Raw genomic sequence first — 144,179 nt, 5'->3', positions numbered from 1 at the left:
GGAGATGCAAAGGATTATTTGACAGGTGGGGAGAAAACCTCATTTATTGCAGCAGGGCACTCTGTCACTTCAGACAAAGTCTTGGCTGCAACACCTTTGTCTTTCCACTCAAAATTATTAATTGATACCCTAAACTCTGCTGTGCAAACACAGTTACCTACTTTGCGGACCCCCTCAAACTCACACCATCAGGATGGGGGGTGCCATAACTGCATTCATCACTTCATCTGAGAACGAGCAACATCACCAGCCTCGCCAGGCATGCCATCCACTTCCGCCACGTGGAGCTCCACAACACAGTGCTGCGCCACAGGCACCTGCACAACAGCACGGAGGGCAACAACAGAGAGAGCGATGACGCAGGAGGCACCACTCTCGCAGCAGGGTCTACAGACCGAGGCTCGGCTTCCTGGACCTCTCTGAGGAGCAGTGCATACGGAGGCTCAGACTCAGTCGACAGGTAGTCGCGGACATCTGCAGCCTCCTTCATGCTGAGCTGCTCCCAGCTGGGCCGAGCAGCATCTTCTAACCTGTTGCTGTCATAGTCACCACTGCCCTCAACTTCTTCGCCTCCGGATCCTTCCATGGTGCCACCGGGGACATCGCCGGGGTCTCTCAGTTGTCTGCACACAAATGCGTAAGGCAGGTCACCGACGGCATGTTTTGCAGAGCTTCGCACTATATCAACTTCCCCATGGACGACCTCAGCCAGACGGAGAGGGCAGTGGGATTCCGCGCTGTTGCTGGCTTCCCACGGGTGCAGGGTGTAATCGATTGCACCCATATAGCAATACGAGCACCTCCACACGAGCCGGGACTGTTCATCAACAGGAAGGGCTATCACTCCATCAACACTCAGCTAATCTGTGACCACCGCAAGAGATTCCTTCACGTGTGCGCCACGTGGATACCCTGGCAGTTGTCACGATACCTTCATCCTCCGGAAGTCCAACATCCCGCCCCTCTTCCATGCACCCAACACCCGCAAGGACTGGCTCCTCGGGGACAAGTGATACCCCCTGCATACGTGGCTCATGACACCTCTGAGGAACCCCACCACCGAGCAACAGCGTCGATATAACGACAGCCACATCGCTACCAGGTCTGCAATTGAGTCTGCTATAGGGCTGTTCCAGATGCGCTTCAGGGGGAGCGCTTCGATATGCGCCAGACAGAGTGGGACGCATTATAGTCGTGTATTGTGCCCTGCACAACATGGCACAACAGAGAGGGGTGCTGCTGGAGGAGGCCACATCCACATCTGCCACCCATATTGAAGAGGAGGAGCAGGATGCAGAGGACGAGGAGCAGCCCACGGGCAGAACAGTGGCTCACCTGGCTGCTCGTGAGGCCAGGGAGTCACTGATATTTGAACGGTTCTCTTAACATCAGACAGTGTGAAGAGCCCAGTCCTCACCACCTGGACAGAGCAGCGGCTACACCAGCCCCCTCCCCTGCCCCCTGCACAAAACGGTCGTGCAACTGCACCTATACCCACTGTAGATTGACCCAATGGGTGCATCAAGTGTGGATGTTTATGGTGAACCTCATGAAAGGGAGTTATTGCACAAGCCAGTCAAGAATGAGCAAGACATGGCAGTAGTGGTGACAATAATAAGATTTATTGTGAGTGGAAAACAAAGCAAATATAAATAAAAAACATGACAAAGCGTCAAACACCCTTATGCATCCCCTTTGTGCTCACAAAACCTTTGGCATACGCTTCCTACTACTCCTACATGGTGCTTCCCCTGTGGCTGCAGCAGAGGTAGAGGCAGGTTGCTCTTGTTCATGCCCTGACCGATTAGATGCTTTGGGCCGATGCCCTCTGGGTTTCGGTGCCCATGAGGGCCCATCCAAAGAGTGCTCCACCTGCACCTGTGCAGGGGCAGATCAACCACCTGGAGAGGAGGCAGCATTGCGGGTACTGGTTGAGAGGGGGGCAACGGGTGAGACGTGGAAGCGCTTTGAGTGGCGTCCCCACTTCCATGTCCCCTTTCGCCATCATCCCTCTCCTGGACCAGGCCAACATCACTCCTACCACTCTGCTGGACGACAGTTTGGAGGACATGTGTGAAGCCTTGTAAGGCCAGTGCTAGTGTATCTGCCTGCCTGTTTAAGGTGGCAGAAAGTTGCTCACCTTGAGTCCAAAGGGCCGTTGTCAAGGCCTCAATGGACTCATTGGTGAGCCGTGCTTGAAGCTCAATGGAGGCTAGACTTCCCTCCATCGCAGACATTCCCGCACTTACCCGTGACATTATCTCAGAGTTAGCTTCATGTCCCTGTGACAGTATTCCACTCATGCAGGAGTTGGACTCCTCCATCCTCTGCGTGATTGCGGAGAGCGCGCGTGACACCTGTTCCAGCACCTCGCAAATGTGCTGCTGCTCCTCGATCATTCTCCTTTTCATGGATGGCTCCCAGGGTTCAGCATCTGTGTCCAGCTGAGCAGAGCCTGGAGAAGAATGCTTCCACCCACGCGGATTCTCCACAGCTACCCATGCTACCAGTGTCTGCTCGTGCTCACGTGTATGGTGACTCAACCCCAACTAAGTGAGGACGGGGACCCACCGAGGTGTGTTTATCTGCGCTGGTGGATGGCTCGCTCAGATGCAACAGTGCCCCCTCAGAGGCCAGCAGGTCTTCTGAGGAATTGCCCTCCGCTGTCACGGCAGTCGCTGAAGGCCCGGTAAGAGAACAGAAGGCAATATTGAGCATGGTGACAGATGTTGAGGTGCTGAAGATGGCAAGGCATGTTAACATCATTTGCTATTGTGAGTACTGAATGTTAAAATTCTGTCACCAGCCGTTTGTCAGGTGGCAGTCTCGGCATCCCCCACTGACAGGCACTCGAGGGTGCGGCTCAATTCGAGAGCCTCCTGCTCCGCTTCCGTGAGGACGACCTGATGTTGCGGCCCCTCTCCGGTGAGGGTGACCGTGAAAGAGATGCATCAGAGGGTGAGTATGAGACAGAGCCATGTGATTGTATGAGGATTGGGTTGAGTGGTAGTGGTGGGATGACTACTGGGGAGGTGAGTAAGTGCACATACGTTGAGGATGAAGTTTGAGTGGGTGTGAGGAGTGATGTGATAGAGTCATGTTGGCAGTGCCGAAGGAGTTGTGGAGTGTGGGCGGTGATGTGGAAGACAGAGTGTAGGAGAATGAGTAAGTGTACTCACTTTGGCTTCCTGCACTGGATCCAGGTGTGAATCCAGGTGTGGGAGATGTTGCTGCTGCTGCTGACCTCCTCTGCCACCTCGAGCCAGGCCTTCTTGGTGGCAGAGGGAGGCCACTTCCTCCCGTCGGCCGGGTAGAATATGTCCCTCCTCCTCCTCATCCCATCCAGTAACACCTGGAGTGAGGCATCACTAAACCTAGGAGCAGCCTTTCCCCTGGTCTGCTCCATGATAATATCGGGGCCAAAGTGTCTGCAAAATGATATTGACAGGCTAAGCGAATGGGCAAGAATTTGGCAGATGGAATATAATGTGGGAAAATGTGAAGTCATCCACTTTGGGAAGAAAAATAAAAAGGCAAAATATTATTTGAATGGAGAAATACTACAAAATGCTGCGGTACAGAGGGATCTGAGTGTCCTCGTACATGAAACACAAAAAGTCAACATACAGGTGCAGCAGATAACCCGGAAGGCAAACGGAATACTGGCCTTTATTTCTAGGGGAATGGAGTATAAAAGCAGGGAAGTCATGCTACAACTGTACAGGGTGCTGGTGAGACCACACCTGGAGTACTGCATACAGTTCTGGTGCCCTTATTTAAGGAAGGACAAACTTGCATTGGAGGCAGTTCAGGGAAGGTTCACTAGGTTGATTCTGGGTTTGGAGGGGTTGTCTTATGAGGAAAGATTGAACAGGTTGGGCCTATACACATTGGAGTTTAGAAGAATGAGAGGAGATCTTATTGAAACATACAAGATTCTGAGGGGACTCGATAGGGTAGATGCTGAGAGGATGTTACCCCTCATGGGGGAATCTAAAACTAGGGGGCATAGTCTCAGATGGAAATTAGGAGGAATTTCTTCTCCCAGAGGATCGTGAATCTTTGGAATTCTTTACCCCAAAAGCTGTGGAGGCTGAGTCATTGAATACAATCAAGGCTGAGTTGGATGAATTTTTGATCAGCATGGGAGTCAAAGGATATGGGGAAAGGGCGGGAAAGTGGAGTTGAGGTAAAAATCAGATCAGCCACGATCTCATTAAATGGCGGAGCAGGCTCGAGGGGCCGAATGGCCTACTCCTGCTCCTATCTCTTATGGTCTTATAGTAAGATGAATCGGATAAAAGGGGTGTATGACAGATGTCAGGTTGATAACACAAGTGAGAACCAGGCAGAATATAGAAAGTTCAGAGGGGAAGTGAAAAAGGAAATAAGAGGGGCAAAGACAGAGTAGGAGAATAGACTGGCGGCCAACATAAAAGGGAATCCAATAAGTCTCCTACAAGCATGTAAACAGTAAACGTGTAGTAAGAAGAGGGGTGGGGCAGATTAGAGACCATAAAGGAGATCTACTCATGGAGGCAGAGGGCATGGCCAAGTTACTAAATGCATACTTTGCATCTGTCTTTACCAAGGAAGAAGATGCTGCCAGAGTCTCAGTAAAGGAAGATATAATTGAGATACTGAATGGGCTAAAAATTGATAATGAAGAGGTACGAGAAAGGCTAGCTGTATTTAAAGTAAATAAGTCACCTGGTCCGGATGGGATGCATCCTAGGTTGCTGAGGGAAGTAAGGGTGGAAATTGTGGAGGTACTGGCCAAAATCTTCCAATCATCTTTAGATGCGGGGGTGATGCCAGAGGACTGGAGAATTGCAAATGTTACACCCTTGTTCAAAAAAGGCTAAGGATAAACCCAGCGACTACAGGCCAGTCAGTTTAACCTCAGTGGTGGGGAAACTTTTAGAAACGATAATCTGGGACAGAATTAACAGTCACTTGCACGAGTGTGGATTGATTAGGGAAAGCCAGCACGGATTTGTTAAAGGCAAATCGTGTTTAACTAACTTGATATAGATTGTTGATGAGGTAACAGAGAGGGTAGATGAGGGCAATGCAGTTGATGTGGTGTATATGAACTTTCAAAAGGCGTTTGATAAAGTGCTGCATGGTAGGCTTGTCATCAAGATTGCAGCCCATGGAATAAAGGGGGCAGTAGCAACATGGATACAGAATTGGCTAAGTGACAGGAAACAGAGAGTAGTGGTGAACGGTTGTTTTTCGGACTGGAGGGAGGTGTACAGTGGTGATCCCCAGGGGTCAGTGCTGGGGCCACTGCTTTTCTTGATATATATTAATGACTTGGACTTGGGTGTACAGGGCACAATTTCAAAATTTGCAGATGACACAAAACTTGGAAGGGTAGTGAACAGTGAAGAGGATAGTGATAGACTTCAAGACGATATAGACAGGCTGGTGGCATAGGCGGACACGTGGCAGATGAAATTTAACACAGAAAAATGCAAAGTGATACATTTCGGTAGGAAGAATGAGGAGAGGCAATATAAACTAGAGGGCACAATTCTAAAAGGGGTACAGGAACAGAGATCTGAGGGTATATGTACACAAATCGTTGAAGATGGCAGGGCAGGTTGAGAAAGCAGTTAAAAAAGCATAAGGGATCCTGGGCTTTATAAATAGAGACATAGAGTACAAAAGTAAGGAAGTTATGTTGAACCTTTATAAAACGCTGGTTCAGCCACAACTAGAGTATTGTGTCCAGTTCTGGGCACCACTCTTTAGGAAAGATGTGAAGGCCTTAGAGAGGTTTCAGAAGAGATTTATTAGAGTGATTCCAGGGATGAGGGTTTAGTTACATGATCAGACTGGAGAAGCTGGGTTTGTTCTCCTTGGACCAGAGAAGGTTGCGAGGAGATTTGATAGAGGTATTCAAAATCATGATGGGTCTAGACAGAGTAGATAGAGAGAAACTGTTCCCATTGGCGGAAGGGTCAAGTACCAGAGGGCATAGATTTAAGGTGATTGGCAAAAGAACCAAAGGTGACATGAGGAAAAACTTTTTTACACAGCGAGTGGTTAGGATCTGGAATGCACTGCCCAAGGGGGTGGTGGAGACAGATTCAATTATGGCCTTCAAAAGGAAACTGGATAAGTACTTGATAGAAAAAAAATTTGCAGGGCTACGGGGATAGGGTGGGGGAGTGAGACTAATTGGATTGCTCTTGCATAGAGCCAGCACGGACTCGATGGGCCAAATGGCCTCCTTCCATGCTGTAACCTTTCTATGATTCAGGATTTGCCAAGGCATCTAACTGAAAGCCGCAGAGTCCAGTGACCTTTGGCAATTCACTACTAAAAGTGCCTATTTTATGCTTTGCCTGGTGTAAGACGACAGAAGACATTTGCTTTGTATCTTATTCAGCACCAGCGGAAAGAGACTTTTTGGACAAGATGGTTATAAATCAAACCCAATTTATTTCCCTGTGAGCGCACAATCCACATCTATTCAGTGTGTTTTGCTGTCCTTGGTGATAAGGTTTTCCTGTATTCTTCAAGGTAGATATATCTCTTCTGGTGCTTGCAAGATGGGGAGGAGTGCATGCCAATATTCTTCTGGCTGGCCTCCCACCTTTCACCCTCCATAAACTTGAGCTTATCCAAAACTTTGCTACCTGAATCCTAACTTGCACCAAGTCCCGTTCACCCATCATGCCTGTGCTCACTGACCCACATTGGCTCCCAATCCACCGATGCCTCAATTTTAGAATTTTATCCTTGTGTTCAAATTCTTCCATGGCCTTGCCCCTCCATATCTCTGTAACCTCCTCCGGCCCAATAACCCCCCGAGAAATCTGCATTCCTCCAACTCTGGCCTATGTGCATCCCCCACTATTGGTGGCCTTGCCTTCAGCCGTCTAGGACCTAAGCTCTAGAATTCCCTCCCCAAACCTCTTTGCCTCTCTATCTGTAAGAAAAGCATTATACAAGCTTTCTGTATAATTTGTAAACCTTGTTAGGGAAAAGCATTATGTCAGTTTTCCATGTGAACAAAGGCTTTCTGTCTATCTAAAACAAGCTTTTTATGACCTTGTGCAAGAGAGGGCCTCTTTGAGTAATGAGGATCTGGTGCCATCCTCCTCTCCTATTTATAAGTTAGAAAGGGGGAGTTGTCTCTAGCTTTATTATGTTTTGCGTAAAGATACGAGTGTTTGACATCTCGGACGCAACTAATCATGAGGGAGGTGGTACAGTCAGATCTTGTACATAAGGGAGTAGGACTGATAGCAGCCCCTTGAGACAGAGAGGATGATTGATGGGAGGCCCATAATTATCTATAAAACGTATATAAAGTTGCATACCTCTTCGTATTGATTAGAACATTCTTGGAGCGGCTGGGCAGCTTGATAGTACAGGGACCTTACAGGTTTGATCAGCCCAGAAGCCCTGGACAGTGATAACCTTTGTCAGGTTGTATTCATCTTACTAGTATGTTTAATTTGTACCTTTGTATTTTAATATCTTTGTTACTTATTATAACTTCTTAATAAAGCTATTATACTTTGGAACAAAACACCTTGCAGCCTTTTTGCTTAAAGACTGAACCCGTAAAATATATTACTTACACCATCTCTCTCTCATCCTTTAAGATGCTGCTTGAAACCTACCTCTTTGACCAAGCATTTGGTAACCTGACCTAACGTTTCCTTCTTTGGCCTGGTCTCAATTTTTGTCTAATTACGCTCCTGCGAAGCACCTTGGGACTTTTTACTACGTTAAAGGCGCTCTCTAAATGTTGTTGTTGTTGTTGAGTAAGTGACACAGCTGTTGTGAGGCACCGGCTTCTTTTGCAGTACTGCGATGGGCACCATTTCTTGTATGCTGTCGCTAGAAAGAGAGGAAGAACATATGTTACAATGCTGGCTGAGCGCTACCCCTTCAAATACAGCTTATATACAGTGTCACATGATACTGTGCTTGAGTGTGTGCCTGGGAGACTGTGAGTGAGTTGTGTCAGAAGAATATGAGAAGGACAATACTAGCCCTAAGCTTGGGGAAGGACTCTGACTTAATCCTCCCCTCTGTGCCAATGATTTCCAGTGCGGCCTCTTCAAAGGAACTCAAAAGATTTATATTATGGGGCCATTCTCCATTCCATGTCTGCTCCTTCTGTTATGCATTGTCTTGTCCTGCAAGAATAGTTGTGAGGTTGGCGGTGTCATAGAGTGATGTGGAGATGCCGGTGATGGACTGGGGTTGACAATTGTAAACAATTTTACAACACCAAGTTATAGTCCAGCAATTTTATTTTAAATTCACAAGCTTTCGGAGGCTACCTCCTTCCTCAGGTGAACGATTTCCACATCGTTCACCTGAGGAAGGAGGTAGCCTCCGAAAGCTTGTGAATTTAAAATAAAATTGCTGGACTATAACTTGGTGTTGTAAAATTGTTTACAAGTGTCATAGAGTGACAGCGCAGTGCCCATCTTGCAGCTCGTTGTGGGTGTAAGTACATGTATATTCATCTTACAGCTAGATTTAGTTTTAAGTATTTTTTGGGTGAAGCCCTTTAGGGATGTCAGTGTAGCAAGAAAGGTGTAAATTGGTGCTGCACCCTATTGGAGAATAAGCATGGTAAAAATTCAAAAGGTTGTAAGGTAGCCTGACTTGGAGGAAAGACTTTGTGGTTATGTATACTTTGCTATCTATAATCTAATCTGTATAGTTATGGTGGGTATGCTTACCTTGGCTGATTTGCTAAGGACACTAAAATTCTGCATTTACAGCCAAGTCCTCTGTATGGGGAAACAGTATTGATACGGACCACCACTTCCTCCCATGCACTCTGTATGGCTCCCCCTTCAGTGCCAAACAGGACAAACTTCATCTGCCACACTTCTTCCAGCAGCAGCTCTTATCAATAATTTTGCAAATAAAGGGGCTGAAGGACAACTCTGTTCCACTGTGGCAATGACTTACAAGGTGATCAAAAATTTATCCACCAATGCCTTTCTCTTTAAACTGCTGCTGCAGGCCTTTAATCCCCAGCAGCAGTGGTCAATATCCAGTCTCTAGAGATCCAGCTCCTATTAACTGGTGTATTACAAGCCGAGAGCTTGCTGCGTAGACACAGTTAGGCCTGATTGCTAAAAACTTGGGTGTTCCTAACAAAACTCAATATTTGTAGACAACTTCCACATTAAAATTATTGCTTCCTGCAATAAACAGAAACAATGGCAAAAATAGTATCAAAGAAAAGGTGACATTTTCACTGAAAAAAGTAAAATGCAACATAACAATTAAAAAAAAAACAGACTTGTTTCTCCTGTGTGTGCTCGAAATTCAAAACATGAAAGAGTATCACTAGGTTGTTCTATAATGGCAAACTATCAGCACCTGCTGAAAGAATGGAGCAAAGCAGAAACATCTACCACATAAAGCTTTCAATTGAATTTGAACAATAGTGCCATGTTACTGAGGAAAACATAATTTTTTTTGATCTGGTGGAAGTGGCATCTGCTAATGGAAGATTTTATACATCAGAAATAAATAATGCTATGAAAGGGGAAAATTATAAACCATGATTATTAGATTTTATTAAACTTCAAATATAATTTCAGCCTTGTACATATGATACTTTTTTTGCTAGGTTATTTCTATACATCTGGAAATTAATTTCATATTTCAATCCAGTTATGAAAAAAAGCTGAAATTAAACATATGTTTTGATTAATTTATTTATAAATGATAAAGATTATTTTAAGTACAAATAAAATTTGTAACTAACATTCTGTTGACACTTCTTTAATTATTGATAAATATGTCTGTATTTTGCAAGTGATCTCTATCAACTAATACTTTGTAAACTATTATTAGAATATTTTAACAAAATATTGCTGAAATTATTGTAAATTTTCTTTAACACTGTTGAAAAAATGAGTTGTTCAATATGGAACTGTCAATTAAAATGTGATCCCAAACAAAACCTGTAAATCACACAAGTAAGAAAAGTAGAAATAGTGAAGTGTTGAAATCTGGAGTGGCAAGAATAGGGAAATTATATTTGAAGTTTAATAAAATCTAATAATCATGGTTTATAATTTTCCCCTTCAAGTACAAATTTCTTTCCATATTTGAAATTCTGCACAGCTAGATTACTAAGTAAAATAATAGGATATCAGCCAACCAACGCTGCTAAGATCTTATTCAAATAATACAGATTTGCAGCATGGCAGTTTGAGTTAAATATGTTGGCCATCTGTCAGGACAAAAAGCATCGGAGTCAAAATAGAATAATTGTCTTACTTCTATGGATTTAATTCAAAGTGGGGAAAAGCCATTTAAAATCTTGTTAAAAATAGAACAAAGACTAATTGCTTTATAAAAAGAAAGTTCTTGCTGTTTTATAGGTCTATTGCCTAGGCCTATAAATGCATTATGTGAAACAGTCTATTTAAAAATAAGTTAAAATGATAGTAACACTTTCAATAGGAAAAGACTATCTTTTTGTTAAAATGAAGCATGCCTTGTGCTGTTTTCCAACATGACATAAAATGATTAACAACTATGCCTAATTAGGCTGGTAGCAGGATCACGGCAAATTGTTCTGCCGGCCTCATTTACTTATTACTGGCGGGCTGTGGGTGTCAGTTGCGGCCCCAGAGGCAGCTTGCCGGTCACGGGGGGCAGTAAGATCTGCCAGATAAGTCATAACTATTTAGAACAAGTGAGTGATGCATTGTTTGCCAGGGAAACAGTTTTATCATTTTTTCAGTGGAAAGGAGACACCAACATGAACAGGAAAGGATATCAATCTGTAAATGTTCAGGTGGTTTCTGACCACTGAAGTGTAATCCCGTTAGATGTTAATGCCCATTATCTAGTCAGCACCCATGATGCTTTTATTATGCTACAATCCATGGTATCTGCATTAATGGAAGTCCTGAGAGAATGAACGAATCGCTGTTGGGAGACCAGAGCTATCTGTTCATCTATGAGTGATGAGCCCAATTGACTGCCACACAGTAGCAGATGATCAATACACTGAGACCCATGCCACCAGCTGAGTTATCATTTTACAAATCATAGGCATGCTAAAGTGATTCCACTATTAGGTCTATTCAGGCGGAGTGCTACTCTAAAGTCCAGCCAACGTCTCCAAAGTCAAGGAAGGGAAAAGAAGTAAGATTTACAATGCTTCCCTCAGGCAGTGCTTCAAAGGCAGGTACAATCATAAGACATTTAGTGCATCACACGGCTGGTTTGTAAATGTAGCCCTTAGTAGTGAGGATTTAGAAATTCAGTCAGTGTGTGAAGGATCATAACAAGTGGAGGATACTTGCTGGATGATGGCACCAATGCCTTTGACAGACTCTTAGCCAAAAAGTGAAAGGTGATGTATCTCTGGAGAGGGCCTGTCTCCTGACAGCCTTAAGCTAGGAAATGGGGGTGGAACACAGCTGCAGAACTGGCCGCTACCCAAAAGACGCCTTGGCCCAAGATCCATTTGGAAGAGATAGCATTTACCTTTCAGGCCTTCCTATCATTGTTAGCTAGATCCCTCAGATCAGAGGTGGTACCAGGTGGAAGGCCCACCCACTTCTAGCTTCTTAGGGCTCTCTTTGGTTGCACAAAGAGGAAAGTAAGGCAGAAGGATCAGGAATACCCACCTCGTGGGCATGCAGGCGCAGGCCCAGGATTGCATGTCTAGAGAAGGCCTGGAAATCCGGATGCAACATAAAAGAAATGGAGACCCAATGTAACAGGCGTTCGGATCATTAAATGCTACTGAAAAATTGGATTCACTACACAAGCTTATGCTGCACAATTTGCCTTCAATTAACAGATTCACAGCTCTGGGTAAAAATGTCAAGTCCAAGTCCAGGCTTTTGGGAGAGGTTATGGCTTTCAAGTAAAAACTTTTATGAAGGCAATACAAGACACAAAAGATAATTCAATGTTATTACAAAATATGTAATTTTTTGAATTTTTATTTTGTTTAAAAACAGATTTTGGACATTAGAAATTTCAGTTCCTGGGGAGAAAAGGCAGATGAGTTTATTTTAGAAAACCTTTAGATTGATTTGTAGAGAAAAGCATACAGCACCACTTACTGAGGTGATAGGTAATTATTATAGTCTTTTAACATTGGAATTTCTATTAGATTGCCACCTTGGGTATGACAGGTAATTGTTACAGGTAGGTATTGACATTTTAACATTGAAATTCCAATCAGAAATGTTTACATAGCATTTTACGATGTAAGGCATGACAAGTAAGGGTTTGTGGACGGGAACTATGCCATACGTAAGACTTTTAATAATAAACAGATAGGTAGGTGTACGCTATGGGCTTAATACAAAAAAAAACATGCTATTGATTATCAAAAGTAGTGCTGGACATTCACATATGTATTTTATGTAGGTTTTGATTGTACAATATTTGCAAGAGGAATTCATTAATAATTTTTGCCATGACTACACTTTCACTGGGAGCAATGCGAATTAAGTTGTTGAGGTAACATTTCTGGTCTTGGTTCCTAGGAATTAGTTAGACCTGGGATGGGGTAGGGGTGGAAAGCCCTGCCTATTAATGGTCATGTCAGTTGGGGTCATTGCCCTTCATGTTCACTGGGTGGGTTACTGTGTTGGGTGGGGGAGGCTGTTGTAGTTTATGATGAGTGAGCCGCCAAGAATGGGGATGCAGACTGCTTAGTGTTCTTCAGTTCTTGGCAAAGGCTTACTATCACTTGCTCTGATTGCCTCAGACACATGTTTGTTCTGAAGAGGGCTGCATATCAGCATAGAGATGGGATGCATCTTATTGGAGCTATAGCAAGAGTTATGCTAACCTACAAGTTGTGGAGGCCTTTGCCCTCCAGTGGGTAAGCCCAGCAAGCACTAAGCAGAGTTTTCTGGGATATAGTTGAGGGAAGTTTTTTTTAATTTGTTCATGGGATGTGGGCGTCGCTGGCAAGGCCAGCATTTATTGCCCATCCCTAATTGCCCTTGAGAAGGTGGTGGTGAGCCGCCTTCTTGAACCGCTGCAGTCCGTGTGGTGAAGGTTCTTCCACAGTGCTGTTAGGTAGGGAGTTCCAGGATTTTGACCCAGTGACGATGAAGGAACAACGATATATTACCAAGTCGGGATGGTATGTGACTTGGAGGGGAACGTGCAGGTGGTGTTGCTCCCATGTGCCTGCTGCCCTTGTCCTTGTCCTTGTAGGTGGTAGAGGTCGAGGGTTTGGGAGGTGCTGCTGAAGAAGCCTTGGCGAGTTGCTACCGTGCATCCTGTGGATGGTTCATACTGCAGCCACAATGCGCCGGTGGTGAAGGGAGTGAATGTTTAGGGTGGTGAATGGGGTGCCAATCAAGTGGGCTGCTTTGTCCTGGACGGTGTCGAGCTTCTTGAGTGTTCTTGGAGCTGCACTCATCCAAGCAAGTGGCGAGTATTCCATCACACTCCTCACTTGTGCCTTGGAGATGGTGGAAAGGCTTTGGGGAGTCAGGAGGTGAGTCACTCGCCGCAGAATACCCAGCCTCTGACCTGCTCTTGTAGCCACAGTATTTATAAGGCTGGTCCAGTTAAGTTTCTGGTCAGTGGTGACCCCAGAATGTTGATGGTGGGGGATTCGGTGATGGTAATGCCGTTGAATGTCAAGGGGAGGTGGTTAGACTCTCTCTTTTTGGAGATGGTCATTGCCTGGCACTTGTCTGGCACGAATGTTACTTGCCACTTATCACCAAGCCTGGATGTTGTCCAGGTCTTGCTGCATGTGGGCACGGACTGCTTCATGATCTGAGGGGTTGCGAATGGAACTGAACACTGTGCAATCATCAGCGAACATCCCCATTTCTGACCTTTTGATGGAGGGAAGGTCATTGATGAAGCAGCTGAAGATGTTTGGGCTAGGACACTGCCCTGAGGAACTCCTGCAACAATGTCCTGGGGCTGTGATGATTGGCCTCCAACAACCACTACCATCTTCCTTTGTGCTACGTATGAGTCCAGCCACTAGAGAGTTTTCCACCTGATTTCCAATGACTTCAATTTTACTAGGGCTCCTTGGTGTCACACTCGGTCAAATGTTGCCTTGATGTCAAGGGCAGTCACTCTCATCTCACCTCTGGAATTCAGCTCTTTTATCCATGTTTGGATCAAGGCTGTAATGAGGTCTGGAGCTGAGTGGTCCTGGCGGAACCCAAACTGAGCATCGGTGAGCAGGTTATTGGTGCTGTACTTTAAATGTCACATTCAATTGAGGCCTTGTTTACCCTCTCAGATAGGTCACAAGGCACTATTTCAACATTTATCCTTCAAGCATCATCCCTAAAAAACAGATTATCTGGTCTTTTATCTCATTCAGAATATATATCAATGAGTTAGATGAAGGGACCGAGTGTAATGTATCCAAGTTTGCTGACGATACAAAACTAGGTGGGAAAGTAAGCTGTGAGGAGGATGCAAAAAGGCTGCAAAAGGATATAGACAAGTTAAGTGAGGAGGTAAGAAAGTGGCAGATGGATTATAATGTGGGGAAATGTGAAATTATCCACTTTGGTAGGGAGAATAGAAAAGCAGAATATTTTTTAAAAGGTGAGAGACTAAGAAATGTTGGTATTCAGAGGGATTTGGGTGTCCTCGTACACGAATCACAGAAATTTAACATGCAGGTGCAGCAAGCAATTAGGAAGGCAAATGGTATGTTAGCCTTCATTGCAAGGGTTTGGAATATCAGAGTAAGGAGGTCTTGCTGCAATTATACAGGACTCTGGTGAGATCACACCTGGAGTACTGAGTAGAGTTTTTGTCTCCTTATCTAAGGAAGGATATACTTGCCTTAGAGGGGGTGCAATGAAGGTTCACTAGATTGAATCCTGAGATGAGAAGGTTGTCCTATGAGGAGGGATTGAGTAAAATGGGCCTATATTCTCCTGAGTTTAGAAGAATGAGCGGTGATCTCATTGAAATGTATAAAATTCTTAAAGGGCTCGACAGGGTAGATGCTGAGAGGTTGTTTCCTCTGGCTGGAGAGTCTAGAACCAGGGGTCATAGTCTCAAGATAAGAGGTCAGCCATTTAGGACTGAGAGGAGGAAAAATTTCATCACTCAGAGAGTTGTGAACCTTTGGAATTCTCTATCCCTGAGGGCTATAGATGCTGAGTTGTTGAGTATATTCAAGATTGAGATTGATAGATTTTTGGTCACTAAGGGGATCAAGGGATATGGGGATAGGGTGGGAAAGTGGAGTTGAGGTAGAAGATCAGCCATGATCTTGAATGGCGAAGCAGGCTCAAGGGACCGTATGGCCTGCTCCTGCTCCTATTTCTTATGTTCTTATGTTTTTATTTCCTATGTGCACGAGGTGTAATGAATTTGTAAACACATTTATAAAAAATGAGTTATATTTTTCTATCTCTAGTGCATGGCGCAGATCTTTGCCTGGCTTGCTTATTTCAATATGGTGATATTTGTTGTTGATTCTTCATTGTTTAGAAAGCCTGAAATAATTCATTCACAGTTGTTTGACTCCAGCTTGCCTCCAATATCTCTCTAGGAAAAATCTCACTGTCAGTTGTTCTACAGACCACACCAGCTAACAACACAAAACCAGTTAAAAACTAAATGAACAAATTATTATAGTGGGGAATGTGATTATTGCAGGAAAATACCTGCTTTTCCAGTGGTTTGTGGACATAGGCAATAGTTCATTCAAAGAAAATCACACTTTAATTGGTAGTTTTATTGATCAAAGTGATTATTTAATGATTTGAAAAGTGCACACAAGCATCAGGCAAATCACACAATACATATGATCTTACTCTACCCATTATATGCTTAGAGGTTTGCAATGTTCTTATTTAATGATTTAACAATTCATATAAACATGCATGAAGCAAAGCAAGCAAGCAAAACATACAGGGGGAAAAATTGGTTAAGGCTCCCTTCTGGTCCCAAGGGAGCACTTACCTGCAATCGGAGTTCCTTTCCAGGCCTTGCACGTGGAATGAATGAAATTTGCACTTTCCACCACCAGAGGGAGCTCCACCTCTTAAAGGGAATTGTAAACAATTTTACAACACCAAGTTATAGTCCAGCAATTTTATTTTAAATTCACAAGCTTTCGGAGCTACACGTTACCCCACCAGCGAACAAATGTTATCTGTTTCCAATAACATTTGTTCGCTGGTGGGGTAACGTGTAGCTCCGAAAGCTTGTGAATTTAAAATAAAATTGCTGGACTATAACTTGGTGTTGTAAAATTGTTTACAATTGTCAACCCCAGTCCATCACCGGCATCTCCACATCTTAAAGGGAAGATGTTCCTTAGCAATCTCTTAAAGGTAGCTTGTACCTGTTATTTGCTGAAAATAACAGTCTACTGTCTGCATGGAGTCTGAACAGAGATCAGACATTGCACACGTAAAACACAGATGCAGATCCCATCCCTATGTTTACACACTGATGAGTTATGTTAAAACATTGAATAAAGGTTGCGCACTACTAAATCCCACATCTTCCAATCTGCACACCAGACCTCACCAATCTGCTGATCTGAGTTGGTACCAGGCCTGCGAGAGCGCATGCACCAAGGTTCTCTGCTGATGCACTAGAGACCTTGGGTGCAAGAGGTGGACAGAAGGAGGGACATCCTATATCCGCGGTTGTGGAGGGTGGGGGTGGGGGGGGGGAAAACAAGAGATATACTCAAAAGACAGTTGGAGGCAGCGGGGGATGAAGTCAATGCCAGACACACAGCATCATGAACATGGATGCAGTACAGGAAGAAGTTCAATGCTTTGACGTGAGTGGTCAAGGTGAGTGAGTTCAACTGTCAAGTGGTGTCTCCTACCAACTGCACCACGCACTACACCCCCCCATCCCCCACATACGAACAAACTCTTTCCATCAGTACTCAACTCTTCCCATCAGATGCTTTCTCCCGCCCTTACCCATTACCACTGTTTCAAGCCGCCCACCCACAACTCACAGGCCACACACACTGGCAGCTATTCAACCATGACAGGCACATCATCCAGGCACACGCCTCGCTTTCTTGCAGGAGAAGGTGGCACATTTCAAGAGGCAGCAAGTGGCAATGGCATTTAGCCCCTCGAGCCTGTTACACCATTCAGTAAGATCATGGTGTACCTGTGACCTAACTCCATATACCCGCCTTAGCCCCATATGCCTTAATACCCTTGGTTCACAGAAATCTATCAATCTCAGATTTAACATTCACAAGTAAGCTAGCATCAACTGCCGTCTGTAGAAGAGGTTCGAAACGTCTGTCACCCTTTGTGTGTAGAAGCATTTCCTAACTTCACTCCTGCACGTCGTGGCTCTAAATGTTAGGCTATGTCCCCGCGTCCTAGTATTCAAGTCTAGGAGACCTCCCAAAATGGTTACAAATGTCTCGGCAGCCAGAGGCAATAATCCAGCCTGTAAATCCTGCATGGTCCCTGTAAATAGCGCTGGTGTGGGGGTCCTCCAGGCACTCTAAGACATGTTCAGATGGTTGGGGTTAAGACTATGTGTTGAGTTGAGTGTTAAGTCCCAAAATGGTGTTTATCACTTTAAATCAGCGTTGCACACTGATTGAAGCCATTTTCTCCCTACTTTACATGATTCCAGCATTTCTAATCTGCGCCTGCGCAAACTCCTATACCAAGATGGCGTCTGGTGCATGTCACACAGGAAACATGCGTGCGCATCCAAGATGCCATCTTGGATGTCGGAGAGGCTATGTAGCGCTGAAACAATGGGTGCTACACGGCCCAATTTAGCGTCCACAACCTTTTATAAACCAGTTCAGAAGTGATCAGCTTCTTATGTCTTGAGGTTCTTTGTCTTCTTGTTGTTCGTCCTTCCTCTGGGTGAGCTTCATTGGGCACCACCTGGCTGCAGCTCCTCTGACTGTTGACTTTCCAACTGTTGACCATTGAAGCTTCTTCCAGTTCTTCTGACTGCACCTGTAAAGAAGCTGCTACGATATCCTATCTTTATATGATTTTTGATTGTTAGGATTTGAACAAAGTTTTGAGAAGTCCAATTTTTGGCCACTGTTGCATAATGATGGATGGTTGGCTGGACCTCTCAAAACCGTGTGAACCCAGGTGCAGTCTCTTCAACAGCTGTGTCTTCTTATCCGTGTGAATCCAGGTGCAGTTATCTTTCTCAAGGATTTCTTGTTATCTCAGCACTGTTTTTCTAAAATAATTGTTTTGAGAACCAAAGTTGTTATGAAAACCAAAATTGTTTTGTTCAAACCTTCTCAAAGCTTCTATACAGCTGTCATTCTTATCAATTGTTGTTGAAAAACTGAAGCTTCTTGAAGTTTCTGCACATTTGTAGTTTTAAATTTACACTGTTCACAGGAACAGTGTTAACCCTTTCCTTCCAAAGGTCCAAGGCCCCGATATTAGCAGGGAGGCCGGATGGCAGCAGTGGGGGCGACTGGGCGCGTGGGTAACCTGCCCAATGAAATCGGTCCGTTCCCCACGCGATCGTGGATAAATTGAAGGCACTTACCGTGGCTTCCGGGTTTCCTGTCATCAACCTGCGCAGCTGGCGGACCGTGCACCCGCATCACAGGCTGTCAGGTGGAGGAGCCCTGTTTAAAGGGGCAGTCCTCCAATGCCTCTCCTGCAGCAAACAACCAAAAGTACAGCATGGAGCAGCCCAGGGGAAAGGCTGCTCCCAGATTTAACGATGCCTCACTCCAGGTCCTATTGGATGGGATGAGGAGGAGGAGGGATATTTTCTACACAGCAGACAGGAGGAAGTGGCTGTCTCTGCCACTAAGAAGGCCTGGCTCGAGGTGGCAGAGGAGGTCACCAGCAGCAGCAACGTCTCCCGCACATGGATCCAGTGTAGGAAGCGCTTCAACGACCTAATTAGGTCAGCCAAAGTGAGTACACTTACTCATTCTCCTACACTCCGTCTTCCACATCACCACCCCCACCCCACAATTCCTTCTACACTGCCAAAACTACTGTATCACATCATTCCTCACACCCACTCAAACCTCATCCTCAACGTACGTGCACTTACTCACCTCCCCAGTATTCATCCCACTACTACCACTCAACCCAATCCTCATACATTGTCATGGCTCTGTCTCATATTCACCCTCTGATACATCTCTTTCACGGTCAGCCTCACCCAAACCAATGCATTCAGCGGTTGGCCACGTCACCATCCCTCACTCATGCCTCTCTACTTTCTCCCCTTATAGGAGGAGAGAGCCCAGAATGCACAGGAGAGGGCAAAGACCAGAGGGGGGCTGCATCATCAGGTCGTCCTCACAGACGCGGAGCAGGAGGCTCTTGAAGTGAGCCGCACCCTCGAGTGCCTGTCCGTCGGGGACGCCGAGAATGCCACCCGACAAATGGCTGGTGACAGAACTTTAACATTCAGCACTCACAATAGCAAATGATGTTAACATGCCTTGTCATCTTCAGCACCTCAACATCTGTCATCATGCTTAATATTGCCTTCTGTTCTCTTACAGGGCCTTCAGCGACTGCCGTGATGGCAGAGGACGATTCCTCAGAGGACCTGCCGGCCTCTGAGGGGGCAACGTCACATCTGAGTGAGCCATCCACCAGTGCAGATACACACACCTCGGTGGGTCCCCGTCCTCAGTTAGTTGGGGTTGCACGTGGTGAGTCATGTGAGCACGAGCAGACACTGGTGGTAGGGGCAGCTGTGGTGAGTCCACGTCGGTGGGAGCACTCTTCTACAGGCTCTGCTCAGCTGGACACAGATGCTGAACCCTGGGGCCATCCTTTAAAAGGAGAATGATCAAGGGGCAGCAGCACATTTGCGAATTGCTGGAACAGGTGCCACACGCATTCTCCACAATCACGCAGAGGATGGAGGAGTCCAACTCCTGCATGAGTGGAATGGTGGCACAGGCACAGGAGAGAATCTCTGAGGTACTGTCGCGTGGACGTGAGGGCATCTCTGAGATAGTGTCGCGGGTAAGTGCGGAAATGTCTGCGATGGAGGGAAGGCTAACCTCCATCGAGCTTCAAGCACGGCTCACCAATGAGTCCATTGAGGCCCTGACAACGGCCCTTCAGACTCATGGTGAGCAACTTTCTGCCACCTTAAACAGGCAGGCAGATACATTAGCACTGGCCTTACAAGGCATCACACATGTCCTCCAAACTGTGGTCCAGCAGGATGGTAGGAGTGATGTGGCCCAGGAGAGGGATGATGGCGAAAGGGGACATGGAAGTGGGGACGCCACTCAAAGCGCTCCCATGTCTCACCCGTTGCCCCCCTCTCAACCAGTATCTGCAATGCTGCCTCCTCTCCAGGTGGCCGAGTCTGCCCCTGCACTGGTGCAGGTGGAGCAGTCTTTGGAGGGGCCCTCACGGGCACCGAAACCCAGAGGGTGTCGGCTCAAAGCATCTAATCGGTCAGGGCACGAACAAGAGCAACCTGCCACTACCTCTGCTGCAGCCACAGGGGAAGCACCACCTAGGAGTACTCGTAAGTGAAAGGCAAAGGTTTTGTGAGCACAAAGGGGATGCACAAGGGTGTTTGACGGTTTGTCGTGTTTTTTATTTATATTTGATTTTTGCTAATGTCACATTAAATATTATTATTGTCACTACTACTGCCACGTCTTGGCCATTCTTGACTGGCTCGTGTAATAAGTCCCTCTCATGAGGTTCACCATGAACACCCACACTTGTTGCCACCCATTGGGTTACCCTACAGTGGGTGTATGTGTAGTTGCACGACTATTTTGTGCAGGTGCCTGAGGCGCAGCACTGTATTGTGGAGCTCCACGTGGCAGAGGTGGACGGTGTGCCTGGCGAGGCTGGTGATGTTGCTGATCCTCGGATGAAGTGATGAATGCAGCGATGGTGCCCCCCCTCCTGACGGTGTGAGTTTGAGGGAGTCTGCAAAGTAGGTAAATATGTTTGCACAGCAGAGTTCAGGGTATAAATTAATAATTTTGAGTGGAAAGACAATGGTTTTGCAGCCAAAACTTTGTCTGAAGTGACAGATTGCCCTGCTGCAATAAATGAGGTATTCCCCCCAACTGTCAAATAATCCTTTGCATCTCCCACTGGCTGCTGGCTGAAACACGTCTGTTCCAACAGGGAGTGTTTCCCACAGCACGGGAAACATGCTGAGGATCCTTCAAAATTGCACCCCTGCCAAAACCTCCAGTCAATGAGGTCTGTCAAGTACCTCAACTATCTAAATAACTCTCCAAAGCAGCATCCCGCTGGCTTTAATTGCTGGCCGGAGTCCCGCATGTGTCATTGGGGAACCTGGAAGTCAGCAGGTTGGAGCTGGGCTCTGAACCCGCTCCGGGATTCCACCATTTTAGGAGCCCCCCCCCCCCGCCCCCAATGCATCCGCTCGGCCATCCGAAAATCGGCCCCCAAATATCTTGAAAGATTTTGAATTCACAATGTTCAAGGGGTTTTAACCCCGGCCCTACACTACACATTATTTTTCTGCAATGAATTCACTTTGGATTGTGAATAATTAATAGCTGAACCACTGCAAGAAATTTGCCTAGTGCTGTACTTTGTATTCCCTAAAGTATAAATCACAAATTCTCATAAGAATTTCTACTTTACAAAACTGTGTCACTGACGTTGAACTAATGGGCCATTTTGTTCATTGGCTATTACAGGGTAATGCACGTACTATTGTATTATAACAACGAGTTACTCAACGTGACTGCATTTGTCAGCGGAGGTGTCTTACAAAAGAGTAGGTGCTGTGCTCTCCTTCAGCATTCTGTTCTACTTTTGCCTTTCTCAATGTTGAGACTAAGTCTAAATAAATACATTATAATGTCTACGTTTTGGTGAACTACAAGTATGTGTGAATATATGCAATGTGGTAATTTTTCTGCTAATATTATCACTATTACATGTCAGGTTGAAGGAGGGAGGTACATCCATGTTTTGATAGGTAATCAATACCAGTAACATACATGTTTCTGTAATCTATTTAAAAAGAAGCTTTAAATGGGTACTGTCTTGGCAAACCTTTTTTCACTTGTTAAAACTATATACGTCATAGTTTAAATCATTGTAAACAATTTTACAACACCAAGTTATAGTCCAGCAATTTTATTTTAAATTCACAAGCTTTCGGAGGCTTCCTCCTTCGTCAGGTGAACGATGTGAAAATGAAATCCTCGAAATGAAATCGCATTTATAATTCACAGAACAATGCTTGGTGAGTACAGACAGTTTTTCAACTGCCCGTTGCCAAGGCAATCAGTGTGCAGACAGACAGGTGTTACACTGTCTGCACACTGATTGCCTTGGCAACGGGCAGTTGAAAAAACTGTCTGTACTCACCAAGCATTGTTCTGTGAATTATAAATGCGATTTCATTTCGAGGATTTCATTTTCACATCGTTCACCTGACGAAGGGGGAAGCCTCCGAAAGCTTGTGAATTTAAAATAAAATTGCTGGACTATAACTTGGTGTTGTAAAATTGTTTACAATTGTCAACCCCAGTCCATCACCAGCATCTCCACATCATAGTTTAAATCATGTCAAGTTGCAATTTGTGTATCTTCTATGTGATGTTATTATGATGGCTCAACTGGGTCTTCTTCATCCCTTAATAGAGTATTGGAAATAATTCTTCTCAATGTAATGCCAGACACTCGATCACAGAGGAGGATTCTGATTGGCTGAGAACAATGGTGACATCCTGAATTGGTTTTAATGGCAGAACGTTGCAAATATGAATCAATCAGTAACAACTGTCCTCTGATGGCAATAATGAACTAAATAGTGTATACTTATTGTGACCTTTTATACTAGTGTATCAGTTTTATAATCTGATACTGATTTGTGTTGCAACCAGAATAATGGGAAAATTGCTGTATGTTTATGGGCATCTGCAGGATTCAGCACAGGAGGATGTAGGAAAGAATACCAATAAAATAAACAAGAAGTTCATTGTATATTTTATAAGAAATAATATTATTTCATATATCACTTTATCAAATCACAAGGTCTCAAAGTGCTTCACAAAGTGCTAGCCAAACTTAAGGAGGACAAAACCCCAGCCCAGATGGATTGCACCCATGGATATTCAATAAAAATAGGGAGGAAATAGCAATGACACTTGTATCCATATATAAATATACAATAGAAAGAGGCATAGTGCCAGAGGACTGGCAAAAAGCATATGTAATTCCTGTCTTCAAAAAGGGAGATAGATCTAAACCAGGGAACTATAGACCAGTTAGGAGGAAAATGAGGTCACTTATTCCTTGGAAAGTAAGAAAGTAAATGGGGTAGAGGAGCAAAGAAATCTGGGAATATATGTACTTAAATCACTAAAGTAGTTACACAAGTTGATAAGACCATAAAGAGTGCAAACAAAGTATCGGGGTTCATTTCTAGGGGAATTGAATACAAAAGCAGGAAGGCAATGTTAAATTTATATAGAACTTTGGTTAGACCACACTTGGAGTACTGTGTGCAGTTCTGGTCTCCATACTACAAAAGGGATATTGAAGTACTGAAGAAAGTACAGAAAAGATTTACAAGGATGTCACCAGAACTGAGAGGATACGACTATCAGGAAAGATTCAGCAGGCTGGGGCTCTTTTCTCTGGAAAAAAGACTGAGAGGACACCTGATAAAGGTCTTTAAAATTATGAAGGGTCTCGATATGGTGGATGTGAAGAAATTGTTTCCACTTTTGGGTGAATCCAGACCAAGGGGGTATAAATATAAGATAGTCACTAACAAATTAAATTAAGAATTTGGGGGAATTTCTTTACACAGAGAGTGGTTGAAGTAGATGGCATTGATGCATTTAATGGGAGGCTTGATGCATATAGGAGGAAGAAGGGAATAGAGGGATACTGAGGCAGGGTGGGAAGAGGCAATTAGAGTGGGAGGAGGCCTCGTGTGGACTATAAACACTGCCGTAGAACAGTTGGCGGTGTTGTAGATTCTATGTAGTTCACATGATGAATTGCTTTTGAAATGCAGTGACTGTTGTTATCTCAACAAACATGGCATCCATTCTGTTCCATGATGTGGAGATGCCGGTGATGGACTGAGGTTGACAATTGTAAACAATTTTACAACACCAAGTTATAGTCCAGCAATTTTATTTTAAATTCACAAGCTTTCGGAGGAACGTTGTTTTCCAACAACGTTCACCTGAGGAAGGAGGAAGCCTCCGAAAGCTTGTGAATTTAAAATAAAATTGCTGGACTATAACTTGGTGTTGTAAAATTGTTTACAATTCTGTTCCAGCAATGTTTCACAAACAGTCATGAGGTAAATAATCAGTTAACTGCATTTTGGTGGTATTTACTAAAGGACAAATATTGGCCAGGACTTTGAAAGGACTTTTTTGAGTATTGCCACGGGATCTTTAACTTACTGGGGCTTATTTAAACATGAGGCAAAGTTGCATGTAAACAAAAACTGTTTCAATTTTACAACAGTATCCTGAATTTATATAGCTCCTTTAATTTATAAAAACATCCCAAAGTGCTTCACAGAGGCATAATCAGCATAATGGACACTGAAGGGGATATTTGGAGAGGTGACCAAAAGCTTAGTCAAAGAGGTGGTTTTAAGGAGCGTCTTGAAAGAGGAGAGGGAGGTGCAGAGGCAGATGGCTTTAAGGAAGGATTTCCAGAGTGTAGGACTTGTAGAGCTGAAGGCATGGCAGGCAACGGTGGGGCAAAGGAGAGGAATGTACAAGAGGCCAGAATCAGTGGAATGCAGGGTTTGTAAGTCTGGGGGAGGTTACAGGGATATAGAGTGGCAAGGCCATGAAGGGCTTTAGACACAAGTGTTTTTAATTTTGAGGTGCAGAACTGGGAGTCAGTGTAGGTCAGTGAGAACAGGGATGATCGACAAATGGGATATGGTGTGGGATAGGATACAGACAGCAGAGTTTTGGATGAGCTGAATGCTATAATATTGAAAGCCCTTCATGGCCTTGCCACTCTATATCCCTGTAACCTCCCCCAGACTTACAAACCCTGCATTCCTCTGATTCTGGCCTCTTGTACATTCCTCTCCTTTGCCCCACCGTTGCCTGCCATGCCTTCAGCTCTACAAGTCCTACACTCTGGAAATCCTTCCTTAAAGCCATCTGCCTCTGCACCTCCCTCTCCTCTTTCAAGACGCTCCTTAAACCCACCTCTTTGACTAAGCTTTTGGTCACCTCTCCAAATATCCCCTTCAGTGTCCATTATGCTGATTATGCCTCTGTGAAGCACTTTGGGATGTTTTTATAAATTAAAGGAGCTATATAAATTCAGGATACTGTTGTAAAATTGAAACAGTTTTTGTTTACATGCAACTTTGCCTCATGCTTAAATAAGCCCCAGTAAGTTAAAGATCCTGTGGCAATACTCAAAAAAGTCCTTTCAAAGTCCTGGCCAATATTGAAATTATAGGGTGAATTGTAAGGTTCATCATTTAAATTGATATTTATGTATAATACAAAGGATACTGAGTCTGTACTATCAGGAGGAATGAGGATGCAACAGGACACAGACAAAGGTGGATTTTTACTACATTCTAATGGCAGACAGTATTGTGTTCTAAAATCCTTGAGACAAAATCATCAGTTATCAGCAAAAAGTCTTTCTGCAATTGTATAGGGCTTTGGTGAGACCACACCTAGAGTACTGTGTGCAATTTTGGTCTCCTTAACTAAGGAAGGATATACTTGCCTTAGAGACGGTGCAACAAAGGTTTACTAGATTGATTCCTGGGATGAGAGGGATGTCCTATGAGGAAAGATTGAGTAGAATGGGCCTATACTCTCTGGAGTTTAGAAGAATGAGAGGTGATCTCATTGAAACACATAAGATTCTAAGAGGGCTTGACAGGGTAGATGCTGAGAGGATATTTCCTCTGGTTGGAGAGTCTAGAACTAGGGGACGTGGTCTCAGGTAAGGGGTCGGACATTTAGGACTAAGTTGAGGAGGAATTTCTTCACTAAGAGAGTCGTAAATATTTGGAATTGTCTACCCTAGAGGGCAGTGGATGCTCAGTCCTTGAGTATATTCAAGACTGAGATTGATAGATTTTTAGACTCTAAGGGAATCAAGGGATATGGGGATCGGGCAGGAAAGTGGAGTTGTGTTCGAAGATCAGCCATGATCTTATTGAATGGTGGGGCGGGCTCGAGGGGCCGTATGGCCTAATCCTGCTCCTATTTCTTATATTCTTATTTGGTATACTATTCCACTAATATTCCCACTGGAAGTTCAGTTGTGAACAATTTTATATAGAAAAATCTAACTTGTTGGCTATAATTTCTGCAACCGGCTTGCGGAGCTAAATTTTACTTTTTAAGATGATTTATGCTTATTGATTTATTTTCTATGATTGAACAGTTTGCTTGAAGTGATGTCAAACTGTACAGTTTCAGGTATCTAAGGTGGAACATTGTTCGCATGAATTAGAGGGGCTTGAGATGATTTTGTATACTATATTGCTGTTCCCATGATAATTTCGATTCTGTTAAATCATGCTAGGCATCAGGCACCGATTTGGAACTGTTGCCTAGAAATTAAGAACATAAGAAATAGGAGCAGGAGAAGGCCTTACAGCCCCTCAGGCCTGCTCCACCATTCAATAAGATCATGGCTGATCTTCGACCTCAACTCCACTTTCCCACCCAATCCCCATTTCCCTTGATTCCCCTAGAGTCCAAAGATCTATCCATCTCAGCCTTGAACATATTCAACGACTCAGCATCCACAGCCCACTGGATTTTTTAAAATATTCATTCATGGGATGAGGATGTCGCTGGCGAGGCGAGCATTTATTGCCCATCCCTGATTGCCCTTGAGAAGTTTCACCCACAGTGCTGTTAGGTAGGGAGTTCCAGGATTTTTTTTGACCCAGCAACGATGAAGGAACGGCAATATATTTCCAAGTCAGGATGGTGTGTGACTTAGAGGGGAATATGCAGGTGGTGGTGTTTCCACGTGACTGCTGCCCTTGTCCTTCTGGGTGGCAGAGGTCGCGGGTTTGGGAGCAGCTGTTGAAGAAGCCTTGACGAGTTGCAGCACTACATCTTGTAGATGGTACACACTGCAGCCACGTGAACCGGTAGTGGAGAGAGAAAATGTTTAAGGTGGTGGATGGGGTGCCAATCAAGCGGGTGCTTTGTCCTGGATGGTGTCGAGCTTCTTGAGTGTTGTTGGAGCTGCACTCATCCAGGCAAGTGGAGAGTATTCCATCACACTCCTGACTTGTGCCTTGTAGATGGTGGAAAGGCTTTGGGGAGTCAGGAGGTGAGTCACTGGCTGCAGATTACCCATCCTTTGACCTGCCCTTGTAGCCACAGTATTTATGTGGCTGGTCCAGTTAAGTTTCTGGTCAATGGTGACCCCCAGGATATCATAGAATCATAGAATCATAGAAGTTTACAACATGGAAACAGGCCCTTCGGCCCAACATGTCCATGTCGCCCAGTTTATACCACTAAGCTAGTCCCAATTGCCTGCACTTGGCCCATATCCCTCTATACCCATCTTACCCATGTAACTGTCCAAATGCTTTTTAAAAGACAAAATTGTACCCGCCTCTACTACTGCCTCTGGCAGCTCGTTCCAGACACACACCACCCTTTGAGTGAAAAAATTGCCCCTCTGGACCCTTTTGTATCTCTCCCCTCTCACCTTAAATCTATGCCCCCTCGTTATAGACTCCCCTACCTTTGGGAAAAGATTTTGACTATCTACCTTATCTATGCCCCTCATTATTTTATAGACTTCTATAAGATCACCCCCAAACCTCCTACTCTCCAGGGAAAAAAGTCTCAGTCTATCCAACCTCTCCCTATAAGTCAAACCATCAAGTCCCGGTAGCATCCTAGTAAATCTTTTCTGCACTCTTTCTAGTTTAATAATATCCTTTCTATAATAGGGTGACCAGAACTGTACACAGTATTCCAAGTGTGGCCTTACTAATGTCTTGTACAACTTCAACAAGACATCCCAACTCCTGTATTCAATGTTCTGACCAATGAAACCAAGCATGCTGAATGCCTTCTTCACCGCCCTATCCACCTGTGACTCCACTTTCAAGGAGCTATGAACCTGTACTCCTAGATCTCTTTGTTCTATAACTCTCCCCAACGCCCTACCATTAACGGAGTAGGTCCTGGCCCGATTCGATCTACCAAAATGCATCAACTCACATTTATCTAAATTAAACTCCATCTGCCATTCATCGGCCCACTGGCCCAATTTATCAAGATCCCGTTGCAATCCTAGATAACCTTCTTCACTGTCCACAATGCCACCAATCTTGGTGTCATCTGCAAACTTACTAACCATGCCTCCTAAATTCTCATCCAAATCATTAATATAAATAACAAATAACAGCGGACCCAGCACCGATCCCTGAGGCACACCGCTGGTCACAGGCCTCCAGTTTGAAACACAACCCTCCACAACCACCCTCTGTCTTCTGTCGTCAATCCAATTTTGTATCCAATTGGCTACCTCACCTTGGATCCCATGAGATTTAACCTTATGTAACAACCTACTATGCGGTACCTTGTCAAAGGCTTTGCTAAAGTCCATGTAGACCACGTCTACTGCACAGCCCTCATCTATCTTCTTGGTTACCCCTTCAAAAAACTCAATCAAATTCGTGAGACATGATTTTCCTCTCACAAAACCATGCTGACTGTTCCTAATCAGTCCCTGCCTCTCCAAATGCCTGTAGATCCTGTCTCTTAGAATACCCTCTAACAACTTACCCACTACAGATGTCAGGCTCACCGGTCTTTAGTTCCCAGGCTTTTCCCTGATGCCCTTCTTAAACAAAGGCACAACATTTGCTACCCTCCAATCTTCAGGCACCTCACCTGTAGCTGTCGATGATTCAAATATCTCTGCTAGGGGACCCGCAATTTCCTCCCTAACCTCCCATAACGTCCTGGGATACATTTCATCACGTCCCGGAGATTTATCTACCTTGATGCGCGTTAAGACTTCCAGCACCTCCCTCTCTGTAATATGTACACTCCTCAAGACATCACTATTTATTTCCCCAAGTTCCCTAACATCCTTGCCTTTCTCAACCGTAAATACCGATGTGAAATAGTCATTTAGGATCTCACCCATCTCTTGTGGTTCCGCACATAGATGACCTTGTTGATCCTTAAGAGGCCCTACTCTCTCCCTAGTTACTCTTTTGCCCTTTATGTATTTGTAGAAGCTCTTTGGATTCTCCTTTGCCTTATCTGCCAAAGCAATCTCATGTCCCCTTTTTGCCCTCCTGATTTCTCTCTTAACTCTACTCCGGCAATCTCTATACTCTTCAAGGGATCCACTTGATCCCAGCTGCCTATGCCTATCGATGGGATTCAGTGATGGTAATGCCGTTGAATGTCAAGGAGAGGTGGTTAGACTCCTCTTGTTGGAGATGGTCATTGCATGGCACTTGTCTGGTGTGAATGTTGCTTGCCATTTATCAGCCCAAGCCTGGATGTTGTCCAGGTCTTGCTGCATGCGGGCACGGACTGCCTCCTTATCTGAAGAGTTGCGAATGGAGATGAACACTGTGCAACCATCAGTGAACATCCCCACTTCTGACCTTATGATGGAGGGAAGGTCATTGATGAAGCAGCTGAAGATGATTGGGCCTAGGACAATGCCCTGAGGAACTCCTGCAGTGATGTCCTGGGGCTGAGATGATTGGCCTCCAACAACCACTATCATCTTTCTTTGAGCTAGGTATGACTCCAGCCATTGGAGAGTTTTCCCCCTGATTCCCATTGACTTTAGTTTTACTAGGCCTCCTTGATGCCACATTTGGTCAAATGCTGCCTTGATGTCAAGGACAGTCACTCTCACCTCACCTCTGGAATTCAGCTCTTTTGTCCACGTTTGGACCAAAGTAGAGAATTCCAAAGATTCACAACCCTCTGTGTGAAGAAATTCCTCCTCACCTCACTCTTAAATGGCCAGCCCCTTAGCCTGAGAACATGCCCCCTAGTTATAAACTCTCCGGCCATGGGAAACAACCTCTCAGCTTCTACCCTGTCAAGCCTCCTTAGAATCTTGTCTGTTTTAATGAAATCACCTCTCATTCTTCTAAACTCCAGAGAGTGGAGGCCCATTTCACTCAATCTCTCCTCATAGGACAACTCTCTCATTCCAAGAAGCAATGTAGTGAACCTTTGTTGCATGATCTCTAAGGCAAGTATATCCTTCCTTAGATAATGAGACCAAAGCTGTACACAGTACCATAAGTGAGGTCTCACCAAAGCCCTGTACAATTGTAGTAAGACTGCCTTAATCTTGTACTCCAAACCCCTTGCAATAAAGGCCAACATGCCATTTGCCTTCCTTATTGCTTGCTGTACCTGCATGCTAACTTTTTGTGTTTCTTGTACGAGGACACCCAAATCTTTCTGAACGCCAACATTTAATAGTTTCTCACCATTTAAAAAATATTGTGTTTTTCTATTCTTTCTACCAAAGTGAATAACCTCACATTTTCCCACATTATGCTCCATCTGCCACCTTCTTGCCCACTCACCTAACCTATCCATATCCCTTTGCAAACTCTTTGTGTCCTCCTCGCAGCTTACTGCCCAACCTAGCTTTATATCGTCAGCAAACTTGGATACATTACACTTGGTCCCTTCATCTAATTCATGAATATAGATTGTAAATAGCTGAGGTCCAAGCACCGATCCTTGTGGCACCCCACTAGTTACAACCTGTCAAGCAATGCATTTTTCAGCAGGGTTGACCACAAATGGAAAACAAGAGTGGTAACCCGCCTATCCCAGGGACATGATTGTGGGCCCTCAACTGTTGCCCTGCCTAAGATCAACACAAACTTCAAATCACACTGGGGCCTTCTGGTCTTTATCATTTAGTGCTACACCAAATAGTGCTTTTACACATCAGCAAATCACTATGTTTGTATGGATTTTTTTGTTGACAGTGTTGGATGTGTGTGCATGTGTTATACAAGGAACAATAGTGATATTTAATTACATATGTGTCCATTAGAGGGAGCCAGTTGTAGCTGTAGTTTCATATAATTACTATTGCTCGTACAATGAATCTTAAATGGTGTTTATACCATATCTCCTAAGTTAGGGCAGACGATCGGGAGAACCCCTGTGGAAATTCAACTGCTACAGATTTTTTTTTTACCTATTTCTCCCCTCTTGCTCTCTTTAGTCTTCCCATAGCATGACAGACTAGGGGAAGCTTTGTGCTACCGGGCTTCTGTCAGTCACATTCTCCAAACAGGTTTGTGAACACAGTTCAGAGTTCACCACCTCTAATTTCTTTTCCTCTTCCCTCCCTCCGGAGAAACAATTAGGCCTTTGCTTGGCATTTCCCCCGAGTGGAATGGCTGAAGTTGGTAACTCAGTTTGTGGAGCATCACGGACATTGGCCTGGTTCCTGCCATTGTGCTATCTGCTTTGAATCATTGTTAAGATACAGGGATGCATTTTCCAATAAATGTGGCTGTGTATCATGTCTTTCAAGTACACCTTTCAGAGGTGTGTCAGGCTACATTACCCACCCCGTTATGCTCATGTGGATGATAGGGGAGGGTATTAAATGCAGAGGGTAAATCTTTGTATATTTGCCATTGCTTATCTGTATTACCTATGTATGTGGCAGATTCAAAAATTATATATGGATTGCATTTACAACCAAGTACAAAAAAGCAATTTTTCCAATATAGCAATAAAAAACTTAGATTAGAATTTTTCACTTTCAGACTTCAATATAAAGGAGATATGAGTGCTAGACAAGCGAAAAGGATTTAAAACAAATAAATCTCCAGGTTTAGATGGTATTTTTTTTATTCATTCATGGGATGTGGGCGTCGCTGGCAAGGCCAGCATTTATTGCCCATCCCTAATTGCTCTTGAGAAGGTGGTGGTGAGCCGCCTTCTTGAACCGCTGCAGTCCGTGTGGTGAAAGTTCTCCCACAGTGCTGTTAGGTAGGGAGTTCCAGGATTTTGACCCAGCAACGATGAAGAAACGGCGATATATTTCCAAGTCAGGATGGTATGTGACTTGAAGAGGAACGTGCAGGTAGTGGTGTTCCCATGCGCCTGCTGCCCTTGTCCTTCTAGGTGGTAGAGGTTGCGGGTTTGGGAGGTGCTATTGAAGAAGCCTTGACGAGTTGCTGCAGTGCATCTTGTTGATGGCACATACTGTAGCCATGGTGCGCCCGTGGTGAAGGGAGCGAATGTTTAAGGTGGTGGATGGGGTGCCAATCAAGCGGGCTGCTTTGTCCTGAATGATGTCGAGCTTCTTGAGTGTTGTTGGAGCTGCACTCACCCAGGCAAGTGGAGAGTATTCCATCACACTCCTGACTCGTGCCTTGTAGATGGTAGAAAGGCTTTGGGGAGTCAGGAGGTGAGTCACTCGCCGCAGAATACCCAGCCTCTGACCTGCCCTTGTAGCTACAGTATTTATGTGGCTGGTCCAGTTAAATTTCTGGTCACTGGTGACCCCCAGGATATTGATGGTGGGGGATTCAGTGATGGTAATGCCATTGAATGTCAAGGGCTGATGGTCATTGCCTGGCGTGAATGTTACTTGCTACTTATCAGCGCAAGCCTGGTGTTGCCCAGGTCTTGCTGCATGCGGGCACGGACTGCTTCATTTATTCCATGATGTTGAGAGATTGGGGTCGATATTTGTGAGTCACTAATAATCATTATGAGGGAGTCAATGGACATTGTGTGGTACAAATAGCTTGTAAACAGGCTATTACAAAGGGTGACATAACAGACTCTGGTCACTATAGACCCATTAGATGTAGTTCAATACTATGTAAAATAATGAAATCAATTATCAGGAGTAAACTTGACGATCATCTATACAACAACCTGGTAAGCAGCAGAAAGCACAGCTTTAAACATGGAAGATCCTGCCTGACCATCATGCTTGATTTCTTTGAGGAAGTGACAATCCAAGTTGACTCTGGTAACTTCTATGATGTTGTGTACTTGGACTTCGAAAAGATATTTCATGAAGTTCCACACGAAAGGCTATTAGTTAAGCTCAAAGCCATGGTGATTTGGGGTAAAACTTGGGAATGGATAAGAAATTGGCTGAAGGGTAGAAAGCAACAAGTCTTTATCAGAGGAGTAATGACAGTGTGGGGAAAGTACTGAGTGGGATGCCTTAGGGTTCAGTATTGGTACCACAACTGTTTCTAATTTAATTCAGTGATTTGGATTCAGGGACTCAATGCAAATTGGTCAAATTTCCAGGCAATACCAAACTAGGAGGGGCAATGGAATCGAAGAAGACAGCCCAGAAATTACAGGATAAGTTAAACAAAATTTGAGAGTGGGCTGAACTATGCTAGATGAAATTTAACGCAGACAAATGTAAAGTACTGTACACAGGAAGGAAAAATGGGCAAGACAAGTACTCCATGAAAAGACTACGGATGAAGTTGAAAGAGACCTAGTGGGTCTTAGCAGACTCAATGCTCACTGTATCCAACCAATACAGTAGTGATAATTAACAAAGCCAATAGAATGTTGAACAACATAGTGAAAAGAGTAGAATACAAATCCGAGGAAGTCATGATCAAACTACAGCACTCTAATCAGACCACACCTTGAGTACTGTGTCCAGTCCTGGCCACCGAGAAACAAGGCAGACATTGAAGCACTGGAGGCAGAGCGGAGAAGAGCCATGAGACTGATCAGGTCTGAATTATGAGGAAAGGCTGGAGTGATTTAAGCTTTTCAGCCTGGAAAGGAAGTGTGTGAGAGGTGATCTTTTTAAGCTTTATAAGATAGTAAATGGTACGTAAAAAGTTAATCCGAATACTACTATAAATTAAACTGCGATAGTTAGACAAGGGGACACAGGCTCAATCTAATAACTTTAGGACTGATATCATGGGCATGATTTTTAGTTGGAGCTGGGAAGAGAGAGGGTGGATAGATTTTTGTGTGGGAAACGCGGAAGGAAGTGAGTGCGTTGGAAACTGTGATCGCAACCGAATTGAAGGCAATTAGTTTTGCTTCTGGGTTTCGCGTTTCCAAGCTGCACAACGGGTGTAATGAGCACTTGCATGATGCGATCTGAAGTCCACTATTTAAAGGGCCAATGCAAAAATGGATTTTGGAGGAGAAAGGAGGAAATAAAGGTATGGATTCCAAGAGAGCAAAAGCAGCACCCAGGTTCTCGGATGCTTCACTTGAAGTACTGCTGGATGCATTGAGAACCAGGAGGGAGGTAATTTACCCAAGCGATGGGAGGAAGAAACCAGGTTCTGTCACCAAGAAGGCGTGGCAGGAGGTGGCAGAAGAGGTGAGCAGCAGGAGCATGGTGCCAGCTTTTGGCTGCAGTGCAGGAACCGCTTTAATGACCTAACCAGGTGAGGAAAAGTGAGTACAGTTGCTGATTCACCCACATCCTGTGGTGTACAACTCCACCCCGCCTCACTCTGTCTTGGCAAGCCTATGTCACTCCGTGCGTCATTCCTCACGCTACTCAAGTTTCAGAGCAACCATCCTTCACTGTCTATGCACTTTCCCACCTCCCCATTTATGCACCCACCGCTGCCAGTCACCCCAATCCTGATGCAATGTGATGTATCTGTCTGATAGTCACCCTCTGATGCATCTATATGATCGTCAGCCTCACCCAATGCACTGCATCCATCGGGTGACTATGTGACCTTCAGTCACTCACAGTTCTGCTCACTCGCTCCTTGTAGAAGAGAACGCAAAATGCAAGGGAGAGGGCGAGGACTGGAGTTGGCCCCCCACAAATGGTTCAGCTGACAGATGTCAAGGAGGAGGCCATGGAGATAAGTGGGACATCAACATCCCTATCCATCGGGGATGGAGAGATTGGGAAACCGCGTATGCCTGGTGACAGAACTGAAATATCTTTCACACACGTGATGACTTTATTTTGTCAATGACTGAACTATGAGAAACCTGAGTATGGTGATTGGCAAGATTGTTACTTTGCCATGACTAATTCATATCACTTTCTGTTTTCTTCCAGGGCCTTCACCCATAGAAGAAGAACGTGCGTAGATGGATGACATCGATTCCTCAGAGGACCTCATTACTCCTGAGGGTGCACTGTCACAGGACATACATCCATGGACCAGCACAGATACTGGCACTTCGGTGGGTTCTGTTAGCCAGATAGTTGGGTTGTCACCTCACAATTGAGCACGAGCAGACACTAGTGGAAGGGGCAGCTGTAGAGAGTCAACGTCAGAGGGAGCAATCCTCTCCAAGCTCTGCTCAGCTGGACACAGATGCTGAACCCCGGGGTCATCCTTGAGAATGAGATGATTGAGGTACAGCTGCACCTTTGCAAGGTACTGGAAAATGTGCCACACACACTCTCCATAATAGCGGAGAGGAGGAAGAGTCCAACTCCAACATTAGTGGGTTGTTGTCATAGGTATGTGCGAGAATGTCTGCCATGGAGAGAATGGCCGCCTCCAGGGAACTTCAACCGCAGCTTTCCAATGAGTCTATGCAGGCCATGAACAACACGGCCGTGCAGGAGATGTCAACTGCATTCAACAGGATGACAGATACCTTATCCGTGGCCTTACATGACACATATGTGCTCCTAGCTGCTGTCCAGCAGAGTGGTAGCATTGATGTGGCAGCATTGATGTGGTGCTGGCCTGGGAGAGGGGTGATGGCGAAAGGGGACATGGAAGTGGGAACTCCACACAAAGCGCTCCCACGTCTCACCCGTTGCCACCCCCAACCAGTACCTGAAATGCTTCCTCCTCTCCTGATGGCAGAGTCTGCCCCTGCACAGGTACAGATGGAGCAGTCTTTGGTGGAGGCCTCATCGGCACAAAACCCAGCAGTTGTAGGCCAAGAGTATCTCAGCAATCAGGGCAGGGATCTGAGCAGCCTGCCTCTACCTCTATTGAAGCCACATGTGATGCACCACGTAGAAGTGGTAGGAAGCGTAAGCTCAAGCAATTGTTTTTCACCAAGGGTATGCACAAGAGTGTATGAAGAAATGTTATGTTGTTAAGTTTCCTTTTTTTTTATATTGGCGCATTAAATGTATTGATTATCACCATTTCCACATCTTGGTCATTATTGCGCCCGAGTGTTAAGTTGCCCGTTCATTTGCTTCATGATGAATGCCATTACATGATGGTACCCATTGGGTGGATGTGAAATGAGTGTTTGTGTGGTTGAAGGACTGTTTTGTGCAAGGGACGGGGGTTGGTGGTGGTGTTAGTGCCAGCTGGCCTGAGTATCTCAATGACTCTCTTTTGCCACTGTTAGTAAGAGACCCTGTGAGAGGTGAGGGCATCCCTGGCAGCAATGCGGGTGGATAGTCTGGCGATGGGTGTTCCATCACCATATTCCTCATCCTCCTCCTCTTCCTCATCCACTTCCTCAATGTTGTCACCAACAGAGGATGATTGATGAGCATCTTCGTCCTCCTCCACCTTTAAATCTCTCTGCTGCACTATGTTGTGCAGGACGCAGCGCACCACGATTATTCTGGAGCTCCTCGCTGGTAAGTACTGAAGGGCGCCTTCAGAACCATCCAGACACCTGAAGAATGTCTTCAACATACCTATGGCTTGCTCAATGACACACGTGGTGGTCATGTGGCTCTGGTTGTATCGCTGTTGTGCCTCATTGGTGGGGTTCCTCACAGGTGTCATGAGCCACATTTGCAGGGGGTAGCCCTTGTCTCCAATGAGCCAGCCCTCAAGTCTGTTTCCTGTTTGGAAGAGGTCTGGAATGTTGGACTGGCGCAAAATTAACGCATCATGACGGCTGTCAGGGAATCTGGTGCACACCTGAAGAAATCTCTTCCTGTGGTCGCATGCCAGCTGTGCATTGATGGAATGAGAGCCCTTTCAGTTTATGAAGACACCTGGCTTATGTGGTGGTCCTCGGAAGTTCACGTAATTGGACGCCCTGGCAAACAAGCCATCCATCACCTGCCTTATACATTTATGTGCAGATGATTGACACATGGTGGAGACGTCACCGGTGGCGCCCTGGAAGGATCCAGAGACAAAGAAATTGAGGGCAATGGTTATTTTACTGTGACAGGCAATGCATGGCCACCAGAGAGCAGCTCTTCCTCAAGGAAGTTGCAGATATCTGCAACCACCTGCCGACTCAATCTGAGCCTGCATAGGCGCTGCTCCTCAGAAAGGTCCAGGAAGCTCAGCCCCTGCTTGCAGACCCTCTCATGTGGGTAGTGCCTCCTGCAATCTTGGCCCCTCTGTTGTTCCCCTCTCTGCTATTCTCCAGGTCCTTGTTGTACACCTCTCTCGTGCACCTGCAGATCCCAATGCAAGATAACTTGGCTGCCATGGATGGTCATTTTCCTCCTCCTCAGAAGTCCTCTGGAATACATCCATTGTGCCGCCCCATCTTGATCTTGTCAGTTTGAGAGGCTCCAAAGTTTTGCTAAAGATGTCTCAACACAAAGGGGGGTAATTTTAACCACCAAGAACAGGTGGGTTGGGGGCTGGTGGGAGGTAAAAATTTCAGCTTTTTCCAGCGTGACCACAAACCTGCTGCAATGGTTTAAAGTGGGCGTGTTTGGATGCGTGCGTGCAGCCAAAACTCAGTAGTCGGGTACCCAATTAATGCTGACAGGCAGAACATTAACGGGGCAATTTACCTACTCGAGATACTTGAGCTAAATATTTTTCAATGGATTCTTAAACAGAAACGAATTTAACGTCTACTGCACGGGTTTCCCAGGCCTTCTGAATCTTTGCCATTTAAACGTAGGCGAGATGCAGCCGAAGTTGATTTGGCTCTTTAAACCTGTGATTGACACATCTCAATAAAAGCTCAAGGATTGCAGCTGGTCTCTCAGTTCTCTCAGGTAAACGTTTGGCTAAGAGTTCTTTGTGTTGAGACTGAGAGTTCTTTGTGTTGAGACATATTTATCAAAACTTTGGAGCCTCTCAAACTGACAAGATCAGGCTGGGGTGGGGTGGGAGGTACTGGTGGCACAATGGTTGTATTCCAGAGGACATCTGAGGAGGAGAAAAATGACCATCCATGGCATCCACCTCATGCTGTGTTGGGATCGGCAGGTGCACAAGACAGAGGTGTGCAATAAGGATTTGGAGAACAGCAGAGAGGAGAGCAACAGAGGGACTGAGATATAGGAGGCACTACCCACATGAGATGGTCTACCAGCAGAGGCTGAGCTTCCTGGACCTCTTTGAGGAACAGTGCCTATGCAGGCTCATATTGAGCCGGGTCGGGAGGTGGTCGCAGACATCTGCAGCCTCCTTGAGGAAGAGCTGCTCCCTGCTGGACCTAGTGACCTGCATTGCCCGTCGCAGTTAAAGTCATCACTGCCCTCAATTTCTTCGCCTCCAGGTCCTTCCAGGCTGACATCACCAGGGTGTGTCAATCATCTGCACAGGCAGGTGACGGATGACTTGTTTGCCAGGGCGTCCGATTACATGAACGTCCCCCACGACGACATCAGCCAGAATGAGTAGGCAGTGGGTTTTGCCTCTCTGGCTGGCTTCCCAGGGATGCAGGACTCAATCGATTGCACACATGTGGCAATCCGAGGACCACCACATGAGCTAGGAGTCTTTGTAAACTGAAAGGGCTATCACTCCATCAATGCACAGCTGGTGTGCGACGACCAGAAGAGATTTCTGCAAGCGTGTGCCAGATTGCCTGGCAGCTGTCATAATTAATTCATGTTCAACATTCAAGACCTCTTCCAGACAGGAGATCGACTTAAGGGCTGGTTCATTGGAGACAAGGGATACCCCCAGCAAATGTGACTCATGACACCTGTGAGAAACCCCTCCAACCAGGCACATTAGCGATAAAACCAGAGCCACATGACCACCAGGTGTGTCATTGAGCAAGCCATAGGCATGTTGAAGAAGTGCTTCAGGTGCCTGGATAGGTCTGGAGTAGCCCTTCAGTACTCACCAACGAGGGTCTCCAGTATAATTAGGGTGTGCAGCGTCCTACACAACATAGCACAGCAGAGAGGTTTACAGGTGGAGGAGGATGAAGACTCTCGTTCATCGTTCTCTGTTGGCAACAACATTGAAGAAGGGGAAAAGAATGTGGAGGATGAGGAGGAGGATGAGGAATATGAAAATGGAGGACCCATCGCCAGACAATCCGCTCACATTGCTGCCCGGGATGCCAGGGATTCGCTCATTGTTCGCAGGTTCTCATAACATTGGCAAGATAAAGAAATTGAGATACTCAGGCTGGCTGTCACAATCACCACCACCTGCAACCCCCTCCCCCCTCCCTTTGCACAAAACAGTCCTTCAACCACACATATACCCATTGCACGTCTGCCCAATGTCTATCGTCATGTATTGGCCTTTATCATGAAGCAAATGAAAGGGCGACTTAACACTTGGGACGCAATAATGGCCAAGACTTGGAAGTGGTCATATTCAAAAAATGTTATGTGCCAATATAAAAAAGGGACTTAATAACATAACATTTCTTCATACACCCTTGTGCATACACTTGGTGAACTACTATTGCTTAAACTTATGTTTCCTACCGCTTCTATGTGGTGCATCCCCTATGGCTTCAGCAGAGGTAGAGGCAGGCTGCTCAGATTCCTGCCCTGATTGCGAGATGCTCTTGGCCAACGACCTCTGGGTTTTGGAGCTCATGAGGGCCCCACCTGTGCAGGGGCAGACTCAGCCATCGGGAGAGGAGGCAGCATTTTGGGTACTGGTTGACGGAGGAGCAATGGGTGAGACGTGGGAGCGCTTTGAGTGGAGTCCTCATTTCCATGTCCACTTTCGTCATCGTTCCACTCCCGGGCCAGCGCCACATCACTCCCACCACTCTACTGAACAAAAGCTTGGTACACAACTGTGACGCATTGTAAGACCATGGATAAGGTCTGTCATCCTGTTGAAGGCAGCAGACATTTCCTGCACGGCTGTGTTGTTCATGGCTTGCATAGACTCATTGGAGAGCTGTGGTTGAAATTCCCTGGGGGTGGCCATTCTCTCCATTGCAGACATTCTCGCACTTACCTATGACAACAACCCACTAATGTTGGAGTTGGACTCCTCCTCCTCTCCGCTATTGTGGAGAGTGTATGTGGCAGATTTTCCAATACCTCGCAAAGGCACAACTGTACCTCAATCATTCTCATTCTCAACATAGAACACATAGAAACATAGAAACTAGGAGCAGGAGTAGGCCATTCGGCCCCTCGAGCCTGCTCCGCCATTCAATATGATCATGGCTGATCCTCTATCTCAATACCATATTCCCGTTGTGTCTAGAAATGTTGATGTACAATATAAAAAAGGGACTTAATAACATAACATTTCTTCATACACCCTTGTGCATACACTTGGTGAACTACAATTGCTTAAACTTACGTTTCCTACCGCTTCTATGTGGTGCATCCCCTATGGCTTCAGCAGAGGTAGAGGCAGGCTGCTCAGATTCCTGCCCTGATTGCTGAGATGCTCTTGGCCAACGACCTCTGGGTTTTGGAGCTCATGAGGGCCCCACCTGTGCAGGGGCAGACTCGGCCATCGGGAGAGGAGGCAGCATTTTGGGTACTGGTTGAGGGAGGAGCAATGGGTGAAACGTGGGAGCTCCTTCTTAAATATATTCAGTGACTTGACCTCCACAGTCTTCTGTGGTAGAGAATTCCACAGGTGCACCACCCTCTGAGTGAAGAAATTTCTCCTCATCTCAGTCCTAAATGTCCAACCCCATATCCTGAGACTGTGACCCCTCGTTCTGGACCCCCCAGCCAGAGGAAACATCCTCCCTGCATCCAGTCTGTCGAGCCCTGTCAGAATTTTATATGTTTCAATGAGATCCCCTCTCATTCTTCTAAACTCTAGTCAATACAGGCCTAGTTGACCCAATCTCTCCTCATACAACGGTCCTGCCATCCCACGAATCAGACTGGTGAACCTTCGCTGCACTCCCTCTATGGCAAGTATATCCTTTCTTAGTTGAGGAGACCAAAACTGCACACAATACTCTAGGTGTGGTCTCACTAAGGCCCTGTATAACTGCAGTAAGACATCCTTGCTCCTGTACTCAAATCCTCTTACAATGAAGGCCAATATACCATTTGCCTTCCTGACTGCTTGCTGCACCTGCATGTTTGCTTTCAGTGACTGGTGTACAAGGACACCCAGGTCCCTTTGTACATCAACATTTCCTAATCTATCACCATTTAAATAACACACTGTCTTTCTGTCTTTTCTTCCGAAGTGGATAACTTCACATTTATCCACGTTATACAGCATCTGCCATATATTTGCCCACTCACTCAACTTGTCTAAATTGCCTTGAAGCCTCTTTGCATCCTTTTGTTTTTATTCGTTCATGGGATGTGGGCGTCGCTGGCAAGGCCAGCATTTATTGCCCATCCCTAATCGCCCTTGAGAAGGTGGTGGTGAGCCGCCTTCTTGAACTGCTGCAGTCTGTGTGGTGAAGGTTCTCCCACAGTGCTGTTAGGAAGGGAGTTCCAGGATTTTGACCCAGTGACGATGAAGGAACGGCGATATATTTCCAAGTCGGGATGGTGTGTGACTTGGAGGGGAACGTGCGGGTGGTGTTGTTCCCACGTACCTGCTGCTCTTGTCCTAGGAGGTAGAGGTCGCGGGTTTGGAAGGTGCTGTTGAAGAAGCCTTGGCGAGTTGCTGCAGTGCATCCTGTGGATGGTACACACTGTAGCCACAGTGCGCCGGTGGTGAAGGGAGTGAATGTTTAGGGTGGTGGATGGGGTGTCAATCAAGCGGGCTGCTTTGTCCTGGATGGTGTCGAGTTTCTTGAGTGTTGTTGGAGCTGCACTCATCCAGGCAAGTGGAGAGTATTCCATTACACTCCTGACTTGTGCCTTGTCGATGGTGGAAAGGCTTTGGGGAGTCAGGAGGTGAGTCACTCGCTGCAGAATACCCAGCCTCTGACCTGCTCTTGTAGCCACAGTATTTATATGACTGGTCCAGTTAAGTTTTGGGTCACTGGTGACCCCCAGGATGTTGATGGTGGGGGATTCGGTGATGGTAATGCCGTTGAATGTCAAGGCGAGGTGGTTAGACTCTCTCTTGTTGGAGATGGTCATTGCCTGGCACTTGTCTGGCACGAATGTTACTTGCCACTTATGAGCCCAAGCCTGGATCTTGTCCAGGTCTTGCTGCATGCGGGCTCGGACTGCTTCATTATTTGAGGGGTTGCGAATGGAACTGAACACTGTGCAATCATAAGCGAACATCCCCATTTCTGACCTTATGATGGAGGGAAGGTCATTGATGAAGCAGCTGAAGATGGTTGGGCCTAGGACACTGCCCTGAGGAACTCCTGCTGCAATGCCCTGGGGCTGAGGTGATTGGCCTCCAACAACCACTACCATCTTCCTTTGTGCTATGTATGACTCCAGCCATTGGAGAGTTTTCCCCCTGATTCCCATTGACTTCAATTTTACTAGGGCTCCTTGGTGCCATACTCGGCCAAATGCTGCCTTGATGTCAAGGACAGTCACTCTCACCTCACCTCTGGAATTCAGCTCTTTTGTCCATGTTTGGACCAAGGCTGTAATGAGGTCTGGAGCCGAGTGGTCCTGGCGGAACCCAAACTGAGCTTTGGTGAGCAGGTTATTGGTGAGTAAGTGCCGCTTGATAGCGCAGTCGACGATACCTTCCATCACTTTGCTGATGATTGAGAGTAGACTGATGGGGCGGTAATTGGCCGGATTGGATTTGTCCAGCTTTTTGTGGACAGGACATACCTGGGCAATCTTCCACATTGTCGGGTAGATGCCAGTGTTGTAGCTGTACTGGAACAGCTTGGCTAGAGGCGCAGCTAGTTCAAGAACACAAGTCTTCAGCACCACAGCTGGGATGTTGTCGGGGCCCATAGCCTTTGCTGTATCCAGTGCACTCAGCTGTTTCTTGATATCACGTGGAGTGAATCGAATTGGCTGAAGACTGGCTCCTGTGATGGTGGGGATATCGGGAGGAGGCCGAGATGCATCATCCACTTGGCACTTCTGGCTGAAGATGGTTGTAAACGCTTCAGCCTTGTCTTTTGCACTCATGTGCTGGACTCCGCCATCATTGAGGATGGGAATGTTTGCAGAGCCTCCTTCTCCCCTTAGTTGTTTAATTGTCCACCACCATTCAGGACTGGATGTGGCAGGACTGCAGAGCTTTGATCTGATCCGTTGGTTGTGGAATCGCTTAGCTCTGTCCACAGCATGTTGCTTCCGCTGTTTAGCATGCATGTAGTCCTGAGTTGTAGCTTCACCAGGTTGGCACCTCATTTTTAGGTATGCCTGGTGCTGCTCCTGGCATGCTCTTCAACACTCCTCCTTGAACCAGGGAGGAATATGCTGGGCCATGAGGTTACAGATTGTGCTGGAATACAATTCTGCTGCTGCTGATGGCCCACAGCACCTCATGGATGCCTAGTTTTGAGCTGCTAGATCTGTTCTGAATCTATCCCATTTAGCATGGTGCTAGTGCCACACAACACGTTGGATGGTGTCCTCAGTGTGAAGACAGGACTTCGTCTCCACGAGGACTGTGCGGTGGACAGATGCATTTGCGACAGGTAGATTGGTGAGGATGAGGTCAAATAAGTTTTTCCCCTTGTGTTGGTTCGCTCACCACCTGCCGCAGGCCCAGTCTGGCAGCTATGTCCTTCAGGACTCGGCCAGCTCGGTCAGTAGTGGTGCTACCGAGCCACTCTTGGTGATGGACATTGAAGTCCCCCACCCAGAGTACATTCTGTGCCCTTGCTACCCTCAGTGCTTCCTCCAAGTGGTGTTCAACATGGAGGAGGACTGATTCATCAGCTGAGGGAGGGCGGTTATGGTGGTAATCAGCAGGAGGTTTCCTTGCCCATGTTTGACATGAGATTTCATGGGGTCCGGAGTCAATGTTGAGGACTCCCAGGGCCACTCCCTCCTGACTGTATATCACTGTACCGCCACCTCTGGTCAGTCTGTCCTGCCGGTGGGATAGGACATACCCATGGATGGTCTGGGACGTTGGCTGAAAGGTATGATTCTGTGAGTATGGCTATGTCAGGCTGTTGCTTGACAAGTCTGTGGGACAACTCTCCCAATTTGGGCACAAGTCCCCAGATGTTAGTGAGGAGGACTTTGCAGGGTTGACTGGGCTTGGTTTGCCTTTGTCGTGTCCGGTGCCTAGTGGTCCGATGCCGGATGGTCCGTCCGGTTTTATTCTTATTGTGACTTTTTTTAGCGAGATTTTACAACTGAGTGGCTTGCTGGGCCATTTCCGAGGGCAATTAAGAATCAACCACATTGCTGTGGGTCTGGAGTCACATATAGGCCAGACCGGGTAAGGACGGCAGGTTTCCTTCCCTAAAGGACATTAGTGAACTAGATGGGTTTTTACGATAATCCGGGAGTTTCATGGCCACCATTACTGATACTAGTATTTTAATTCCAGATTTTATATAATTAATTGAATTTAAATTCCCCTACTGCCATGGCGGAGATTTGAACTCATGACCCTGGATTATTAATCCGGGCCTCTGGATTACTAGTCCAGTAACATAACCACCATGCTACCGTACCCCTCTTCACAACTCACGATCCCACCTAGTTTTGTGTCGTCAGCAATCTTGGAAATATTACGTTTGGCTCCCTCATCCAAATCATTGATATATATTGTGAATAGCTGGGGCCCAAGCACTGATCCCTGCGGTCCCCACTTGTCACTGCCTGCCACCCCAAAAAAGACCCATTTATTCCTACTCTCTGTTTCCCGTCTGTTAACCAATTTTCAATCCATGCCAATATATTACTGCCAATCCCATGTGCTTTAATTTTGCACACTAACCTCTTATGTGGGACTTTATCAAAGGCCTTCTGAAAATCCAAATAAACACATCCACTGTTTCTCCCTTATCTATTCTACCAGTTACATCCTCAAAAAAACTCCAGTAGGTTTGTCACACACGATTTCCCTTTCATAAATCCTTGTTGAGTTTGTCTAATCCCGTTGCTATTTTCTAAGTGTCCTGTTGTCACATCCTTTATAATGGACTCTAGCATTTTCCCTACTATTGATAATAGGCTAACCAGTCTGTAGTTCCTTGTTTTCTCTCTCCCTCCTTTTTTAAATGGGCAATATCAATTTTTCAATATCAACGATGGCTCCTGGGGTTCAGCATCTGTGTCCAGCTGAGCAGAACTTGAGAGGAGTGCACCCCACAACGTGAAATCTCCACTGCTGCTCTTGCCACTAGTATCTGCTTGTGCTCACTTGTGAGTGAAGACTCACCAGGTGGGAACCCAACTATCTGCCTAACATGACCCACCAAAGTGCCAGTATCTGTGCTGGTGCATGGCTGTATGTCCCGAGAAGGAATTAGGTCCTCTGAGGAATTGATGTCATCCATCTCTGCACATTCTTCCTGTATGCGTTAAAGGCTCTGGAAGACAACAGAAAGCAACATGAATTAGTCATGGAAAAGTTGCAATCTTGCCAATCACCATACTCAGGTTTTTCGTAGTTCACTCTTTGATGACATAAAGTCATTATGTGTGTGAAAGACGTTTAAGTTCTGTCACCAGGTACCTGCGGGTTCCCAGTTTCTCCATCTCTGATGGATAGGGATGCAGGTGTTGCACTTATCTCCATGGCCCCCTCCTCTGCATCAGCGAGGTGCGCAATTTGTGGAGGCCCATTTCCAGTTCTCGCCCTCTCCCTTGTATTTTGCTCTCTCTTCTCCCACAAGGGCAAAAGAACAGACCTGTGAGTAACTGAAAATGCCATATTCACCCGATGGATACAGCGCATTGGGTGAGGGTGATGATCATATAGATGCATCATAGAGTGACTATAAGACAGATGCATCACATTGCATAAGGATTGGGGTGAGTGGCAGTGGTGGGTGCATAAATGGGGAGGTGAGGAAGAGCATAGAAAGTGAAGCATGTTTGCTGCTGAAACTTAAGTTGGTGTGAGGAGTGATGCGATGGAGTACGCTTGCCAAGACGGAGTGAGGCGGTGCGGGGGGTGTTGTACACCACAGGATGAGGGTGAATCAGCAACTGTACTCACTCTGCCTGACCTGGTTAGGTCATTAAACCACTTCCTGCACTGCAGCTAAGACCTGGGCACCATGCTCCTGCTGCTCACCTCTTCTGCCACCTCCTGCCACTTGGTGGCAGAACCAGGTTTCTTCCTCCCATCGCTTGGGTAAATTAGCTCCTTCCTGGTTCTCAATACACCCAGCAGTACTTTAGGTGAAGCATCAGAGAACCTGGGTGCTGCCTTTGCTCTCTTGGAATCCATACCTTTAGTTCCTCCTTTCTCCTCCAAAATCCATTTTTGCATTGGCCCTTTGAACAGTGGACTTCAGATCACATCATGCAGGTGTGCATCATGCCCGCTGCACAGCCTGGAGACGCGAAACCCAGAAGCAAAATGAATTGCCTTCAATTCAGTTGCGATTGCCGATTCCAATGCACTCACTTCACTTCTGGGTTTCCCATGAGAAAGTCTACCCACCTGCTGAGTTCCCGGCTCCAAGTAAAAATCTTGCCAAAGGACTCTCCATCTCAACACAAGAACTCTCAGCCAAACATTTGCCTGAGAGAACTGAGAGACCAGCTGCCATACCTGAGCTTTTATTGACATGGGTCAATCATAGGTTTAAAAGGTCAAACCAACTTCGGCTGAATCTCGCCTCCGTTTCATTGGCAAGATTCAGAAGCCCCCGGAACCCGTGCAGCAGGCGTTAAAATTGTTTGTGTTGATGAATCAATTAAAAAGTACCTACCTGAACTACCTCAATGATCTTAATTGACGCGTTAAGTATCCACCCGCTGGCAGTAATTGGGAACTCAACTTCTGGGTTTTGGCTGCCTGCGTGCATTCAAACATACCCATGCTAAACCCGGAAGTGGGCGCGTTGGAGCTGGGTTGCAGTCACGCTACAAAAATCACGTAATTTCACTGCCCACCCACCCACAACCCACCCATTCTTGTGGGTTAAAATTGCCCCCCTATGAGTTTCTTCTTCATGCAGAGAATGATCAACACTTGGAATGGGCTTCTGGGAAGAATGGTGGAATCAAAAACTCTGGAATCATTTAAGAGACAAGTTGATGTAGCAACGGGGAGAGCTCAGGGTCATTCCTGATGGGTGAATTAGATGGCTTTCCTGTTCCATAAGTATCTTGTGATCCTGTGTTATGGCATTAGCATTATCTCGACTGAATAACTGGGATATCAGGGCACCTAAGTGCCTGGGGCTCTTGTGTTTTATTTTAACATGGTAATCAAAGATCTCTGGCTACACTCTCTTATGCCATCTAATATGCAGATGAAAAAAAACCTACAAAATGCTAGACATTTTTCACTTTTTACCTTTCAGTGATTCACATTTATTGGCCCTCATTGCAGAAACATCTATCTTATTGCATTTTGTTATTGTATCCATAAAAGTATTTTGTACTTCAATGCTGTTTAGTCTGATTTATAGTAAAAAAAACTGTTTGCCTTCGAGTGGCTGCACATTTACACATATATAAGTCTGCCATGGCAAGAGTCAATGGCCTCGATATTTGGCCATGCAGCACCTGTTTTTTGGGCGCTAAGCCTCCAAAATGATGGGTAGAAAACGCGCGAGCATCTCTGGCTGGAAGTGCACCACCTGCCATATTGGATAAGGCGCAGGAGCGCACGTCAGGAATATTTTAAGTGCAGAATAATTTATTTAAATTAGGGTCCTTCGCATCCTGCAGGACCAGTTTTCAATTTTAGAACACCTCAGCTCTTCACTCGCCATGTTTTGAACTTGCACAGCACAATGTGCTGTTAACTGGCAGGAAGGCCCCTATACTTACCTGAATGTGGAACTGAGAAGAGCAGGAGGGCTCCTCCTGACCTCACATTAAAAGAATGCGGGCCGCTGCCGGCCACCGCTACCCCGCCGCCATTACCCAACCCCCCCTCTGCCGATTGGCGCCACCACCACCCCCCACCCCCCACCCCCTGCTGATCACCACTACTACCTGGCCTGATCTCTACCTGCCCTCCCAGTCCGAGCCCTGGGGCAGAATTTTGACCTCGATCCGAGAAGGGAGCGAGGGGGGGAGATTTTCGGGTGCGCATCCTGGAAGATAAGTTGGTGGCGATCACCACCTGAATGAGGTCAACAAATTTTACTTCCGGGCTCTGCACCCTGCAGCCAGCCTGACTGACTGACTGGCTGGCTGGCTGCCGGGCAGGAAGGCCTGTGGTAGAAGGACGCAGCCGGGGATCGTAGCGAGGGAGGGAGGGAGGGATCATGGGCCTGGGAGAAGATGGGCCGGGGACGGCATTGCATATCCGAGGAGGAGGTCTCAGATCCGGGGAGGACATCGGATGGGCCTGGGAGGACATCAGAGGGCCGGGACTTGGAGATCGGAGGTCGCTGGAGGTCGGGTGAAGATTCAGAGGTAGGTGGGGAGTCATCGTCTGGGTGGTGGTGGGAGGGTCCACTATTGGGGTGGGGGGGTCCACCATCAGTGGGGGGGTGATGGGCGATCGTGGGGTTCCTATTGGTCAGGTGAGCTCGTTGGGCCTGGATGAAGCACTCCTGCTCCTCCGGGCCCACAAGCAGTGCAATAAAGGCACTCATCTCATGGATCCACCCTTCCCGCCTGCTTTCACCTGACGTTAATCAGAAGCGATGGGAAACCCGAACAGGTAAGGTTAAATTCATTTAAGTTTTCTAATACACAAAATATTAGGCCTCAAGTATTTCAATGGGGCACATTGCCTCTTTAAGTTTCGGCCTGCTGGCATTAAGTGGGGGCGAGACTTCCCGGTGTCTGTTGTGCACACGCATACAAACCTGCCTGGGTTAAACCCAGAAGTGGGCAAGTTGGAGCCGGGATGTGGTCCCGCTCCAAAAAGCTGTTATTTTAACCTCCCACCTTCCCCCAAACCATCCCTTGATCGCTACTCCCTGCACCCCCACCCCCGGCCTGCAATCTCTCTCTCCCCCGGATCGATTGCTCACCCTTCCTCATTTACCTGAGGGCCTGATCTTCAATGACGCTTAGCCGACAGTCCTGTGCAGTACACCAGCTTCATGGAAATGCAACCCGAAGCCCAATGTTGGGGGCGCCTCGGACCTCAGCATTCAGGCGCAGGGATTGAACTCTGTGCCCCCTGTGCACCCAATTTCCAGGCCTTTATTCCTTTCTGGGAACTCAGTGTAGTGATATGAATCGATGGCATTGTAATGATAAGTAATATTCAGGCGCAAAAGAAATTTGTAGAGCACGGCACACAATGTTAAAAACTGGATAAAATCACGTTTTTAGTTTTAAAGATGTATTGTCTCCATGAAAAAGTATATTTTTTGGAAGGAAGAGCCATAAGAGCTGGGGATCATATTTACCATGCTGGCGTGAGACACAAGTGACACCTTTTTATTTGATTTATGCCAGTGCATTGTGTGCTATTTATTGAAACAGTGGTGGAAGCAGAATCAAAGAACAGTTTTTGAAAGGGAAGTAGACAAATATTTGTAAAAGAAAAAATTAGTGGGGTATGGGGAAAAGGCAGGGAAATGGAACTAAGTGGATAGTTCTTTCAGAAAGCTGGCATAGGCACACTAGACCGAATGGCCTCCTTTGTTGAATAATTCTTTGATTCTATGATTCTATTAGAAACTTAGTGGGCCAGAAATCGCTCACCTCTGGACGCCATTCCATAATGGCGTTCTCTCTCTCTGCCGGCAAATCCAGGAAGCAAGTTCGTGAGTGCGCACATGCGCACTAAAACCCGGAAATCGTGAACTTGCTCCCAATGGTTCATGCTACGCTATGTGCACTGCAGCAACTCGCCAAGGCTTCTTCAACAGCACCTCCCAAACCTGCGACCTCTACCACCTAGAAGGACAAGGGCAGCAGGCGCATGGGAACAACACCACCTGCACGTTCCCCTCCAAGTCACACACCATCCTGACTTGGAAATATATCGCCATTCCTTCATCGTCGATGGGTCAAGATCCTGGAACTCCCTACCTAACAGCACTGTGGGAGAACCTTCACCACAAGGACTACAGCGGTTCATGAAGGTGGCTCACCACCACCTTCAAGGACAATTGGGGATGGGCAATAAAGGCTGGCCTTGCCAGCAATGCCCACATCCCATGAATGAATAAAAAAGAATCATTCAAAAATCGTAAACTTACCCATCTGTCCAGCTGGAACTAAAATATGCCACCAAAAGGTATGCTGAAAAATAGCAGGTCTTCACGACTTTTTAAAAGCGCGATGACTCCTAATGACTGTGAAAAAAAATAAAATAAAATTTAAAAAATGTGGAATGTCATATTACTCTTATTTTAATATTTTTTGATCATTAAATTTTTTTTTAAAGATTAAAAATTATTTTTTTTTTTACTTTTAATTTCTGTCTGTTTCATTAAATTAAATCATTGGCTTGGATTTTTATAACAAGATATGTTAAATTTTTATTTATACTGACATACAGAAATTTACTTTAAGTGAATGATTTCTACTTACCTGCTTGTGGGCGTGGCTTCCATTCCCACAGACATTTCCCATGCGAATCAACCCAGGCTGTTCAGAGGCTGGGCTGATGTCACGATTTTATCAAAGCTTCAAATACACCACAGATCCGCAGTAAGTAAATTCGTACATTTTATTTGTGGAAGCTGCTGCGAATGTTGCCACGTCTGATGTGCGCAATTTCCGGGCCATTGTAACACAGTGCAGTTGGTGTCTGATATACTGTACCATAATTTGGTAGCATGTGGGATTAGGCTTGTATCTCCATAAACATTGAGCTTCTAATCTTGAAAGCCAGGAAGTATATGGGATATATTTTCTGATCAGTGAAGTTCAGGTATGAATCTTATATTAAAGATGTTAACTGGTGCCTAAAAGACACAAAAGAACATAGGACAAGTGCGCTAATTGTTTGTACGTGAACGTTGCCAGTCAGAAAATATACTCCACAGAGTGAAGATTAGCTGCTTCCCTACAGGAAGGGAAAGTTGAAGGATGCGTTGACCACATGTGATCTTTCGCACCTAGTGTTCCTAGTGGCCTGTTAATGAATGGTAGGGAGCTGGAAGGAGCTGCCTAAATGCATAGCATGAGTCAGGTCTTACACACAGAACAATACTTTAAAATAGAATAGAAGACCACCTAAAACATTTTTCCCCCTTTTTTTAGCTTCTATTTTAATCTTTCATGTTGCTTTTTGTAAATTGTTATTTGTTCTGTTTTATTTTTGCTACTTTTCTCTGCTGCTCTCTTCCTTTTTCTTTTTCTAAATTGTTTTTTTTTCCTACTTACTCCGCTGTGTGATTTTAATATCTCTTTCAGTTTTCTTTTCTGTACAATTCAGTTTTCTTTCATGGCCAGGCCTGACGTGTGCAGCCAAGGTTTCACTTACAACAATCCGGGAGAAGATTTAAAGGGGTTAACAATTTGTTTCATTTCACCTAATTCTAGTTGACCAATGCGGGTTCTTCCAAAGAGGGTTCCTGCAATCTGCAATAGTAATGCAGCAGCCTTGAGGTGCACATATGAATTTGGCAACGCATTAATGAAGGGTGGCAGATCCTATTGAGAACTGTCAGTGTTTGACATAAATACAAAAACGGTGCAGCACTTCAGAGCTCTATTCTCCAGAACCTTCAGACCAGACTGAGAAAGCAGCAGAAACCAGACAGTTTAAAAGGGAGTGGAAGAATTAAAAAAGGAGCAATAAGCAGAGGGAAATTTAGAAGGGGGCAAGAGAGAGAATTAAAATTAAAAATTAAAACCTGAGATAAGAATGAGTTAAAGGGGTCACCCAGAGAACTAAAATTAAAAGGAAAGGACCAAGTGAAGTAAAATTAAAAGAACAACACTTGAGAAAAGCAAAATTAAAAGAGCAGCTGAAAGTAGTACAAATAGAACGGAGGCTTATTTACTGGTGAATGTTTAAACATAAGAAAGTCAGGTATAATAGAAGGGAAATTAAAAAAAACAGGATACTGACTGAATTAAGGTTGGGAAGAGGAACAGGAAAGGTAAGAAGGTCAGCATGTACCTAGCACTGTCCAGTAATGCAGGAGGAGACCAGGTCATAGAAAAAAAGGTAGATTGAAATCTGGAGAAAATAGTTGCGACAAAGCTGAAGGTAAAGGTGGGGGACTCTTGGCTCGGGAACGTAGATAGCCATCTGTGTTGAAAGGACAGTTCCTACAGAATGATGAGTTGTTTACTTGGAGTTAGAGAAGTGCAAATAGGGGAAAGGTTCGAAGAGCTACTGAAGAAGAAAGGAAGAGCTGCAGTGGAGATAGTCCATACAGAGATAAAAGACATGGAGAGAAATAATACGTTTTCTTAAAAATTATATGTACATGGATAGTCTAAAAACTTATAGATGGGAACGCAAAGTATCATTTTCTGGTACACTTCCAGTGTTTGGTAAAGGAGCAACATTCACCAAGAAAAGACAGTATATAATTAAGTAGATTGCAATGTGGTGTGAAAATAATGATGCTTCTTTCATAAGTAACTGGGAATATTTTCATGACAAAAAGGACTGGTACAAGAGAGATGGGCTGCACCTAAACAAAATAGGAACAATGAGATTTGCAAGAAACATTGAGGCAGCTATCAAAAACCATTTAAATTAGGTAAACTGGGAGGAAGGGCAGGAGGAAAGTGGACTCGAAATGAGTAGAAGGTAGTAAACAGGTGGCTATTAACATAGTAACAGGCAGACATTGGGGACCAAGAGAAAAGGCAAATCTATAATAAGAACCTATACTAATACAAGACGACATTAATAAACTTGCAGAATGGGCGTGTAATTAGCAAATGAATTTCAATATAGATAAGTGTGAGGTGTTACATTTTGGTGGGAAGAATAAGGAGGCCACATACTGCTTGGAAAATAAAAGTCTAAATGGGGTAGAGGAGCAAAGGGAATCTAGGGATTCAGATACACAAATCACTAAAAGTAGCGATGCAGATTAATGCCCTAAAAAAGAAAACAAAGCACTGGGGTTCACTTCTAGAGGGAGATAATTGAAAAGCAGAGAAGTCAAGTTAAACTTGTATTAAACCTTCGTTAGACCACACTTAGAGTACAGTGCACAGTTCTGGTCTCCATATTATAAAAAGGATATAGAGGCATTGGAGAAGGTGCAAAAAAGAATCACAAGGATGATACCAGAACTGAGAGGAAATAGTTATCAGGAAAGGTTGAACAGGCAGAAGCGCTTTTTTCTAGAAAAGAGAAAACTGAGGGGTGACCTAATAGATAGAGGTCTTTAAAATTATGAAAGGGTTTGATAGGGTAGGCATAGAGAAGATGTTTCCACTTGTGGGGAGTCCAAAACTAGGGGTCATCAATATAAGATAGTCACTAATAAATCAAATAAGGAATTCAGGAGAAACTTCTTTACTCAAAGAGCGGTAAGCATTGGTACTCGCTACCACAAGGAGTAGTTAAGGTGAATAGCATAGATGCATTTAAGGGGAGCTAGATAAGCACATGAAGGACAAAAGAATACAAGAATATGCTGACAGAATTAGATGAAGAGGATTGGGAGGAGGCTCGTGTGGAACATAAACTCCGGCATAGACCAGATGACCAAATGGCCTGAATCTGTGCCGTAGATCATATGTAATTCTATGTAAAGATGAAAGCTGGAAGTATTAAGAATAAGAGGCTGTATTTTCCTCTGTATTCCTGCCATTTTCTAGCTGCTTTGGGGCACTAAATGGAGTAAAATGGGCGAGTGATACCTACTGCCTCAAAATCACTGATCTAAAATTACACCAAAATTATCCTTCCAAAAAATCACCAGGCCTAACTGGGAGCCTGCCCCACCACATTTAAATGGCACAGAATGGTTTGGGGTAAAGATAGTGCTTGACTGTTTGTAGAGGTTACCCTTTGCATAAATAAATTTCCCTGATACCCAGGTGCTGACACAGAAACAGTGTGATGGGCATGGAGGTGAGAGAAGGCTCTATTAATGTTACAGGGACATTTTGGTTTGAGCTCTTTTAACCTATAAATGGGATTTATCTCAGCCCATTAAACCAAGAGTAAAGCTTATAGAGCATTTTGTCGGAACCCGGTGGCAGATTGAACAATCAGAGTAATGAGTTAACATAGGAAGAACCCATTCTAAATGTTGGCATAGGAATTTATAATAGGAAAAAGTTGACACAAAAACATAATAAATAAACATACATGTGAAAATGTCAGACAAGAAAAGACTAGATGTTCATCGAGCCTGTCCCATACAGTCATGATGCCTTATGATTCATGAATTAGACACTTCCTACCCACCAGGAGCCATGTAATCTCCTTGGAGAAATAAAAAAAAAACCCAGGCCAATTAGGGGGAAAAAATCTGGAAAATTCCTCTCTGACCCCACCCCACCCCCATATCCCCACACACACACACCCACCCACCATGGTGATTGAAATTAGTCCAGGAGACCACATTGACCATGATTTATATCACTTGGCACCTACCATTTGTATGACGTGATCTCTGCCCCAGCCAGGAATTGGTTCAGCTCTCCTTTGACGGTGTACAGACAATCAGCACTCACTGCTAGGGGTGCCAACCCTACCGGACTGTCCAGGATTCTCTTGGAATTAACGGTTGATATCCCAGATGCTGCTGCTGGCAACCCGAGAGAAAAGTACTTTGTATATGCGGTTTGCCTCCATAGTCCCTATTCTCAAACCCTGGTCCTCCCCAACCTATCAAATTGAAATAATTGGTTAATGTGAACACAAACTACAGTAGTTCCTTCATTATTTTATAACCTCAATCAAATCACCCCAGAGTCTTCACTTCTCTAAAGTATATAGACCCAGCTTTCTAACCCTATCTGGGTAGCTAAAAAGTGTTTTAAACTGGGAATCAATCTTGCAACCCTCCTCTGAACCTTTTCCAAAGACTCATTATCATCCACAAAACGGGACAACAGGAATTAGGTTGCGTGGACAGGAAGTGTGCCCAGATGTAAGATTTTTAATAACAGGTCAAGAGGAATACTTGGAGCATCCAGGATGCAAAGAATCAAGAACGATATAATAAGAACATGGCTTGGACAAGAAACAACCCTTATACAGAAGATCCAAGAAAGACGATTGCAATAGTTTGGGCACTTTTCAAGAATGGAAATATACAGAGATACATGGAATAAGAAGCCGAGGAAGACCAAGAAAACACTGGATAGATGATAATAAGTGACTTGTCACAGAACAGGGTACAGATGATTGGAGTGTCCAGGCTAGTCCAGAACCAACAACAGTGGAGTGAAGACCCCTCATTGCTGCTGAGCTCACGGATGGAAATTTAGTAGTACTACTAGATATAAAAATATGTTCTTCTATTAAAACACGTTCCACTCATTGAAGTTAATTTCTGCATAAATATAAAGTAGTAAACTGTAATGAATCAAGAAAAATTAAAACATTTTCATAATGACACAATGCATTCGTTACGCAAATTACTGGTCATACAAAACTAAAAGTTACTATAATTGCTTTTGTTTTGTTCTGGTAATGAGCCAAGAACACAGCCTTAATCTGAACAACTCCAATCTCTAGATTTAACCTTAATGCAAAATAACTTTTTTTGTTCCTTAAAAGAAACCCAATTAAATAATTTTATTCTCCTTATCGACGATACACTCCAGTCCCTGCGGTGCCTACCGGTCACAGAAAGCCTCAAACATGCCGGCAGACCCCGCATGCTCCTTCTCCAGGGACAAAAGTAGTTTCGTTTCCTATTACGATCAGTAACTGACCTTTCATCATAGGCTACGTTTTCAAACCTTGGTAACTGTCCACTGGATTACGACTCTATCAATCGTTTCTCGACAAGCTGTAGGAGATCAGAATTATATCTCCCTGCGGTGTATTTATTTTCTTTTGCTTTATTCATTGGGAGAACAACTCCCTCGAGTTTCATACCACTACGCAAACAAAATCTAACAGCTGCATAACAAGCGTTCACACCGTTGATATCCCGTTGGACATAAAAACTGCAGGAGAAAATTTAACATGTTATTGCAATCCTTTTTTATTTCATCCTTTTGATTGGATTACTAATATATTTATTAAAAATGTGACACAAATGGCAGCGCATATAATAAATAAAGTATTAAAAAATACAAATCATAAGTTCGTGTTTTCTGGTTTAATGGCAATGTACATCGGGTTAAATCTCCTCCTTAATCAGGGACCAAAGATAGATGCAGATGACGTCAGGGAGTTATAAGCAATTTGTGCAGCGCAGTGAGTGCCCGCTAGTTTTTTTCCCGGAGTGTTCCGAGGGGCAAATACAGACAGCGCTGACCTGCTTCCTGTGTGAGTTGTGTTTTTTAATATTTGTTCTTTTGCGGAAGTCTGAGATGTGTCGTGTTCCTGGCCATGGCTGCCATCGGGTCTGTGCGGCTTCTGGCTGTAGCCAAGCCATTTATAATCTAGCAAACAGTTGCATTTTTCAACATATTGCTACAGTCTATAATGGTGTCAATTTCTTCTAATAATTATGTATTAGACGGTTTTACTGAGCTGAGATTTTATTGCATTGCTGTTTGTTTTTCAGAATGTAACGGTTTTTGTGTTAACTGTGAAGCAGCTGCTGGGTTTTTAAAAAGGGGTGAAGGGTTGAGGTAAGAAGGGAGTCAAATAGGACCGTAAAGACATATAACTCGCCCATTGCATGATGAGTACAATCTAAAAAAAAGTTAATATCTATTATTTATGTTATATGAAAAATGTCTTCGAAGCTCTAACACATAGTTACTGCAGTATTTCTGAATGTAAGGTTCCCTGCTCCTGCAGGTTCACGTTTCCTGGAATCTATTTTTGGAGACTCGGAAATTGACTGTCACAGTGACGTTGTCTTACATAGTTAACTCTTGGCTTCTTGGTTGGAGGTCCACCTGGGTATTCCGGTGACTGATAGCTGTGGGCTGGGTAAATGAACAGGTGGCGCTCGATGGTCGTGAGTTGTGTAATCTGAAACTAGCCACACAAGCAGTAGAAATAAAATTGTCCAAACAGTGCACCAGAAGCAGTCAATAACGTGTACAAAAATAAAAAAAATTGTGTTGCAGACACTGGTTTCTTATCTGTATCATAAGTTTTCAAATTGGGGACCGCTGGTATCTTATGATTTCTGTCCACCTGCATCAGATCTTTGAATGCTTCGGTATTTGTTGATTTACTGCCACATTGGGCCAGAATTTGTAGGCAAAATAACAGCGAGTTTAATGCACACGCTGTTATTAATGTGTAAACAACCCAGCAATTTGTTGCGAGTTACAGATTGCTATGATTTGCAGGACTATTTGCGCCGCTCCGCCATCAGCTTCGCGAAAACGAGAGCTCGCCATTGACCTCCCCTCGAGTTTCAAGAAATTGCTGCATTTGCGCTGCTGAAACAAATTAAACTTTCAGCAGAAAGTTACGGCTGGCACTTAACGATGTAAGGACCCTTTTAATGATGAAATGTATGTTCCTGCAATGCCACTCAATCTCTCCAGCCCAGAAAAGGAACAATTGAAATTGTGGAGTCTCATTCCTACGGGATGTTCTTACAGGATTCCTACAACTTGTTCTTAAAAGTTTTTTAAATTTTTAATTAAAATATTCTTTTTCCTTTCTGTCTCTTTCTTCCTCGCTCTTAATCAAATCTTTTTCTCTTTATTTCTCTTTCTGTACCTGATTTGACTCTAATTCACTGTATTTCCTTCTGTCATTCCTCTATTTCTTTCTCTATCCTTAAATTTCATTGGTTAAAGAGAGAGACTGTCCCATCATTCACCTAGGTCCCAGGTGCCTCATTGACTGACTGTTATCAGCCCGCACTTCCAGCAATTTGTGGTGCAAAATATTTTCAAACTAAAGGGTGAGGGAAAAAAAATCTTACGAATGGGGCATGCTGATGCCCCTCTCGTGCAAATTCTGGGCCATTATTTCCGTTGGTGCACCACCACCACAACAACAACAACTTGCATTTATTTAGTGCCTTTAACAGAAAAATGTCCCAAGGCGCTTCATTGATGCTGAGTCAAAGAAAGAGGATAGTAGGAGGGGTGACCAAAACCTGGTCAAAGAGGTGGAATTTAAGGATGGTCTTAAAGGAGGGGAGAGAGAGGGGTTTAGGGAGGGAATTTTAGAGCGTGGGGCCAAAGCGGCTGAATGCACAGCTGCTAATGGTGAGATGGAGGGATGCATGAGGCTAGAGTCAGATGAATGGAGAGTTCTGGAGGAGGTTACAAAGATTGGAAGGAGAAAGGCCATGAAGGGATTTAAACACACATTTTAAATTGGAGGTGTTGGAGGACCAGGGGAACCAATGTAAGTCAGTAAGGAAAGGAGTGATGGGTGAATGGGACTTGCTGCAGCGTAGAATATGGGCAGAGTGTGGAGGATGGCAGGCTGGCTAGGAGAGCAGTGGAATAGTTGAGTCTCGAGTTGACTAAGGCAGCAGATGTGCTAAGTGAGGGGGGCAGGCAATATTGCGGAGGTGGAAACTGGTGGTCTTTGTGATGGAGAGGCTAAGGGTTCAGAAGCTCAGCTTGGGGTCCATTAGCACACCAAGGTTGTGTACAGTTTGACTCTGTCTAATAGTGGCTGGGAGGGACATGGAATTAGTGACAAGGGTAAGGAGTTTGTGGCGGGGGACGAGCAATGGCTTTGGTCTTCTCAATGTTTAACTGGAGGAAATTGCACCTCATCCAAGATTGGCTGTCGGACAAGTAGTGGAGGATTCAAGAGAAGTGGTGCAGATGTACATTGACGACACTCAGCTCTACATGTGGAAGCTGACCCCCATGTCTTTGGATAATAAATAACAATAACAATTTGCCTTTCATATAGTGCCTTTTAATGTAAAGAATGTTCCAAGCCACTACATAGCTAGGTGTAAGGAAAATGGATCCCAAGCCAGGGAGAGATTAGGAGGTGTAACCGAAGGCTTGGTCAAAGAGATGGGTTTTGAGAAGATTTTAAGGGAAAAAGAGGGAGATGAAGAAGTTTAGGGAGTAAAGTCCAGACAATATGACCAAGGCAATTGGAGGATCTGCTCCCACTGGTTTGATGAAGGGAAGAGGAAAGATGCAAAAAGGGCAGTCATAGAAATAGTGTTTGGAGGAGATAGCAGAGTTAAGGTGGGGTGAGGGCATGGAGGGATTTAAAGTGAAGATTGAGTTTGAAGATTTTAAATCTAATACGTTAGGGGAATGGGGTGCCAATGTAAATCAGCAAGGAGAGGGGTGATGGGCAAGTGGGACTTAATAAAGGACAGTATGCATGTGGTAAAGTAATTTTTTTGGGGGGATAAAAGCTATTTGGCAGTGATAGTACTGCTTTCCTTTGGATAGCTGACACTTGTCTTTCAGAAGTTAGGACCAGAGGTTTCCAGGATTGTGTCAATATTTGCAGAGATCCCACACACACAAGAAATTAAAACCCACTCTCTATTCTTGATGCAACATTGTCCTGTACTAAGGAACCCTGGTATGTTTGCTGAGTAATCTTACCTACCTCCTTAAAGTTAGTTTTCCCAGTGTTTATTTTTCTCCCCTTATTTCTGAAGGTGTCCTGGTGTGGCAGGAGTCCTCCAGTGCATTATCTGAGAGATCATTCTTTATATATGAATCTAGACCGTGATTGTCGATGAGTTTTTCAACCAGAAACCCCATCGGATTGAAGCCAGTCTTGTTTTCACCTGAGATCTACACTCCAAATGAACATAAATTGAAACACTTGCTGATTATGATTTCTGACAAATTATAGCATCCTGTTGCCCCCCCACCCCGGCCAACCCAGCCTAAATGATCTGACTCCTTATCAATGGAACTTGGCACCTTCCTGTTCTTTATGGCTCAATGTCACACTGGGTAGGTGTGCAGAGGTTCCAGCTAAGCATGATACACTAGTCATTAAATAGACCATTAACTGTGACAGTAACTTCATTCTAAAAATTGTAATGATTTATAACATAAATCGTGATAATTCTGCTTGTCAACTCATGTTATTTGACTTGACGCTTGCTGTTTCAGTCAACTTTGTCTTCACTCCCAGCTGAAAACTGTAAGAAATCCCTAAATTTATATGCACATAATACATATAAACTGGAATCTGTCACAAGGTGGTAACAGCACTCTGGGTGAGATGACGTTACGAAACTGCTCATGCTTTGCTCTTATGGTTTGTGACATTATCTCTATCTCAATCCCTCAGTTGTGTTATGCCTTGTAATACACTTCTGATGCTATGTTAAATATAATTAGAAAAATCAAGCCAGAATTAATTTAGTAGTTACTAAATTAGGCACATCACATGATTGTTTCTTATTTTAAGAAAAAGGTTTATTTCCTTCTACTATGCCCATCATGTTACAATTTTTGAAAGCGGTGGAAACCATAATTACTGGATGCCTGTAATTAAGTGCTTTTTATAAGTCTGTACTAAACCTGTGATTATATAGTGTTTTCTTGTACATGTGTCACTCCTGATTGGTCAGAACCAGTAGTCTGATCTATAATTCTATATAATCTCTAGTGATAGTACTTGGTCACAGCTAATAAAATACACAAAAATGGATGCCATTAGGCAAGACTTTACCTTTCCTTCTCCCCATTGCTTTTACAAAATTCCTTTTTAAACTGGGAAAATATAACCTGTTTGAACAAACTTGAATCCATATGGGAGGGGTATGGGTAAAACAGTGATGCCGTGCTGTAACTCGAAGAAGAACAAGAATCTTTTACTCCAGATGTATGAAGTAGGATGCAAAGTCCGAAGATGCTCTTTGATTAGATATACAACGGCATTCAAAAAAATTTTCATTGAAAACCTATTAACATGAGCGGTAAGCAGATCCTACTGTGAAAATTACACTCTGCGATTTTGCTTTGTTTCATATTTTGTTATGGTAAATTTGTCAAATCTTTAGGGGAAAAAGTATGAAGCACAATAGTAATGTAAATCAGAATGATAAACCAATTCTTAGTACCTCTTCCCTCACCCACCTCCCGCCCCCAAAGGAAACACTAATAAGTAAACTAGAACTATTGTGTTTTGACAAATTAGATCCAGATTGCCTTCATTAATAACCTCTTAGAGGGATATTTTCCTTACAAGATCTGTCTTTAAAAAGTTCCCAATATCTTGCCTTATTTGACTCCTTACTTTATGAATCAAAATCTTCAGATTCAGAAATGATCTAAACATTTATGTTAACCACTTTCCTCCTTCCAGAAACCAAGCATATATATGAGGGCTACTGAAATACCTAATAATATGTTGGTTTTAATCTGGTGCCGAGGGGAGGCCAGGGTACACAGTGTTGTGCTATAATTATTTGCATCTTCAAAGCTTTCTTTAAAGAGAATATTGCATCTGTTCAGAATTAAAGAATGTTTTGGTATTACTATTTAAGTCCCTTTCACATATTGCATTTCCAACAAATCTAAGTCTTCATCTGCTTCAGTCTACATGGCGAGAGATAAAAATGTGTTTAAACTTTGTATTTAATCACTTGGGGCTGAAAAAAGGTACTTAAAAAAAAAACTGAAGCAATTGGAATGGTGGCCTGGCAATGATGCCAGTGGATATTGAGGCCTTGTATTCATGGAAGCCTGAAAAATATTGAGGGAAGATCCATTGGAAGACAGCAAGCTCCAGGAAAGGAGCAAAATGCAAATGCGCAGGTCCCCGAGGGAGGTTAGGCAAAGTTATTGAACTGATTTCCAATGAGAGGCGATTTAAGGGTAAGTTTAAAGGTATTTTGGGCATTACTTGAGTCTTGACGTTTATTACAAATTCAGGTCTGCCCTAGATACCTTCTAGGGTACAGTGGAATCGGTTGTTCCCGTTAACAGTTTAAGTGCCTTACCTTTTTGGGAATTGCCTTGCCCTACCTATATCTACTTATACATTCATGTCACTCGGGATGTAACAATAGTATCCCCTTGTGACCTGCACTGGATATTTTTGTCTTTAGTATCTGCACCTTTTCAATCTCTCTGAAGGTGAGCCAAGCAAAGACTTGGTGAGATGATGTCAGATATGAATTGTTAAGCTGCTTTATTTCACAGTAAGAAAGACATACAGAACGGTCATTATGACCAGACTCACTTAATGCAATATGTACAACTTTTCTTCACGTAATAATAGAAAATGAGGGAGCACGGTATGCTGGCCCACATCAGTGGATTGTCTTACTTGACTTAAACAAGGTGGCTTTCAACTATCCTTCATAATTTCTAACCTCTTTGCTTCAGTGAAAGGCCTCAACACTTAATAAATCTGACAGCCCTCATAGGTTTCCTGTTTCAAAAGCTTGTCTCTATCTACCAGTTGATGTCTGTTTTTGTCTTTATCTCTTGTTCACATTCAAAAAACTCAACCCAAACCACACTTTTAGCTTAGACTTTTTTTATTTAATCGAAAATGCTGAAAAAAGAATCATTGAATCGTGGAACGATACAGCACAGAAGGAGGCCATTCAGCCCATCATGCCTGTGCTGGCTCTTTCCCCATAGCCCTACCAATTTTTCCCCTTCAAGTATTTATCCAATTCCCTTTTGAAAGTTACTGTTGCATCTGCTTCCACCACCCTTTCAGGCGGTGCATTCCAGATCATAACAACTTGGTGCATAACATTTTTTTTCCTCGTGTTGCCTCTGGTTCTTTTGCCAATTACCTTAAATCTGTGTCCTCTGGTTACCATCCCTTCTGCCACTGGGAACAGCTTCTCCTTTATTTATTCTATCAAACCCCTTCATGATTTTGAACACCTCTATCAAATCTCCCCTAAACTTTCTCTGCTCTAAGGAGAACAACCCCAGTTTCTCTAGTCTCTCCACATAACTGAAGTCTTTCATCTCTGGTACCATTTCTAGTAAATCTCCTCTGCACCTTCTCTAAGGCCTTGACATCCTTCCTAAAGTGAGGTGCCCAGAATTGGCCATAATACCCCAGCTGAGGCCTAAGCAGTGTTTTATAAAGGTTTGATGTGGAGGTGCCGGTGATGGACTGGGGTTGACAATTGTAAACAATTTTTCACATCGTTCACCTGACGAAGGGGGAAGCCTCCGAAAGCTTGTGAATTTAAAATAAAATTGCTGGACTATAACTTGGTGTTGTAAAATTGTTTACAATTATAAAGGTTTAGCATAGCTTCCTTGCCATGCCTCTATAAAGCCAAAAATCCTGTATGCCTTTTTAACAGCCTTCTCAACTTGTCCTGCCACCTTCAAAGACTTGTGTATGTACACCCTCAGGTCTCTCTGTTCCTGCATCCCCTTTTAAAATTGTACCATTTATTTTATATTGCCTCTCCTCATTCTTCTTATCAAAATGAATCACTGCACACTTCTCTGCATTCAATTTCACCTGCCTTGTGTCTACCCATTTCACCAGTCTATGTACTCCTGAAGTCTGTTATTATCCTCCTCACTGTTTACCACATTTCCGAGTTTCATGTCATCTGCAAACTTTTAAATTATGCTCTGTAAAACCAAGTCCAGATCACTGATATATTAATCAGAAAGAGCAGTGGTCCCAACACTGACCCCTGCATACTTCCCTCCAGTCTGAAAAACAACTGTTCACCACTACTCTCTGCTTTTTGTCCCTTACACAATTTCATATCAGGCCCCTTTAATCCCATGGGCTTCAATTTTGCTACCAAGTTTATTCTGTGGTACTTTATCAAACGCCTTTTGAAAGTTCATGTACACAATATCAACTGCATTACCCTCATGAGACCTCTCTGTTACTTTATCAAATAATTCAATCAAGTTAGTCAAACATGATTTACCTTTAACAAATCCATGCTGGCTTTCATTTATTAACCCATATTTTTCCAAGTGCCAATTAATTTTGTCCTGGATTATAGACTGTAAAAGTTTCCCCACCACCGACAGGCTGACGGGCCTGTAGTATCCCTCGTCCTTTTTTTGAACGGGGGTGTAACATTTGCAATCCTCCAGTCCTCTGGCACTGCTCCTGTATGTAAGGAGGATTGGAAGATTGTGACCAGAGCCGCTGCAATTTCCACCCTTACACCCCTCAGTAACCTAGGATGCATCCCATCTGAACCGGGTGACGTTTCTACTTTGAGCGCTGCCAACCTTTTAAGTACCTCCTCTTCTATTTTTATCCTATTCACTTTCTCTACTACCTCCTCCTTTACTGTGACATTGGCAGCATCATTTCTGTTGAAGACTGATGTGATGTATTCATTTAGTACCTCAACCATGCCCTCTGCCTCCACAAGGAGATCTCCTTTTTGGTCCCTAATCGGTCCCACCCTTCCTTTTACTATTTGTGTTTATTAAAGACTTTTGGGTTCTCTTTTATGTTACCCACTAATCTATTCTCATTCACTCTCTTTGCCCCTCTTATTTCCTTTTTCATTTCTCTCCTGTACTTTTTGTATTCAGCTTGATTCTGTACTGAAATATGAACCTAACATTTATCATAAGCCTCCTTTTTCTGTTTCATTTTAATTTTTATATCTTTAATCATTCAGGGAGCTCTCCCTTTGGATGCCATTCCTTTTCCCTTCATGGGAATATGTCTTCTTTGTACCCAAATTATCTAGTCTTTTGAAGGGCTCCAATTGCTCATTTACTACTTTACCTGCCAATCTTGATTCCAATCCACCTGGGCGAGAACCCTTTTCAACTCACTGAAATTAGGCCTCCTCCAATTGAGCATTGATTTTTCCTTGTCCTTTACCATAACTACTCTAAACCTAATGATATTGTGATCACTGTTTCCCAAATGCTCCCCCCCCCCACTGAAACATGCTCCACTTGCCCCACTTCATTCCCCAGAACTAGATTCAGTACTGCTTCCTTCCTTGTTGGGCTGGAAACATAGGGATCAAGAAAGTTCTCTTTTTTTTTTCCTTGATCCGTACACATTTTAGGAATTTCTCCCGCTCTTTGCCCTTTACACTGTTATTTTCCCAGTATACATTAGAATAATTGAAGTCCACCATTATCACTGCTCTATAGTTCTTGCATCTTTCTGCAATTTGCCTGAAAATTTGTTCCTTGATTTCCTTCCTGCTATTTGGTGGTCTACAGTATACACCCAGCAATGTAATTGTTTCTTAATTCTAACCAAATAGATTTTTTTCTTTGAACCCTCAAGTACATCATCCCTTTCTAGTGCTGTAACAGTTTCTTTGATCAATACTACAACCCCCCTCCTTTTTTCCCTTCCCTATCTTTCCTGAATACGTTGTAGCCAGGAATATTAAGTGACCATTCCTCCCTTTGTTTGAGCCAGATCTCCATTATTGCCACTTTATCATAATCCCACTGCTTGGGCCTGCAGCTCACCACCTTATTTACCACTAACCTAATTTTTCTTTTCCATTGCTTGTGTTTCACAGTTGGTTTGTAAATTTTCTGGCTGGTCGTCATGGTGTACTTTTGGGTATTGTTGTTCCACAGGACCAAATTGAAAACTACAAAAGTGGTTTTGCACATCTTTCTCTCTTTCTTCTCTCTCTCTCTCTCTTCTCATTGTCAACAGGAACTGAAACTTCTAAACGCTCAAAGCCCAGGTGAAATTTCCAAATTTGGGACAGAAACAAAACTCGAGCCTTAGGCCCTAGAGAGAGAGAGAGAGGTAAGTTGTACAGGGGAAACATCTTGTAGACATTTCTAACATTCAATTTCTAATTTTCTCGGTAATTTTTTTTCAGAATTGTAATTTTTTCATGTATTTGTCATGTTATAAATTCACTGAGTTGAATTTGGAAAATCTTGGGTTCTTTGGTGGTTTTGTGGCACTGTCTCATTGTCAACTAGTAGCTTTTCTTACCCATTTAGTGAATGAAGTGTTTTGGGTTTGGTTTGACCAATCAGCATGGTTAAATTAACAGATAATGGTTATTTGTTTTACACATTTTTTTTGCCATGGATGTATAATATGGACATGCACTAGATACAAGACTTACTTACATAGAAATTAAGTGATATTGATAAATAAAACCAGATTATTCCAAAAAAGAACCAGAGGACATAAGTGGAAAATAGTAAAAAGTAAATTTAGAACAGATTCTTATGTTTTTTGGATTTTAGCTGTAGATAATTTTGTTGGGCTTAGGATCTCAGACCACTTCCATAAACAAGCCCTTACTCTCTATGACCCAATATTTAGCTAATTTGTAGCGAGCCCAAGCAGTGAACAGCAAATCCTCGGTGCTGTATTTTGGCTTATTGTTTATACCATGTGCCCTCACATTATCTTCCTTGACTTTTTAAAATTCGTTCATGGGATGTGGGCATCGCTGGCGAGGCTGGCATTTATTGCCTATCCCTAATTGCCCTTGAGAAGGTGGTGGTGGGAGGGGATAGAATAAACACTAGACCGTGGTTTAGGATATAAACTACCAAACAGATTTATTAACCAGTAAATGGATAGGTGAACAGAAACAATGATGCACTGTGGATTTATAGTAGCTACATGCTTACTTTTACACTTTCTCAGAAGGAATAATTAACAGTCACAAATGCTGTGCTAAACTACATTGTAAACTAATTTTGATCTGGAATGTATCAAAATTCCATCCTGTAACTGTACCACCCTGTTAGTTCAGGCTGTGCATCCCTGATGCCTCAGGTGGCCTGATCTTGCATGGCCTCTAAAGTAGGGTCAGTCCGTTGAGCCTTTGCCAGCTCATTCTAGACCATCCAGGTTCGCTGGTTGATTGCCTCTTGTGAGATATTGGCCCCGATATTTACTAGGAGGGTGTGGGTGAGGCTAAAAATGGCCAAAGAACCCGGCAAGGCCGGGGGCGCAGAGGTCTTGCTGAACTTAACAGCAGGACCTTGTTAACATTTTTTTAGCTCTGTTTCCTGCTCGCTGGCCAGGCTGTCTATTTCTCACGATCAGGTGTGGGGAGGGGGGTGGAGAAGAGAGCTCGGGATCGAGAGGGGTAGGGTGGGGGTGAGGCTGGTGATCGGGGCTGGGGGAGGCCAAAGACTTCCTTGAGAGGCTGGGGTGGGGGTGGGGAGGAGGAGCTCTCCTGCTTCTCCCGGCCCCAAGGAGTGCTGAAACAGGCACTTACCTTGTGGAGTCGGCAGCTCCGGCCTCCCTTTCATTGTAGACTTGTGGCTAAGGTCAGAGCACGTGGAGTCAGGGGACAGGTAGAAGAATGGACAGCAAGTTGGCTATAAAACAGAAAAGAGAGTAGGGATTAAGGGTAATTACTCAGACTGGCAAAAGGTGGAAAGTGGTGTTCCACAGGGATTGTTGCTGGGACCACTGTTGTTCACAATTTACATTAATGATTTGGATTCGGGAATCGGATGTACAATTTCAAAATTTGTGGACGACACCAAATTGGGGGGTCTGGTTAATACAAAGGAAAAATGCGTCAAAATGCAAGAGGACATTAATAAACTTCCAGAATGGGTGTGTAATTGGCAAATGAATTTCAATATAGGTAAGTGTGAGGTGGTGCATTTTGGTAGGAAGAATGAGCAGGCCACATACTGCTTGGATAATATCAGCCTTTATGGGATAGGGGAACAAAGTGATTTAGGGGTACAGATACACAAATCACTAAAAGTAGCGACCCAGGTTAACAAGATCATAAAAAGGCAAATCAAGCACTGGGGCTCATTTCTAGAGGGATAGAATTGAAAAGCAAAGAAGTTATGTTAAACTTATATAGAACCTTGGTTAGACCACATTTGGAGTACTGTGAACAGTTCTGGTCTCCATATTATAGAAAGGACAGAGGCATTGGAGAGGGTGCAAAAAAGATTCAGGAAAGGCTGAACAGGCTGGGGCTCTTTTCTCTAGAAAAGAGAAGGCTGAGGGGTGACCTGATTGAGGTCTTTAAAATAATGAAAGGGTTTGATAGGTGGGTTGGGATCGCAGTCCCTGTATTTAAATCTTTAACCCCCCCACCTATCATGGGGGGGGATTAATATTGAAGCCATTGTATGGGGAGACCATGGCCCCTTCAGATCCTGTATTTGAAATGCTGTTTCCCTATTGTTTGATTTACCCACCTTTTGGAATTTGGTGTCTTTGAAATTTAGCGTTGATCCTATCCCTAGCTGTAAATCATCTGTAAAATAGCCACAGCACAGATCCCTGTGGCATTCTGCTAGTGGCCCCATGTCATGTCAACACAGCTCCATTTACAACACCATTTTGCTTTTGCTAAATTAGCCAATTTTCAATCCATCTCTGAAGCCTGCCTCCTATCCATGGGGTGAATTTCTTCACTATTTCTGCCATACATACGGTGCTAGAATGATGTGGAATTTATTTTAACAAAGGAAACTTGGGTGGAAGTGCTTTCTGTCACTTGCACATGTCAAAATCGCTTCCCTTGAGTTTCCTTGATCTTTTTGGTCCTTCCTAAAATCTGCTGTTGAGCCTCTGCTGGGCTTATTTGCATATCAGTGCCTCTCAGCCAGCAGGGACTGCAGACACAATTATCCTAGTTTTGTGCCCCTATTGCACTCTAGGTAACTTGTACCCAAATAAAAGAGGAGCAGCAGCTCTCCCCATCACCTGGTCCAAGTGGAAGTGAGTAGTTTGAGAGCTTTGAAGTGTCCCCAAACTTTGCTTACTGATTATTGGCTTCTGGAAATGCTTTTTCATCCTGTTAGTATGTGAAAAGCAGACAAAAAAATACAGAGACCTGCACTTCATTTTGACTGACTGCTACTGCCACACACCACACGAAGACTTTCAAGACCCCTGATCCCCCTTCACAGTCCGATCGATAGGAGCAGGTATGGCTAGAGTCATGCCATGTGCTGCTATCCTGAGTTTAAATATTGCCAACAGATTTATTAACCAGTAAATGAATGTGAACAGAAATAATGATACAATATAGATTTATATTAGCTCTAGGCTTAACTCTCTCTCCTTGAAAGAAATAAAATAACGAACAAGTGGATGTGGCTGCTGCACTAAACCATATTATTTAACTGGCCCATGCACAAGATCCCTGAATATTAACCTTTACATATTGAGGTTTGTCATTGACAATCTCTCTGGCTTGTCTATCTCTAGACAGACTACCCAATTTGAACAATTTGAAATGCTTTTTAAAAATTAAGAATAGGATGAAGAAAATTTAGATATTTGTCCCTTAAACTCAAACAAAGCTGCCAATCAAACCGATCTACAAATGAAAAAGATAGGCATTCCATCTGCTCCATTGTTCCCTCTTAGCAACTTATGCAAGATTAAATGTGATTGGTATAATGTTACTAGATAAATCTGGGGTTAAAATGCACCAGTGCTCAATACATAGGTACTTGGGCCTATGCAACATACAGCCTACCCCGCTGCCCCCAACAAACATTAATTTTAAAGAAGATTAGAGAACCGCTTATTACCTAGAAGGTGGATAGAAAAATAACCTGCAAAGTTTTACCTCCGTTAAACCTTAGTAAACTTTCGAGCTGGTTAGCAACTACTGTTAATTCTACCCATGTGATTAGCGTTAATTGTATTCAAGTGGTGTGTATCTATTGGGGACTCTTGTATCTGTTTATATGAGAACCTATCTAGGGTGTGGGGGTGATATTGATCTCTGTGAATTAAGGCTTGGAAGCAAAAAAAATCTGTTTAATTGTATTTAAAAAAAAAATACAATTAACAACTACAGTGGGGTGGGGGAAGCAGCAATTAGCTGTTGCAATGCTTTGAGAGATTTTACAACAATCAAAACACAGGTGAGCAATCCTAGCCCATTGTACAAATGACTCTCCGTTTACAAATAAAAGATCTGGATAGTTTTTAAGACTGATAATGGAACAGTGACCCTCATTCCCCCTCCTGCAATCCCACCCCCCCCCCCCCCACCCGGTCCCTGTAATAGCAAGCTGACATATTAGCAAACTATTCTACCTTAATTTATAGTACTCAACATAAATTATGTTTTTTTCCCCTTAAATACAGGGCTCTTTTAACCTAAATGAAAAAAATAACTTTTTTTCAACCTGGTCCAAATTCTTTATTTAAACCAGCAGCTCCCATATAAGCAGGCTCTGAGTGAAGGCAAATTTGAAAAACTATATATATTTTTAAAAAATACAATTTTGCTCCAGAGTTTATGCATGAACATATAAAAAGAATGGGGAAAATACATTCCATCAAGCCTGCCCACTCAGACATGGTGCAGCTGCGTCCATCATTGATCCACCTCCTAATCAAGAACCAGAGGGAAAATATCTGTGGCTATCTTAGGAAATCGCTGGGAAATTTTTCGGCAACTCCCTAAGGCAATCAAGTAAAACTCCAGGAAACCACAGTAACCATTAATCCTTCAAATCCCAACTAACCCACAATTTACCTTCTATAAATGGAAACGTTCTCCAAGATTTTGGTTCTACCAAGTTAGGTGAGCCCATCCTTGGCCTTTCATTGAATGTATTTAAAACAGAAATACTTGAGTCAACCAGACGATGTATTTCACTCTTATGTTAATTAAAATTTCCAATTCAAATTTGTCTTTTTTTTAGTTTGCGCCAGATTTGATACCCAGTCTTTTTTGTTGATGTGATTTTTGTTTTCTAACTTTATTTTCCTTCCTCCCTTCCCCTCCATTTCTGAAGGTATTGACTCATTGCTGGGTTGCAGTTCCAAGGACCAATCACTCTGACATCTTATTTAAATGGCCATTATTCATATGTTAGCCTTGATGGCAAGTCTTGGTTGGCTATTCAACTGAGAGGCATCATGGCCAAGCAAGGTCTTGTCTTCACCATGCGCCCACACACTTGCACTTTCTGTAAGCGTTGCTGAATGAAGATCAGAAATGGCAACCCTGGCTGATTTTCTTGTCTGTTAAAGAGGAGTACTAAGGCCAATTGTAGCTCCTTTATTAGCTTAGAGAACTGCAGCTTTTTACTCCTAGAAGAATATAGATTTTGAGGAGATTTGATTGAGGTCTTTAAAATAGTGGCCAAATTAAAATTGTTCTATTATGGATAGGCTTTTTGAGCTAACTAGGTTAGGGAGCAGCAGGGGACAGAAGTGATGTAAGCATAGGACTAAGTCAAATGTAAGGAGATAAGTACTTCATTGGCTGTAAAGTGCTCTGGGACGTCCTGAGGTCGTGAAAGGCGCTATTTAATGCAAGGTCTTTCCTTCTTTCTTTACATCTTTTTGCAGGGAGCTGTCGACCTCTGGAACAAGTTGCCAGCACACACAGGGAGGGTGGCTTGCTCTAAGCGTTCAAAAGGGAACTGGATGAATTCCTGAGTGTGGTCAAAATAAGTGCATGTAGAAGGTAGGTGCTGTATTGAGGGATGTGTCTTCCAGTCACTGCGGTCCCCTGGAACTTGTCTGATCACCTTTGGGGGGTCAGAGAGGAATTTCCCAGAGCATTGTCCTAAATTAGCCTAGGTTTTTTTTTCTCTCCCAGGAGATTGTGTCGCTAGTGGTGGGATGGCCGGATGGTACAAGTCACACCATGACAATATAGGGCAGGTTTGATGGACCAGCTGATCTTTTCCTGTCCTTCATTTTTGTATGTTCTCTAATGGCTGAGAATAACTGAACATCAAACCTATAACTCCCTGGTGTGCATGGCTCAGCCGGTCAACGGGCAAATTTAATGAACCTTTTGGTGTTCTAAATCTTTGATATTTTTCTGTTTAACTCAATTTCCCTCAGTGCATGAAATAAATAAACTTTCATCTCCATACTACCTTGTTGAATCTGCAATAGAATTGCCGACTGTATTGCAAAGAAATTATTCAAAAAGAAAAGTTCTTCTGTGTTTTTCCATAGTGATACTTCATTCTCTTTTTTAAATAGCCTTTTGTTGAAATGCTAACAAGGGGGTTCATAGACCGATCTATAAGATTAAAGTTTGTCTGCATTGGAACATGTTTGGATGCTTCCAAAAGGCACTTGATAAAGGACTGCATAGATGGCAACTGGAAAAAATTGGTTCTCATGGGATTATAGGATGTTTTATTATGTTAAATAGATAGCTGGTTGAAATTGTTTGGAGGGCTGTTATTAATGGGAGTGCATCTCCCTGAGGCTCTGTTACAGCAGAGTTCCACAAGGCTCTGTACTGGGACCATTACGTTTTGTTATTTTTCATTAATGACCTAGAGGAGACCTTAAACGGAACTAGTCTTAAATTTGCAGATGATACAAAAATTTGCGTGGCGGTTTGTAATTCAGACCAAATCAATAGGTTGCAGGCTGATTTAGATCATTTTAAATGTATCTGCCTGGGTATGACAGATGTTATTTAATGTGGACAAGTAGGCCTGGAGTTTCCTAACCACTTCCAAATTGGCACTATCCTTGTTGTAACGTATTCTAATAAGCTCTCCTGCAAATTTTGGTGTAAATTCGCCATTGATGAATCAGGTTGCACAACAGTCTAACTTATGGCGTTCTGGGCTAAATGTGCTGTTCCAGCAAATTCTGGGCCATTTATATAGTACTTTTCACATCCTCAGAATGTCACAAGTGCTTCACATCTAATGATTTTCTCTTAAAGTATAGTCATTGTTGTAGTGTAGGAAAACGTGGCAACTAATTTATGCACAGTCAGGTCCCACAAAGAGTAATGAGAGAAATGACCAGTTAATTTCTTTTGGTCATGTTCATCGAGGGGTAAATATTGGCCTGGACACTGAGAAAACTTCTCTTCTTTGAGTAGTGCCATGGAATCTTTTATGTTGAACAGGCAGGTGGGATCTCTGTTTCATGTGTCATCTGAAAGACAGGCCTGCTACAGTACAGCACTCCCTTACAGTCCTAGATCGTGGAGTGAGATTTGAACCCACCACCGTCTAGAGGGGAGAGTGCTGCCATGAGCCAAGCTGACACTTAAAGCCCATCTGTCAGTTGTGTTCCGCCCAAGGGCAGGTCCTAACTCCAGTCTCTCATTAGATTCTTGAGCGACTTACTAGGGAAGAGTAGCTGAGATGTTTTCCCACTGCCTTCCTCACGGTTTTTATCTTCAGAGTACCTTCTCCTAGATGGGCTGCAAGCAAGGCTAAAGAACCCTACTTACCTTCTATGGAGAGGGGAGAGGGCACCCGCACTCATCAGACACAAGTACCCCACTGGACATCAATCCAATATTCAGAGCTGGCATTCCAGTCTCCGCTTGCTGCTGATGTCTGGAGTGAGGCCTGAACCTAACCCTTCTGACTTAGAGGTGAGAATACAACCACTGAGCAGGTCGTCACTCCATCCAGACACGAGTACCCAGCTGGAAGTCAACCCAGTATTTGGAGGCAATATTCTAATCTCCACTCAGCGGGGCTGTCTGGAATGGGGCTTCAACCCTTCACCATCTGACTCAGAGGTGGGAATGCTACCATTAAGCCGAAGGTTTATTCCTACACTATTGTCCTGTCCACAAAAAGCAGGACAAATCCAATCCAGCCAGATACTGCCCCATCAGTCTACTCTCAGTCATCAGCAAAGTGATGGAAGGTGTCGTCGACAGTGCTATCAAGCGGCACTTGTTCATCAATAACCTGCTCACTGATGCTCAGTTTGGGTTCCGCCAGGACCACTCGGCTCCAGACCTGATTACAGCCTTGGTCCAAACATGGACAAAAGAGTGGAATTGCAGAGGTGAGTTGAGAGTGACGGCCCTTTTTTTTCATTCGTTCATGGGATGTGGGCGTCGCTGGCGAGGCCGGCATTTATTGCCCATCCCTAATTGCCCTTGAGAAGGTGGTGGTGAGCCGCCTCCTTGAACCGCTGCAGTCCGTGTGGTGAAGGTTCTCCCACAGTGCTGTTAGGAAGGGAGTTCTAGGATTTTGACCCAGCGACGATGAAGGAACGGCGATATATTTCCAAGTCGGGATGATGTGTGACTTGGAGGGGAACGTGCAGGTGGTTTTGTTCCCATGTGCCTGCTGCTCTTGTCCTTCTAGGTGGTAGAGGTCGCGGGTTTGGGAGGTGCTGTCGAAGATGGTGTCAGGAGTGTGATGGAATACTCTCCACTTGCTTGGATGAGTGCAGCTCCAACAACATTCAAGAAGCTCGACGCCATCCAGGACAAAGCAGCCCGCTTGATTGGCACCCCATCCATCACCATGTACATTCACTCCCTTCACCACCAGCACACAGTGGCTGCAGTGTGTACCATCCACAGGATGCACTGCAGCAACTCGCCAAGGCTTCCTTGACCGCATCTCCCAAACCCGCGACCTCTACCACCTAGACGGACAAGGACAAGGGCAGCAGGTACATGGGAACAACACCACCTGCACGTTCCCCTCCAAGTCACGCACCATCGTGAATTGGAAATATGTCGCCGTTCCTTCATCGTTGTTGGGTCAAAATCCTGGAACTCCCTACCTAATAGCACTGTGGAAGAACTTTCACCACACAAACTGCAGCGGTTCAAGAAGGCGGCTCACCACCACCTTCTCGAGGGCAATTGGGGATGGGCAATAAATGCTGGCCTTGCCAGCGACGCCCACATCCCATGAACAAATTTTAAAAAACCTTTAAAGTATTATGCATTAATTTCAATGGACCGGAGGCATGAAATGGATAAGGATAATGGGACAAGAGGCCATGCATATAAAATCTGTAAGCATAGAGTTAGCTTCGATGTTGGGAGGTATTTCTTTTCATGGAGTCATTGCCCTGTGTTAGAATCTGTCTGAGACCTATATGGTTGGTAGAGATTCATTATAATCCTTTTAATAATGAACTTGACAAAGTTCCAGTAATAGGGATTAAGTTGCTAGTCAGTTGTGACTATATGGACAACCACAGGAGCAGAAACTTGCTTGATTTTCTTAGAGACAGAGAGCAATTTCCTAGAGTTTATCCTGAATTGGCTGCAATTTATTTTCTTTTAGTTTTTTTGCCTCGCCCAGGAGATTGCATCCCTAGGAGCTGGCTGAATGGTGTGTGAGGTTGTATTACGCTTCTCATTTTCCAATACCCTGGGCCATTCTAAGCAGGTTTAAGAAAATAAAAAAGCAAAGGCCATTTAGTGTGAAGGGTGGGGAGTCATTTCTGTCTACAGTGTAATATCAGCAAAAAATAAAGTAGATGGGAAGGACAGCAATAAAAAGGACTCTCATTGAAGTCTACACAAAGTAGAGACTGAGATGAGTAGAAATCTGAGTTATATTGGTCACTGTTTCTCCTCTTCCCTCCCCCCAGGCCAGGATGTAAATAGGGGAATTTTAATGACTTAGTGTTTGCTGCAATACTGTTATAGTGAAGGAAGGAGATTCCCTGTATGCAATACTGCAAGCAGTCTTTTTCTGTGTTCTGAACTCTTTAATTTGACTTTCAAAAACAATTGTCGTGTATTTAACATCTATTTTTATCCTGAATGATTTACTTTTTTGTCTTTGTAGCTTTATTGAAGCTTTGCCTTATATATAAGTACTATGTTAATTAAAGGGCGGGAGCAATAAAGAGCATATTATACATCTTGATTAAAAGTGTATAGGAGTAGAAGATAACTACAGAGTATCCTCTGTGGTTTGAATACTTGCCTTTTTATAAATGTGCTATTGAAATATTACACAGAACTATCACACAGTGTGGTGTGTGAAAAACCAAGCATTAGAAGCAGTGAAGATCTATATTTAAATGACATATGGCCACATGGTCTTTCAGAGTACAGATATTTCAATTAAAGCTGCAGAGCTGCATTGGTATGAACAGTGAAGGGAGGAGATAACCAAGCAGTTTAAAGGAAGGCTCTTCTATATCAGCTCCAGCCTTGGGAAGATTACGTTGCAGCAACAGTTCTTTCAAATAGGCCATGACCCCAGGCCTCTTAGTCGGCAGGCGGTGGGGGGGGTCACTCTTAAGACGAAACATTCTTAAAAAAAAAAATTATCAGCAGCACAGTAAAAAATGCCTACCTTTTTTCTCTGGACCATGTAACAAATAGGATTCTGGCAACATGGGTGGGTTCAGTTTTTCAGGGATTTGTGTCTTGACTTGGGTATGCCACCAATTTATTGTGTTAGAGAATCCATGCACTCAGAGCAAGTAAAGCAGAATATCAGCCTCTGGGTTACATTTTTGGCACTTGTCTAAATTGTTCTGGAGTTTACTAGTGTACTATGGGGTCTAATTAATATTTTAAGGGTCCCATAGAAGTGGAATTTAGCACCTTTTACTAATTTCTTCCTACCTCTTCTGAAAAGATATCCTTAAAAGCATTATCACCGATGGCATCTGTAACCCAAAGGGATTTAGGTGTCCATGTACATAAATCACTCAAAGCTAGTGTACTGGTATTAAAAAGTAATCAAAAAGGCTAATAGAATGTTGGCCTTTATCTCAAGGGAGCTGGAATACAAAAGTGAAGAAGTGATGCTTCAGTTGCACTTCAGACCTCATCTGGAGTTCTCTGTTTTGGGCACCATACTGAGGAAGGATGTATTGGCCTTGGACGGGATACAGTGCAGATTCACCAGCATGATACCAGGGCTTAAAGGGTTAAATTATGGGGACAGGTTGCTTAAACTTGGTTTGTATTCCCTTGAGCTCACAAGGTTGAGGGGTGATCTAATCAAGGCCTTAAAAATATAAATGGATTCGATAGGGTAGATACCTCTGATGGGAGAATGCAGAACAAAGGGACATAATCTTAAAATTAGAGCTAAGCCATTTAGAAGTGAAATCAGGAAGCACTTTTTCACACACAAGCGAAGTGGAAATCTGGAACTCTCTTCCCTCATAAGGCTGTGGATGTTGGTTCAATTGAAATTTTCAAGACTGAGATTGATAGATTTTTATTGGGTAAGGGTATCATAGGATATGGAGAAAAGGCAAGTAAAGGGAGCTGAGGTTCAGATCAGCCATGATCTAATTAAATGGCAGAACGGACTCGAGGGGCTGAATGGCCTACTCCTGTTCCCAAGGAATTTATATAGTATGGAAGCTGGATTCCTGCTCAATAATTCCCATCCGTTTCTTAAGCTTCTCGGGCACACGAAGACTTATTGCAGTGATTTTTGGATTAGGCTTTTGATTTGATGGAGCCTTCAATAGTGGAGCTCCAATTGTCAGCCCACCTGATTTATCCACCTGAGTGGCCATGGGACATCGTCTTCTGCAAGACATAATCTCATTGTACAGCCTGCTAACACTAATCATATTCTGTCTGACCTAAATCAACCTCATAGTCCAGGAAAGGCAAAATTCAATTTGTTATTTTTATTCCCATGTATAACATACCTCTTCTACTGTAGGTAGAGAGACCACAATTTGGTGTGTCTCTAATTCCTTCCTATTTCCAGTTTCCACCAAATGGGCCCCTCCATTATGGCAGATAATGTAGATTCTGCCATATTTCAAGTTACATTTTCTCCAGACTGCTGAATATCATGTAATGGCTTAAAGTTGGACTGAGATGTCTGGCACCATCCATCCTTCCAATTCATTTTTCCTCTTGGTCTTACCCCACCATGCACCCTCATAAACGTCTGGGATTCTAGTTCAGAGGGGGTGGCGGACATATCGCCTATTATACTAGTTGTCGTTTTGAAATACAAATGTCCTTTCTCAATACTAGGCTATTGGTCCTATAGCTGACTGACTCTTTTTGTTGTATACTAGATTCTACAGGAGGTGAAGTTTACATGGTTTTTTTTCTATTACTTGCCAACTGAATTTGTTTTTTAAACTATAATCATAATGTCACAGGTTTGAAAGGGCATCGGTCTGGCAAAACTGGGCCTCCTGTATTTTGTAGTCCAAGGGTGTCAACTTTCCCTCTTTTTGTAGGACACAAAGTTGCAGGAACCTGCAAGCCACATATTAAAAAACTGTGCATTACTACCACCGTTGGGAACCTACTTGGAATGGCCTGGTGTTTTCCAGTCATCTTGAGTGCCTTGATACTTCTCTCCCCCCCCCCCCCCCCCCCCACTCCTGTCCACTGTCCTTTCAAGATGGCACTCTTGTGCCCTGCAGTTCAGGAGAGCACTTTTCTCCCACAGCCCCTAATTGATTCTGGGATTATTGTTCCCTCTTCCTCTTCAATTTCATTTTGGCACTTTTGCTCTCATTTCCCCTCTTCCCTCTCCCCCCCCCCCCCCCCCCCCCCCCACCCTTCAGTTTATGCTAACACTCTCAGGGTCGCTCCAGGATCCTCCTCCTCCTCCACAGCCCCCCATCCACAGCACAGCTGCCAGTTACTATCTCCTGCTGTTGTTTCAAGTGTGCTGCCTCACACCGTGGGCACTTTTATCGAATTGATAGTATATTTTGTGAGGGAGGCACAGAAGTTTAGTAGTCATTAAATTACATTTTTAATACATAGTACATTCAGGATTATATGGAGCGATTTTCCTGGGTTGTGTGCCGAAAGTGTGTGTTTTTAATGTTTGCAAATGATAGGAAAACATGTGTTAACTTGGCGTGCTGGTTCTATACCCCTCCAGCACGGCATTAATTTCCTGTAGGCATGCGATTTTGCTGTGTATGCTCACGCCTGAACCTGGTGTCTCTATGCAACTTACATTGATATTGGGTCCAATTGATGTCGTTCCTGTCAGCTGTCGGCTTTCCTGCATTTCCGCTGGCTGCAGGTCATGAGTAGGGTCTGCCTGTGAAAATATGCATTGGGGCCATCAGAGAAATGTTGCATATTGCAGATCACCCAGGAAAATCGTCCCTATAATCTTAGCAAGATGAGGTAGTTGTTTTCATAACTTCCCTTGAAGAAGAGTGTGAAGTAGTAGAAGGATTTGCAGGCTGATTAACAGACCATGATGTGAACGCTCCTTTCATGTCCATAACCTTTATACTAGACGATGGGGTGGTTAGTCTTATGGCGGAGGGTTTTATGAGCTCCCACAATCCATACGATGAGAGGGGGCCATCCACACCCACCAGACATCCGTATTTCCCCCCCACCCCACCCCGCCCCATGGAGCTTATTTCCTCCTATCTCGACTTTCCTTTCTTGCCCCACGGAATTTATTTCCTCCTATCTCAAATCTTTTTCCTCCTTGTCCAGTCTCTTCTGACCTATATCTGCAACTCTTCTGATGCCCTCTGCCACTTTAACGGTTTCCAGTTCCCGGCCCTAACCACCTCTTTTCACCATGGACGTCCAGCCCCTCTACACCTCCGTCCCCCACCAGGACAGCCTGCAGGCCCTCCTCCTTCTTCCTTGAATGGTGGCCCGACCAGTCCCCATCCACCACCACCCTCCTCCGCCTGGCTGAACTTGTTCTTGCATTGAACAACTTCTCCTTTGACTCCACTCACTTCCTCCAATTAAAAGGTGTCGCCATGTCGTATGGGTCCCAGCTATGCCTGCTTTTTTGTGGGATACGTGGGACACTCCTTGTTCCAGTCCTACTCAGGTCCCCTCCCTCACCTCTTTTTCCGGTATATTGATGACTGTATCGGTGCCTTTTCCTGCTCTCATCAAATTTCATCAACTTTGCTTACAATTTTCTCCCCTCCATTGCCTTCACACAGTCCATCTCCGACCCTTCCCTTCCCTTCCTTGACTTCATTATCTCTATTTCTGGGGATAGGCTGTCAGCCAATATCTATTATAAGCCCACCGTCTCCCACAGCTACCTTGTTTACACTTCCTCCCACCCCACTTCCTGTAAGGACTCTATTCCCGTCTCCCAGTTTCTCCGTCACCGTTGCATCTGATCTGACGATACCACTGCCGCACCAGTGCTTCTGATATGTTTTCCTTCTTCCTTAACCGAGGATTCCCCTCCAATGTAATTGACAGGGCCCTCGATCGTGTCCGTCCTATTTCCCGCACTTCTGCCCTCACCCCTTCCCTCCCAGAACCATGATAGGGCCCCCCTTGGCCACACCTTCCACCCTACCAGCCTCCACATTCAATATATCATTTTCCGCCACCTCCAGCGCGATCCCACCACCAAACACATCCCCTTCCCCATCCCTTTCAGCATTCTGAAGGGACCGCTCCCCACGACATCCTCGTCCACTCTTCCATCACCCCCAAAACCTGTTCTCCGCTCCACGGCACCTTCCCGTGCGAGTGCAGGAGATGCAACACCTGCCCCCTCACCTCCTCCCTTCCTATCGTCCAGGGCCCTAAACACTCCTTCCAGGTGAAACAGCGGTTTACTTGTATTTCTTTCAATTTAGTATTCGCTGCTCACAATGCAGTCTCCTCTACACTGGGGAGACCAAACACAGACTGGGTGATCCCTTTGCTGAACACCTCCGCTTTGCCTGCAAGCGTGACTCTGACCTGCCATTTTAATTCCCCGTCCCACTCCCACTCTGACCTCTCTGTCCTCGGCCTCTTACACTGTTCCAATGAAGCTCAAGTAACAGCACCTCATCTTTCGTTTAGGCACTTTACAACCTTCCGGACTCTACATTGATTTCAATAACTTCAGACCATAATCACTGCTCTCATTTTTTTCAGACAGCAAGTGCTGGTAATGGTTCTGCTGTTACCATTTACAGCCACTCTTGACCAATCTTTTGTTTCTTAACCTGTCCCATTACCACCTTCCTTGCCTTACACCATCATCCCTTTTGTCATTTAATCACTTTTGCCCTCTACCCTATCACAGACCTTCCCTTTTGTTCTTTCCTTTCCACCCCACCCCTCTCCTCCGCTCCCTCCCCTCCTTTCCCTGGCTCTGTACTTGCTTAAAAACTTTAACTTTTTAACATCTTCCAGTTCTGACAAAAGGTCTTCGACCTGAAACGTTAACTCTGTTTCTTTCTCCACAGATGCTGCCTCACTTGCTGAGCTTCTTCAGCATTTTCTGTTTTTATTTCATGTTTGTCTAAGTTCTGTTTACAGTGCTTGTAAAGGCAAACAGTTAATGTTAGCAATCATATCATGTTAGCTGTCGTGTTACTATTTTTAAAATATCCAGACTCCAAACTAATTCTGACACGGGAGCTGCCTGTATGTAGTTTTATAATTGAACAATGCAGCGGTCTTGGATCTTTTATCAAATTAGTTAAATGTTTTGTTGTTATTTGGGCTCCTTTTCAAATGGACAAGTTGCCCATTTTATTTGCCATTTCAACATCTTTAATACTATCACGTTAAATAAGGCCAATCGCTTATTCCATGTGGAATCCTTCTATTGCATACACTGAATATGAGTGGGCAAATTGTAATGAGATGCAAATGACTGGAATGTGAACACTGGACGCTAGGAATGCCAAGTGTTCAGGGTTGCTGCGAGGTCATGGCGAGTTGTAGATTTAAATTTTAAAGGGCTACCTTGCCTAGTGCCATCCACTGCACTAAGGAAGGTGGGAAAACAGGAGAAAAAGAATGTAAATTTTCAGTCAGCACTGCTAGTGCAACAGGTGCTACAGCCATTTCCTCCTCCTTTCCTCGCCCTCCCCTCTCCCCCTTCACCTGAGGGGGGTGATCTGGTGGGAAGGCCAAACAAAATTCTTCAAAAGACCCTATCCCTGGGAAATCTGCAATGCTCAGGGGTGCCGACTTGGGGCAGACTGGAGTCCTACCCTGCCACTTCCACCACCACCTCTGCAGCCGATAGGAAATCTTTGACAGTGAATGAGATTTGGTTTTCATTCAGGCTTTAGACTTCGAGTTGCAATGTCACGACTTATTGGCTTTCAAACTAACATTTTTGTGTCATGTTGTGGGTGGCGAAGGGCTGGGAGCAGTTCACCAATCCTCTTGACCACCAATAATTCCTGACCAAAGGGAAGGTTGCATGAAATGAAGAGTTTGAAAACCCTTTTTTTTGTAATAAATTAATTTGACTATGTTATCCTCCATCTTTTGAGGGTATTGTCAAAATTAAATAGCTATTTATTTAAAAATTTAGCGCACTCTGAGCCAGATCAGCTGGGCTTTCTGTTTGGTTACTCCTGTTAAGCTGCCTGGGGAGTGGAGTCAGACTGGAGGTGGGTGGGAACACAAAGCTGCAGTCTGCTGAGTCTACCCACACTGAAAATGGATGATGTCTGTACATGGCGGAGTGCATTCATTTTGTTTTCAATATTGTTACCTTAAAAGAAGATAAAATAACTTTAAATTTAAAAATAATTTTTACTGTTTACTCTGCTGTTATTTATTTTACATATGTACTCCTGTCTGCTGAATGATTTCAATCAAACATGCTAAATCATGTATAATTTACACATCACATTGTAATAGGTGAGATATCAAACTGGCTAAATTGAACTTGGGTATAATGGTAACTTATTTTCAAATTATTGATTGTATAACAGCAAAATTAACATTTTGTAAAAGAAGAACATTTGAGGAAAATATTGCAGGACTTTCATGTACGGTTCATTGAGATACATCAAGTCTACAGCACAGAAACAGGCCAATCAGCCCAACTGCTCTATGCCGGTGGCTATGCTCCACACGAGCCTTCTCCCTCCCTACTTCATCTATCCCTATCAGCATACCCTTCTATTCTTTTCCCCTTCATGTGCTTATTTAGCTTTCCCTTAAATGCATCTATGCTATTTACCTCAACTACTTGTGGTAGTGCTTTCCACATTCTTACTACTCTTTGGGTAAAGAAGTTTCTCCTGAATTTCCTATTGGATTTATTAGTGACTATCTTACATTAATAACCTCAAGTTTTGGACTCTTTTTTTTCCCCCCCCCCCCTCCCCACAAATGGAAACATTTTCTCCATGTCCACCCTCTCATTATCTTAAAGTCCTCTTTCTTTTCTAGAGAAAAGAGCCCCAGCCTATTTGGCCTTTCCTGATAAGTACATCCTTTCAGTTCTGGTATCATCCTTGTGAATCTTTTTTGCACTTTCTCCAATGCCTCCATATTGTAAAAAGGATATAGAGACCAGAAATGTGCACAGTATTCAAGTGTGATCTAACCAAAGTTCTATACAAGTTTAACATAACTTCTCTGCTTTTCAATTCTATCCATTTAGAAATGAACCCCAGTGCTTGATTTGCCTTTTTTTATGCCCATATTAACCTGCTTCGCTACTTTTAGTGATTTGTGTATCTGGACCCTAAGATCCCTTCGTCCCTCTACCCAATTTAGACTCTTAGGGGGATTAAATTGGTTAACCCCCGAATCTGGGCGCGGGCATCGCGGTGTGCGATTAACCTGCGGCCAGTTGTTCCGATGCAGGCAGCACGTGAGATTCGTGCTGCCTCCTCACTTACCTGATTGTAACACAGCAGCCAGGCCTGTCTGCATTGTTCTCATCAGCTTTGCACTTCTTAACAGCAGGGAGGCCCGATATCGTTTGGCTCACACCTCTTAAAGGCAGGCAGCATCTCTTATGTGCAAATTATAAGGTACGGGTCCACAAGGAGTCTGAATGGAGCTCAGACATTCTACATGTAAAACATAGATGCAGGTCCCGTCCCTATGTTTACAAACTGTTGTGTTATGTTAAAACATTGAATAAATCCCACATCATCCAATCTGCACGCCAGACCTCACCAATCTGCTGATCTAAGTTTGTACCAGGCCTGCGAGAGAGCGTGCACTAGAGGCTTTGGTGCAAGAGGCGGACAGAAGGAAGGGCATGCTATATCTGGAATTGGGACGGGGTGGGGGCGTGGGGGGTGGGGGCAAGAGGCCCTCCGGACATATGCTCAAGAGGCAGTAGGGTACGATGTCAATGCCAGGCGCATAGCACACGAACATGGATGCAGTGCAGGAAGAAGTTTATGCTTTGACATGAGTGGTCAAGGTGAGTGAGGTCAACTGTCAAGTGGCATCTCCTACCATCTGCATCACTAGCCTCATCCACTGCTCCACACACTACACCCCCCATCACCCACGTACCAACAAACTCTTTCAATCAGTACTCCACTCTTCCAATCAGATGCTTCCTCTCACCCTCACACATTACCACTGTTGCAAGCTGCACACCCACAACTCACAGGATGCACACACTGGCAGCTGAACACCATAACAGGCACATCACCCAAACATCCTGCAGGATTCTCACCAATACATGTCCCGCTTTCTTGCAGGAGAAGGTGGCACATAATGGGAGGCAGCAAGTGGCAGTGGCATTTAGCCCCCCGAGCCTGTTCTGCCACTCAAGGCGATCATGATTGATCTGTGACCTAACTCCATATACCTGCCTTAGCCCTATATCTCGAAATACCTTTGGTGAACAAAAATCTATCAATCGCAGATTTAAAATTCACAATTGAGCTAGCATCAACTGCCGTTTGTAGAAGAGTGTTCCAAACTTCTACCACCCTTTGCGTGTAGAAGCATTTCCTAACTTCACTCCTGTAAGTCCTGGCTGTAAATGTTAGGCTATGTCCCCTAGACCTAGTATTGAAGTATACGAGATCTCCAAAAATAAGTACAAATGCATCAGCAGTCAGAAGCAATAATCCAGAAACTAACCTGCAAATCCTGCATGGTCCCTTTCAAATAGTGCTGGTGGGGGGGTCCTCCAGCCCGTCTTGGCATGTTCAGCTGGTCGTGGTTAAGACCATGCATTGGCTGGAGTGTTAAGTGCCAAAATGGTATCTATCCCTTTAAATCAGTGTTGCACACTGATCTAACACATATTCTCCTTTTACCTGCTGCCGACATTCATTATCTGCGTCTGCGCGAATCCCTTTGCCAAGATGGCGACCTGCGCATGCGTGCGCATTCCGGACGCCATTTTGGGTCCTCAGGAGGCCGCGTAGTGCCTGCACAATGGGTGCTACACGGTCGAATTTCTAGCCCTTAATATCCAAGCAATATGTGGCCTCCTTATTCTTCCTATCAAAATGCACCACCTCACACTTATATTGAAATTCATTTGCCAATTACACACTCATTCTGCAAGTTTATTAATTTCCTCTTGCATTTTAACGCATTCTTCCTTTGTATTAACTACACCACCACCACCACCAATTTTGTGTCATCCACAAATTTTGAAGTTGTACTTCCCGTTCCGGAGTGCAAATCGTTGATTTAAATTGTGAACATTTGTGCACATTCCCTCTTCAGTTACTTGTTGGGATGGTTTTACCCTGTGGTGCTGTCTGGCAGAAACATCAATATTTATTCCACAATTTCTACACGGCAGGTTTTTTATTTCTGTCAAAAAGAGAAATCTCCATTTTCTCTTGTAAATGCTTGTGTTTCACAAAACAATGGGTGACTTGCCAAATGTACATCAAAATCAGGATTTTAACAGGAAAGAGATTCTACAGGAATTCAAAAAGCAAAACATCCACCGTAACAATGGGGTGTGTTTGCCTCTGTTAATGCTAGTGAAAAATCAATTTCACTGCTTTCCATGTTCCTCCAACATTAGGGTAGAGTTGGTTTAAAAATAGTTATTTTATGCAGTTATAGTGTTCATCACTATGAAAAACACAGAAATGGTACAAAAGGTGGTGTTTCAGTAACTTGAATAATCACTACACATGGATACAATTACAGGGTAGCAGTTCAGTGTGATTCTGATTTATATCCTTGAATTACTAGCTTAAACTTGCAGCAGATGTTCATAGGTGAAAGATTAATGAAGATGATTTAGATGTAGAACCCAACTTTAAAATTGACGCAGCCTCAAAAAAACTTGCAAATAAAAAACCAGACCACTCCGATGCAGCTTTGAATATAGGTCTATAACTGGGACCACTGCTTTATTGTGACTGAATACGTTCAATTCTGCTTTTGTTTCACATGTTTCTAATGTTTAATTCTGCAGCTCAACCTGTTTTTCTGTTTTTAAAAAAAATGAAAACTCTATGGCCTTGTCTACAATTCTGGGGACAGCCAGAAGGATTTTTTTTATTCATTCATGGGATGTGGGAGTTGCTAGCGAGGCCAGCATTTATTGCCCATCCCTAATTGCCCTTGAGAAGGTGGTGGTGAGCCGCTGCCTTGAACCGCTGCAGTCCGTGTGGTGAAGGTTCTGGTCCTGTACATTGCCAATGAAAACAAGTTGTTATTGTGAGATGAGAGTTTGCCATACTTAAGAAATCTGCACAGGTAACTTTAATCATTTGTATATGTGATCAAAACAAATTACAAAAAGTGTATTTAGAAAGTAAATTTCAAAAATTATAAGTTTATTTAGGAGATGAGTGAACCCTGAAACTACAAGATTTATTTCCCAAAAGGGCTCTGGTGGCATGCCCACCATGATATTTTGAGGTGTGACACTTTTTTTGGTGCTTTTTCCACTATTTTGGAGTCTACTGTAATCTAGCCCATGGAAGCCAAAAAATATTTATCCTGGAAAGGATAAAAGAAGGACTTACATGCTGCTGGATGTTATTTCTTGATGACCCTATCTGGGACTCACTGGATCAGAGAGCTGCTAATGTACAGAACTTCCTTACTGTTTATTGAATCATAGAATGGTTTCGGCACAGAAGGAGGCCATTTGGCCCATCGAGCCCGTGCCGGCTCTTTGTAAGAGCAATCCAGTTAGTCCCATTCCCCTGCTCTTTCCCTGCAAATTTTTTCCCTTCAAGTATTTATCCAATTCGTTATTGAAAGCTACGATTGAATCTGCTTCCACCAATCTTTCAGGCAGTGCATTCCAGATCCTCATGTCGCCTTTGGTTCCTTTGCCAATCACCTTAAATCTGTGTCCTTTGGTTCTCAACCCTTCCACTAATGGGAACAGTTTCTCTCTTTATTTACTTTATCTAAACCCGTCATGATTTTGAACACTTCTATCAAATCTCCTCTTAACCTTCTCTGCTCTAAGGAGAACAACCTACGCTTCTCCAGACTATCCACTTAACTGAAGTCCCTCATCCCAGGAACCATTCTAGTAAATCTTTTCTGCATCCTCCCAAAGGTCTTCACATCCTTCCTAAAGTACGGTGCCTAGAATTGGACACAATACTCCAGTTGTGGCCGAACCAGTGTTTTGTAAAGGTTTAACACAACTTCCTTGCACTTGTATTCTATGCCTCTATTTATTAATTGTAAACAATTTTACAACACCAAGTTATAGTCCAACAAATTTATTTTAAATTCCACAAGCTTTTGGAGGCTTCCTTCTTCCTCAGGTGAATGGTGTGGAAATGAAATTTTTGAATCCTTCGCATTTGAAAATCACAGAACAATGCCTGGTGATTACTGCCCGTTGCCAAGGCAATCACAGTGAGCAGACAGAAAGGTGTCACCTAAAAGGCCACCGAATATACAAACCCCCCAAAAAAGAGAGAGAGAGAGAGAGAGAGAGAAGGAAGACAGTCAATGACCCGTTATATTAAAAACAGATAACATTTGTTCGCTGGTGGGGTTAAGTGTAGTGTGACATGAACCCAAGATCCCGGTTGAGGCCGTCCTCATGGGTGCCGAACTTGGCTATCAATTTCTGCTCGACGATTTTGCGTTGTCGTGTGTCTCGAAGGCCGCCTTGGAGTACGCTTACCCGAAGGTCGGTGGCTGAATGTCCATGACTGCTGAAGTGTTCCCCGACAGGGAGAGAACCCTCCTGTTTGGCGATTGTTGTGCGGTGTCCGTTCATCCGTTGTCGCAGCGTCTGCATGGTCTCGCCAATGTACCATGCTCTGGGGCATCCTTTCCTGCAACGTATGAGGTAGACAACGTTGGCCGAGTCACAGGAGTATGAACCGTGCACCTGGTGGGTGGTGTCCTCTCGTGTGATGGTGGTATCTGTGTCGATGATCTGGCATGTCTTGCAGAGGTTACCGTGGCAGGGTTGTCCCATCGGCTCGACAAACTGATCAAGACCTTCGATCCAGACCTTCAAAACATCCTACGCACTCTCATCCCACGTACTCCCCGCGTGGGAGACTTCTACTGCCTCCCAAAGATACACAAAGACAACACACCCGGACGTCCTATCTTATCAGGCAACGGAACCCTGTGCGAGAACCTCTCTGGATACATCGAGGGCATCCTGAAACCCATCGTGCAGGGAACCCCCAGCTTCTGTCGCAACACTACAGACTTTCTACAAAAACTCAGTACTCACGGACCTGTTGAACCAGGAACACTTCTCACCACGATGGACGTCTCGGCACTCTACACCAGTATCCCCCACGATGACTGCATCGCTGCAACAGCATCAATACTCAACACCAACAACAACCAATCTCCAGACGCCATCCTACAACTCATCCTCTTCATCCTGGATCACAATGTCTTCACCTTCGATAACCAGTTCTTTACCCAAACACACGGAACAGCCATGGGGACCAAATTCGCACCCCAATACGCCAACATTTTCATGCACAAGTTCGAGCAGGACTTCTTCACTGCACAGGACCTCCAACCAACACTATACACCAGATACATCAACGACATTTTCTTTTTATGGACCCACGGCGAGGAATCACTAAAGAGACTACACGATAACATCAACAAGTTCCATCCCACCATCAAGCTCACCATGGACTACTCCTCAGAATCAGTTTCTTTCTTGGACACACGAATCTCCATCAAAGACGGGCACCTCAGCACCTCACTCTACCGCAAGCCCACGGACAACCTCACGATGCTCCACTTTTCCAGCTTCCACCCTAACCACGTCAAAGAGGCCATCCCCTATGGACAGGCCCTGCGAATACACAGGGTCTGCTCAGACGAGGAGGAACGCGATGGACACCTACAGACGCTGAAAGACGCCCTAGTAAGAACGGGATATGATGCTCGACTCATCGATCGACAGTTCCGACGGGCCACAGCGAAAAATCGCGTAGACCTCCTCAGAAGACTAACACAGGACGCAACCAACAGAGTACCCTTCGTCGTCCAGTATTTCCCCGGAGCAGAGAAACTACGCCATGTTCTCCGCAGCCTTCAACATGTCATCAATGATGACAAACACCTCGCTATGGCCATCCCCACACCTCCACTACTCGCCTTTAAACAGCCACCCAACCTCAAACAGACCATCGTTCACAGCAAATTACCCAGCTTTCAGGAGAACAGTGTCCACGACACCACACAACCCTGCCACGGTAACCTCTGCAAGACATGCCAGATCATCGACACAGATACCACCATCACACGAGAGGACACCACCCACCAGGTGCATGGTTCATACTCCTGTGACTCGGCCAACGTTGTCTACCTCATACGTTGCAGGAAAGGATGCCCCAGAGCATGGTACATTGGCGAGACCATGCAGACGCTGCGACAACGGATGAACGGACACCACGCAACAATCGCCAAACAGGAGGGTTCTCTCCCTGTCGGGGAACACTTCAGCAGTCACGGACATTCGGCCACCGACCTTCGGGTAAGCATACTCCAAGGCGGCCTTCGAGACACACGACAACGCAAAATCGTCGAGCAGAAATTAATAGCCAAGTTCCGCACCCATGAGGACGGCCTCAGCCGGGATCTTGGGTTCATGTCACACTACACGTAACCCCACCAGCAAACAAATGTTATCTGTTTTTAATATAACGGGTCATTGACTGTCTTCCTTCTCTCTCTCTCTCTTTTTTGGGGATTGTATATTCGGTGGCCTTTTAGGTGACACCTTTCTGTCTGCTCACTGTGATTGCCTTGGCAACGGGCAGAAATCACCAGGCATTGTTCTGTGATTTTCAAATGCGAAGGATTCGAAAATTTCATTTCCACACCATTCACCTGAGGAAGGAGGAAGCCTCTGAAAGCTTGTGGAATTTAAAATAAATTTGTTGGACTATAACTTGGTGTTGTAAAATTGTTTACAATTGTCAACCCCAGTCCATCACCGGCATCTCCACATCTATTTATTAAGCCCAGGATCCTGTATGCGTTTTTTTTTTAAGCCGCTTTCTCAACCTGTCCTGCCACCTTCAAAGATTTTGCACATATATCCCCAGGTCTCTCTGTTCCTGCACCCACTTTAGAATTGTACCATTTAGGTTATATTGTCTCTCCTCATTCTTACTGTCAAAATATATCACTTCGCCCTTCTCTGCATTAAATTTCATCTGCCATGTGTTCGCCCATTCCACCAGCCTGTCTATGTCCTCTTGAAGTCTATTACTATCCTCCTCGCTGTTTACTATACTTCCAAGTTTGTGTCATCTGCAAATTTTGAAATTGTGCCCTGTTCACCCAAGTCCAAATCATTAATATTTATCTTAAAAAAAAAAAGCAGTAGTCCTAGTACCGACCCCTGGGGAACACCACTGTATACCTTCCTCCAGTCCAAAAAACAGTCGTTCATCACTACTCTCTGTTTCCTATCATTTACCCAATTTCGTATCCATACTGTCACTGCCCCTTTTATTTTGATGGAACATTCTGGCGTGACTGCGGGAGATGCCAGGCAGTGCAGGAAGTTTAAATTCCACACCGATGTTTCTCACCAAATGTTGACAAATGAATACAACAGTTGGTATATATGGAATTGCTACTTTAGCAGCTGCGAGAGCCAATGTTTTGTTTAAGAAGGGTGCCGTAGTGGCATTTTAGCACACTTATTTATGATTCACTAAGCCTATTGACTTTGTTGTGTTATTAATTAAGTTAGCACTGCTAAAAATAGAGCAGAAGGAAAATCTTACTGTTGTACTTGCTTTGCTGAATCTCCTATCATCAGTACTTCCACCACAAACTAATAGTCTCAAACATATCTGTTGTTCAGGAAAGCTGGTCCTTAAATGGGACTAATATGCAAAAGGTTTTGAGATTCCCACATGACAACCCATTTTTATAATTATGCCTCACTATGAAACAGGTGCTCGATATCATAAGAAAAACCTTGAATGATTACAGCATTACCTTGTAAGAAAGAAAGCAATGTTCAGAAACCAGATAAAGCACAAGACAGATTTCCATACACACCAGTACCATTATTCTTCCTTTGGACTTGTCTTAAAACCTAAGTGCTCTGATTGTGTGAGAATGGTAAAAATGGTGGTGTACTGGTCCATGGGCGTATGCTCACGATGCCAGCTTGAGGGGGGATTGCACCAAATTTTCTGATAGGAGTCCCTCCATCTAATTTTAATATGCTATAGGCACACAAAAATATAGAGTTGCAGGTACTGCTGCAGAAGGTGAGCCAAAGAAGGGAGTGCTCCTCGGGGCTAAAGATTATCTTAAGAGCTAGATTAAGAATTCTTGAGGCCCTGACTGCTGGTCCTGAGCTAGTCAAGCATCTTTTGGCCCCTCGTGAATTCTTCCTTCTCCTCTAAATCATGCAACACACATGGAACACAAAAGGCACAACTATCCTCACCAATTAGTACGCTCAATTTTAAGAACAGCAGCGACCAAGAATAATGAAGAAAGATTTTGGCAGACTACCCAACTAAACCAACAATTTTTTTTTTCATAAAATGTACTTTATTCATAGAATTTGCAGCAATACATACAATACAGTTGTCATCACATTCCAAACGTACACAATACAGATGATACAATTTGCAGGTTACATCAAGCACAGTTCAATGAACACATTGTACATAATTACAATTCATGACACTCTCGGGTGCCTTGTTGCATTACACTCAATTGATTACAGATTCATTACAGGTACATTACATCAATTTAAATTTTACATTCTGTCGGGGTGGTGGGGTTTCCCTGATTGCAGCCCCTCAGTATACAATGGCGGGAAGGCTCTAAACTAAACCAACAAATGCATGGAATAAAATCTGATTGAAAATGCAAAAATAATCTTTTACCAGCAACTGAAAATGTTACCTCCCTTTTAAGAAGCCTATTTGAGTAAGATTGACCCCAGGACATTCATTTTATATGGATGATGCCTTGCCAAAGTTGTGAATTTGGGTATGCGACCTCATTTAAATATGGTTTTCTTCCCTGTTGCATATTGCGATTTTTATGATCCACGGGTCTGTGCAGTTCTAGACTGTGAGAGTCTCAAAAGTGGCCGCAAGGTGCCTGCCTGCTCGAGGTTCTTTTTCAGATTACTCACCTACCGCCTCATGCTTATTGAAGAGCGCACGCGCGGGGGAAGTCCCTGATTGTATGGCCGCATGCGTGCACTCGTTCTGCACATGTCTAGCTGTGCGTGCGTAGAATACATTTTCAGAGCACTCTGAAATGACCTTGGAAGTTGTTCTCAGCTGATGTCATGAAGTGGATAATCAGCCTTGAAACATTGCCAGTTGGCAAATGTGAAGGTCCATAACACACTGGTGCTGTACTATTTTGAGTTATATTTCTTCCCCGCACACTCCCCATAGGTTTCCTTCCCCAGCAGTGGATTACTGTGAGGCAACGTGTACAATGTTGTTAATGACTTAATTCTGTGTAAGAAATTAAGTAGTGTTCATTGTTGGGGATAAGGAAAAATGCAAATTCTTAGAGTTTCCTTGCTTCTATGCAAATATCCTTTCTTCATAGTTGCCACAGTTTCCCTGATTGCCCTGTTGTATAGTGAAGAAGCACTATCTTAAATGTTTATCGTACTTGCTTTGCCCTTTTCTTTTTTCTGAACTCCCCTTTCCCATGCTTTGTTTTCAGATGAAGGAAAGTTTTAACTTACTTTGTTGGAGACCGAATTTATTTTGTGCTGCTTACCATCAGTTAAATGGCACTAGAAATAGTGAACCTGAAAGGGCATGTTTCTCTTTTCGATCCGGGACAAAACGGCAGTTATTTGTGGACATCACAAAAACTACTAGGTCAAGATATCCCTTATTGGGGGAATTGGGGAGCCAGTCATTTTTACATGGGTATGAACCCAGTGGAAAACTATACTGAAAGAAATGCTAATATCAAGAATTACAGTTGTGAAAGTCATAATTCACAATTTGATTTCTGGATGCTGGAGAAGATTTATTTGTACAAGCCAATAATTGGGGTATCTTATGTCACTGGCCTGTATGGGTTGATGCAGCACTCAGACCACTAGTGGCCAGAGCGAAATAATGGCTTCTGCACTGAAAGCAGCATTTATATTTGCCATCAAGGGTAATGCTGCCTCTGGAGGTGCTGTGGAAACTGCTTCTGGGCAAATCTCAGCACCTGGAAGCAGCTGTGCTGCCTCATTTACTTGGCAGTAACGGTGTAAGATAAAGGGGGCGTAACATTATAATTTGCAACCAGTGTTCATTGTATGATTTATATCAATTAGTGTTAAATTGCATTCAGGTGGTCCGTATCAAATGGGGACTCAGGTATTTATTTATATGAGAGCTTATTTAGGGTATGAAGCTTGTAATATGGATCTCTGTGAATAAAGGCTTGGAAGTATCTGAAGTCCAGGCTCTAATATTCTATCCTTCACCACCTGGCTATCCAGTTTAGAACATGGTAGCAGAGAATGGTTGCCTAAAGGTGGAGGTTGGAAACTATAATTATTTTTTGGACATAAGGAAAAGAAAAACAAAACTTGAAAGCCCAGTGACCATTGTAGAAAATGGCAGAAAGCAAGTTTAAAGCATTGAGGTACGATTTCCCTCCGATGTTCTGGGAGTTTGAACCATACGACCAGTGGAAGAATGAGGTTGATATGTGGACAGAGGTTATTACTCTATCAAATGGAAAACGAGGCATGGCCTTGGTGGTGTTGCTTTCTGAACGAAGTAAAATCACAAGTAAGGTATTTTCTGAGATGGAAGCAGATCTCTTGGATGATGATGAAGGTTTTACCCTTCTAATAGAATTTCTGGATCAAATCTACAAGAAAGATAACCTGTTAAGTGCCTATGAGGCCTGGTCAGCATTTGATAGATTTCGGAAAATGGATGGTCATTCAATGGAAGAGTCTTTCATGGACTTTAACAAATTGTACAAAAGATTGACAAAGTTCCAATTGAAAATCCCTAGCGTTTAAATTACTAGATTGTGCTAAGGTGTCTCATTTGGACAGGCAACTGGTCCTAACTGGCGTCCAGTTCTTGGAGAAGGAGACTCTGCTGGATCAAATGTCTGCTGCCTTAAAAAAAATTCCTGGGGAAGCAGTCATTCCCTTCAGCCCTCTTAGAACAAATGAGGCCTTCTGTTGTGACACAAAAAATACAAGATTTGATGGTTATCAGGTTTTGAAATGTTCCAGATATTAAACGCAGGCGTCAGACCAGGTTTCAAAATTTTCAAGAGACCGGATGCAGGTGTTAATATGACGGAAGGATTAAAGACAGCCAGATTGGTGATGAAAGCAGGTACAGCAAATCCAGTTATATCAACAGAAGACACAATTGGGACAGTAATAATGGGCAAATGAATCCTTGGAATGCTCAAGGAAAAATCAGTGGATGCTTTAGATGTGACACTAAGTATCATTATGAGGCAAATTGCTCAGAGCGAAGAAACAGGGTCTTTGAAATAATGCATGAAGAAAGTAGTTCTGAGGAAGGGAACAAAGACGAAGAGGATGAAGATAATAACTATGAACAGATTATACTGGTCATAAGGAGTTTTAATTCTGTGTTGAATGTATTAGTTGCGAATTCCTTTCATTGTGTGGTGTTAGTGCATGTACTTCAACTGTATGTGGGTAGATTGGTTAAAATGTTGATTGAGTAGTGAGGATCGACACAAGGTTAAGGAATATAAAAGTTTTATATGTTTTAGGTTTGAAGATAACAACACCTTGAGGTCATTCGAGCAGTAATTCCATGTAAGATAGTTGGAGTAAGCCATTTTATAAGTACGAATGTAGTCTCTAGTGAGATGCCTATACTTTTGGGTAAACCTTCTGTGAAAAAGGCAAAAATTAAACTTCACATGGAATACAATGAGGCAATCATTTTTAGGAAATTGTTTGATTTGCAGTTTACCCAGTCAGGGCATTATTGTGTTCCCTTAATGAAACTTGATGTTTCTCATCAGCGTGTTGGGCAAGTATTAATGGGATCAGGTGATCTGGATAAGAGAGAAAAAAATGAAATTGTCTTAAAGTTACATATAAAATTTGCCCACCCTACATGCCAACGTTTAAACTCCTGCTAAAAGATGCAGGTGTAGTTGATAAGGAGTAGACGAGGCTAATAGAAGAGATTAGTGAGAACTGTGAAATCTGTAAGAAGTATAGATGGACGCCCCCACGTCCTATTGTAAGTGTTCCATTAGCATGTGACTTTAACGAGGTAGTTGCCATGGATCTAAAGGTATGGGGCAAAGACAGAAATGTTTTCATCCTACATTTTATTGACCTGGCTACAAGGCTTAGTATTTCTACACTAATATATAGTAAGGAGAAGAAGGTTATTCTAGATAAAATTATGGAAAAAGGGATAGGGACTGGACTTGGGACACCAGCAATGTTTTTGACCGATAATGGAGGTGAATTCGCTAACGCAGAGTTAAGAGATAGGTGTGAGATTATGAATATAATTGTCATGAATACAGCAGCTGAGAGCCCTTTTAGTAATGGTCTTTGTGAAAGGAATCATGCCGTGATACAATGGAGCATAAACTTTTTGCTGATCGGACAGAGTGTAAATTGTCAACTGCCCTAGCATGGACAGTCCACACAAATAATTCTCTTCAGATGGTTGGAGGATATAATTTTTACCAACTAGTCTATGGGTGCAAACCCAAATTATCTTCTGTTCTTTGTGATAACCGTCCTGCTCTAAAAGGTACTATAATTAGTGCTGTTTTTTCTGAGCATTTAAATGTTATGCATGCAGGGAGACAGACTTTTATCAAGGCTGAGGTATCAGAGAAAATTCGTAGATCACTGAGGCATCGTTTTAGACCATCTGAGACAGAGTTCAATTCAGGAGATTTGGTATACTATAAAAGAGAGGGTCATAGGGAATGGAAAGGCCCTGGTAAGGTAATAGGTTGTGATGGTAAGACAGTACTTGTGCAACACGGTAATCAAACCGTTAAGGTTCATTCCTCACGATTAATTGGAATTAATTATAAAATCTCGGACTCTGAGCAGTTGATCGAAGTAAACAAGGCACCTTGTGCCTCAGATGCTCATAATTTTTTTGATGAGGTTCCTGAGGAACAGACTGGGGTAGCTCAAGGACTGGACAATGGTAATGTCAGTGATCAAGAATCACATGATAGAGCTAGCACATCCACAAAACAATTACCCAAAGTGGGTACACAGGTGTCATATGTTCCAGAAGGGACTAATGAATGGAGGGATGCAACAATTTTGGGAAGTGCAGGCAAAGCTACTGGTAAGTTTAAATATTGGTTGAATGTTCAGGAAGATGGCCAAGAAGTGAGGTCCATGAATTGGCAGAATGGGGTAAAAGAGTGGAAAGTAGGAAAGTGGAGTACAAGTAATGATAGGGAGTCCGGAAGTGAATCTCGCGTGAGAAAACGTTCATGAATTAGAGATGAAAGAGGGAGATTTCACAGTGGTAGTCCCTACAGACATAGAAGTGGAAGTAGAAGACGTAGCTTGACTAGGTCATGAAACAAAGAGCACAGAACAGTCACGTAACAGAATTAGAAGCAGAAGTCCTCATGATGGTGAAGTTTTGGTGGCTGCCAATAAACTCGAGGATAAACAAGTAAGAGAGGCAAAACAAAGGGAGTTAGATAGTTGGAAAGAATTTGGAGTTTATTCTGAGGTAACAGATAAGGGTCAACCAGCTTTGTTGCATAGATGGGTTTGTACTGAAAAAGTCCTTGCAGATGGGACTTATAAAGCGAGGTTGGTAGCTAGGGGTTTTGAAGAGAAACTGGGTGATACAGATGTTCGAGTGGATTCTCCCATTGCTGGAAAGGTAATCTTAAAAATCTTTTTTGGTTCTTTTGGCAACATATTCATGGGAGTGTGGGTCAATTGACATAAAAGCCGCATTTCTGCAGGGCGATATTTTTCAGAGAGAAGTGTTTCTGAAAGAGGCAGCAGATGCGTAAGGAAAACTATAGAAACTAAACAAATGCATCTATGGCCTGAATGATGCTTCTAGGGTATGGTATTTTTCAGTGAGATCTGTTTTGCTGAAAATAGTTATATTCAACTAAAATCAGATCCCGCAATGTTTTATTGATATAACGGAAAACTTTCATGCATGTTGATGATTTCTTATGAGGTGGTACTGTGAAATTTGAGATTTGTCATTAATAAGATTAGAGTAGAATTTAAAATTGGGAGTCAGGCCTGTGGGGCTTTTAAATATATTGGTTTAGATATTAAGCAGACTGGGTCTGGTATAACTTTAAATCAACAGTCCTATTTAGAGAATGTTACTCCCATCCCGGTTAATCGTACCAGGTCATCACAGAAAGGTGATGTTATATCTAAAGAGAGAGAGAGCAATTATGAAGCTTGATTGGTCAGTTGAACTGGTTGTGCACTTAGACTAGACCAGATGCTAGTTTTGATGTGGTTGGAGTTAAGAACTTCAATGAAACACCCCGTAGTAGAGAATGTTTTAAGGGCAAATAAAACATTACGAAAATTGAATATAGATAAATGCGTTCTTAAGTTCCCAACCTTGCATGACCCAAAGGAAATGAAACTAGTTATTTTTAGCGATGCTTCATATACTAATCTTCCTGATGGATATTCTAGTGCAGTTGGTTTCATAGTGTTTCTTATGGGTGAGAATGGGAAATGTTGTCCTTTAGCTTGGGAAACTAAAAAAAAAAGGGTTGTTAAAAGTACTCTGGCTGCTGAAACACTGGCTGTTGTAGACACAGTGGATATGAGATTCTATTTGGCAAACATCTTGAGATATCCTGTACAATGGGAGTACTGAAGATAGTATACCCATTGAATGTTATGTAGACAATCGTTCATTGTGGGATAATGTTCACTCTTCGAAAAATGTGAGTGAGAAAAGATTACGAATTGACCTTGCTGGCTTGAAACAAATGCTGGAGAGAAAGGAAATCTCTAAAATTAAATGGGTGGATTCAAGCCATCAACTGTTGGATTGTTTTACTAGAAGAAATACATGTATGAAGAAATTATTAGGGGTCCTGGAGAAGGGTTGTCTTACAATGTAATGCTGTGACTAATATAAGTTGTACAGAATATGGAAGCTTTTGATTTTTGATATTTTTGTATGTATTGTGTATATATGAAGTTTGATTTTTTTAATTTAAAGAGAGAGATGGGAATCTGTTAATTGTATGATTTATATCAATTAGTGTTAAATTGCATTCAGGTGGTGCATATCAATTGGGGACTCTCTGGTATCTATTTATATGAGAGCTTATCCAGGGTATGGAGCTCTGTGAATAAAGGCTTGGAAACAACTAAAGACCAGGCTCTAGTATTCTCTCCTTCACCGCCTGGCTATCCAGTTTAGAACAACCAGTAGTTTTCAGGAACACGTTGGCTCCTTCATTAAGTAACCTTGAAGTGTGAAGAGAAATACGTGATCAAAGGAAATGTCTATACTTTGTGGCTGGACAATTATTTTCTGTTAAAATTGTAAATTTGACTCTGGGTTACTTTGCATAAAAACAATAGCAGCAAAAGACAAGGACTTATTGAATCATTGATAAGAGTAACTCCTTAACCCTTGGCTCATATGGATTTGACACACGGCACTAGGGGGTAAATTCAGGGATCCTGCATTCCTATACTTTTGTAGAATTAGGGCCACAATTCTAATCCACACTCTCTTTGAGCATGGCTCAACACTGGGAATGAAGGATCACTGTGTTTATGTACTTCTTAACAAAGCTAGCTATTTGCTATCATATATGGAATATTAGAACAAAACCTTAATGTCTACAGTCAAAACAACTCAGTAACAAAACATGCAATTGAAGGTGAAGGAAGATTATAATAGAGGCATACAGCCCCCTTAACCTGATAATTCATTTATTTATTCATTAAATTAGTCATGAGTATAAATGATTTTGGTCCCTTCTGCTAGCAAGTTCTCTCGCCTGGTCAGTGCGCTGATCCAAATGTCCTTTTTAAACAGTGTTTTTTCTTTGTTATGTTGCTTCTATGCCTGATGCAGTTATGGACTCAATGCTTTCAAAGAGTTTTGTTTAATTTTTCCATTTATTATGATGGGGAAGCTGTTTAAAAAATGCTGATTCAGGATGGAAAATGCAGACTTAATTCTTTTTCCAAGACAATCTCCAGGTCACATTAAAATCTAGAATTAAAGCTGGTGCAGGTTTGAAGTCCCCCCTCATCACAGTACAATATAGAAATTTAGTACAAATTTTGGACATTCTTAACTTTTATAGATTGTATAATGGACCATTTAGTCACATATTCCTTTCTTATAAAATCTATTTAAGGATGTTAGAAAGTAATCTAAATCTCCCTTTTTGGGGGATTTTTAAAACATTTTGCCAAGCATGCCTGTTCTAATTGGTAAGGGTTTTTTAAACTTTTTTTTCTAATTAAAATAAAGTTGAGCTTTACTTAATGGTGGTTTTTATTATTGCTGTGCTATAATCATTTAAGTATTAAGACTTAGGTTCTATCGATGGCCACTTTAAATGTTTGGACAAGATGACTTCCTTTTGCATCTGCCTGTCTCTGAAAAAGTAAACAAGCTCACTCATTGTCTCGATAAGGACTATCTAACTCCCTTCTTCACTCATTTCTTTGAGAGAGGAATTTGACCTTTTCAAATGGCATTAATCTCCACACCACTGGTGTAAACTTAGAAAGGTTCCTCATTATCACAAGTTTTGGCATTATTATTAACCTGTAGATTACCAGCATCTACAGAAAATTCCAGTTTCGCTAGGTTACCTTATTTGTGATTTGTAACCTCCTTGTGATGGATAAACAAATGTTGCTATTGTAATGTCAGGATCACATTATTGTAAAATTAACCCATACTCCTAACATAAGCATTTAAAATGTAATGTTTTAAGCATATCTGCTTACCTCATCTTTTTTGTTTTTTCCTGTCTTCTAATATTTTTATTGTTTTACTTATTTTACTTTTATTTTACTTTCTACATTATTTCTAAAAGAAAGTATATGATTTAACTTTTAAGTTTAAACATCAAACTTGCCTGTTTTTCTCTAAATTCCTATCACCCAATCTGGAGGTGGGGCCCACTTAAATAAATGCTGGCATTGAGCTTGACTGATGACTGGCTTGGAAAATTGCTTTTTTCCACCCACCCATTTGAGGTTCAGGACATTAAAGTTTGATCATTGAAGAAGACAGACTTGCCTGGTTGCTTCAGTGTAATGAAATAATTTGCCAGCAACCTATCTGCACTATAGTGTCTAAAATAATTGAACATCATAAGAACATAAGAAATAGGAGCAGGAGTAGGCCAATCGGCCCCTCGAGCCTGCTCCGCCATTCAATAAGATCATGGCTGATCTGATCCTAACCTCAAATTTAAATTCACGTCCAATTTCCTGCCCGCTCCCCGTAACCCCTAATTCCCTTTACTTCTAGGAAACTCTCTATTTCTGTTTTAAATTTATTTAATGATGTAGCTAAATTGAGTTTCCTAATCTTGAATAGTTCTGCAACCTTGACTCCATCCCTCTCTCTGACTACTGTCTGAGGTTGAACTAGACCGTTCGCAACCTTAGGCAGTCTGCTTGACCCCAAAATGAGCTTCCGACCACATATCCGCTCCATCACCAAAGCCGCCTACTTCCACCTCCGTAACATTGCCTGTCTCCGTCTCTGCCTCAGCTCATCTGCTGCTGAAACCCTCATCCATGCCTTTGTTACTTCCAGACTCGACTATTCCAATGTTCTCCTGGCCGATCTCCCACCTTCCATCCTCCATAAACTTGAGCTCATCCAAAACTCTACTGCCCGTATCCTAACTCGCACCAAGTCCCGTTCACCCCTGTGCTCACTGACCTACATTGTCTCCCAGTCTGGCAACGCCTCAATTTTAAAATTCTCATCCTTGTTTTCAAATCCCTCCATAGCCTCGCCCAGCCCTACAACCGTCTTAGATCTCTGTGCTCCTCCAATTCTAGTCTATTGTGCATCCCCAATTTGAATCGCTCCACCATTGGCGGCTGTGCCTTCAGCTGCCTAGGTCCTAAGCTCTGGAATTCCATCCCTAAACCTCTTTACCTCTCCTCCTTTGAGACACTCCTTAAAACCTACCTCTTCAGCCAAGCTTTTGGTCACCTGTCCTAATATCTCGTTATGCGGCTCGGTGTATGACGCTCCTGTGAAGCACCTTGGGACATTTTACTACGTTAAAGGCGCTATATAAATACCTGTTGTTGTGGTGGTGGTGGTGATAATCTAAGTCTCAATAGGGAAATCAAAGAAACCCCTGGATAATTTCAAAGTGCATTTTATAGACCATATGCAGACATTTTATTGGGTAAACTGTAATTTTTGCTACCAAGATCAATATAAGCCTCTTTGAAGAAATATGAAATCTATAAGTAGCACAAGTTTTTGCCAAAACTTATTTTTAAAAAAAATGATCATTCATTTTCCCAGAACATTGTTAGTGAGTTGTAAAGGCCAAAAGATATATAGGCCTTTATTTTCCTCCGCTATCCTGCCCCAAATCATAGAATTATAGAATCGTACAGCACAGAAGGAGGCCATTTGGCCCATCGTGCCTGTGCCGGCTCTTTGAAAGAGCTATCCAATTTGTCCCACACCCTTATCTTTCCACATAGCCCTGGAAATTTTCCCTTTTCAAGTATATATCAAATTCCCTTTTGAAAGTTACTGTTAAATTTCCTCTCCCCACTCTCCCCGCCTCTACTAGGATGGCCGTCCCTTCCCTGCCCACTGCATGTAAATTATGATTGGAGGCAGAACCCAACAAGCTACCCCATTTCTCTTCCTTCTGCCCGTGCCGCTGCTGCTCTGGGGACTGCCAGGAGGGAGGGTGGTGGTAATCACTATGGCAGCGGCAAAAGGCCTCGATGCCCTTTTTAGGGAAGGGAAGGGCCCTGTAGTGAACACACGACCATTAGCCTTTTTAGGTCTCGGTCCTAGCTGAGGCCTAAAAAACTGCCTGTCTCTATCTGATCTTTGGGTCTCTTCCATTGCAGCAGCGCCAGAATTTTACCCAGGAGCAGTGGGCTCCTGCTTGCTGGTGGGGATCCCGCAAGTAGCCTGCCCAGCTTGCTTAATGAACTCCAATTCAGGAAAAGGGGTTTGGGTTAGGCTGGAAGTCCTGCCTTTTCCCTGCTGGAATGGATGAAGAAAATCCAGGCCATAGTGTCCTGTTGCCTATACTAGTCCAACGATTTGTGACTTATTCGTATTTCTAATTGGAAATAAGTTTTTTGGTAGATTTTGATTCTTGAAAAAAATTGTGTAATAGAAAAATAGGTAACAAATGTTTATAATTATTAGTCTTGTTTATCAGATTATAGTTTGCCATCTTAATTTTTTTTTCTTTCCTTCCTCCCAGATACTTTTCAGTTACAGTAAGGGAAAAAAGCAACTCTGTTTATGGCTGCTCAAGGTGAGATCAACTCCCTGTTGTTTATATATTTACACGCAGAGTATGTACTAAAGGAGTGGACCTAAAGTATGTTTGCTGGGGGGGAAAAAAAGTAACTTGGTATTAATAGTAATTAGACACACAGTTTCCTTTTTTAAAATGTTTCTCAAGATTATTTTATAATATAAAGCTGATCTAATTCCACCTTCTGATGAATCAGTCACAGTGATGAGTGTAATGATGTAGAATGGATTCTAGGGAAACTGGACTGGCAGCAAGTGGCATAGTGGGTTGTCTTTGAGTACTTTGCCTTTAGTAGCCTATGAGCGAGCTGTATGTGTATATCATATATGTGGGTATGTATATATAACCTGGACTTCCCAATTGACACGGATGTGGTTTGATCAGTATAGTGCTTCCATCTCTACCAATAGAGTACCAATCTAAAAGTAAATATGGGAGATTGCCCTCTGAATGCTTTTCAATGCATTTCACGAATGGATATGGACTTCCTTAGGGGGGTGGGGGTGGACAAAATGAAACTGTGTATCTTTTCAGAAAATCTCAGTGCATACACATTCCCATTTACTGAAGTGTGTCCATACTGCTTACTAGCTTAGGGCTCCAGAACTCAAAATTCTAACTGGGAAGTAAAAGGAAATAAAAAGAAGAGGGAGAAAGATAAGCAATAATAATAAGGGCAAAATGAGAAGCAGAAATTTGAGAGAAGAAGCAGTAAGCTATAAATACAAACTTAGATCTGTTTGCCACATGTACTTGAGTGAGAAGACACTAAAAATAGTATTGAGATAAATTTACTGTTTCCATACTTTTCTGGGTGTGTTCACATTCTGTCTTGGTTTGTGTGTGTATACATTCATGAGATGCATGCATAATTAGAATAGTGTGATTGTGATATGAGACTACTGTTAGTAGCAGCACGTCAGGCTGATAGCTGACACTTTTCAGGTGATTTTAACCCTACCTACCTGTTCAGAACCGGGCAGTTAAAATCAGCTGGGCGGGGAAGCTGTTGTGGCTTTCGCACCAGGTGAAAATAGTGGGAAGAGGAGCCAGGCCCAGAAGAGACCCATACAGGTGGGTTTTTAAAACTCATTTTTTAACCTTCTGTGTTGCCAGGAGGAGCACGACTGCTTCTCTGAGCCCCACAAGGAAAGATTAGGCCTAACCTGCCCCAGGCTCCACAACCCTCTTCCGAACGCAAGACCCTCCTGAAACCCGCTCCCCTTGACTAACCTGAGTGCCAGCGACCATTCCTTGGTCCCGGCCAGTGGCCACTACTTGCCCATTTCGGGCACACAGATGTGGTTCAGGAGTTAAAATTGCCCAGACCTCACGGCGTCAGGGCGGTTTATCGCTTGCCTCAAACCCCACCTGCCCAATTCCTGCTCGGGGCCTAATGAGTTCAACAATTTGTCCATTTATTTAAGAACACCACTGAACCAATATGTTGTTCTGCCAAGTGGCATTACTGGTAATTAATTGACATTTTAATATCTATCAACCCCTGTGTCTACTGTACATGCAAGCTAGAAATATTCTATCATGTTTGTTATGGTATATTTACCCTTTACAGGGTAATAATTTACCTTTACATATAAAAATCATAACTACTCATTAAGAGCAGCTAACAGTCCAACTCACTTGAATACAGATCTGAAATTAGAATTGTATCCAATAGATTTAGTTTTTAAAAAGTCTAATACACTTTTTTCCAGGTCCTTATTCATACCCTGCTTATGGACCCACTGCACCTCCATATCCTCCGGTCCAGTCTCCACAGGGTCCTTACCCACCACCACTGAATCACTATGGTGCTCCTCCAGCTGGCTCTGTTGGTAACTAATTTTATTTAACTTACTGGTTGTATCGCATTGAAGTGATTTTTAGACGCAAAGGCCTATATTTATTTGTTTTGAACAGTACAATTTTGATAAACTGCTTTAACCACCTCGGAATTACTGTACCATATTGCACCAATTGAACATAGGACATTCTAAGAATATATAACTTGCATTTATATAGTGCCTTTCACATTTCAAAGCATTTCATAGCCAGTGAATTGCTAGCCACTGTTGATATGCAGGCATTGTGGCCACTGCATCGAATCTGCACACGGCATGGTTCCAAAAACAGCAATGAGATAAGTGACCAGATAATCTGTTTTACTGCAGATGGTTGAGCGATAAATGTTGGCCAGGACATAGGGAGAACTCCCCTTCTTTTCTTCGAACAGTGCTGCTCTGTATTGGTTGGACATGTTTAATGTTGGTTTAATGTTTAACCACTAGGTTTCTTTCAGCTTCATCCTAAGCTATTTCAACACCACTGATGGGTATGGAAACTAGCTCAGTTAGAGGTCAAGTTGATGTTTCCTTCAATAGAGCCTCATATCTGACATACTGATGACTCGCTGCATAAGGCAATACAATCCATTATCCAGCACAGGAGGTGTTATTTTGTGGCCAAGGAACCTAATCTTTTATATCTGTGTAAAATATGTTCAACTGAAGGAAATAACAAATACTCAATCAACATTGTAAGGAATTTACAATTGTAAAATCAAACCTATACTTTTTTCGAGACAATTAGGGTGGGTGAGGGGAATAGAAGATAAAACTTCCTAGATCAGAATGAATTGACACATAACCATGGGTAAGACCTAGTCCTGGAAGTGACGAATAGTCTATGCTCAAGCAACATAAAGGAAGGAGCTCCAAATCTTTTAGCCAAAGTCTAAAGCCCTCAAAGATTTTCATAAACAAGCTAGAATCTCTAGTAGTCTCCAATCCACCTGGCAAAGGATCACATATCTGGACCAAATTGGGTTTCAGGCCTTGATTCTAGAGGCTCTACAACTGTAACTTGGGTAACTTCACTGTAGAAGATCCTATGGTGCCATTCAGATCATTTTCCAAATGAAGTTAGAGCTCTGAGTGGATGTTCTAAAATGTTTTGATGACATGAGTCGGTCGACCTTGATGGCTTACCTTGTTCCAGTGAATAACCAAGCTGTCGGCCATTGCAGACTAATGCTGGATGCCAAAATTTCTCTCCATTTTACTGAAAATCAAGCATCTTGTTTGGGAAGTAATAACTAAAGAAAAAAAGCTAGATCAGGATACATCTTCCATATTAAAAAGTACTTGGGAAATTATTCTGGTTACAGGCTCCACTGAATGGATTTTTAAAATTCGTTCATGGGCTGTGGGCGTCCCTGGCGAGGCCGGCATTTATTGCTCATCCCCAATTGCCCTTGAGAAGGTGGTGGTGAGCCACCGTTTTGAACCACTGCAGTCCGTGTGGTGAAGGTTCTCCCACAGTGCTGTTAGGAAGGGAGTTCCAGGATTTTGACCCAGCGACGATGAAGGAACGGCGATATATTTCCAAGTCGGGATGGTGTGTGACTTGGAGGGGAACGTGCAGGTGGTGTTGTTCCCATGTACCTGCTGCTCTTGTCCTTCTGGGTGGTAGTGGTTGCGGGTTTGGGAGGTGCTGTCGAAGAAGCCGTGATGAGTTGCTGCAGTGCATCCTGTGGATGGTACACACTGCAGCCACTGTGCGCCGGTGGTGAAGGGAGTGAATGTTTAGGGTGGTGGATGGGGTGCCAATCAAGTGGGCTGCTTTGTCCTGAATGGTGTCAAGCTTCTTGAGTGTTGTTGGCGCTGCACTCATCCAGGCAAGTGGAGAGTATTCCATCACACTCCTGACTTGTGCCTTGTAGATGGTAGAAAGGCTTTGGGGAGTCAGGAGGTGAGTCACTCGTCGCAGAATACCCAGCCTCTGACCTGCTCTTGTAGCCACAGTATTTATGTGGCTGGTCCAGTTAAGTTTCTGGTCAATGGTGACCCCCAGGATGTTGATGGTGGGGGATTTGGCGATGATAATGCCGTTGAACGTCAAGGGGAGGTAGTTAGACTCTCTCTTGTTGGAGATGGTCATTGCCTGGCACTTGTCTGGAGCGAATGTTACTTGCCACTTATGAGCCCAAGCCTGGATGTTGTCCAGGTCTTGCTGCATGCAGGCTCGGACTGCTTCATTATCTGAGCGGTTGCGAATGGAACTGAACACTGCAATTATCAGCGAACATCCCCATTTCTGACCTTATGATGGAGGGAAGGTCATTGATGAAGCAGCTGAAGATGGTTGGGTCTAGGACACTGACTTGAGGAACTCCTGCAGCAATGTCCTGGGGCTGAGATGATTGGCCTCCAACAACCACTACCATCTTCCTTTGTGCTAGGTATGACTCCAGCCACTGGAGAGTTTTTCCCCTGTTTCCATTGACTTCAATTTTACAGGGCCCCTTGGTGCCACACTCGGTCAAATGCTGCCTTGATGTCAAGGGCAGTCACTCTCACCTCACCTCTGGAATTCAGCTCTTTTGTCCATGTTTGGACCGAGGCTGTAATGAGGTCTGGAGCCGAGTGGTCCTGGTGGAACCCAAACTGAGCATCGGTGAGCAGGTTATTGGTGAGTAAGTGCCGCTTGATAGCACTGTCGACGACACCTTCCATCACTTTGCTGATGATTGAGAGTGGACTGATGGGGTGGTAATTGGCCAGATTGGATTTGTCCTGCTTTTTGTGGACAGGACATACCTGGGCAATTTTCCACATTGTCGGGTGGATGCCAGTGTTGTAGCTGCACTGGAACAGCTTGGCTAGAGGCACAGCTAGTTCTGGAGCACAAGTCTTCAGCACTAAAGCCGGGATGTTGTCGGGGCCCATGGCCTTTGCTGTATCCAGTGTACTCAGCCGTTTCTTGATATCACGTGGAGTGAATTGAATTGGCCGAAGACTGGCTTCTGTGTTGGTGGGGATATTTAGAAGAGGCTGAGATGGATCATCCACTCGGCCCTTCTGGCTGAAGATGGTTGCAAACACTTCAGCCTTGTCTTTTGCACTCACGTGCTGGACTCCGCCATCATTGAGGATGGGGATGTTTACAGAGCCTCCTCCTCCCGTTAGTTGTTTCATTGTCTACCACCATTCATGACTGGATGTGGCAGGACTGCAGAGCTTTAATCTGATCCATTGGTTGTGGAATCGCTTAGCCCTGTCCATAGCATGTTGCTTCCGCTGTTTAGCATGCATGTTCTCCTGAGTTGTAGCTTCACCAGGTTGGCACCTCATTTTTAGGTATGCCTGGTGCTGCTCCTGGCATGCTCTTCTGCACTCCTCATTGAACCAGGGTTGATCCCCTGGCTTGTTGGTAATGGTAGAGTGAGGAATATGCCGGGCCATGAGGTTACAGATTGTGCTGGAATACAATTCTGCTGCTGCTGATGGCCCACAGCGCCTCATGGATGCCCAGTTTTGAGTTGCTAGATCTGTTCTGAATCTATCCCATTTAGCACGGTGGTAGTGCCACACAACACGTTGGATGGTGTCCTCAGTGCAAAGACAGGACTTCATCTCCACGAGGACTGTGCGGTGGTCACTCCTACCAATACTGTCATGGACAGATGCATTTGTGACAGGTGGATTGGTGAGGACGAGGTCAAGTAAGTTTTTCCCTCGTGTTGGCTCACTCACCACCTGCCGCAGGCCCAGTCTGGCAGCTATGTCCTTCAGGGCTTGGTCAGTAGTGGTGCTACCGAGCCACTCTTGGTGATGGACATTGAAATCCCCCATCCAGAGTACATTCTGTGCCCTTGCTACCCTCAGTGCTTCCTCCAAGTGGTGTTCAACATGGAGGAGGACTGATTCATCAGCCGAGGGAGGGCGGTAGGTGGTAACCAGCAGGAGGTTTCCTTGCCCATGTTTGACCTGATGCCATGAGATTTCATGGGGTCCAGAGGCAATGTTGAGGACTCCCAGGGCCACTCCCTCCTGACTGTATATCACTGTATCGCCACCTCTGGTGGGACAGGACTTACCCAGGGATGGTGATGGAAGAGTCTGGGACATTGGCTGAAAGGTACGATTCTGTGAGTATGGCTATGTCAGGCTGCTGCTTGACTAGTCTGTGGGACAGCTCTCCCAATTTTGGCACAAGTCCCCAGATGTTAGTGAGGAGGACTTTGCAGGGTTGACTGGGCTTGGTTTGCCTTTGTCGTGTCCGGTGCCTTGTGGTCCAATGCCGGGTGGTCTGTCCGGTTGAATAAAGATTTCAATTATCCGGGACAATAAAACTCTGGAGGTAGTACTTCAATCAGATTCTGCTCCCTATCTTGGTCTTGGTCTTAAATGTGTCATAATGGGGCATAAATTACTCACCCGAAGACGCCGTTCATCAATGGCGTTCTCTCCGCCGGTGAATCCAGAAAGCAAGTTCACGAGTGCGCACCAGGAAATCGTAAACTTGCTCCCATCGGTTCACCGGCGGTTTGACAGGTCTGAATTAAAGGGCCACACTACACTACAATCAATTAAATCATTCAACATTCGTAAACTTGCCCAGCTGGAACGAAGATACTTGCACCACCAAAAGGTACGCTGGAAAATACCAGCTCTACATTACTTTTTAAAAGCATGATAACTATTAATGACTGCGAAAGAACAAACAATTACATTTTAAAAATGTGGAATGTCATAGTCTTAAATTTTTAATTAAAAATGTTTTTTTACATGATCAAAAAATATTATTTTTTTTTACTTTTAACTTCTGTAAGTTTCATTAAATCAAATCATTTGCTTGGCTTTTTATAAGATATGTTAAATTTTTATTTAAACTAACATGCAGAAGTTAATGGTAAAGGAATGATTTGTATTTGCCCGCTTGTGGGCGTGACTTCTCTTGACATTCTGTGGGCTTGGCTTCTATTTCCCACACTCTCTATCAGACCCAAATGAACCTGTGCTGAATTCACAGCGCTGAACTTAAAATAAATTGAAGAGGGAGCAAGTGGATGTTGGAGATCGCGAGGTAAGTTTTCTCGTAGTGTTTGACCGCAGGATGTGCGGACTGCCTTGTCACGCCGGTCGGAGCACGTTCTGGCCCAATATCCCCACTGGTAATTTAGCTCAAGTTGGGCCCATTCAGAATCTTGGACCTATAAAGTATCCAAAACTAAAAAAGTGGTTCCAGTCCAAGTTATATGATTTGAAACTTGTCATACAAAAAAAATAAATGTAGCAATTTAGCAACTTATTAAAGTGAATGAAAACATTTTAAAAAATATATATACAACATTTCAATGAAATAGTAGAAAAAAGGGTGATATTCCTCCTTGTGGTTTTTCTCTGCGCTGCCTCCTCTACATGACTGTCTCCTCGATCAGAACAGGACACAAGACTTAAAAGTGTGGCCTGAACAGCGTACTGTACAGTTTGATTATGACTTCCTCTGACTTGTATTCTGCTGTTTTGGCTCTGTCGTTCAACAAGCAGGTAGTGCAGAGAAAAACCACGAGGTTAATCCCTATTGGCAACGGTCTGAGTTATGAGGAAAAACTGGGGAACTTCGGCTTTTCACGCTCCAGAACGAGGCATCTATGAAGAAATTGTATGGAGGTGTACAAGGTAGTTGGGGTATTGTAAAAGATAAATCTGAAATATTACTTTAAAGTGTAAGAGCAGGACACCGGTTCAAACTAGTAAAATACAAATTTAGGGGACTGATATCCTGAAAACTCTTCATGTGGAGAGTGATCAAAACATGGAACAAACTCTCAGAGTAACAAAAGTGAAAATCCTGGAATAATTTAGGAACCAATGGGGGAAACTGTGAGGTGCTTCTGGATGGATGAATTGAGATGGCCCAAATGACCTCCCTCATCCTTAATTCTCTTGTGAAATGGCCCTGGCAGACATTTGCAAAGCTACCATGTGGATAACAAAACATTAGTCCTGAGCTCACTTGACTTTTGAGCATTTCTTTGGTGCTAGAGTGGAATTTATACTCTGAGGCCTGCAGATTGGGGTGAATCCTGTTTATACAGGGTTTATATGAACATACGAAACTGACAGACAGGAGAAGACCCATTGGTCCAGCTAGCCTGTCCCATATTTCCACTCTGAAATGGCTGTGTTGCTATTTCTGGTCAGGTATTTGGCCTTCTGACAGTCTGCATACTAATGCTGTTGGAAGTTTATTATAACCCCAAATTGCATGATTAGCAGCCCCTTTGTACCAGGGGTAATTCAGTACTAGATAAGAGCCGTAGTTGTGATACTGACAGAAGTGCTTTATTTTGGAACCTATAGCTTGCAGAAGCTTTAAAAAGTGATTAGTCTTTCAAGAGAGCTTTTGGTGTGGAATTTTTTGCTGTCTACCTGGACATAACCAACCTTGCCTTTAACAGCCTGAGAGCCTGTGAGGCCACCAGGAAATTTTTCCACCCCCACAAAGTAAGAGGTTCTGAATACCAGGCTTGGACATTCCCTTACTTGCTATTTTAATAGAGGAGTAGTAGTACAGGATGGAGTAAAGGAGGGGGAGTCAGCATTTGAGCCGAATGTACCCCACAAGATATTACAGGCCCAAAGAATTTACAGGCATCAGCGAGAAACTCTGAGAAGTATACACTTCATCAAAGAGGCTATAGCAGATTTGTTGTACCTTCTGCATGAAGAACTGCAGCCAAGATTATCTGCTCAGACACCTTTGCATCTGACAGTAAAAGTTACCATGGCACTTAACTTTTATGCCACCAGCTCACTTCAAGCAGCTGTAAGGGACCTTTTTTAATATCACTTAATATCCGGCGTGGACACCATGGGCCGAATGGCCTCCTTCTGTGCCGTAATTTTTCTATGATTCTATGTGGCCTAGGTATGCATTCATCAGGTCACTGAGACCATTTAGGAGAACAGGGGAGTTCATTCAGTTTGGTATGACTGCCAGGCAGCAGTGTGATGGGGCCAAACAGTTTTAACAAGTTGCTGAGTTCCCCAAGGTGCAGGATACAATAGTCAGCACTCATGTAGTATTGCGAACTGTTATAGTGCACCCCTTAAGCTGTGAGTAGAAAAGACTTCCACTTGGAGTGTGACCAGATGCAATGAATTATGTATGTCAATGCCAGAAGTTTCCATGATGCTTTTATTGTCAGGAATTCTGCTCTCCTTGATTTTTTTCAAGGAAGAATTTAAATTAACTAGATGGCATGTGGGTGACAAAGCGCATCTGCAGTGAGAACTGCAGCTGAAGAGCGCTACAACAAGGCACACCCTTCTACAAGAGTTGTAATTGAGAGAACTTTCACTGCTTTAATGGATCGGGAGCGGGTCTCCAAATAGTCCCAGCTGGTAGCCTGCATAATGGTAGCTTGCACAGCCCTGCACAACTTTCCAGTCCAAAAAGGCTTGGAAATGGAAATTCCTGGCGAGCTGGTCCCAGCTGCTTTGGAGGGGAGCATCAGGGAATTCCTCAGTAATGGCTGCAAGGGCATCAGGATTCAAATAATAAATGAAGTATTCTCCTCTCAGTACTCCCATTACCCCTGCCTTAATTCTCTGTGAAACAAGGAATTTTTTTGAAGAAGTTTCTGTATTTAATATGCTATTTATGTTGAAACTTATAATGCAGCAACATGCGCAGTCGTCTTTTTAAAAAAAATCCCTCTAGTTAGTAACACTGGTAGCTTGCTAAAGATGGCCCAGGGTTTGTTATCCCTTTTAAAACATATCAGAATTGGATATTTTTATAACTGAATTGTAAGTGTATGTGTTACTAGGGCTGAAGTGACTCTCCTCTCACGACAGCATGGTCTTGGCTGCATCTCTGGAGCTCCTGCTCAGGCAGCCTGATTTTTTTCCTACTAATGTCACTTGCATGATGCACTGAGGGGATAGGTCAGATGCCTAGCCAATGCTAATGTCTTGAGAAATGGTAAACTCATGCAGGTTGTCTCCTGTCTGTGCCATATATCTGGGCCTCGGATCTCTTTGTCCGCTGATCAGCTGCTATCAGATTCTGAAAGCCCTGAAAGGCAGCTACCCATATCCCAGACCCAAGTGACTGAAAACTTATATGTCGAGTTCTGTCAACCTGTCCCGTACTGCCTCCAGGGCTGCAGTTTGTGCTTCTGTGGAGGAAGAAGCACATACTGGTCCTGGGCCACTTGTGAGATTGGAGATTTTCACAGATTCCAATGAAGCAAGGAACTATTGATGCCTACAAGGAAGTAAGACATTCATTCCATGATGCCACAAATGAGGGATGCGCATTCTTGCGTCACTTCTGATAGTTGCCCACACATCTTTGGACACTGGCCTTAGTGCCGGCTTGTGGGTATGATGTTTGAGCATCCTTCTTTTTAGAGGAGTACTCACGAGATATGAGTCTCATGACTCATGAGTGAAGGAAAGCTATCCCTGCAGCTCCACTGGGAACCTGGCTCTTGATTCTTGCTCCCTCATGCTCTGTGAATCACTCAGTGCCACATCCTTGATTAGACTATTTACTTCCCCCGGATGGAAAATATCTAAGCAGGCATGTGGAAGTGAGCAAGCAAGTAGCACAAGGAATGATATTGAGGGGTTAGGGCAAAGGAACATAGGGCAGAATCTTGCTCTAGGGACTCCTATGTGGCCTGATGCTCATCATTATCATGATCCTCCTCATCATCATGGTCTACAAGGACATTTTTTCCTGTCTTTGCTGCCTCCATCTCCTGCTCCTCATCACCATCTTCAGGGCCGATGTAAGGCAAAGGAGCAGGTTTACAGAGGGAGGACCATTGGTCAGGAGACAGAAATTTGAAAATTACAGTGTGAGAAAAATTTTGCCACTAGAGATGTAAGCACGCACCTGGCAAATAATAGACAGCAAGCATGTAATTTGAAAATTGTAAGGAAAATGCTAAATTACTGTGGTTGGAAATTACATTGATTCTTTTCCTCGCTTTGTCTGTCTCTCTATCTGTGTGTGTGTGTGGGTGAGAGCAGGTCATTTTGCACCTCAGCCAGGTTATGCTGTCTACCCTCCATCCAGTGCTTCTATGCTAACTCACCAAGCAAGTGGATTATCACAGCCTCAAGTACAGTGGATGCGCACACCAGCCCCGATTCCTAATTGTCCGCCTGGATTAGAGTACCTTACAACGGTGAGCAAGCGATGGTTATGCTGTCAATTCATGTCAAGGCCTTGGAGCATTACCTACCATAACTGTTTTTATATATTTCAGTAAACCACTATATATACTGAAAAATAAATTGCTGAACATTTAGAAATATAACTCGTGGAAGAACTGGGTGACACAGTGGATTAGACACTGGTCTTTTTTGTCTGGAATCTTGGTTCAAATCCAGCCCAGACTGATGGAATGGGAGTTTCTTCTGTCATGCAACTGTAAGACTCCTATGGGAAATTAATTTGAGCAGTCTCAGTCCAGTTCCTTGTGGGCATGAGTTTAAAAAAAAAATTGTCTCCAATTCAGCGCTAAATTGGCAACCTCGGTCAGAGAGGTAGAAGGAACTTCACTCTGCATCTGGCAGTGCTCCACCTGACTGGGGGTGCTTGATGCTGACACTGGGTTCCTGAAAGAGGGAGACTTTCATTCCCCAGCACTAACACCCCTCACCTTGATTAGCATAAACATTTTAAAAACAAAACATAACTCAAGAAGCTGAAGGGTGAATTAATTTTCCATGCCTGACTCACTAGTGGTTTACTTTTCTGTGACACATTCTTCACGTTTATAGCACAAGTTGCCTGACTTTAGGAGCTAGTTTTTAAACATTGAGAGAATATAATGTCTTTATTCTATGGAGACTTGTCATGGCGAAAAGCTGCTGAGTGATCTGTGCCAGAGGTGCTGTACTGTGATGTGGTCAGCTGATGAGTTCAATTCAGGCAGACAAGCTAGTTGCTGTGCATCTTATGGAGTGCTAGAAAACGACAGTCAATATTTTCATACTTCTTTTCTAATCTGAGCCTTCAAGAAATGAGTACTGCAAAGATTAAATAGTTGGAAAAATTATAACATATTTTGTAAGATAGGACCATTTAAAAGGCTTCTGTCATTGGCTCTGCATGTGTACATCATGTGACATGCCATGTGATTTTTAGAACCAGTTTCAGAAATAATCCACTGGAAATAACAGATTCATATGCAGTGCACATGCATGGAATGATAGTTGAAATTCCTACTTTTTTTCTCCTCATTGTTGCCATTTTCTCAAACATAATGGTCTAGATATTCAGCCGCGCAGTACCCGTTTTCAGCCTCCTATGCCTACAAGAGGGTAGGAAGCGCACGCTCATTGAGCTGGAAGTGCATTGCCTGCCATATATTTAAAGGCTAAAAAACCAGCATGCTGTGCCCATGCCTGAAATGGAAAGTTTGGTTTGCCCTGAGGCAACCAGCACCATTGTCGGCTGTGTTCAGCAAAATCAGGTCTACAGGCGGTCCTTAAAGGGACTGTTAGGCCACAACCAACAAGATAAGTTTTAAAATATACTTACCTGAATGTGGAGCCGGAAGGTGTGCTCCTCCCCCACTACTTTTTTTTTCCCCCCCGACCCAGCAACCGATCTCCCAGACCTGGCCACCAATCACCGCGCCCCGAACAGTTTCCTTTTATGAACACCTCAGGAGTGGGTTCCCATGCAAAATTTCCTCAATATGATTTTTTAGATAGAGGTAAAAGAATTCATTACTGTAGAAGATTCTATCAAAGGTATAGTTATAATATATATAAAGGATGTTTTTCCCCTCAAATACATAAGTTTATACATTGTTAGTTGGCTACATATGTACATTTTTTTCTTCCTTGATAATTTTACATTTATTATTTAGAATACAATTTAGTAATATAGTGACAGGCATTTCATTTTGTTCTTGACATGATACATGTTCAGAGGGTTGTACAAGTCCTTGTCAATAGCTCAACAAATCAACTAAGCTCATGGCCACATGACAAAATGATCAGGTTCCATTGCATGACAATTGACATTTAAAATTAAATGGAAGCTTTATTTAAAGGAGATACAATATATAATGTGAGAAATAACCACCTCTCTGCACAGTTTGCACTTATGCAGTGCATGGGGAAATTGGGCTCTTAATTAACGAAATAAGACACTCTTAAGATAACTGTCAAGGATTGAGTTGTAATCATTCTTTTCTCCACAGGTTGATCATTTACTTGTTCATCAAGTTGTTGAACTTGTTGAAGGTGAGTGTAATTTTGATGGTAGCTAGTAATTTAAACCAAATTTGCTATTTAACAAAAAATATTGAGCTAAGCAATACCTGTTACTGTATAGATAATACATTTGGGTTTCAGGGCATACTGGTGAAATGGATTGCTGCACAAATGTGTAAATGAGCTTTATAAATTGGGATAGTGTGAACATTGAAAGGGTATTTGAAAGCCATTAATCTTGAATTTGTTGACTAATTTGTGTGGAAAAACTTTAAGTAGCAAGAATCCTGTTAAGACTCAAAAAAATCAGTAAAACATGGCATTAAAGTGAGGTCAAACAGTCCTCTATTCCAGAACTTTACCTTATTTAGTAGTATTCTCTCATTTCCTCTTCTCTTTGTGTTTCAATGGATACTAAGATTCTTTCAATCTGTTACGCATTAAAAAATGTCGAACAACCACAACATTTTAGTGGGATTGTGCCCATAGATGATGCTGTACGCACAATGCTTTTCTTATTTCATAGGTACACAAAACAGTGCGCTATTTGGGGTAAGGAGTTTAATTTTGAAGGTGCTTGACTAAAAATAAGAACCTGATTTCTGGACTAGTTTTAATTTTGTCCTTTTGACTTGTTTACACAGGTAGGAATAATGGTTTAAGCCAGTAACTATGTTGAAGAGTAACTTACAATATCTTGTCCCTTCTGGAAGCACCAGACTTACAAGTTTTCCCATTTCTGATTTCTGACAGTGTAAGGAAGCTAGGTTGTGTGAGGGAATTGTTACCTTATGCACCCATCGTTAAGCCATATTTTAAATTTTTTCCATTGTCAATAACCAGAGGATATCTGTTGTCGCAGCACCAAGGAATTTTTCAATCAAACCAAAATAATACACATTTCTTCCATAATCGACAACCTTTCCGTGAGCAGAGGAGTCGAGATACAACCAGAACTGTAATTCCTGCAGGCAGCTGTTAAAAATCATTAACTTAACATGCCTAGTCATCGAAAAATTGTCATGCTTTTCAATCTGCCTTTTTGTCACCTGAATTGTCCCTGGCACGTTTATGGAATCACGCTGGGTGGGCTGAATAAATGAAAAGTTAATTTTAGGACAGAATTATGTTTACATGCTGCAATGCAATTACACCTCACAATCTAACCCTACTTTGCTTGAAGACCACACTTCGGGCATAATTTTAACTCAAGTGAGTGCATCGCAATCTGTGATTGTGACTCAATTGGAGGTAACTATTTATGCTTCCAGGTTCCCTGTGCTGGCTGCCTATCTGGAGGGAAAGGAGCCACAAATTGGAGAGGAGGGAAGGAAAGATCATGGGCCATGAAGGACATGGGGGGTGTGGGGGTGTGGGGGTGGAGAAGATCGGGGTTGGGGCCTTGGAGAAGATTGTGGGTGGGGGGGGTGGGGGAGATGACCAGGTTGGGAGAGCAGTCGGAGGTCACAAAAGGCTGGAGCTATTGCTGGGCGGGGTTCAGAGGACTCGTGGATGGGGGGAGGGGTTGGAGGCCTTGCAGATGGGGGGAGGGGTTGGAGGCCCCTTGGATTTGGCGGGGAGGGAGTCGGAGGCCTCACTGGGGGGAGGGGGTCGGAGGCCTCGCGGATGGAGGGGGTCGAGGCCTCGCAGGTGGTGGGGGGGTCGGAGGTCTCATTGATGTGGGGGCGTCGGAGACCTCGTGGAGGAGGGGGGTGGTCGGAAGCCTCGCTGATTTTGGAGGGGGGGTGGTCGGAGGCCTCGCGGAGGTTGGGGGGACGGAAGCGTCCTGGATGGGGGGAGGGATCGGAGGCCTCGCGGATGGGGGGAGGGATCTGAGACCTCGTGGATGGGGGAGGGGGTCAGTGGCCTCATGGATGGGGAGGTGGGAAGCCTCATGGGGGGTGTCGGAGGCCTCGCAGAGGACGGGGTGTCAGAGACCTCGGTGGGAGGGGGGGGGGGCGGTTGGAGACTTTGCAGAGGGGGTGGTGGCCGATCGTGAGGGTCTGTTCGCACCAGGTGAGCTTGGCTGGGCCAGGATGAAGCAATCCTGCTCCCCCTGGCCCACAAGCAGTGCAATAAAGCATTTACCTCATGGACCTGGCCCTTCTTGCCTCCTCTCACCTGATAAGAATCAAAAGCAGTGGGAAACCCGTGTAGGTGAGGTTACATACGTTTTACCTTTTATAATCCACAAAAAATTAAGTGCCTCAACTATCGCAATGAAGTAAATTGCCCGCCAGCATTAAGTAGGGATGGGACTTCCGGTTTTCGGATGCGCGCATGCATCCAGACACGCCTGAGTTAAACCCGAAAGTGGGAGCATTGGAGCTGAGTTGTGATCCCAATTCAAAAGCCTGTTGTTTTTACCTCCCGGCCCCAACCCACCTGTTCTTTGGGGTTAAAATTACCGCCTTAGTCTTGATTCTCTGGGGTAGAATTGCTTCAGGGATTCCTCCAATCTCCTGCTGGAACCTGAAGAAATGGATATGCCGTTTTTCTAGGGTTTCCGCCGGTCTTCTTGGAATGTTACGGCAGGTGATTGGAAGAGCTACCATGGAAATTTCAGGCATGTGTGTGCAACGCCATGGGAGGTCAATAAGTTTTAAATCCAAAATTGGTAGGTTATCAAACTGTAACACACACTGTCAGATTTCAGACATTGGAGTTCTTCTGATCCCTTATTGTATTACTGCTTATTATTTTATTCATTTATAGATATTTATTTATGTTTTCATGATTTCTAGCTCCACACCTGTGTTAAATGGTGCTTTAGTTTATACTTCTAGCCTAATTACAGTTATTTTTTACAATATGCTGGGTGTTGAAATATGATATTATGTTTTTCAGCCTTAACAGGATTTGAGAGCAAAAACAAATATGAACTAAAGAACAGCTTCGGTCAGAGAGTTTACTATGCGGTGGAAGACAGTGAGTTCTGTAACCGAATATGTTGTGGGTCTAATCGAGCATTTATCATAAAGATTTTGGATAATATCGGTCAAACTGTCATGCACCTTGTGCGTCCTTTAGGATGTGGATCATGTTGCTGTCCATGTTGTCTGCATCAGGTGAGTGCATGAAAATTGAATTGGTGTTTATGTCTGAAGCTGTTTCTGTTCACTCACCTTTCACCTCACAACATTTTTGAAGTTGTTGGCCGTTTTTGTGATCTACTATCCACGTGAAAATGATCCAGTCTTGTTAAAGTGTAAATGTATGTTATTTAGACTTTGAAAGCTTATGTACTGGATTTGGGTTCCAAACCCCATAGTCCCAAGGAATGCACATAGCTTTTAATGCCCTGTTGCAATTTGAGAATAATTGTGCATTTTAAAAAAAACTATAATAACATAACTTTATAATCTGTCATCATGTAGGAGAACACTTTTTTTATAGTCTCCCCCAAATTATATCTTATTTCTTGCTTAATGTAGCTTCAATATTGATGTGATGCATTAATCAGACTGGTACAACCTCTAAAGAGAGAGTTTATTCCTGAGTTCTGACACAAAAGGGTATTTCAATTGCTTAACTTACTTAACATTACCTCTGGAACTGTTACAAACTCTGGCACAAGTGATCAGAAGATTTATTAATACAAATCTATCTAAGCCACTAGTCCAAAAAGCAAAAAAATACGGCAGATGCTGGAAACCTGAAACAAAAATAAAAATATGCTGGAATCACTCAGCGGGTCAGTCAGCATCCGGGGAGAGAACAGACAGGTTAACGTTTCAGGTGTGGACCCTTTGTCAGAACTGAACTATTGGTCCTTTGTCTCTAGTAGGTGAAATAGAAATTAGCTCCAGTGCTGACCCTAAGCTCCTAAGTGCTCTTCAAGGAAGGTTTGCAATGCCTGCCAATTTTTTATGATTTTCCGGTGGTGTTGTACAGCTGCATTATATAAACATCAGCCGTAGCCCTGCGAAATTTCCAGGGGCAGTTAAGTGATGCTTATTCCTCCGCTTTGTACAGCTACAGTCCGAATGTTGCCCTGGTGAACTGCTGTTCCTGGCAAAGAAAACCCAATAAGTCTAATGTACAAACATATGGAAATGATTGCTTCCCACCTACCAGCAGCCATGTAATCTGGGGGAGGCAAACAAAATGGGTTTAAAAAAAGTCCCCATGGCCAATTCAGGGGAAAAAGTTCTGGGAAATCCCTCTCTGATTCCCAACGGCAATCAAAATAAGTTCCAGGAGACCATAGTGACCATAAGGCACGTCATCCAGCATCTCACCTACCTTCTGTATGCAGTGATATCAGCCATAATCAGGAAGCCATCCAGCTCTCTTTTGAACACCCGTAGTGAATCTACATTTGCTGGAAACTTGTTCTGGAGATCGGTGACCCTCTGTGAAAAGGAAAACTTCTTGACATGTAACCTATTTCTCAGCTTACATAACTTTTAGGCATGTCCCCTGGTTGTCTCTAGCCTATCTAATTCCAATAGTCTATCCACATAAACACACTTCATTATTTTAAGTACCTCAATCAGATCTGCTCAAAGTCTAAGCTTTTCTAGAGTTAAAAGACCTAGCACTCTAAGCCTAGTGTGGTAACTAAGGTCTTTTAGCAATCATTTTAGTGACCCGCCTCTAAAACTTTTCTAGGGCCTCTATCACTCACCACGTGAGGGGACAAAACCTGAACACCATATTCTAGATGAGACCTAACCAAGGTCTTCTACAAGGACACTATAGTGCATTTGATATAGTTTTGTGGAACTGGTCGTAAATCTTTAGGTACTCGTGTACAATAACACCCTAGGTCTTTTTAACACTCAACAGACTTTAGTTTGGAATCCTGCATGGTATACACATGCTTGGCATTAGCCTTACCCATGTGCATAACACTACATTTATCATTATTTGTCAGCCGCAGATCTGATTGCAGTTGTTTCTCATCCAAGGCTGTAACACTGGCACTCGTCTTTGTATCATTCACAAACTTGCGGCCAGATCCCCCAACACCTTCATCCAGATCACCAATATAGATTGTGAAGAACATGTTGCATTGAATAATACCTGCCAGGATGGTAATTCCCATCTTTAGTGTCAGAGCATCTTTGTGGTACCTCAATACCATGCTGTAGGATTTTTATACAGAAATCTCTGTGCATGTATTGGATCTCTGGATGTCTTCATTGTTGTTGCTAAATGCTTCCTGGTCCCTGGAATGATTCTTGGAAAGTTGGACTGGTTTGTTCAATACTGAAGCTTGGATGTACCAAATGATCTACAGATGCTCTAATAGCTACAACCTTCTTATCTTCAACATTTTAAACAAAGTAAAACTGAATGAAAATAAAGACTTGCATATATATAGTGGCTTATCATATCTCTCAGAAATGTCTCAAAGCACCTCAAATACAAGAAATGATTTTGATGTACAGTAACATGCAGGTAAGCATGATAGCCATTTTTGCACACAGCAAAGTCCCACAGACAATGAATGATGTGATGAGTTCCAAGCCCTGATTGTAACTGGGGGCGCAAGTGCGTTGTGTTGGGGCTGATGTGTGCAACAGGCTTGCACGGCCGCGCTGGAGTGAGGCCCGGGCCATTTTAACTCCTGGGTGTCATTTAAATTTGAGAACCTTGACTCCTGCCTGTTCCCATACAGTCACAACAACTTCCTCATTTATGATGTGCTAAATTATAATGTGTTCGAATACAATCAGTACAGGGATCTGAGATATCTGACAAACTTGTTTGTTTTAAAGCTGTGCTTCTATATTTTACAAAATAAGGAAATATTTACTTCCACATTCATTAGACTAGGATTCAAACAGCAACATTGGTTCCAATTTTAACTCCCCCGCCCCCTCCAACCCAGAATTTAAAAATTTTGCCTCCCGGCTCTAACCTGCCGCCTTCCCGGCCATTTAAATTTTTACTACTGCAGAACAGGTCATCGACAAGGCTCTTGCAAAAGACAGGCGGGGGGCTAGTTAACATTCAAAAGTCATGGCCTGAGGACGGAATTAACTGAATGTCAGGGGCCCCGTACTGTCGGTTGCCCAGCAGCAGTTCCAAGACAGGAGACACCGACTGGCCAAGGTAAGTATTAAAAAGATCTGCTCCTTTATAGAGCAGGAGAGCTCCTCCCCAAGCACCTCAAGGAGTCCTTGGGTCTACCCAGCCCTGGTCTTCCCCTTGATCTCATTGGAACCCCCGAACTCCTGCACAGGCCTCCTTCCACTGACTGCCGGGGACTGTCCCCAGAGTTCCCTGTCTGTGGCCTCCTGCCACTAAATTCCTACTCCCGCCCGCCAGCCAGGCAGTCAATCTGGCCGGGTGTTGGGTGGGAGTCAGTGAAGTGTTATTTAAATGAGCCATTAAAATTGGCAGGGCCCCCCATGTCCTCAGCCCTGTCGGGTTCGTCGCCCACTATTGGGCTCCCTCGCATCCTTCCTGCCCTCCCGATAATATCAATGCCATTGTTTCCAGTGAAATCACGCCAAAAGTTGTGATGCAGCAATATCTCTGTAAAGCTTACAGGATGCATGCTTAATAGCAATGGGGGTGGAGAATGCATAATCCAGCAATACTAGGCCTAATGACAAATTAATTAAATCTTGCTTCATTAAATCTTTTCATACTGAATCAAGTACCCAGCATTTGGTTTTACATTACTGTATCAGTAACATTCTGAGACTCCATCTAGTGGCTACTGTGTCTTCACATTTTTTTTAAAGTCCATAAAGCACACAAGATAAATAATAAATCTTACAATTTAGCAATATTGAGCATAACTTTTAGCAGTTACTGTACTAGGAGATCTCCCGTGGCATTGTGGGTGGTGCCAATATCTGAGAAACAGATCAGCTGATTTGCAAAGCACTAATCCTTTTGCTTTTGAGGCTTTTTAAAAAAATAAATCATGGATTTGATCCTTAAAATCATGTGATCCAGCACTATCTGGGTGTTTAAAATGCTTAGGAGGACCAGATCTGTTTGCCACCTTCTGAGACATGGGGAATGCGCTGCCGGATGCAAAATAAAATAAGGTGTAGAGCTGCGGTAGGCCTGAGGCCCTGAGAAAGCAGATAGAAGGTGAGGCTTATAGGTAATGGGTGAGAGGCAGGTGTGCCAAGGGCATGGAAGGAGCATGTGGAAGGCACAGAGCGAGGGAGGGAAGAAGTGGTTTAAAGTTGTGGGGATTGGGTGAAATGGCTGATATCACAGAGGATGCACATAAAACCAGTCGTGAGCTGTTTTATAACATTCAACTTTTTGCTTGTTTTGTTTGTAGAGACTGATGGTGAAGTTGGTGGGTAACTTTCATATTACTATGAGACTGATGTAAACAACGTGTTTGTAGACTGAGCTCTACAATTCTACACACTTGCTCTCGACAACTCAGTGTTCTTACAGACAATTGGCTGGGATCTTCTGTTTCTCTGCTCCTCAGCCTGCAGTTTTCTACCCATTCATTTTAATGGATGGAAAATCATAGGCTGGAGACTGCAGAAGCAGAAATTTCTGGCCAACATTTTTAATAATTTAGATAAATTTTTCATTTCAAGGCTGAGTGAAGTTAAGGAAACTGAAGTTTCTCAAAATCTAGTGGGTAAATGGACAGAAACAAAGATTTCAAAATGGTTATTTAATACTTGAAAAAATCTTCCATGTAAGGAGTAACTAAAAATGTCACTTAATGTTAACTGATAGATCTGCATGTTAATGTAATCTGCTTCACACTGGCAGCATAGTCTAAATACTTAAAGCTGAATAAGCTTCTAGAGTGATGACATGGCAAGTGCAGTTTTTATAGTTCTTCAAAACTTTATCACAATGTAATTCTCACCCTTCTATCCATGCAATAGCAACATAATTGAAAAGTCGCTTAGAAATTATCTTACTATTTCATAGGTTTCAAAGCTGCAGAAGTTAGCTGGTGTCGCTGACAAAAAAAATTCTTCTTCTTTAAATCTTTAACTCTCGTGCAGCCACTTAATATTCCACAGCAGTCTGGTATTTGCCATTTTGATGCACGTGAAAAAGTGAGCTGTTTCTTCAGATGCTGACATGCTCTGTTTTTGCTGCAGTTAGAGGTGTAAACTGTGATTAATCTCATCAGTAATAATACCAAGTTTAATAATCGGTTCAAGATTGCTTTAAAACTCTTTAATGAGGATTTATTAGGTATTTTGGGTTTTCCACTCACATTTCTCTTGTTTTGTGTCAAAAATCACTAATATGTGTGACCTTGCTCCCTATGAACCAGAGTGTGCCTTTTGATGCCTAATATCTGGTGATGTAGCAAGACCAAAAGTTAAATAGAAACACTATTTAGTTTACTGAATACATTACAAGATCATTTTTACACAATACAGCTATCATTTGCAGTAGGTTCAAAGACAGATCTCCAAAGCCTGTCTGTTTTTACCCAATGGAGTTGTCCAGCTGACAATTAGCCAGTTGACTAGATAAATATCATGCCATGTTTCTGGTCACGTCAATGCTAATGGATTTACCATTACCAGGTCTTAATATAACCTCCACAACATTCACCTGAGGAAGGAGGAAGCCTCCGAAAGCTTGTGAATTTCAAATAAAATTGTTGGACTATAACTTGGTGTTGTAAAATTGTTTACAATTAATAAATGGAGGCCAACTAATGTCATGATAGCCATATCAGCCACGTTGTCTGTGTACCTGGTTTTCCTAATACTCCAATTTCGAGCTGTACCTGCAGAATGTGAATTCTAGTTCAACCCTGTCTGCATATAATATATTTAAAGTGACCAGCCATCTTTCATAAATAGATATTTAAAAAAAACTTCATGATTTGAATTGTGACTGAACTAATTTCTATTCATCACACCATCTATGGGCAACATTTTTATTCGTTCATGGGATGTGGGCGTCGCTGGCGAGGCCGGCATTTATTGCCCATCCCTAATTGCCCTTGAGAAGGTGGTGGTCAGCCGCCTTCTTGAACTGCTGCAGTCCGTGTGGTGAAGGTTCTCCCACAGTGCTGTTAAGAAGGGAGTTCCAGTATTTTGACTGAGCGACGATGAAGGAACGGCGATATATTTCCAAGTCGGGATGGTGTGTGACTTGGAGGGGAACGTGCAGGTGGTGTTGTTCCCATGTACCTGCTGCTGTTGTCCTTCTAGGTGGTACAGGTCGCGGGTTTGGGAGGTGCTGTCAAAGAAGCCGTGGCGAGTTGCTGCAGTGCATCCTGTGGATGGTATACACTGCAGCCACAGTGCGCCGGTGGTGAAGGGAGTGAATGTTTAGGGTGGTGGATGGGGTGCCAATCAAGCGGGCTGCTTTGTCCTGGATGGTGTCGAGCTTCTTGAGTGTTGTTGGAGCTGCACTCATCCAGGCAAGTGGAGAGTATTCCATCACACTCCTGATTTGTGCCTTGTAGATGGTGTAAAGGCTTTGGGAGTCAGGAGGTGAGTCACTCGCCGCAGAATACCCAGCCTGTGACCTGCTCTTGTAGCCACAGTATTTATATGGTTGGTCCAGTTAAGTTTCTGGTCAATGGTGACCCCCAGGATGTTGATGGTGGGGGATTCGGCGATGGTAATGCCATTCAATGTCAAGTGGAGGTGGTTAGACCCTCTCTTGTTGGAGATGGTCATTGTCTGGCACGAATGTTACTTGCCACTTATCAGCCCAAGCCTGGATGTTGTACAGGTCTTGCTGCATGCGGGCATGGACTGCTTCATTATTTGAGGGGTTGCGAATGGAACTGGACACTGTGCAATCATCAGCGAACATCCCCATTTCTGACCTTATGATGGAGGGAAGGTCATTGATGAAGCAGCTGAAGATGGTTGGGCCTGGGACACTGCCCTGAGGAACTCCTGCAACAATGCCCTGGGGCTGAGATGATTGGCCTCCAACAACCACTACCATCTTCCTTTGTGCTAGGTATGACTCCAGCCACTGGAGAGTTTTCCCCCTGATTCCCATTGACTTCAATTTTACTAGGGCTCCTTGGTGCCACACTTGTTCAAATGCTGCCGTGATGTCAAGGGCAGTCACTCTCACCTCACCTCTGGAATTCAGCTCTTTTGTCCATGTTTGGACCAAGGCTGTAATGAGGTCTGGAGCCGAGTGGTCCTGGCGGAACCCAAACTGAGCATCGGTGAGCAGGTTATTGGTGAGTAAGTGCCGCTTGATAGCACTGTCGACGACACCTTCCATCACTTTGCTGATGATTGAGAGTAGACTGATGGGGCAGTAATTGTCTGGATTGGATTTGTCCTGCTTTTTGTGGACAGGACATACCTGGGCAATTTTCCACATTGTCGGGTAGATGCCAGTGTTGTAGCTGTACTGGAACAGGTTGGCTAGAGGTGCGGCTAGTTCTGGAGCACAAGTCTTCAGCACTACAGCCGGGATGTTGTCGGGGCTCATAGCCTTTGCTGTATCCAGTGTACTCAGCCGTTTCTTGATATCATGTGGAGTGAATCGAATTGGCTGAAGACTGGCTTCTGTGATGGTGGGGATATCGGGAGGAGGCTGAGATGGATCATCTACTCTGCACTTCTGGCTGAAGATGGTTGCAAACGCTTCAGCCTTGTCTTTTGCACTCATGTGCTGGACTCTGCCATCGTTGAGGATGGGGATGTTTACAGAGCCGCCTCTTCCTCCCGTTAGTTGTTTAATTGTCGACCACCATTCACGACTGGATATGGCAGGACTGCAGAGCTTTGATCTGATCCTTTGGTTGTGGAATCGCTTAGCTCTGTCGATAGCATGTTGCTTCTGCTGTTTAGCATGCATGTAGTCCTGAGTTGTAGCTTCACCAGGTTGGCACCTCATTTTTCGGTATGCCTGGTACTGCTCCTGGCATACTCTTCTACACTCCTCATTGAACCAGGGTTGATCCCCTGGCTTGTTGGTAATGGTAGAGTGAGGAATATGCCGGGCCATGAGGTTACAAATTGTGCTGGAATACAATTCTGCTGCTGCTGATGGCTCACAGCACCTCATGGATGCCCAGTTTTGAGCTGTTAGATCTATTCTGAATCTATCCCATTTAGCACGGTGATAGTGCCACACAACACGTTGGATGGTGACCTCAGTGCAAAGACGGGACTTAATCTCCACGAGGACTGTGCGGTGGTCACTCCTACCAATACTGTCATGGACCGATGCATTTGCGACAGGTAGATTGGTGAGGACGAGGTCAAGTAAGTTTTTCCCTCGTGTTGGTTCGCTCACCACCTGCCGCAGGCCCAGTCTGGCATCTATGTCTTTCAGGACTCGGCCAGCTCGGTCAGTAGAGGTGCTAACGAGCCACTCTTGGTGATGGACATTGAAGTCCCCCACCCAGAGTACATTCTGTGCCCTTCCTACCCTCAGTGCTTCCTCCAAGTGGTGCTCAACATGGAGGCGGACTAATTCATTAGCTAAGGGAGGGCGGTAGGTGGTAATCAGCAGGAGGTTTTCTTGCCCATGTTTGACCTGATGCCATGAGATTTCATGGGGTCCGGAGTCAATGTTGAGGACTCCCAGGGCCACTCCCTCCTGACTGTATATCACTGTACCACTACCTCTGGTGGGTCTGTTCTGCCGGTGGGACAGGACATACGCAGGGATGATGATGGAAGAATCTGGGACGTTGGCTGAAAGATATGATTCTGTGCGTATGGCTATGTCAGGCTGTTGCTTGACTCGTCTGTGGGACAGCTCTCCCAATTTTGGCACAAGTCCCCAGGTGTTAGTGAGGAGGACTTTGGAGGGTCGACTGGGCTTGGTTTGCCTTTGTCGTGTCCGTTGCCTAGTGGTCCGATGCCGGGTGGTCCGTCCGGTTTTATTCTTGTGACCTTTTTTTAGCGAGATTTTACAATTGAATGGCTTGCTAGGCCATTTCAGAGGGCAATTAAGAATTAGCCACATTACTGTGGGTCTGGAGTCACGTAGGCCAGACCGGGTAAGGACGGCAGGTTTCCTTCCCTAAAGGACATTAGTGAACCAGATGGATTTTTACGACAATCCGGTAGTTTCATGGCCACCATTACTGATACTAGTATTTTAATTCCAGATTTTATTTAATTATTTGAATTTAATTAATTGAATTTAAATTCCCTAGCTGTTGTGGCTGGATTTGAACTCATGACTCCGGATTATTAGTCCGGGCCTCTGGATTACTTGCTTTCAATGACGTTGTTAGTTTTCAAGTAATTTCATAATAGAATATTATCTAAGAATTGTTAATTAAGCAATTAACACACTGGAGAGCCATATGTATCTTCCATACCTGTTCACAAGAATGTATTCAGTATTTCTGTTCAATCGAACAAAATTGCTGCAGTCCTACTAAAATACCAACATAGATTGCATGGAAATCATTACATTTGTTTAAGGTTTTTTTCGCGTAACATTGCATTTCAGCTAAAAGTTTTAATGTTTGCCTTAAGAGAATGCTCAAGATTGAGATAAAATTCTTCTTCGTAAGAGATTAATTACCCTTTTTGTGGAGCCATTGTTATCCTTGATCAGATCTTCATCACTTTTAGATTAACCTCATAAAAAGTGTGTTTGTTTAGTGCATATTGTAATTTCACCTTTGGTAGATGTATAAAATGTCAATGCAGAATTTATGCAAAAATTGAATCCTACAAAAAATAAATTGAAAACATTATTCAAAATGTATGGAGTTACCCCAGGCACGTTTACAGATTTTTTGATTGATATTTAATTTACTGTCCATTTCACATGAAATACATGGATCTGTAGTTACCTAGTGAGCATTGAACTCTGTTCTTTATGTTGAAAATCCAGGGTAAAAGGATAAGACCTATTGCACAGGACACCATGAAAGTTGGAAAAAAATAGAGAAAATGGGATAAATCAAGAAGCAGTGGTTAGTTGGTGACAGCCGTGGGTTTTAAAAGACTGTACATTTGTATGAGGAAGGAAAGATTGGGGAGGTGGGAATTCCCATCGTTGGTGGTTTCTTGGTAAAGAATGTTAGAGTAGGAAATTGTGATGTGTGATGTCAGCATCATGAGCACAGAGGAGGCAGATTGTGTAGGATGGCAGATTTAGAGCTTGGAAGGAACCAGAGGGAGAAGCTAAAAAAAAAATGAATATAATAATATCGATAGAATAGAGAAATGAGCAAAGTTGTGATCGGAGGGAAATACATTAGAAACCAGAGGTGTGAGAAGGATCATCTATCAGTGACGAACCTTGTTTAGCTCGTGTTTAATTGGCATCAATATAAATGTATCTAAACATGGGTCCTGAGCACTTGTTGGTTTTTACATTAAATTCATTTTGTTTTGTTTTCTAACTTGTTTTCTAATCTTGAGAATTTGTGCACGATGGCTCATTTATTATTTTAATATTCAGGAATGAGTTAGCAGTTTAATGCATTTATTTTATCTGTCTTGCAGCTGGAAGTTCAGGCACCGCCAGGAAAGGCTATTGGCTATGTTGTCCAGGAATGGCATCCCTTTATACCTAAATTCAACATCCAGAATGAAAAACATGAAACAGTGTTGAAAGTCAAAGGTCCCTGCTTGGCATTCAGTTGTCTTGGTGATGTAAACTTTGAAGTAAGTACAACAGAAAATCTTTTGAGTGATCTCCAGTAACAAATTACACAAAAGCAAATGAAATATAGCCAAAATTTCATTCCAACAGTCTATTCTATATTTTTTCCCTGAATAAGTCATGCTAATGTAAATAAAGTATCACTTATTAAATTGCATGACATGAAAAGTGCTAATTTATCTTGTTATCACCTATAGATTATTACTGTTCACATAATAAAAACTCCAAAGGAAAAGTGATCCAACTATGGCTAACTAGAGAAGTTAAGGATAGTATTAGATTAAAAGAGGCTTGTAATGCTGCTAAAAAGAGTAGTAAGCCTGAGGATTGGGAAGGTTTTAGAAATCAGCAAAGGATAACCAAGAAATTGATAAGGAGGGAGAAAATTGAATATGAGAGTAAATGAGCAAGAAATATAAAAACAGATTGTAAGAGCTTCTATAAGTATATAAAAAGGAAGAGATTAGCGAAAGTAAACGTGGGTCCCTTAGAGGCAGAGACAGGAGAAATTATAATGGGAAATAAGGAAATGGTAGAGGTGTTAAACAAATATTTTATATCTGTCTTCACTGTAGAAGACACAAAAAACATACCAAAAATAGTGGGGAACCAAGGGTCTAATGAGAGGGAGGAACTTAAAATAATTAAGATTAGTAAAGAAAATGTTTTAGAAAAACTTCATGGGACTAAAAGCCGACAAATTCCCTGGACCTGATGGCCTACACCTTTTTAAAAGAGGTGGCTGCTGAGATAGTGGATGTATTTGTTTTGATCTTCCAGAATTGTAGAAGGGTCCCTGCGGATTGGAAGGTAGAAAATGTAACCCTGCTATTCAAGAAAGGAAGGAGAGAGAAAACAAGGAACTATAGATCAATTAGCCTGACATCAGTAGTAGGGAAAATGCTAGAATATATTATTAAGGATGTAGTAACAGGGCACTTAGAAAATCATAATATGATTAGGCAGAGTCAACACTGTTTTATGAAAGGGAAATCATAATTGACATGTTTTTGGAGGGTGTAAGTAGCAGGGTAGATAAGGGGGAACCAGTGGATGTAGTATATTTGGATTTTCAAAAGTCATTCACTAAGGTGCCACACATGAGGATGTTGCACAAGATTAAGGCTCATGGGAATGGGGGTAATATTAGCATGGATTGAGGATTGGTTAACGGACAGAAAACAGAGTAGGAATAAACAGGTCATTTTTGGGTTGGCAGGTTGTAATAGTGGGGTGCCGCAGGGATCAGAGCTTGGGCCTCGGCTATTTGCAATCTATATTAATGACTTAGATGAAGGGGCCGAGTGTAATGTATCCAAGTTTGCTGACTATACAAAGCTAGGTGGGAAAGTAAGCTGTGAGGAGGATGCAAGTAGTCTGCAAAAGGATATCGACAGGTTAAGTGAGTGGGCAAGAAGGTGGAAAATGGAGTATAATGTGAGGAAATGTGAGGTTATTCACTTTGGTAGGAAGAATAGAAAAACACAATATTTTTTAAATGGTGAGAAACTATTAGATGTTGGTGTTCAGAGAGATTTCGGTGTCCTTGTACAAGAAACACAAAGTTAACGTGCAGGTACAACAAGCAATTAGGAAGGCAAATGGTATTTTGGTCTCCTTACCTAAGGAAGGATATACTTGCCTTAGAGGCAGTGCAACAAAGGTTCACTAGATTGATTTCTGGGATGAGAGGATTGTCCTGTGAAGAAAGATTGAGTAGAATGGGCTCTGGAATTTAGAAGAATGAGAGGTGATCTCATTGAAACATATAAGATTCTTAGATGGCTTGACAGGGTGAATGCTGAGAGGATGTTTCCCCTCACTGGACAGCCTAGAACTAGGGAACATAGTCTCAGGATAAGGGGTCAGACATTTAGGACTGAGATGAGGAAGAGTTTCTTCACTGAGAGGGTTGTGAATATTTGGAATTCTCTACCCAGAGGGCTGTGGATGCTCAGTCATTGAGTATATTCAAGACTGAGATTGATTTTATATTTGGTCGCTAAGGGAATCAAGGGTTGTAGGGATAGGGCGGGAAAGTGGAGTTGAGGTTGAAGATCAGCCATGATTTTATTGAATGGCGGAGCAGGCTCGACTGGCTGTGTGGTCTACTCCTGCTCCTATTTTTTTATGTTTCTTAAAAGTGTGTGACTGTTAATGCATTTTTATGTCATTTCTTTGTCTGCTTTTTTTTGTTGAGGCATTAACCTGTTTATGTTGAGTGGGTTAACTCCCACTTTAAAATAATGGACAGAGTAATGTCCTATTGGCTAATATCACCTTAAAGTGAATATCTGTGATTTCTAATTTTATTTCTTAAATAAAGCTCAACTGAATGATTGATTGATTATTTCATGAGATTTTGTCCTGGGATCAATTTGCATCTGTTTGCACTTGTGTTGTAGACTCTGGATTTTACTCCTTTTTAAATTCTTGCATAAACTGGCATCTAAGACTTAAAGAAATTTAAGAAGTAAAGAAAGAAAGATCTTGCATTGATGCAGCACCTTTCACAACCTCCGGATGTCCTAAAGCGCTTCACAGCTTTTGAAGCGTAATCACCATTGTAACATAGGGAAACACAACAACAACTACTTGCATTTATAGAATGCCTTTAATGTAGAAAAACATCCAATGGCACTTCACAATAGCGTCATCAGACAGAAATCAACATTGAGCCATTAAGGAGATGTTAGTAGGGTGACTAAATGCTTGATCGAAACTGGGTTTTAAGGAAGTTCTTAAAAGCGGAGAGGGAGGTGGAGAGATGGAGAGTATTCCAGAGCTTAGGGCCTAGACGGCTGAAGGCACGGCTGCCAATGATGGAACAAAGGAAGTGAGGGATGCACGGGAGGCTAGAGTTGGAGGAATGCAGAGTTCTAAGAAGGTTGTAGGGCTGGAGAAGGTTACAGAGTTGGAGAGGAGTGATGCCGTGAAGGGATCAGAACATGAGGATGAAAATTTTAAATTTGAGGTGTTGAACTGGAAGCTAATGTAGGTCAGCAAGCACGTATTCTTGGGTGAGTGGCAGTTGGTGCTGGATGGAGTCCGGGCAGCTGAGTTTTAGATGAGCTGAAGTTTATGGAGGATGGAGAATGGGAGGTCGGCCAGGAGGGTGATGGAATAGTCGAATCTGGAGGTGACAAATTCATGGATGATAGTTTCAGCAACAGATGGGCTAAGGAAGGGATGGATTCGGGTGATGTTATAAAGGTGGAAGTAGGCGTTTTTTTATGATGGACAGGATATGGGGTCAAGTAGCACAGTCTGGTGCCTTCTGAGACAGTAGCTAGGGAGGAGAATGGAATCAGTGGTGAGGATAAGGAGGTTGTGGCCAGGCTGAAGCTGATGGATTCAGTCTTCCCAATGCTTAACTGGAGGAAACTGTGGCTCATCCAGGACTGGATGTCAGATAAGCAGTCTGACAGCACAGAGGCACTGGGGGGGTCGTAAGAAGTGGTGAGATAGAGCTAGGTGTCATCAGTGTACAAGTAGAACCCGACGTTATGTCTTCTGATGATTTTGCCAAAGGGCAGTATATAGGTGAGGAAGTGGAGGGGGCCAAGGATCGATCCTTGGGTGAGTCCAGAGGTAACGGTGCAGGTGCAGGAAGAGAAGCCTTTGCTGGAGAAGCTTTTGGCTACGATTGGATAGGGAAGAGTGGAACCAAGTGAAGGCAGTCCCACTGAGCTGGACACAGAGGAGAGGTGTTGGAGGAGGATGTTGTGGTGGACTGTGTCAAAGGTTGCAGAAAGTTTGAAAGCAAGAAAGAGGGATCATGCACCACAGTCACGGTCACAGAGGATGTCATTTGTGACTTTGATTAGGACCGTTTCAGTGCTTGGCAGGGGTGACAACCTGACTGGGGAGATTCAAACATGGAGTTGTGGGAAAGATCGGCACAGGTTTGAGAGGCAACAACACATTGAAGGACTTTGGAGAGGAAAGGGAGGTTGGACGTGAGGTGGTAGTTTGCAAGGACAGAGGGGTTGGTGTAGGTCAGGAAGGACAACAGTGATGGGCGAACAGGACTTGGTTCAGAATAGAATAAGGGCAGCAGAGTTTTGCATGAGCTAAAGTTTATGGATGGTGGACAATGAAAGGCTGACCAAGGGATTGTTAGAACACTCTAGTTTGGATGTGAGGGTTTCGGAGGCACATGGGCTGAGTTAGGAGAGAGATGCATCTTTATGTACCGAGCAGTAAGAGCTGTTCTACATGTCCTGAGGGAAAGGAGCTCCCACTCTCCAGTCAATAAGCCTAGCAAGCATTGGCCTGGGTCCTCCAGATTTGTGAGGCCATGCACAGGTCTCCCAGATTATCTCTAAAAATGGCTAATGTGGGAGTGTATCTTATGTGTATTGATTTCTCAGAACTTCTGCTAACTAAAGTGAAAACTGAGGCAATGATTTATATTGATAATTGTGGAAGTACAGTGATATACAGTTAGGAGGGAGTGGCCTTGGGAGTCCTCAACATTGACACTGGACCCCATGAAATCTCATGGCATCAGGTCAAACATGGGCAAGGAAACCTCCTGCTGATTACCACCTACTGCCCTCCCTCAGCTGATGAATCAGTCCTCCTCCATGTTGAGCACCACTTGGAGGAAGCACTGAGGGTAGCAAGAGCACAGAATGTACTCTGGGTGGGGGACTTCAATGTCCATCACCAAGAGTGGCTCGGTAGCACCTCGACTGACCGAGCTGGCCGAGTCCTGAAGGACATAGCTGCTAGACTGGGCCTGCGGCAGGTGGTGAGCGAACCAACACGAGGGAAAAACTTACTTGACCTCGTCCTCACCAATCTACCTGTCGCAGATGCATCTCTCCATGACAGTATTGGTAGGAATGACCACCGCACAGTCCTCGTGGAGATGAAGTCCCGCCTTCGCACTGAGGACACCATCCAATGTGTTGTGTACCACTACCACCATACTAAATGGGATAGATTCAGAACAGATCTAACAGCTCAAAACTGGGCATCCATGAGGCACTGTGGGCCATCAGCAGCAGCAGAATTGTATTCCATCACAATCTGTAACCTCATGGCCCGGCATATTCCTCACTCTACCATTACCAACAAGCCAGGGGATCAACCCTGGTTCAATGAGGAGTGTAGAAGAGCATGCCAGGAGCGCAACAGGCGTACCTAAAAATGAGGTGCCAGTCTGGTGAAGCTATAACTCAGGACTACATGCATGCTAAACAGCGGAAGTAACATGCTGTGGACAGAGCTAAGCGATTCCACAACCAACGGATCAGATCAAAGCTCTGCAGTCCTGCCACATCCAGTCGTGAATGGTGGTGGACAATTAAACAACTAACGGGAGAAGGAGGCTCTGTGAACGTCCCCATCCTCAATGATGGCGGAGTCCAGCACGTGAGTGCAAAAGACAAGGCTGAAGCGTTTGCAATCATCTTCAGCCAGAAGTGCCGAGTGGATGATCCACCTCAGCCGCCTCCCGATATCCCCACCATCACAGAAGCCAGTCTTCAGCCAATTCAATTCACTCCACGTGATATCAAGAAACGGCTGACTGCACTGGATACAGCAAAGGCTATGGGCCCCGACAACATCCTGGCTGCAGTGCTGAAGACTTGTGCTCCAGAACTAGCTGCGCCTCTAGCCAAGCTGTTCCAGTACAGCTACAACACTGGCATCTACCCGACAATGTGGAAAATTGCCCAGGTATGTCCTGTCCACAAAAAGCAGGACAAATCCAATCCGGACAATTACTGCCCCATCATTCTGCTCTCAATCATCAGCAAAGTGATGGAAGGTGTCGTCGACAGTGCTATCAAGCGGCACTTACTCACCAATAACCTGCTCACCGATGCTCAGTTTGGGTTCCGCCAGGACCACTCTGCTCCAGACCTCATTACAGCCTTGGTCCAAACATGGACAAAAGAGCTGAATTCCAGAGGTGAGGTGAGACTGACTGCCCTTGATATCAAGGCAGCATTTGACCGAGTGTGGCACCAAGGAGCCCTAGTAAAATTGAAGTCAATGGGAATCAGGGGGAAAACTCTCCAGTGGCTGGAGTCATACCTAGCACAAAGGAAGATGGTAGTGGTTGTTGGTGGCCAACCATCTCAGCCCCAGTACATTGCTGAAGGAGTTCCTCAAGGCAGTGTCCGAGGCCCAACCATCTTCAGCTGCATCATCAATGACCTTCCCGCCATCATAAGGTCAGAAATGGGAATGTTCGCTGATGATTGCAGTGTTCAGTTCCATTCGCAACCCCTCACATAATGAAGAAGTCCGTGCCTGCATGCAGCAAGACCTGGACAACATCCAGGCTTGGGCTGTTAAGTGGCAAGTAACATTCGCGCCAGACAAGTGCCAGGCAATGACCATCGCCAACAAGAGAGATAATAACCACCTCCCCTTGACATTCAACGGCATTGCCATCACCGAATCCCCCACCATCAACATCCTGGGGGTCACCATTGACCAGAAACTTAACTGGACCAGCCATATAAGTACTGTGGCTGCAAGGGCAGGTCAGAGGCTGGGTATTCTGCGGCGAGTGACTCACCTCCTGACTCCCCAAAACCTTTCCACCATCTACAAGGCACAAGTCAGGAGTGTGATGGAATACTCTCCACTTGTCTGGATGAGTGCAGCTCCAACAACACTCAAGAAGCTTGACACCATCCAGGACAAAGCAGCCCGATTGATTGGCATCCCATCCACCACCCTAAACATTCACTCCCTTCACCACCGGCGCACTGTTGCTGCAGTCTGTACCATCCACAGGATGCATTGCAGCAACTCGCCAAGGCTTCTTGGACAGCACCTCCCAAACCCTCGACCTCTATCACCTAGAAGGACAAGAGCAGCAGGCACATGGGAGCAACACCACCTGCACGTTCCCCTCCAAGTTACACACCATCCCGACTTGGAAATATATCGCCGTTCCTTCATCGTCGCTGGATCAAAATCCTGGAACTCCCTTCCTAACAGCGCTGTGGGAGAACCTTCACCATACGGACTGCAGCAGTTCAAGAAGGCGGCTCACCACCACCTTCTCGAGGGCAATTAGGGATAGGCAATAAATGCCGGCCTCGCCAGTGACGTCCACATCCCATGAACGAATAAAAAAAAACTTGCAAAGAAGAGGTTTGTAAGATTTTTTATAAGTAGTTCTATTTTATTTCAGAAAATTCATCACTTTTGTACGTATTCAGTGATTTGTTTGATAGCTCATACAAAAGCAGAGATGAAATGACCCAGCAGATTTGTTGAGTAGGAATGTTGGAAAATTTTCAATTAGCAACAATGATTTCTAGTCCAATGAATGACTAGTCCTAAAGTGGGAGCAGGAATGACTTGTAGAATTATCAACATTGTGTTCAATAGCCTTTCTGTCTAACTTAAATTGAAATGGTGAAATTCGGCTGAAGGAAACTAATAATGAAGGTTATTTTTCTTATAATTTGAATCAAAACAAAATGTTCTGTGTTTTGATTTTTTTTTTAACAGGTTGTAAGTCTGGATGAGACCAGCATTGTTGGAAAGATATCAAAGCAGTGGTCAGGTCTTATTCGAGAATACCTCACCGATATTGATAATTTCGGAATTCAGTTTCCAGGGGATTTGGATGTTAAAATTAAAGCTGTCCTTCTTGGAGCATGCTTACTAGTGGTAAGTGACAAAATAATATTATAGTTGACATTGTGGGGAGGGAAAGGTGGTAAACAACAGGAGCTAAAATGGTGCTGAATTCAAAGTTCTGCTGTTCGGAGATTAGGGCTCTCAAATTCCTGGGATGGGGCACGGCAGAAATTAATGTTGTGCCTGTGTGGTGGCAGGAATTTCCATCCCACAGGTGCCCATTTGTACATTGCAGCAGGTTTCAGGATGGGCTGAAGAAGTGTCCGCCCTTTGGTCGCTGCCATATGCAAATCAGAGTTAGGATGGGATGATGTCACCAGGCCTACATTCCATGACTTTCATCTTCCCAGGAACCCTTCAGATTGAACACCACTATACATCAAGCACAGTTGCCAGCACCTTCTCATCAAAGTGAAAGTAATTGTTTAAAGGGAAGCTGCTGATGGTGAGATTGCTTTTGCAGATTTTTGGCCACTTCTTGGGATTGATTGCAGGAATCAGAAAAGTTGTTGTATTGCTGTCCTCAGGAAGTCTTCACCTACATTTTCCATTATCCTTGGAGGGCATCATATTCTGCTATCTTCCTTGCTGCTCCCCCTCATCATTCAGCCCTATGAGACCAGTCATGACTGCAGTCGAACTATCTATGAGGCAGCCAACAACAGTGCAACACCTACCAGCAAAATCATGCTCTCTTTAGACAAAGTGAACTTTCCAGAAGGATAATAGACATCAAAAAATGCCCAGAAGTTAACCAGCAGCCTGAAATCACAAACCAGTATGATCCCTTTTTAAATAGCGCTGGTGAGGAGTCTTTCATGCCACATGTTGCTGGATGAGTTCAGCACGTGGTGAGTCAGGCACTGGGGCATATCAGAATTGGAAATGGGTCCTGCAAGAAGCACAGGACACTAATTTAAATAACCTATTCAGGTTTCAGTATAATTCTGACAAGCACTCCTGACGCCAATGGAGTGGCCTACTCCATTATGGCGGGTGGTGCACTTCTGGCTCATAATGAGTGTGCGCTTCATGCCCGCCACATTAGCGGCTAAGGAGGCTCCAAGACTTGCAGATATTCCTGCATTTGCCACTTTCTCTGGAATGCACTGCAATGATCTGAAACCCTCTCTGATGTTAGCACTCACCAAGGCAGTGGACTCCACTGCTGTCCCCGCCATCTGCCGCACAACTTGGGGGAATACGTGCAGAACTTCCATATGTGTTTTTTCTCGTAGCACCCTTCATTTCATGGCAGGATCCGCATGCTCTGTAACCAGGGGCTGGCATGTCTTAAGCTTCCACTCAACTACGTTAGGCTCCACTTCCTCATCAATGTCCACTGGCTTCCCTGTGCTCTAGTTCTCACCACATCGATTCCTCATCTACACTATCTGTAACAACCCCACCCCTTCCCCGAGTGGAGGAGAATCAAGAAGGTTCCTTTCCAGGCATATGCTCTGACCCACCCAGTTTTCCGATATTTGCTGTGTCCGGGTGATTCAGTGCACTGTAGGATGTTCAAGGTGATTCCTGGCAGATTTCGAGCTTCTGCCATTTATTGTGCTGTCCAGGTGGAATGGCAGACTTAAAGATCTAATAACATTACAGCTAATACAAAATCAGGAAAAGTGCAATAGGAAGTGCAGGTGATTTGTAAATTAGTTTTAAAAAATTGTACCTTTTTATATATTGGTAATTACTTTTATACATGCAGTACAAGCAAGTGAAGAAAATAAAGTTAATTTTCTATGACTTGTTTGTTTAGTATAGACCAGTACAGTGAAAAATATTGTAGTTTTTAGGCTTGATACAATGTCCACTGGCTTCCCTGTGCCCTAGTTCTCGCCACATGTCGATTCCTCATCTACACGATAACAACCCCCACCCCTTCCCCGAGTGGAGGAGAATATAGTAGGTTCCTTTCCGGGCATATGCTCTGACCCACCCAGTTTTCCGATATTTGCTGTGTCTGGGTGATCTTGCTGGGCAGTATAGTTTATAGATCATTATAAATTATCAGCCTTATGTTCCATATTTTGGTAATAATGCAGCAAATGTGCAGCATAAAGACAGTTTTCCTATTTCCACTCCATTCCCTGAAGGTGATTCATGCTAAAGTTTGGTTCCAAGTAATTTTCACGTATGAGGCAAGGCAATTAGTGTTGGTAAACTATTTGACCATCATGCAACATCAACACATGCCCACTTTCAGCAACGATTGTTGATTCCATTCAGAAGCAGGAACCCTGGCTCATTTTCCCTCCTCTCCTCACAATTATCCTCAGTCTCCTGAGATCAGGTGGAACACCCCTAGCAATGTTCTTCCTGAGATAAGCTAACCAGGGACTCACAATCTGGGCCTTCCCAAATCATGTGATGTATTTTCCCTTTAAGTCATCAGGGGAGTTTTAACTGCAACTAAGGGTCTTATAATACATTGGAAACGTTTTTGATGTTTACCAGGATTGATGTTTGAATTGCAAGCACAGTTGTCAAATAATTTCTTTTCCTCAGGATTTCATGTACTTTGAGCAAAATTCTGGAGGGTTGCAGCATGGTGGAGCTTGGCGAATGCTATAGTGACATAATTATGGAGCTTGATCAAAAATATTATGGTAAGACTTGAGGCTGCTATGTAGAAGATATGTAATGTTCAGATGTTGAATAAATTCTGCCTATGATGAAGCATTAGAGAGATTTTTCAATTTATTAAAAATAAAATAATGCTATTTAATAACATAACTGCTAACATTACAGATGTCTTCTAAAGTTGGCCCCAGTAGTTTCGAAGTTCAGGAAGATTTGAAGAAACTAATGAGTCAAGACCAAATGTGGTCAGCAGGTGAAGTGGAGTTAGAGGGCAGGAGATAATTGGACCAAGGTGCACTGATGTAATTCAATTAGTATTTTATATATGTTCAGTCCTTTTTATATTTCCATTATAAATTGCTGTGGCCACATTTATAATGGAAACTGCCTATGTGAATGAGTCACACTGCAATTACACCCTCCTGACGGGGCCCAGAAAGGCCGGGTTTCTACCCAGAAAACTGCAACCTCACAAGGTGCAAATTCCTGGGGGTATGTGGAACTTCCATCCAAAACATGGTCCCTGATGTTTGAGGAGGTGGGGGTGAGGGGAGGGAATTCATGCATTTCCTCGGCCCCAGCCTCCCTACTACCCAGAGACCTGGGCACCGGAATGAACCTGGAGTACAGCTGGGCTAAAGCTGCTTCCTTGGGCAGAAAATGAAAAATGTTCTAAGCCCATGGTGCTAGCTGCTTGGCAGTGCTGCATTTCCCACCCCTATAACTGGCACCAAAGATGCCCCCACACTGGCATGGGTGCCTCCCCCCAACATATGCAGAACAGTTGAACTCATTGTAATTGCAGATACTCCGGCAGGATCAGGAGTGGAAGTCGTTGACATTCACTTCATTGCACTTAAGCCAGTTAAGCGGAGCCAAAGATTTTTTAAGGCTAGTGTTATCTTTGTTTCTGAGGTTTCCCAAAATTGTGAAATTCCTCATATTTTTGCATTAATTTTGCTAACATATTTAAAATAAAGCACTGCTAAAAATAGTGCAAAATAATTATTCTAAAATATGATAGATATATATTTATAGTAGAGTATCTCTTTGTCTGAGGGGTACTTTGTTAAGAGTGTCTGGACAGGCTGAGAGCATCTGTGTATTTCTAACAGACTAGCTCTCGGCACTCTCTTACTACCAGCTGGGAGGCCAACTAAATGTAAGATATTTTTATTCATTTTCAAAGGAAATGGACTGATCAAATATTGTTTGAACTTTGAAGTTCTTTATTCATTCGCCCCAGAGACTAAGAAGGCTGTGGGAAAATTAATATAGAAAATTGTGCAAATGAAAAGGTTTTACATCTTACATACTCACAGTTGGGATAATGGCCAGGATTTACTAGTTTCCTATTAGTCCATAAGGCAACAAAGTTTTTCTTTCTAAAAATAGATTTGACTCTGGGTAGAGGCACAAATTGAAGGTCTGCATCTGTTTTTGAGATGAAAGACTAGCAGTGAGTTACAAGGCGGTCATTTATTTGATTTATGAATGCAAGCCCAACCCCTAGATTGAGTTATTAACTTAGTTACTGCTGGCTATTTTTTATAACTATAGCTTGGAGCTTAATACATTTTTAAAGATGTTTTGGACTTTTCTTAGTGCAGTGAGAGTACACCCCCTGGCTAATGTTGTGTTGGAATGCTGGACTCCATTTCAAAGATCAATTGGCCTAGGTCAAAGTGACCATATAAATTACATGAGTTGAAATTTTTCCTTTTGGCATTATAGCCCAAACTGATCTGATGCACGCACACATACATATATACACCACCAAGGGTCATTGGATTGCCATCAAGATTTGGCTGATTTCTTTTCCACTTCCAAGACCAGTGACACTAAGAGCAGCCCAAAGCACCCCCACTGTTACCAATAGCTGATATCCGCCAGCTGAGCATAGGCCAGAGATCACTTTCTTGGTCTGTAAAATATGGTGCTGCACCATAAGGTAATCTTAGCCACTGAGCCATTGAGGGAACCCAATTTGTTTTCCTGCAAATGAATTTCTGTTACTGTATTTAAAATGCACAATGTGAATTTGTTTATTTTTATCAACATTTAAGATCTAGATGTACATAATGCTTAGTATATGTCATTAGCATTTTATCAAACAGGTATTTTTCTTCTTGAAAGGGAGATCGTTTAACATCTTGTCTTTTTTCCATACAGATACTTTAATAAGGATTAAAGATGAGCTGCACAAACATGACAGATGTCCAATAATGTGCCTAACTTAACTTCAGCATGGCTCATTAGAATCAAAAGTATTCTGGTATTCTTTGTGAGCTTGCAGTTATTATACTGTAACAATGGTTTCATTTATTATTTCACAAAACAAAAAATATGTGTTTAGTGTCATTAAAACAACACTTATTTTATATCATAAGTTGGTGGTTTATCAGTGCATCTAATGGTGCCTGTTAAGGTGAAATACATTTATATTGTTATCACAATAAACTGGAATAATAGGCAGGGGATTTCCTTTGACCTGTTTTCACTCCGTCACGGTAACTTCACCGATCATGCAGTGGAAAACCTGTTACGCGCAACAGTGGGGTTTCCGCTACAATTCCAGCGAAGTTAGGGCAACGGAGTGGGACTGGCTCTGCGGTAATTCTAAGCCATGATTTCCTATTTGTTCTGTCCAATATACTTTTACTCATTTATAACCCAGACTGTAATTAAGGTTAGAAAATAATGTCCATGTATGTCTGACTTTACCATTATTGGTACAAATTTTTAGCACCAAAGACTTGATTTTACTAATAAACAATGTAATGAACAGATAAGTTCTTTAAAAAGAAATACTCAACCCTATGTAATAAAATAATGTTAATAAAAATGGTTGCTATTTATACTTCACTCACCGCCCCAGATTTCTGCCGTGTATTTGAATCATGTATTACCATCTGGAGAAATCCATCTGGTGACAATGAAATTTCTCACTGTTACAATCCTAAATTCTGTTGAGAGAGGTTACAATTTTCCAAGGTGATAGAAATTTTTAACTGCTGAAAGTTTATCCATGGTGGGCATATTGGGGGAACAAGAAGCAGTTTAAGATGAAAACACAACATAATTTTTTAAAAATGTAGTCATTTTCAATGGCGGCAAGAAAGCAGAAGTAGGAAAAACGTTGGAAATTCTGAGGCTTTGATTGTAAATATGGATATGATTTATAATTTTTTAATTTACTTTTTTCATATACACAAAATACTACCTTTGTATTAATATGTGGCAAGCAATTAAAGCTTCTTCCCTCAAAGGAACATGGCTGTGATCTTCTCTCTCAAGGTTTTCAAGCCCTGTAGTAATGTGGGATTTTGCTTACATCTAACTGCAAGGTTTTAATGGAGTATGTTTGGATTTCGTGCTTTCAATGGCATTGTAAACACTGCAAATGCTGCATTAAACTAACCAGAGATACAAACTCTTTGGAAAAGGGTGTTCTAATTCTGGTTCATTCTCCCTGAACAGGGGAGGTTAGAAGAGTCAGTTATGTTGGCAATTTAGGCGGAATTTTCTGAAGCTTTGAACCATTGGCGGGGTCTCACTTGCAGCCGGATCCTGTATTTAATGTAAAATCGTGGGGGTGTTACTTGTGATTTTCGGTTCATTAATGTGAATGGACACAAGATTGCAGGCAGTGCAATTTTCTAATAAGCGGCAGAGTGTGTGTGTGTGTGTGTGTATGTTAAATTCCACCCATAATTAGTTCAGAGAGGATCAAAACTTTATGTGGCCCTATTGAGTTTTGTATGCCCATTGTAAAGTAACATTCTTTATAACAAAACTAACATAGAAGTATCTGTCATTTCTGTATGTCCTATTTGCTTACACCTCTGTTACCACTGTCTTGTTGACGGTGCTTAGCTAGTTGGCAGTACTCCAAGCGCAGAAAAAGTATGTTTATATATTACATTAAACATTGATGATTATCCTCAACTAAGGCCGTTATAGGAATTGCAGTCCTAATAGGTTCCAAAAAGAGACACCATTTTACTGCTCCTCCCTAATGGGCAAGATAATGTTGACTTTGCGGTTCGTAATTAAGAAGTTGTACCCTTTCCTACAATGTCATACAAAGGTCTGAACAAACTAACACAACCCTATTGGAGTGAATGATGTATAAGCTAAAGCTACAACAAAAGCAAAATATTGCAGCTGCTGGAAATCGGAAATAAAAACCAAAAATGCTGGAAAAGCTCAGCAGGTCAGATAGCACCTGTGGAGAGAGAAACAGAATGGGTGACAGTTCTAATGAAAGGTCATCGATGTGAAAATCTATAGCTGCAAGTTGGCTCTAATCTCAGAACAGTTAATTTGATATAATTTGTACTATTTTTAATGCAAATCATTATAGTAGTAAGTCCATGGCTCTTGTATATATTGTTGAGTGCAAAGGTGTTTTAGATAAATTATGTCAGTACTGTTACATCACTGCATTATGTGAAAAGAGTAGTTTTGTGCAATAAGCTTATGAAATTTTATAGTTCTGACAAATGGGGAGGGATTCTCCTCTTTGGGGTGGTATTCTGACAGGGTGGATATTGGCCCAACTTAGCCGCAACCCATTCTCCTGGTTCGGGGCTAATTAAGTATACACAGTGGGCTCCTGGCGGGATTCCTGTTGTCAAGAGTGATCCCACCACTGCAATGGAGGAAACCCTAGTGGTGGTGTAGCAGAGATGCCACTGCAGTACCAGAAGATCGAGCAAGGGACCTTTTACGAGCCAGAAACGTCCTGAAGATTGGAAATCAAGACCAACTGAAGGCCTCAGTAGATACCAGGGCCTTCAACAGGTAATTTATTTGAGCAGAATGGATGGAAAGTAAACTGCCCCAAAGTGCTTTACATACAATTTAATTATTTTGAAGTGTAGCCACTAATATAGGTAAATGTGGCAACCACAGATCTTGCTGTGGGATCTGGCACACAGCAAGATCCCACAATGGCAGAGATGAATGACAAGTTAAACAGGAAGTGGCAGATGAGCATTCTGACTAGCAATTGTAACCAGTTACTGGTTGCTTGATACCACAGGCACATTGCCTGTTGGAGTGTACACTAGTTTTGATTTCCCTAATAAATTTTCTAATTTCCTTTTTATTATTTTGTCTAGACAGCCTTAATCTAATTTTTAGAATTTAATTTTCTTTTTATTTAATATAATGCCGCACAGGAAACCATATTGAATCTTTAAAATAAG

General features: G+C 43.5%; 1 protein-coding gene across 4 annotated transcripts; it reads left to right on the top strand.

Annotated features, from left to right (window-relative positions):
• Positions 1-56,268: 56,268 nt before the first annotated feature.
• Positions 56,269-142,238, top strand: LOC137323032 (phospholipid scramblase 1-like). Of its 4 annotated transcripts, XM_067986392.1 has the most exons (12): positions 56,281-56,364; positions 65,569-65,664; positions 71,188-71,305; positions 102,131-102,184; positions 103,903-104,022; positions 113,020-113,177; positions 115,209-115,251; positions 118,069-118,289; positions 128,595-128,756; positions 136,243-136,404; positions 138,892-138,992; positions 141,139-142,238. In XM_067986392.1, exons 4-11 carry the CDS (start codon positions 102,172-102,174, stop codon positions 138,955-138,957), a joined length of 945 nt encoding a protein of 314 aa, XP_067842493.1. In that variant the 5' UTR covers positions 56,281-56,364; positions 65,569-65,664; positions 71,188-71,305; positions 102,131-102,171; the 3' UTR covers positions 138,958-138,992; positions 141,139-142,238. The 4 variants fall into 4 exon arrangements, with proteins under 4 accessions (XP_067842492.1, XP_067842493.1, XP_067842495.1 ...); XM_067986391.1 differs by lacking the exon at positions 65,569-65,664 and having other exon boundaries at positions 56,269-56,364; XM_067986393.1 differs by lacking the exons at positions 56,281-56,364; positions 65,569-65,664 and adding an exon at positions 56,423-56,441.
• Positions 142,239-144,179: the final 1,941 nt, after the last annotated feature.

The sequence above is a fragment of the Heptranchias perlo genome, chromosome 6 (assembly GCF_035084215.1).
Source record: "Heptranchias perlo isolate sHepPer1 chromosome 6, sHepPer1.hap1, whole genome shotgun sequence".
Lineage (NCBI taxonomy): Eukaryota > Metazoa > Chordata > Chondrichthyes > Hexanchiformes > Hexanchidae > Heptranchias > Heptranchias perlo.
Note: the sequence above shows the minus strand (reverse complement) of the source record. Positions and strands in the feature narration are given on the sequence as shown.

Bases quoted from the DNA above. Each gene is read 5' to 3' on its own strand.
- LOC137323032 (XM_067986391.1), top strand. The intron at 113,178-115,208 runs GTGAGCAAGCGA...TTTTCTCCACAG, and splicing joins GATTAGAGTACCTTACAACG to GTTGATCATTTACTTGTTCA. The intron at 128,757-136,242 runs GTAAGTACAACA...TTTTTTTAACAG, and splicing joins TTGGTGATGTAAACTTTGAA to GTTGTAAGTCTGGATGAGAC.